Source organism: Anabrus simplex, chromosome 1 (assembly GCF_040414725.1).
Source record: "Anabrus simplex isolate iqAnaSimp1 chromosome 1, ASM4041472v1, whole genome shotgun sequence".
In the NCBI taxonomy this organism is placed as follows: Eukaryota; Metazoa; Arthropoda; class Insecta; order Orthoptera; family Tettigoniidae; genus Anabrus; species Anabrus simplex.
The window spans coordinates 1,768,922,993-1,769,067,171 of record NC_090265.1 but is presented as its reverse complement, the minus strand read 5'-3'; positions in this window follow the sequence as shown (position 1 = coordinate 1,769,067,171).

Here is a 144,179-nt window from a genome sequence, read left to right as displayed (position 1 = left end):
TTACCGTGGTTGGCCATTTTCACAACAGGCAAATGCTGAGGCTCTACCTTGATTAAGGCCACAGCTGCTTCCTTTCCTATCCCATCGTCGCCATAAGACCAATCTATGCTGGTGTGACGGCACATTATTAAAAAAATCAATTCAATTCGATTCTCAATTTATTCTCTCTCCCTCCCTCCCTCCCTCGCTCTATCTCTCTCACGCTCCTTATCTCTCTCTGTGTGTGTGTGTGTGTGTGTGTGTGTGAGAGAGAGAGAGAGAGAGAGAGAGAGTGTGTGTGTGTGTGTGTGTGTGTGTGTGTGTGTGTGTGTGTGTGTGTGTGTGTGTGTGTGTGTGTGTGTGTGCTGTTAAGTGGCGCATATGCCGCCTGACCTTGACCCAATTGTTGTCGGCAGCTTCCCGGTCGTCCAGTAAGGAAGCCGTGTTCTCCCCCACCTGCCCTTATAATCCGGCTACAAGGCCCCTGTCGTGCGGGGGCGGTATCAAATGGCGCAGGCGTGTCCCCCATTGATCTGCTCCTGACCTGGGGCATAACCCTGTGTGACCCAGTGCGTGCGATACAAGGTCATTCTGATAACCTCCCGTCCTTCACACGCACTCAATGAGGCCAGAGTGACCTCCATCCTCGCTAAACAATGCGCTTATCGGCAAGTTGCTCTACGTACAGTGCCCATCGCACCCAGTAACTTAATGTGGTTGTCCGGGACTTTATCTATCACCAACATAATAATAATAATAAGAATGTTCGCCTCCGTGGTGTAGTGGTTAGTGTGATTAGCTGCCACCCCCGGAGGTCCGGGTTCGATTCCCGGCTCTGCCAAGAAATTTGAAAAGTGGTGCGAGGGCTGGGACGGGGTCCACTCAGCCTCGCGAGGTCAGCTGAGTAGAGGTGGGTGCGATTTCAACTTCAGCCATGCTGGAAGTGGTTTTCCGTGGTTTCCCACTTCTCCTCCAGGCAAATGCCGAGATGGTACCTAACTTAAGGCCATGGCAGATTCCTTCCCTCTTCCTTGCCTATCCTTTCCAATCTTCCCACCCCCCACCAAGGCCCCTGTTCAGCATAGCAGGTTAGGCCGCGTGGACGAGGTACTGGTCATCCGCCCCAGTTGTATCCCGCGACCCAGAGTCTGAAGCTCCAGGACACTGCCCTTGAGGTGGTAGAAGTGGGATCCCTCGCAGAGTCCGAGGGAGAAACCGACCCTGGAGGGTAAACAGATTACGAATAATAATCATAATAATAATAATAATAATAATAATAATAATAATAATAATAATAATAATAAATTTTATTGCAGCCAATGGCCAAAATAAATTTGCATTAATAATACAACATTAGTCATAGTTGCAGCCGGCTGTTAGCGGTTTGTGCCGACAAGTACAAATCATAGCATGATAACGTTCAGAGCTCTTACAACAACGTTCACATACATAGTCCGTGTTTGGTTGATGGAATTTCTTAGTTTTAATGAAATTCGTGCATTGCAAATCGTGTAACGAAGTGTCCGAGCTCATATCCTCCTCCTTACCAATCTTTGTAAATCATTGAGTCCGTCAAGTACAATTCGCTCCATGTGCCTCCCTTATTAGCTATTAATTTCTTTACCAACTATGGAGCTTCCGTTGCTCATACGGCAGCGCGTCGGCTTCTCACCGCTGCGTTCCGTGGTTCAAATCCCGATCACTTCATGTGAGATTTGTGCTGGACAAAGCGGAGGCGGGACAGCTTTTCCTCAAGGTACTCCGGTTTTCCCTATCATCTTTTATTCCTGCAACACTCTCCAATATCATTTCATTTCATTTGTCAGTCATTAATGATTGCTTCAGAGGAGTGAGACAGGCTTCGGCAGCGGGCACAATTCCTATCCTCGCCGCAGATGGGGGCTTCATTCATTCCATTTCTGACCCGGTCAAATGACTGGAAAACAGGTTGTAGGTTTTCATTCGTTTCTCTATGAACTGTAGATATGTTGGTGTAGTTGGTACTGGTACGGTCTAGAAAGCCAAGAATAACGGCCGATAGGATTCGTCGTGCTGACCACACGACACATTGTAATCTTCAGGCCTTTGGACTGAGCAGCGGTCGCTTTGTAGGCCAAGGTCTTTCAAGGGCTCTAGTGACATGGGGTTTGGCTTTTTAGTTGGTATTGGTAGGTGATAACGGAGATCCTCTACGTAGAAAAGCTCACGGGTTAACTCATGCACAAGCCATGAAGACATATAATTCGAGACGCATAGTGCCTTTCTCAGAAATGTAAGAATATTAATAAAATAATATGATGTCCGCCTCTGTATTGTAGTGGTTAGTGTGATTAGCTGCCACCCCCGGAGGTCCGGGTTCGATTTCCGGCCCTGCCACGAAATTTGAAAAGTGGTACGAGGGCTGGAACGGGGTCCACTCGGCCTCTTCCTTGCCTATCCCTTCCAATCTCCCCATCCCCCAACAAGGCCCCTGTTCAGTGAGGCCGCCTGGGCGAGGTACTGGTCATTCTCCCCAGTTGTATCCCCGACCCAAAGTCTGAAGCTCCAGGACACTGCCCTTGAAGCGGTGGAGGTGGCATCCCTCGCTGAGTCCGAGGGAAAAGCCAACCCTGGAGGGTACGCAGATTAAGATAGAAGAAGAAAATAAGATAAAGAAGGAGGAATCTATAAATGTAGAAAGAAGCACAACTGAGTAGAGGTGGGTTCGATTCCCACCTCAGCCATTCTCGAAGTGATTTTCCGTGGTTTTCCACTTCTCCTCCAGGCAAATGCCGGGATGGTACCTCACTTAAGGCCACGGCCGCTTCCTTCCCTCTTCCTTGCCTATCCCTTCCAATCTTCCCATCCCCCAACAAGGCCCCTGTTCAGCATAGCAGGTGAGGCCGCCTGAGCGAGGTACTAGTCATTCTCCCCTGTTGTATCCCCCGACCCGAAGTCTAAAGCTCCAGGACACTGCCCTTGAAGCGGTGGAGATGGGATCCCTCGCTCAGTCCGAGGGAAAAGCCAACCCTGGAGGAAAATAAGAAAAAGTAAGAATAAAAATAAGAAAATAAGATAAAGAAGGAGGAATCTATAAATGTAGAAAGAAGCACAATGTGAAGGTGGACCGCTTAACATTCGCCGATGACATCGCATTGCTAGCAGAAGGTAATGAAGCCCATATAATGCCTGAAAAATTACATGAAATCGCAAAGAAGTCAATACTCAGGATCTCATATGAATAGACAGAGAGCAGTAGCGCAGCCAGGATGGACCGATGGTGGGGGTGGGTTATAGATACAAAACGATAATAGAACATAACGAAGGTGTTTGTGCGCATGCTCGAGTGTCATAAGGGCACTGCTACAAGTAAATTACGTTGATATTCAGATTTCAGTACCAGTACATTATAAAATACTACATTAATATACAGAATAAGAAAAATATAAAAAATGCGTATGGCTTTTAGTGCCGGGAGTGTCCGAGGACAAGTTCGGCTCGCCAGATGCAGGTCTTCCCTTAGGTGACCTGCGCGTCGTGATGAGGATGCAATGATGATGAAGACGTCACATACATCCAGCCCCTGTGCCTGCGAAATCAACCAATTATGGTTAAAATTCCCGACCGTGCCGGAAATCGAACCCGAGACCCCTATGGCCAAAGGCCAGCACGCTAACCATTTAGCCATGGAGCCGGACAAGAACAATATGATCAAGATGAACAGTTTTACGGTGAATGGTATGTTCAGTTTACAATCTAAAATTCAACTTTCTATGATTCATAGAAAATGCATTCAAGACACCTGTTGGTTTTACAATTTTGTCTTTATGAATATTCAAAAGAGCCAACCGTTTGAGTCAGCTTTCACTTGTTTGTTGTCTGTTTCTCTTTACTTGATACTGCAGAAATTCCATAGGGGCGGTTCTAACCCCCAGTACATAAAATACAAACATAATAAAGAAAAGCATCCGGAAACAAAGTATGGGAAAGTCAAGAGGTAAGATCTTAGTGCATGGATCCAGTGGAATTGGCTTGATAGAGAAGTAAATAAGGGAAAGCCCAGAGAGATGGGGTTAGCCTATGTATTAGTACACAATAGATAGTGTGATTTGCTGCCAACCCCAGAGTCCCGGGTTCGATTCCCAGCTCTGCCACGAAATTTGAAAAGTGGTACGAGGGCTAGAACGGGGTCCACTCAGCCTCGGGAGGACAACTGAGTAGAGGGGGGTTCTATTCCCTTCTCAGCCATCCTGAAAGTGGTTTTCCGTGGTTTCCCACTTCTCCTCCAGGCAAATGCCGGGATGGTACCCAAGGCTACGGCAGCTTCGTTCCCTCTTCCTGTCTATCCTTTCCAATCTTCCCATTCCCCAACAAGGCCCCTGTTCAGCATAGCAGGTGAGACCGCCTGGGCGAGGTACTGGTCATCCTCTCCAGTTGTATCCCCAGACCCACTCATGATGTTCGTATGTACCAAACTGAAGAGAACTGGGTGGGGGGACGCCATCTTGCCGAAAACCAGTCTTTATTTCGAAGGGGAGTCTGGCATTTAGAAAATTAACTCCTGCAGCTGCGCGCTCCTAACCGCACGGCCAACACGCCCGGTGAAATTATTATTATTATTATTATTATTATTATTATTATTATTATTATTATTATTATTATTATTATTATTATTATTTCTTCAATTTTAGCTCACTTCGGACCACCGTAAAAATCGACATGCTGGTTAGTCATTTTTCCTTCTCCCATAAGGTTACTCTGACAGCATGTTCTTGGATTTTCATTTTGTTTTTCCTGAAACCTCTTCAATTTACCCATTTTAGCTCGGAACATATCTCTATTAAAGATTTCTTTTGGATTGATGCCAACTTCCTCCACGTTATTTTTTGTTTATTCTACCCAGGATCCTTAGGCTGTATCTGTAAGTGCTTGTTCAACAAGCTTTCTAGTATTTTTATCTATCCCTAATCCTTAGGAATATCGTTCACCTGTCTATTGAATCATAATATTTTTTTGAAGTCAATCGAATTGGCGGTGGTGTTGAGGTTTCGTGTCGTTCTGTTTCTAAGGATTGCGTTAAGACTGAATACCTGCTCTGGACAAGATCTAACCTTCTCTAAATCCATCTTGGTAGTCGCCTTTGATGTGTTCTGCTTGTTGTTCCAGACTGATTATCAATGAAGTTTGCAAGCTATTTCTTGTAAGGAAATACCTCTATAATCGTTGTGGTTTATTTTATACCCTTTCTTGCGTAAGAGGTGGATTAGGGCCTGTTTTGAGTACTTTATTATTGTTCCTTTTCCCCAAAAATATTTGATAATTTTTTTCCATAATCTTTCTTCTTTGCCAGTCTGTTTACCCCCTCCAGGGTTGGTTTTCCCTCGGATCAGCGATACATCCTACCTCTACTGCCTCAAAGGCAGTGTCCTGGAGTGCCCAGGCAGCTTCAACTGCTATGCTGAACAGGGCCTTGTTGGGGATGGGAAGATTGGGAGCGATAGAAAAGGAAGAGTGAAGGAAGCAACCGTAGCCTTAAGTTAGGTACCATTGCCTGGAGGAGAAGTGGAAAATCACGGATACCTAAGGAGGGAATCTAAAACACCTCTACTCAGTTGAAAAAATGAAATGGCGTATGGCTTTTAGTGCCGGGAGTGTCCGAAGACAAGTTCGGCTCGCCAGGTGCAGGTCTTTCTATTCGACACCCGTAGGTGACCTGCGCGTCGTGATGAGGATGAAATGATGATGAAGACAGCACATACACCCAGCCCCCGTGCCATTGGAATTAACCAATTAAGGCTAAAATCCCCGACCCGGCCGGGAATCGAACCCGGGACCCAGTACGCTGACCGTTCAGCCAACGAGTCGATCTGCCTAGACTGAGTGGACCCCGTTCCATCCTCGTACCACTATTCAGATTTCGCGGCAGTGCCCGGGGACTGGCAGCTAACCGTTACACCACAGAGGCGTACCTTATATGCATATGCTGGGCTTTACTTTATTTTAGGACTATTTACTCATTACTGTGTTTTGTAGCGGATTTAAATGTGCGCAGTTTTGGAAAATAACTAACTGCACATTAACTGTCGCTATTCAGAAATGGTCAATTACTGAAACATCAGAATAAACCTGTGTTTGAATTTAATATCTAATAATTAGTAAAGCCCGGATTTTCATGCGGCAACAGGTTAGATTAGAAACTAATTTGGTTACCAGGAATTGTCGGCCACCCGCTCTTCCATAATGTAGCAAGAGTAACATAAATTATAGATAGATAGATAGATAGATAGATAGATAGATAGATACCGAGCTCGATAGCTGCAGTCGCTTAAGTGCGGCCAGTATCCAGTATTCGGGAGATCGTGGGTTCGAACCCCACTGTCGGCAGCCCTGAAGATGGTTTTCCGTGGTTTCCCATTTTCACACCAGGCAAATGCTGGGGCTGTACCTTAATTAAGGCCACGGCCGATTCCTTCCCACTTCTAGCCCCTTCCTCCCTCATCGTCGCCATAAGACCTATCCGTGTCGGTGCGACGTAAAGCAAATAACAAAAAAAAAAAAAAAAGATAGATAGATAGATAGATAGATAGATAGATAGATAGATAGATAAATGTCTTTATCGGCGTAGTTAAGGCCATTAGGCCTTCTCTTACACTAAACCAATTAGTATACATTAAAGTCATAAGTAATACTACCGTAATTAATACTAGAAGACACAATTAAAACACAATCAAAATACAACTGAAATAAAATTCCACCACAGTAGGACATACATACAACAGCAATAATGATGATAATAATAATAATAGCTAGTAATGATATTGTAGTTGCACGATCACTGAAAGGCCAGAAATTCACAGGTCACTCGCATCCTGTTGCACCTCTTAACGCTCTCTTAAATGACACTGTAGTTGTTATTCCCCTGACGTCGTCCGGTAAACGATTCCATTCTCGTGCGGCAAACACCGAGAATGAGCTGTTATATGCGGCAGTTCGATGGTGAGGGATGATGAGCAGGTTGGATGTTTGAGCCCTGGTATGTCTGTCATGAACATTTGAGAAGTAATGGAAACGTGAAGAAAGGTAGGATGGGGAAGATGTAGTAAGAACTCGGCGGAGAAGAGACAAAGTATGATGGTTACGACGAACATGGAGTCGCGACCACTCTAATTTTAGGAAAGATGGTGACACGTGGTCATATTTTCTTAAGCTGCATATATATCTCACACACGCATTTTGAGCGCGCTGTAACCTTAGGGAAAATTGTGGCCTGACGTCATTGAAGACAACATCACAATAGTCAAAATGTGGCATTACAAGGGCTTCAATTAATCTCTTTTTAAGCTTGATTGGAAATATATGTTTGTATTTATATAAAGAATGTAAAGATGAGTAAACTTTTTGACAAATATGTAAGACATGTGCAGACCAAGTCATGCGTTCGTCCATGATAACACCGAGATTCTTCACTTGTGATACAAAAGGAATTGGAACATCCTGCAGGATTACTCCTGGCAACGGACGTTTAGTTATACTTGTTATTTGACTTTGATGGCCAAGAAGGATTACTTGCGACTTTGTAGGGTTCAATTTCAGGCCGTGCGCAGCACACCAATCACTAACAGCCTGTAAGTCAATATTTAGTAAGTCGATATTTTCCTGGAGGTCACGTGATGTAGAGTCGGTGTAGAGTTGAAGATCGTCAGCGTACATATGGTATTTGCAGTGTCTTAAATTGGATGATATGTCATTCACAAAGAGTGCGAAAAGAAGAGGACCAAGTAGAGAGCCTTGAGGGACTCATCTCTTCACGTGGCGCCACGAGGAAACGATTCCATTATTACCTTTCACACATTGTTGACGTCCGTGAAGATAAGAATGCATCCAAGCAATCGTACTCTGAGAAAAATGTAGAGCCTTTAGTTTTACAAGTAAAATGTCAATGTCTACGCTGTCGAAAGCTTTACTGTAATCTAGTAGTACCAGAACTGTGAATCGTCCTCTGTCTATTGCTTGTCTAACATCCTCAGTCACTTTAAGTAAGGCTGTAGTTGTACTATGTCCTTGTCGGAAACCGGACTGGAGAGGATTGTGCGTTCGAAGGTACTCAGACATTTGTGTATGAACTACATATTCTAAGATTTTTGATAAAGCTGATAAAATACAGATTGGACGATAGTCTCCCTCGTTCGAGATCGTTTTACTTTTCGGAAGAGGTAGCACAATAGCCTTCTTACAGAGAGTTGGATATGTGGAGTATTGAAGAGAGAAATTGATTATATGAGTTAAGGTTGGTAATATACAATCAAGAATTAGTTTGACCATGTCAGTCCCTATGTCATCAATTCCTTTTGCTTTCGTGCTTATTCTGAGGACTGCTTTTCTGACTTGGATGGGCGTCACGTGACTGAAATAGAGTTTCTCTCTGTCAGAAGTAGGGCGTGTACCATAATAATTCATAAGTCTCTGTTTGTCGTCATGTCGTACTGCGGAGCAGTTAGCAGTAAAGTACTTGTTAAGAGTCTCGAGAGGTACCGTAATTTCTTCTCTGGTCTTGTTCTTCGTAAGTCCAAGCTTATTAATATATTTCCAAAATGTCGTCGCTGTTCTACCGTCAGGCGTAATTAAACTGTAAGCGTGTCGCAATTTAGCATTTCGTATTTGTTGTGTTGTCTTATTTCGTAACTTCCTATATTCGTCTAAGTTTTGTACGGTAGGGTCATTTTTGTACTGTCTGTGAGCGCAATCACTTTGTTTCATAAGTTGTCTAATTTGGTCATTTAACCACGGGGAGGGTCCTTTCGATATTCTCGCTCGCCACTTTGGGGCATGCCTGTCAAATAGTTCCGTTACTTTGCTATTAAAGAAGTCAACTTTGTCATCTAGATTGTTATAGTTCGTTATGTCATGCCAGGGTATTTTGCCTGCGTCCTCTAAGAGTCTATCTTTATTTATATTTTTCAATGGTCGATAGGTGATAAATTTCTGGGAGGGTTTCTGTGGCCGGAGGTTATACGAAATGTATATTGCGTCATGTGCAGATATACCAGGTACGGAGGTTTTACCAACATTGAGGACTCTGTCTGAGTTGCTGGTAACTATAAGGTCCAATAGCGTGTGCGAATGAGATGTATGGTGAGTCAGAGAGAGAGGTAAGATTTCCATATTATAGGCTTGAAATAATGTTTTGAGTCGTGTGGATTCGGAAGAAGTTGCGTCAGTTAGATCCGTATTGAAATTATAGGGGTTCTGATGGGTCGCACCCCTCATGTTTTTGCAAATCCCATGGGATAATTGTTGTGAAGGTAGAATACACTTGCTACTCGCTTCAGTAAGTTTGCATTCTAACCTAATAATGCATAAAAATCCGGGCTCTACTAATAACATACCGGGTCTGCTGCGCCTGCTCTTAGGCATCCCATTCAACGTCGGTGGTGTGATGGTCGATTTTCCTCTGCCGTATATTAAGCGACGGACCACTTTAAAGCTCTCTAAAACTGTTGACCAAAACATGTTTTATTTGCGAAATTATTTACAAAACTAAGAATGGAAAGACGTCCGTCCATCCAAACAAAATTTCAGCTCAATTGGTATTGAAATTATGGCGTGATTGAGCGGGAAGGAAGCTATTAGGCTATTGCCAGACTGACTAGCTTGGACGACAGCGTACTGGCCTTCTGAGCCTAACTTGGCAAGTTCGATCCTGGCTCAGTGCGGTGGTATTTGAAAGTGTCCAAATACGTCAGCCTCGTGGCAGTAGATTTACTGGCACGTAAAAGAACTCGTGTGGGAAAATTCCGACACCACGATGTCTGCAAAAACCGTAAAAGTAGTTAGTGGGACGTAAAAAACGAATAATATAATTATTAGGCGATTTTCCAAGTACTTTCGCAAATAATACGTTTTCAGTAAACAATTTGAAATAAAACACAGTTAGTCATGTAACAGTTTTCTATGAGTATGTTTGTGCGAAATTTCAGGAAATCCCATGTAACCGTTCAGACGTGATGTTATTTCGTAATGCAGACAGACATCGTTCCATTTTTATTATGGGTATGTTCCATACTGCATCCGGATAGCCAACTTGGCACTATTAGATCAGGTATTTGAAATAAGACACTAACTCAGAAAGTGCACAGAAGTGAAATAGTTAACACTTTTAATACAAGGCGTGAACAAAAATTTCCGTTTGAGGGCGTTGTTTAAGCGAACATGCAACGTAGCGTGACTCCGTTGTGTGTATATCAACACAGTCATTTAGGCAAAGTGATTAGTGTTGCAGTTGTATCATGTGGAGGTGCGTGCGTTAAATACGGCCACGTGAACTATGGCGACATTATCACCAAATGCGTCCAAACAGGACCAACGTGTTGTATGTTTCTGTTCTTGGTTGCTGAAGGGCAAACAGTGGTGGACATTCATCGGAGAATGAAGACTGTGTATGAGGCAACATGCCTGTCGAAAACCACCGCTGTGGGATGGTGCTCCACAAGACAAGGGTCGATCGGGGAGGCTCAAGTGGGAGACACTCGAACACCCGCCCCATAGTCCTGATCTCTCCCCATACGATTACCATGCCTTTGGTCCCCTTTCTGTCAGACGAGGATGTGCAGCAAGCGGTTATGGACTTCTTCACACAACAAGACACAGTATTTTACCACAGGGGGATATTCAAGTTGGCGCGTCGGTGGGATGAGCGTCTCATTGCTCACAGCGATTTTGCCTGATCGACATTCCAATTCTGGACTGTACGACCGTCGAACGGAAACTTTCTGATCGCCCCTTATAAAATTGGAAGAAATGTATGTTGACCTTCGGAAATAATATTAAATGCGTGCTATTCCAAATATAATCGGTGAAAACTGTAAGGCTTTTTACGTTCATACCAACTGCAGCTCTACGATTAAAAAATAATTGACGATGTCATAAACTTCCTGTAGGAATGATTTGCCAAACTGAATTAATATATTACATAATATTAAGGAGAAAATGGTATGCTGATATCATGAAATCAAGCAGGCCAAATACATGAAATCTGAGTATGTTCGGAGATCCTCGAATCGTAGCAATGGTAGTTTTATCGACGCTTTTAATGGGCAACAAAAACACTTTCCAGAATGTTATACAAAGAAGTTTGGGATGGTATCACGTACTCCAACCATTAATCTACTTACAGTGTAGTGAGATGTTCTGTACTCACTCGTTCTTGCACAGGAAATGAAGTGTGGACCGAACAAGTCTTGTGCGAGCTATCCAGCAGAAATAATGTTTCTGTGTCTGGCGATGTTTCTTGGTGAACTACTCTGCAAATCCTTACTGTAGCTTTGCATATGAATAAACTGAATACTAACACCCAAGAGTCTATTACCCCAGTAGAGAGGTCTCGATCACGGTGCAGACGGTGTAAACGACATCATAATAAAATTGCTGGTTGGTTTCGAACAATTTCTCCATAAAATACAGGTCAAAAGAGGTGTATGATATTTTTATCTCTAACTGTTTTATATCGCACCAATATAGACAGGTTTTAATCGTAATGATTGGACAGGAAAAGGCTAAGAGTGGGAAGAAAGCGGCCGTGGCCTCAATTAAGGTATTTGGTTGATGTGTGAATGGGAAACCATGGAAATCAACCATGACTGCCGACAATCAATCAATCAATCAATCAATCAATCAATCGATCAATCAATCAATCAATCAATCAATCAATCATTGATCTGCATTTACGTCTTTCGCCCAAGTGGCAGATTCCCTATCAATGTTTACCTAGTTTTTAAATGATTTCTAAGAACTTGGAAATTTTTCGAAAGTTCCTCCTGATGAATTAAATCCAATCATTAATTCCTCTTCCTATGATTGAATATTTGCCCAAATCTGTCCGCTTTAATTCGAGCTTTATCTTCATATTGTGATCTTTCGTACTTTTAAAGACACCACTCTAAGTTATTCGTCTACTAATGTCATTCCACGCCATCTCTCCACTGACAGCTCGGAAGATAACACTTAGTCGAACAGCTCGTCTCCTTTCTCCCAAGTCTTCCCAGCCCAAACATTGCAAAAGTTTGGTAACGCTACTCTTTTGTCGGAAATCGCCCAGAACAAATCGAGCTGCTTTTCCTTGGATTTTGTTCCAGTTCTTGAATCAGGTAATTCTGGTGAGCGTCCCATACACTGGAACCATACCCTAGTTGGGGTCTTGCCAGAGACATATATGCTCTTTCCTTTAGATCCTTACTACAACCCCTAAACACCCTCATAATCATGTGCAGATATTTGTACACTTTATTTACAATCATATTTATGTGATTACGCGAATGAAGACATTTCCTTCTATTAACACCCAGGTACTTACAATGACGCCATAAGGAACTTTCACCTGATCAACGCAGTAATTCAAACTGAGAGGACTTTTCCTATTTGTGAAACTCACAACCAAACTTAACCCCGTTTATCATCATATCGTTGCTTTCTGTCCATCTCATAACATTATCGAGGACTTCTTTTATAGCCTATCACAATTCTGCACCTCATCTACTACGCTATACAATGTAACATCAGCCGCAAATATCCTTGTCTGTGATTCCAGATCTTTACTAATATCATATATATGTACAATATAAGAAAACATAGAGATCTGCTGGACATCTCACTCAATGATTACAGGATCAGGTAATACGTCCCCTACTCTAATTATCTGAGTTGTATTTTGTAAAAGTATAGTATTCACCTCTCTTTTTCTCTACTCCAATAGTAGGTGAACAGCTTGTATGATGTAGAGCTACCTCTAGGTTAAACTATAGATAGAGAATATTAATTAGTAACAAAATCACTATCATAATATTATTATATTACATTAATTTTCGTAGTTTATGGGTACAGTATACACAGGTAATAATATTCAAATTATGCCACTATGTACTGAATATTGTGTTTAAGTGTAAGAGTGGGCCGTAAGCTCTAACTTCGCCACACACAAAAGCATAAAACAAACAAATAAACAAACAGTTTGTCTAAGTATCGAGGAGAGCCTTCCTTGTATTGAGAATTCTCATATGAAATTTGGAGGTCAGTTTTAGGTGACGATTTTCCAGGGACTGTATTGCTTCTTGCCTATTGTTGGATGGCATAGAATTACCAGATCGTCAGCGAAGGACAATTATTTTATGGGAATTGTATTATTATTATGATTATTATTATTATTTCCGATTAGTGCTGCTAAGGACCACGTGCCAATTGCAATTCAATTCTTCATATTTTGTCGTTTTCTCTTCCGATCGGTCCAATATTCTTTCATCCTTTCATTATGATGTTTCTTTCTGTCCTCGGGCCACTTCGCACCAGGTTTCTTGTTCAATCTTCCTTGGAATCCTTCCATACTTACTACCCTCTTTCTAAAAAATCTTTCAGCCGGGCTGAGTGGCTCAAACGGTTGAGGCGTTGGCCTTCTGACCCCAACTTGGCAGGTTCGATCCTGGCTCAGTCCGGTGGTATTTGAAAGTGCTCAAATACGTCAGCCTCGTGTCGGTAGATTTACTGGCACGTAAAAAGAACTCCTGCGGGACTAAATTCCGACACCTCGGTGTCTCCGAAAACCGTAAAAGAGTAGTTAGTGGGACGTAAAATAAATAACATTATTATTATTAAAAAATCTTTCTGTCCATAGTTTCTTCTTATATTCTTTCTTTTTAAATGTATCTTTACTTTTTGAATCCAGCTAGTTGTTTCCTTTTGGTCCAAAATGTACTGAAAACCCTTTCTGTTAATCCGGAATCATCCATTCTGTAAAAAATGTCCAAAAAATTGCATGTCCTTTTTCTTATGGTTTCTGGTATGTTTTCTATGTTCCCGTATATCATTGTTATTATTAGTATTAGTATTTCTTTCTCCGTTAGCGTTTTCTAGGAACCATGTGACAATTTCAATGCTTCGTCTTTCGTTGTACCTTCTTCTTCCGCTAATACTTCTTCATCTGGACACCTTTCCTCTCCTCGAACCATTTTGAGCTTGTTTGCTTTCCCCCGATCTTGGAATCCTTCCATTTTTAACACTTTATTTCTAAATATCTTTCTGTCTGTTGCTGCTAGTTCTCGTATATTGTTTCTTTCCAAGTCTTTCTTGACTTCATGAATCCAGCTTGTTGGTTACTTCTCGTTCCGTGATGTTTGAATATCTGCTTGATTAACCTGTATAAATGTCCAAAATATATCAGTCTTCTCTTCCGCATTGTTTCTGTTATGTTTTCAATGTTACGATATATTTCATAGTTACTTCTTGATTTCCAAAGTTCTGTAGTTTTTAGCGGGCCGAGTATTTTCCGTATAATTTCTTTCAGTTCATCTAATTTGTTCAGCTTGTAATTCAGTACTAGACATTCACTCGCGTATAGGCATTCCGGTTTTGTATTATTATTATTATTATTATTATTATTATTATTATTATTATTATTATTATTATTATTATTATTATTATTATTATTATATCTTCGTTATTCCCGACTAACGATCGCGATTTAACATATTTCTCTGATGTCGTTGGCTTTTTCTTCTCGCAAAATCTCTTCATCTTCTCTCTGTGGCTTTTCTTGCGATTTTCTGCTCAGGTTTTGTTGGTGATTGTGCTTGGATGCAGTGTAAAGCGGTGATTGTCCACTAATTTTCTGAATTTAGATCTGTCTAACACAATGTAATCTGTGATGCCTATTTTCTGAAGATCTTTCCAACTTCCATCAGCCAATTGCTTTTACTTTCATTGATAGGGCAAGATTCAGAATTATTTTGGTCAATTTATGTATAGTCATTCTGAGAATATGTCCGTAAAATTTCAAAGTTTCCTAAACGTGCTGAGATTTTCTCTGAGTATTAATACAGGTTATGAGATTTCCTTACCATCCCTGTACTGACTGCTCCAAAAAATTTCCGTAAGATTTTTCTTTCTTGATTTTGTCCATCTTTATCAATACTCTGCCCCAAATGATCAGTGTTTCAGATGCATATAGTGGTTCAGGAATGATTACTGTTGTAATGCCTTAATTTCGCATTTCGAGATATGGATTTTTTATTACATCAGTTCCAAATGTGTCTGTATGCTCTTTGTAGTTTAGAGATCCTTTCCTTATTTGCTGCCAACGGCCGTAGCCGCGTTGAAATACCGGAATCCCTGAGATCTCTGAAGTTAAGCAACATTGGGCATGGTCGAGAAGTGGATAGGTTGCCACGCGCTATTGGCGGGGGGGGGGGGGTTAAGGGAATGGAGGAGCGGAAAGGAACTGGCCACCCTACCGTACGTAAACTCCGGCTCAGACACACCTCTGCGGAGGTTCGGACCTGCCTTCGAGCAGAACACACCCTTACCTTACCGTATTTGCTTCACGATTAACTCCTGAAGGTTGGATGACTTCTTCCAGGTATTTGAATTTAGACACTTGGGATATTTTTGCATATTGCGTTTTCATCGGTTCTCCATCTAGGTACCAAAGAGATCCTTCCATGTCGTGAGTTTTCCAGTCTGAGATCTGGAATCCTGCTCTGGATGCAATTTTATGGAATTTTTCAAAAAATGCAATCGCTTCCTGTCTGTTACTGGACAACATCAGTCATCAACGAAGGACAAACACTGGGTTATTCCTTTAACTTCTTTTTCTCAAGTCCTAATCACTTTTTCCAGAACAAGATTAAAGAACAAAGAGGACGACCCATCTCCTTGCCGAATTCCTGATTTGACTATTATTATTATTACATTGGCAGCCTCCGTGACTCAGGCGGCAGCGCGCCGGCCTCTCACCGCTAGATACCGTGGTTCAAACCCGGTCACTCGATGTGAGATTTGTGCTGCACAAAGCGGAGGCGGGACAGGTTTTTCGCTGGGTACTCCGCTGTTCCCTGTCATCTTCCATTCCAGCAACACTCTTCGTTAGCATTTCATTTCATCTGTCAGTCATTAATCATTGCTCCAGAGGAGTGCGACAGGCTTCGGCAGCCGGCACAATTCCTATCCTCACCGCTAGAGGGGGGTTTCATTCATTCCATTCGTGGCCCGGTCGAACGACTGGAAACAGGCTGTGGATTTTCATTATCGTCATTATTATTATTATCAGTATATTAAAAGAGTTTACTAGAAACAGCTTTGTCACATCCGTCCGTCCGTTCTACTGGACCGATTCGCTTCATTTTTCTTTTATTCTGTCCGGAATTACCTGCCGGTGAATCCTGAGATATTGGTAGGTCTCTAAGCTCAGCCTCCTTTGAGTAATCATAAAATTAAATCATTAAATGATCACTCCAATAATTGCAGGCGAATGCTTACCCTAACCCGCAATACATTCTGTACTTAGCAGGTTGCTAAGCGACTAACACTTTGATTAATATCCTGGTATATGACTTCAATCCTTCCTAATGTCATTGTATGCAGCCATGTTTGATTACTACCTGTCAAGCCAGAGAGTATAAACTTCCTCTGATCACTTAAGAATACTAATCCCTGCTAGATACTCTTTGATTCTCTTACCTTTCCTAGCTTCCAAATATACTCAACAGATGGCAGACAGTTCCTAATAACTTACATCAGGACCTCTCAGGGTGCATGCGCTGGTGCAATGCACGGCGCAAGGTGCAAGGGACGACTTCACTAGATTGACCAAAGTGCACACCTCCACTCTTCTTTCCCCCTACATCTGTCTCATGCGTTCGCCCTATCTCCACCTTCTTCACCTTCCCCACTGATTTTCCCCTCACTGGAAAATATTTATGTGCGGTGAGTGGAGACACTAAGTTGTATTGGACAATGTTGCTGCTGTTAAAAACTTGTCTTTAAATATGGTTCGAGCAGACAATTTATCTTCTTAAGCTCTTCTTTTCCTTTTTCTTCCCAATTATACCAGTACCGGTAATATCTGGAAAAAGGGATCGGCTGACAGAAATTATGAGAGCGTTCTGTAAATTACGATCAGAAATACTCACACGCAATCTAGTTTTCGTACAAGTCAAAGCAGAAAAAAAAGAAAACTTTGACATACGCATATGGAACCAAACCTAGAAATAAACTTAGCTGATTCTCGATGCAGCTCAGGAAAATCTTCCTTCGACAAATTTTCGTAGAATTCGAGCGAAGTCTTTGTATTGATGATCACGTAATTATTGGTCCCACATTTGGCTTTATCGTTAGGACTGAGAACAAGGTACGAAAGTTCCCAGTTCGATTGAAATAGGCTTTCGGAAGTGTTTGCTTCTTTTAAAACAGTTTGCTCCATGATTATGTTGTTGTCTTGCGCTTATCTATTTCACTGATAAACAAGCCGTCTATCACCGAACGCTTCGTCGCCTTCAGCAAACTACACCATCCTAGTCAAGCCGAGTTGAGCCGAGTCAGACCGATGCGGCTCGGTTTGCACGCGTGAGATTTTGGGAGTTTGAGAGGCTCTGACTTACATGCTGCTAAGTGAAAGAAGTCTATGTACAAACAGACCCCATCATGACATACAGTACGTCTTAGATATTATCTGGCAACACCTATCGAAGGATAACCTAGCTGCATTAGAAATAATGAAGGCCATGTATCTTAAAAAGTTCTCTGCCTGATAAAAAATGGTCCTTCGAGACTAACCTATGAGCTCACAAGACAACCGTTCTATACAGAAAAACTGCGATTAAAAATAGCATTGCCTTCTGTGACACAATGCCAAGCTTTACATCAAGAACTACAAGATAACAAAGCTAATACGTGGATATATTACCAATCAGACCACATGATGGCATCAGAATGGTTGAATTCTGACTACGAGGTGCGCCATAACTTAATGCGCCTCTTACTAATTTTTCATAACACCATTCAAAACAATATGATTACGACAGGCGTATCGAGACGAGTTATCTGACCTTTTGTTTAAAAAATGATAATTGTTCGTGGCGTCGATCTCTGCAGATCTTTTGCCACTACTTTCACCATATGATTGGAACCTGCGTGCAAGTGTAATTGCGGAAGTGTAGAGTGTTGAATGTGAGGAGACGAACGTTAAATACGACACAAACACCCAGTCCCCAGGCCAGAAATATTAATCTTTTACAATTAAAAAAGTAGCCAGTCCCCGTTATGAACGGTGTGAAAATATCGCTCATAGGGTCGGTTGGGGCATGCATTTCAGTGGGCTTGGCAGACTGATATGTAATAGCAACGGCAGGCTCGGTGAGGAAAGCAACGGGAAACTATCTCACTCCTCATTTCCCTAGTACGTCTCTTCAGTAACGCCTAGGCTACTTATGACAGCTGTTGGCGGAGCTGCAGAGGATCAAACCAGCCTTCGGGCTGAATACCCAACATATATACAATTAAAAACCCCTGACCCGGCTGGTACTCGAACCCGGTCCCACCGGGTGACTGGGGGATGCGTTGCCCCTACACCGTGGAGCCGGGCAGTTATCTGACCTACTTATAACGAATGCTGCAGAGCAGTACGGGTCCTCTTAATTATTATTATTATTACTATTATTATTATTATTATTATTACTACTACTACTATTATTATTACTATTATTATTATTATTATTGTTACGGAGATGTCCGTGGTAGGTAGAGGTGAAAGAAGGTGCGGGTGTGAATGGGTTTCAAGCTACGAAATTAACGTGCAATGTAAAATTAATTTAAAATTTAACTAGGTTATATTTTCTTTTCAAAAACAAGAGATAACAATCATAACAGGTACAGAGTAGCAAAAATGTAGGTACAATATTACTGGATTCGGGCTCAGTGCCCTTACTTCATAACTCTTGGGCAATCAGCCCCGCCTTACTCCAAAAAAAATTTTAGTCAAGGGGCAGAAAACCCCATTCATGCCCAGGAGCACTGGCTCCAAACATTACACATAAAGCCTGCACGAGGCATACAGAAACAAATTTCAAAGAGCGATCCGCTCTCAAAATTGTAAGCCTATCACAAGGCCACACCAAACTCTACCTTCAAGCTGTCCTCTAAGGACGTATTCACAGGGGTAAAATACCCAACCTACTGAGGTCTATTACATGAAAAGAAGGTTGATTACATGACCTCTAAAATAACAATTTGAGAGGAGGAGATCTTGCACTCCTAATACACTTTGTTTTTAAAACCTAATCTGGCTCTGGGCCGCTAACGCAAGGGCTAATCCCATACTACAGAGGTGACTTAGAGAAGAACACTTTACATTACATAAACGAAGAATAGTTTGAGAAAATAAGTTCACCTCAAAACAAATGTGAGTGGGAGCTCGAGAGGGTAGCACTCTCTATCCCAATATGTAGCTTTACAAGAAAAAGATGAAAAGAGTAATTACATTTTAGGAAAAGGTTACATGATGGAAATGCTTCGAACCCGCCGCGAGTGTTAAACTGCCGACCTAGCAAGAAAAGAAGTTATTAATAGGCCATTACCTGGTGTTGAACGGCTGAAGAAGAAAGAGGCGCTTCCCGCCTCCTGCTATGTACTTAATCCACTGAAAGATGGAACAGAAGTGGCCCGGAGACCCCAAAATCAGCAGTTTATATACTCTCGCGGAAGTTTCTAGGCGTTAGGGGAATGAAAACACCCGCCCACAATGTTTTTATTGGATAGGACCCCGCAACAGATACAAGTTGGGGGAAGATACACCAGATTGGTCAGAAATTACTAAAAGAAATTCGGGATTGGATAAATCTAAAACAAGGGGAAAAAGAGGGGTATACAGCCAACTTAAACAATAACAGAAGGAAATTTAGCAAAGAACAAACATTTGAAATAAAAATTTCTTCAACAAAATAGTTCTTTGACTCCGCACTAGGTTGCACTATTGTTGATCTTCAGTAGTGTCCTCTAGAAGAGAAAGTTCACACTTCTTACTTCAAGCTAAACAAAAACACATCAAAAGTGACACAGTTCAAAAACTCAAAATTTTCCACGTGGTGACATCTTCTGAGAAAGTAGAGAATTAATAGAATAGATAAAGTTCAACCTTCCTCCAGAAGAGGAGTTTCAACTGGCGCAACTTTTAAATAAACGGTGTAGAGGTGTACCGCCCGGTACAGACCTCCCCCCCCCCCCCAAAAGTTCCTCCAGGGGTGACACATGAAATCAGTTTGAAACAAAGTCCAAGTAATGATGTTGATACGAAGATAGATAGCAGAAGCATTTACAAGATTTCTTAATTTAGTTTCAAAATGTTGTTGTTGCAGGTGAATGAAAGTCTTTATGTTTGTAGAATTTGAATTTCTGAAGATAAACTTTTAATACTTAAAGGTGAAGAAAAATTTTGCAATGTCCACCAAATATTGTTGTTGAATTCCCAAGTGTAGTTATTGCTTATGGTGACTGTCCATGTAGTTGATGTAGATTGAGTCGGATGGCCAGACCGGCCGTTGCAGCTTGCGTCCAACGGAGGCCGCTCGGACCCCTCAAGTACCCTGAGATACCGCTCGCCCGCACTATGAGGGGAGCAGAGGTGTTGAAGTACGCCGCGCCCGCGGTGAACAGATACAGGCTGCGGGCATGTAGCAGGTCGTGCGCCGCACATCAGCCTTGGCCGGGAGGAGAGCTCCGGCTCGCCGTGCACATGTCGTCCTCGCTGGAGAGGAGGGGGCCCATCACCCTCCCCAGTCGCTGCACGGCGCTGCGCGGCTGCGGGGGCGCTGAAACATTAAAGCTAGGCGGCAGAATTGTGTTGGACTATCATCTTCTTTGAGGGTACAGGCTTGTAGAGAGAGTGAGGGGCCAGCGGCGTGCAGATATTCATGGTATTCATTAAGCCACTGTGTAGAGTGGAGCAGGAGACGGGAGCGTGGTAATGGCCGTGGCAAGAACAGGATGGCAGTTTAACGGGTCGGGGCAGGTTTTACACAAGGCTTACATCTAAAACCAAAATATTACAGAAGGGGCAGAATGCCTTAAAAGTGAAACTCAAAAAAATATAACCTTCATATCCTTTCAAAATAATATGAAGCAAGTTAACACAGAAATTACACCGGTTTCACCTGGGACAGGTGAACTCTAAATATCCTCTCGGTGGCTGGATTACTTAGCAATAAGGTAACCGGCGTAAGAAAATCGAGAATGATACAAGGCCCATGAAATCTGGGGGCAAGCTTGCCCGCGGGAACAAAATTTTTGACCATAACCTGGTCACCTACCTTCAAAGTGGTGGGTCTCCGTCCACGATCATACCTTTCCCTAACCTTTTCATGAGACACTTTAAGATTGGCTTTAGCCTTCTTCCAAAGATCTTTAATGTTATCCGGATCTATTGTCTCGGGTAGAATGTCATTCAAAGACCAGAGGTTAGAGAGCGGCGAGTTGGGAACAAACTTGAACATCAAAGAAGCTGGAGTAAATTTGTGTGATGCATGGACCGCCGAATTCAAAGCAAAAGCTAACCAATGCAGGGACGTGTCCCACCTAGAATGATCTTCATGATGATAGGCAATAAGTGCGGACCTGAGATTACGGTTAACCCGTTCAGCCAGAGATGGTTGAGGGTAATAAGCGGAAGTAGTTACATGAGAGATGGACAAGTCAAAACAGAATTTACGAAATAAATTAGATGTAAAAGCCTTAGCATTATCAGATACAATGTATTGGCACGGACCAAAAGAAGCGAAAATAGAATTTAAGCAAGTAATGGTTGACTGAGCGGTAGCCAGCTTAGTCGGAAATAACCAGGAAAATCTTGTAAAACCATCTACACACACAAAGATGAACTTGTTGGCATTACCCTTTGACTGGGGGAAGGGTCCTACATAATCGATATACAGGCGTTCCATGGGGCGCGACGCTTGATGCGAAGACAAAAGGCCTACCTTGGTGGACATGGTGGGTTTACTAAGCAAACAAGATTTACAAGCTTTTACAAGTTCACGGATTTCACCGTCCATACCTTTCCAAATGAACATTTCACGAATCTTTTCACGAGTTTTAAAGATTCCAAGATGCCCCCCCAATGGGGTCTCATGATAGTATTTGACGATCATAGGTACAAGAACCGCTGGAACAACAACTTTCATCAACTTATCATGCCTCGAAGGGCAACATAGAACACCATTCCTCAGAACATAAGGGACGACATGTTCCCCAGAAGAAAGGGTTTCCATTATCGGAGCCAGCGTAGGATCTTCACGTTGGTATTTCTCAATATCCCTAAAAAGCATGGGAGCATCGGTTAAGATGGCATTAACACCAGATAGTATGGACTCAGAAGGTGATGAACTCTCGACCGGTTCGTGGGTCTCTACGTCGTTATGAAACATACGGCTGAGTCCATCAGCAACAACATTTTCGGTACCTCTGATATGTCTAACATCGAATTGGAAGGCAGAAATACGGATGGCCCAACGGGCTATACGACCAGTACGACGCGGCCTACCTAAGACCCAGCTTAAGGCTTGATTATCTGTCTCCAAGTCGAATTTAACGTGTTCCAGATAGAGACGGAACTTTTCTAAGGCAAATAAGACTGCCAAACCTTCGAGCTCATAGATGGAATACTTGGCTTCTTGAGCCGACAATGTCCTAGACGCATAGGCGATGGGTCGCCTCCCTAGTTCAGTCTCTTGAAGAAGGACTGCAGCTACAGCTGACGACGACGCATCCGTTTGGACGATGAATTTCTTCGAGAAATCAGGCATAGCAAGTACAGGGGCATTACAGAGAGCTAATTTAAGATCTTCGAAAGCGGCTTGTTGAGACGGTCCCCACTCGAATTTGATGCCTTTCCTACGGAGAAGGTTTAAGGGCGCCGCTCTATTAGCAAAATTAGGAATGAACTTCCTGAAGAAATTCACCATGCCAATGAACCTGGCGATACCTTTAATGTCCTTGGGAGGTTTAAAATCACGGATGGCCTGTGTTCTAGAATGATCGACAGCTACACCATCAGGTGACACAATATGCCCTAGGAATGACATAGAGGGCTTAGCAAAGGCAACCTTGGACAACTTAACAGTTAACCCAGCCTTACGAAGGCGATTGAGAACTTCTCGCAGATGATCTAGATGTTCTTCAAAGGTTTCGGAAAATACGACGACATCATCCAAGTAGTGATATAAGTACTCAAATTTGATGTCGGAAAAGACCCTATCTAGTAGCCTAGTGAGCACAGCTGCCCCCGTGGGGAGCCCGAAAGGCACGCGGTTGTATTCGTATAAGTTCCAGTCCGTGGCAAACGCTGTAAGATGTTTAGACTCTTCGGCAAGGGGAATTTGGTTGTAGGCCTGATTCAAATCCAAGATCGTGAAGAACTTGGCCTTACGAAACCATGAAAAACAAGAATGAAGGTCGGGAAGGGGCACAGATTGCAACACCACCTTCCGATTGAGAGCCCTGTAATCAATGACAGGCCTGAAGCCTCCTTGGGGTTTCGGGACTAGAAAAATAGGCGAAGAATACGCTGACTTAGAGGGCCTAATAATACCATCCTTCAACATCTGATCGATGATTTCTTTCAGAGCCTTCATTTTAGGTGGAGATAGCCTATACGGTGGAAAACGGACAGGAATCGAATCCGTGACCTCAATTTTGTATTCAATAAGGTCAGTAACACCAAGAGTATCAGAGAACACCTCGGGAAACGACTGACACAGTTTCCGAATACTATCAGCCTGCTCCTCAGGTAGATGTCTAAGGTCTAACAACATCTCATCCTGGGTAGGCGAAATAGATGAACATGATACAGAACTACACTTTAACAAGGGAATTCTACAATTGGACGCAAATTTGAATGTGCACGACCTACTCTGGAGATCGAGCACCAGACCAGTGTGAGAAATGAAGTCCGCTCCCAATATGATGGGGCAAGACAAACGCTTGGCCACAAACAATTTGATCTTCCATCTAAATTTAAAAATACGAATTTTGACCAGTACGGAACCTAGAATTTCTAATGGCGATGAATTAGCCGAAACATATTGAATAAGAGCTGAGACATGGTCAGGTAGTTTACAAACAGATTTCAATTTAGAATACCATTCAGCCGAAATAATCGAACAAACACTGCCTGAATCTAAAAGAGCTGTTATAGGCTCGTTATTTAACTCAATCTTAAGAAAAGGAACAGGTGCGGGGGTATCCGCCGCAATCCTAAGACATTCTTTAGGGCATTCAAAAGATGAATTTGAAGGCTGATTGTTCTCTGCATTTACAACCTGTTTACTAGGGGCTAAGTCTCGGGAGGATGGATTAGTCGGCTCAGCCGACGCCGCTAGTCACTTTTTATTATTGGCATAGCTGGAATTTGCACCAGAAGTTGAGCAGGAGGGGGTGCTATTTGAGTTTGGGCAATTCTTGGCGATATGTGAGAAGGCCCCACACTTAAAACAGCCTTGTGATGACCCTGCTCCATTCCTTGTCCCACTTGACTTGATCAGAGGACACTTATTCCGCAGATGGTCAGGCGACCCGCACGCATAACATTTACGGGGATTGACTGGTCGGCGAGGTGGAGGCCGAGTGTTACTAAAGGAAGGCGGGGGTTCTTTCGCGACACGCAAAGAATCGGCGTATCTAACTCCTTCCGCTGAGACGGCCAATGCTTCAAGTTCAGAGAAGGTTTGCGGACACGCCGCGAAACACAAATATGACCTGTAGGATGGCGAAATACCTTCTACAATAGCCTGCACAATCTGATCTTCAGGAAAGTGCAGAGCAAACACCCTAGTGTAGAATTTGATATCTTGAATGAAATCAGCCAAGTTTTCATCCAAGCGCTGTACACGGTAATAGTACTTCTGAATCAGGGAGGACCTGGCCCTAGCCGGGATGAAGTTAGCTAGCAAATGGGCATGGAAATCCTCAATAGATGATTGCTCGGCAATGGCTCTTACGATTTTATCAGAGAGAATACCAATAGCATACGGATAGATAATTTGCAAAATTTGACATGGCGAAAGAGAAAAAACAAGAGCATGATCCTGAAATTCCACTAGAAATCTTAAAAATGAAATTACATCACTGGTGGTGTTGACGGAAAACTTAGAGATACCTCTAAGCAACATTGCCAATGGATGAGGCAAGCTACTGAACCCAGGTGACATAGTCGTTAAAGGTTTCAATGGCAAAGAAGTTAATTCAGAGCGGATGTTACCCAATGACGCACGGCGTTCAGATTCGTTGTTCGATGGGGCAGAGATAGTTTGAGCAGCAACGGTTATCCTATTGACTTCTCCCTGAGGAGGCTCTTCCTCGTTACCTACATTCACCGTGGCGGGTAGATCAGTTTTGGGAGGAACTTCGCCGGTTAGCAATTGAGTGACCTTATTAGACAATTCAGAAATAGTTTCAAGGAGCGTATTAGCGTCCTTCCTCTGAACGTCATTCACCTTTAGAGACAACAGATCATTAACTCTATTTGCAAAGTGATACAGCCTGCCTTGCACACGCTTAATTTGATTAGGAGACGGATCGTTTTCATCAAAAAAGCTGACTACAGATGCTAGCCCAGTAATATTCTCGACGATCGTGGAAAGAGAGTCATCAATTTCTTTCTCTCCCAAATTGGGGATGGAAATGGGCAAATCAAGGGACTCTCTAAGCTTGTTGGTGTCGATTGCAACCGTGCCTCCAGATTGCACATTTCTGATAGTTAACTCGTATATCAACTCCTCTTTGCGCAAGTAGTTAAGGAGGAGAACATCGCGAGGGCCGGGCATGATGACAGAACAATTTTGAAAAACTCAAAAAATTCCAGCAACTGAGAAAATTGTTAGAGTTCGAATCAAAGCAATGTTTAGCCGTCAAAAGGGGCTAAATTGAGACCCATTCAACCACGCTCTGCTACCACTTGTTACGGAGATGTCCGTGGTAGGTAGAGGTGAAAGAAGGTGCGGGTGTGAATGGGTTTCAAGCTACGAAATTAACGTGCAATGTAAAATTAATTTAAAATTTAACTAGGTTATATTTTCTTTTCAAAAACAAGAGATAACAATCATAACAGGTACAGAGTAGCAAAAATGTAGGTACAATATTACTGGATTCGGGCTCAGTGCCCTTACTTCATAACTCTTGGGCAATCAGCCCCGCCTTACTCCAAAAAAAATTTTAGCCAAGGGGCAGAAAACCCCATTCATGCCCAGGAGCACTGGCTCCAAACATTACACATAAAGCCTGCACGAGGCATACAGAAACAAATTTCAAAGAGCGATCCGCTCTCAAAATTGTAAGCCTATCACAAGGCCACACCAAACTCTACCTTCAAGCTGTCCTCTAAGGACGTATTCACAGGGGTAAAATACCCAACCTACTGAGGTCTATTACATGAAAAGAAGGTTGATTACATGACCTCTAAAATAACAATTTGAGAGGAGGAGATCTTGCACTCCTAATACACTTTGTTTTTAAAACCTAATCTGGCTCTGGGCCGCTAACGCAAGGGCTAATCCCATACTACAGAGGTGACTTAGAGAAGAACACTTTACATTACATAAACGAAGAATAGTTTGAGAAAATAAGTTCACCTCAAAACAAATGTGAGTGGGAGCTCGAGAGGGTAGCACTCTCTATCCCAATATGTAGCTTTACAAGAAAAAGATGAAAAGAGTAATTACATTTTAGGAAAAGGTTACATGATGGAAATGCTTCGAACCCGCCGCGAGTGTTAAACTGCCGACCTAGCAAGAAAAGAAGTTATTAATAGGCCATTACCTGGTGTTGAACGGATGAAGAAGAAAGAGGCGCTTCCCGCCTCCTGCTATGTACTTAATACACTGAAAGATGGAACAGAAGTGGCCCGGAGACCCCAAAATCAGCAGTTTATATACTCTCGCGGAAGTTTCTAGGCGTTAGGGGAATGAAAACACCCGCCCACAATGTTTTTATTGGATAGGACCCCGCAACAGATACAAGTTGGGGGAAGATACACCAGATTGGTCAGAAATTACTAAAAGAAATTCGGGATTGGATAAATCTAAAACAAGGGGAAAAAGAGGGGTATACAGCCAACTTAAACAATAACAGAAGGAAATTTAGCAAAGAACAAACATTTGAAATAAAAATTTCTTCAACAAAATAGTTCTTTGACTCCGCACTAGGTTGCACTATTGTTGATCTTCAGTAGTGTCCTCTAGAAGAGAAAGTTCACACTTCTTACTTCAAGCTAAACAAAAACACATCAAAAGTGACACAGTTCAAAAACTCAAAATTTTCCACGTGGTGACATCTTCTGAGAAAGTAGAGAATTAATAGAATAGATAAAGTTCAACCTTCCTCCAGAAGAGGAGTTTCAACTGGCGCAACTTTTAAATAAACGGTGTAGAGGTGTACCGCCCGGTACAATTATTACTACTACTACTACTATTATTATTATTATTATTATTATTATTATTATTATTATTGTACCGGGCGGTACACCTCTACACCGTTTATTTAAAAGTTGCGCCAGTTGAAACTCCTCTTCTGGAGGAAGGTTGAACTTTATCTATTCTATTAATTCTCTACTTTCTCAGAAGATGTCACCACGTGGAAAATTTTGAGTTTTTGAACTGTGTCACTTTTGATGTGTTTTTGTTTCGCTTGAAGTAAGAAGTGTGAACTTTCTCTTCTAGAGGACACTACTGAAGATCAACAATACTGCAACCTAGTGCGGAGTCAAAGAACTATTTTGTTGAAGAAATTTTTATTTCAAATGTTTGTTCTTTGCTAAATTTCTTTCTGTTATTGTTTAAGTTGGCTGTATACCCCTCTCTTTCCCCTTGTTTTGCATGTAGCCAATCCCGAATTTCTTAAATTAATTTCTATCCAATCAGATGTATCTTCCCCCAACTTGAATCGATTGCGGGGTCCTATCCAATAAAAACATTGTGGGCGGGTGTTTTCATTCCCCTAACGCCTAGAAACTTCCGCGAGAGTATATAAACTGCTGATTTTGGGGTCTCCGGGCCACTTCTGTTCCATCTTTCAGTGGATTAAGTACATAGCAGGAGGCGGGAAGCGCCTCTTTCTTCTTCAGCCGTTCAACACCAGGTAATGGCCTATTAATAACTTCTTTTCTTGCTAGGTCGGCAGTTTAACACTCGCGGCGGGTTCGAAGCATTTCCATCATGTAACCTTTTCCTAAAATGTAATTACTCTTTTCATCTTTATCTTGTAAAGCTACATATTGGGATAGAGAGTGCTAACCCTCTCGAGCTCCCACTCACATTTGTTTTGAGGTGAACTTATTTTTTTCAAACTATTCTTCGTTTATGTAATGTAAAGTGTTCTTCTCTAAGTCACCTCTGTAGTATGGGATTAGCCCTTGCGTTAGCGGCCCAGAGCCAGATTAGGTTTTAAAAACAAAGTGTATTAGGAGTGCAAGATCGCCTCCTCTCAAATTGTTATTTTAGAGGTCATGTAATCAACCTTCTTTTCATGTAATAGACCTCAGTAGGTTGGGTATTTTACCCCTGTGAATACGTCCTTAGAGGACAGCTTGAAGGTAGAGTTTGGTGTGGCCTTGTGATAGGCTTACAATTTTGAGAGCGGATCGCTCTTTGAAATTTGTTTCTGTATGCCTCGTGCAGGCTTTATGTGTAATGTTTGGAGCCAGTGCTCCAGGGCATGAATGGGGTTTTCTGCCCCTTGGCTAAAATTTTTTTTGGAGTAAGGCGGGGCTGATTGCCCAAGAGTTATGAAGTAAGGGCACTGAGCCCGAATCCAGTAATATTGTACCTACATTTTTGCTACTCTGTACCTGTTATGATTGTTATCTCTTGTTTTTGAAAAGAAAATATAACCTAGTTAAATTTTAAATTAATTTTACATTGCACGTTAATTTCGTAGCTTGAAACCCATTCACACCCGCACCTTCTTTCACCTCTACCTACCACGGATATCTCCGTAACAATTATTATTATTATCATTATTACTATTATTATTATTATTATTATTATTATTATTATTATTATTATTATTATTATTATTATTATTATTATTATTATTACTGTTACCGTGTTTTTGTGGTAGTTATGCGTGAAAGAAGGTGCGGGGTGGTGAACAGGTCTCAAGCTATGAAAGTAAAATTAATTTAAAATTTAACAAGGTTATATTTTCTTTTCAAAATAAAGAAATAACAAACATGGCAGGTACAGAGTAGCAAGTCAAAAGGGGAGTTACAATATTTACAGAATTTGGGCTTCGAGCCCTGACTTCACAATGCTTGGGCAATCAGCCCAACCTTACTTCAAAATAAGTATTAACAGAGGGGCAGAAAACCCCATTCATGCTCAGGAGCACTTGCTCCAAATTACACCGAAAAGCCTCCACGAGGCATACAACACTCAATTTTCGAAAACGAGCCCCTCGCTCTCAACTTTAAGCCTCTCAAAGGCCACACCAAACTCCACCTTCAAGTTGTCCTCACTGGACATAGACACAGGGGTAAAATACCCAACCTACTGAGGTCTATTAAATGAAAAGGGGTAATTACATGACCTCCAAAATAACAATTTGAGAGGAGGCGATCTGCACTCCTAATACACTTTGTTTTTAAAACCTAATCTGGCTCTAGGCCACTAATGCAAGGGCTAATTCCATACTACAGAGGTGACTTTAGAAAAGAACAATTTGTTTTACGTTAACTAAGAATAGGTTGAGAAAAATAAGTTCACCTCAAAACAATATGATTGGGAACTCGAGAGGGTTAAGCACTCTCTATCCCGATATGCAGTTTAAAAGATGGAATAGATACAAGTTCCTTTACATTTTAAGGAAGGTTACATAATGGAGAAACTTCGGACCCCCCCCCCGAGAGTTAAACTGCTGTGCAAGAAAGAAAAGAAGTAATTAATCGGCAATTACCTGGTTGTTGACTGTCGCCGAAGAAAGAGGCGCTTCCCGCCCCCTGCTATGTACTTTACACACTGAAAGATGGAACAGAAGTGGCCCGGAGACCCTAAAATCAGCAGTTTATATTCTCTCGCGGAAGGTTCGAGGCGTTAGGGGAATGAAAACACCCTCCCACAAACTCTTTATTGGGTAGGATACAGCAACATATTCAAGTTGGGGGAAGATACATCTGATTGGTTAGAAATTAATAAAAGAAATTCGAGATTGGCTAAATACAAAACAAGGGGAAAGAGAGGGGTATACAGCCAACTTAAACAATAACAAAAGGAAACTTAACAAGAAACAAACTTTTGAAATAAAAATTTCTCCAAAAAATAGTTCTTTCACTCCGCACTAGGGTGCACTATTGTTGATCTTCAGTAGTGTCCTCTAGAAGAGAAAGTTCACACTTCTTTCTACAAGCAAAACAAAAATACGTCGAAAATGACACAATTCAAAAACTCCAAATTTTCCGCGTAGTGACATCTTCTGAGAAACTTGAAAATTAATACCATACATAAAGTTCAGACTTCCTCCAGCAGAGGAGTTTCAATTGGCGCACATTTTAAATTAGCGGCGTGGAGCTGTACCGCCCGGTACAATTACTATTATTATTATTATTATTATTATTATTATTATTATTATTATTATTATTATTATTATTATTATCATTACTATTATTATTATTATTATTATTACTATTATTATTACTATTATTATTATTATTATTATTATTATTATTATTACTATTATTAATATTACTATTATTATTACTATGATTATTATATTTATTATTATTATTATTATTATTATTATTATTATTATTATTATTATTATTATTATTATTATTATTATTATTATTATTACTATTATTATTATTATTATTATTACTATTATTATTAATATTACTATTATTATTATTATTATTATTATTATTACTATTATTATTATTATTACTATTATTATTATTATCATTACTATTATTATTATTACTATTATTATTATTATTATTACTATTATTATTATTAATATTACTATTATTAGTATTACTATGATTATTATTATTATTATTATTATTACTATTACTATTATTATTATTATTATTATTATTAATTTTTTTTTTCTCTCAGCATGCAGTCTTTTGAGTGACTCTCGACAGATCGTCGTATGACAACAGCTAGCTATTATAGAACGTACAATCTGCTTGTTGAGGCGGACTCGCTAGCACCGTGTGACCAGTAACGATGTAGTTACTCGGGTCGTAAACAGCGCTGCTCCACATAAAACTCATCTGCGCCATAAACGTTGTATCAGCACAGATGGAGAGGTTATCGTCATGTTTGCATTGCTTTCCGACCGGATTAGACTGCTGGTAACAATGCATTACAATCCCGCGGTCTGACGTATCCAAGCGAGACACTGGCAATACTGCAAGATATCAGCTGTTAAGTACCAGTGTTTACCTTTCATTCTTTCTGTTCCGAGCGTATTCTTATGATCTTTATTACGACACCTGCGTGATGTTCCCCCGTGGTACTAATTGGATTCTTAAACGTACTGTATGTGCCGAGTTGAACCTCACTTAAGGCTGGATTACTTTATATCAGCTGCGTAACGTAGCTGTGGCGCACATAAGGGAGATAAGAGGGGGAGGTATACCCTCCCCAATGGTGGGACTTGTTCTCTTAATTATAAATAAATTGATTTATTATATTGAGTCCTACTCCTTGGCTGAATGGTCAGCGTACTGGCCTTCGGTTCAGAGGGCCCCGGGTTCGATTCCCGGCGGGTCGCGGATTTTAATCGCTTCTGATTAATTCTTCCGGCTCAGGGACTGGGTGTATGTGTCCGTCCGAACACTCTCCTAATCATATTCAGACAACATACAACACTACTAACCACCACAGAAACACGCAATAGTGATTACATCCCTCCATATAGCGTTGGCGTCAGGAAGGTGATCCGGCCGTAAAACAAGGCCAAATCCACATGTGCGACGCAGTTCGCACTCAGGACCCCACAGGTGTGTGAAAAAGTGGTAGGAAGAGAAGGAGAAGAAGAAGAAGATACTTTTATTATACTGAGGAAGGTAAAACAATTCTTTCTTCCTTTCTTAATCTGTTTACCCTCCAGGGTTGGTTTTTTTCCCTCGGACTTAGTAAGGGATCCCACCTCTACGCATCAAGGGCAGTGTCCTGGAGTGTGAGACTTTGGGTCGGAGATACAACTGGGGTAGAGGACCAATACCTTTCCCAGGCGGCCTCACTTGCTATGCTGAACAGCGGCCTTCTGGGGGGATAGGAAGATTGGAAGTGATAGACAAGGAAGAGGGAAGGAATCGGCCGTGGTCTTAAGTTAGAATACCATCCCGGCATTTGCCTGGAGGAAAAGTGAGAAACCACGGAAAACCACTTCCAGGATGGCTGAAATGCGACTCGAACCCTCATCTACTTAGTTGACCTCCCGAGGCTGAGTGGACCCCGTTTTAGCCCTCGTACCACTTTTCAAATTTCATCGCAGAGCCGGGAATCGAACCCGGGTCTCTAGGGTTGGCAGCTAATCACTTTTTTTTTTTTTTTTGCTATTTGCTTTACGTCGCACTGACACAGATAGGTCTTATGGCGACGATGGGACAGGAAAGGCCTAGGAATCGGAAGAAAGCGGCCGTGGCCTTGATTAAGGTAGAGCCCCAGCATTTGCCTGGTGAGAAAATGGGAAACCACGAAAATCCATCTTCAGGTGTTCGAGCGGATGCGAGGTCACAGCTGCGCGCCCCTAACCGCACGGCCAACTCACTCGGTAGCTAATCACTCTAATCGATACACCACAGAGGCGGACCAGAAAATATCAAACGTTATAAAATGCTGTTTAGTCAGAATTTGTAAAGAAACCTGTGCCTAATTCATAACTACCTATTATTATTATTATTATTATTATTATTATTATTATTATTATTATTATTATTATTATTAAGCAAGTTTTCATTCCTAGAAGGCAACACCTTCTCTCTGGCCAGAAGATTCCGAGGGGTTAAAGCTGAAGTGAGGGATTTAGGAGTTGGGTAAGGGATACGTGGAAATAAGAAGATGGGAGGGGTTCGGCCTATTGCCTAATCGTATTTGTTCTTTTTCCTTTTATCTCTTCTTCTGTAGTTTTCTATTTTTTAAAATTTTATTCAAAGTTCATAGTAAGGGATATTTACAATTTAATATATTTGCAGTGAGCTCGCAGTTGCGATTACCAGTATTCTGTAAGAAGGAAGTCAGCTCCCAGACGAAACTACTGTATCTTTACATCGGTCTGTTTTCAGACCAACTTTGCTTTACGGGACCGAAGCCTGGGTGGACTCAGGATATCTTATTCATAAGTTAGAAGTAACAGACATGAAAGTAGCAAGAATGATTGCTGGTACAAACAGGTGGGAACAATGGCAGGAGGGTACTCGGAATGATGGGATAAAGGCTAATTTAGGAATGAACTCGATGGATGAAGCTGTACGCATAAACTGGCTTCGGTGGTGGGGTCATGTGAGGCGAATGGAGGAGGATAGGTTACCTAGGAGAATAATGGACTCTGCTATGGAGGGTAAGAGAAGTAGAGGTAGACCAAGACGACGATGGTTAGACTCGGTTTCTAACGATTTAAAGATAAGAGGTATAGAACTAAATGAGGCCACAACACTAGTTGCAAATCGAGGATTGTGGCGACGTTTAGTAAATTCTCAGAGGCTTGCAGACTGAACGCTGAAAGGCGTAACAGTCTATAATTATAATGTATGTATGTATCAGTATGTACATAATACGTATTTGGTTTTAAGTGTCTATTTACATTATTTATATACAAGGTTTCCCGTAACAATTGTTATTGTGGATCACATTGTCCATTCAACAACCACAAAAACCTTAACAAAAGCAGCAATAATACTATTTAAAACAGCTGTTACACCAATACCAACTTATGGGATCCATATAGTCTGGGACAAACTTAAAATGAATGACCGGATAACGCTACACAAAGTTAAATCTCGTTATACGAAACGGATCCTGGGTATCGGAAAGGCAGCACCATCTAGACTGACCTATGCCTTACTCACAGCAACTTTCTTCATAGACGCGTTTATAATGCAGATACACCTACCAAACACCAAGGCCTGCGAGAACTCATTCAAAATTCTCATAGATAAACGCAGCTATATCTGGAACGACTTTTATTCAACAGACGCCATAATGACGGATGATTGGAAACAAACAAATTACGAGCTTCGACACGTAAGAACGCGATATGCAACACACGGTTTTCATCACAAATTCTTCCAAAATAAGAGATTTTATCGTCCGAATGAAAATTGTGTGTGTGAATTGTGCAATGAACACTGTGAAAAATATCTCGCAAATATTTGCAGTAAAAGACAAATATCACTAATACAACTAGGACTAGAGTAATGCAATATATTGTATTTTGCACATTATGCGCATTTTCGTTAATAGCATATTGTCCATTTTTTATTTTTTTATGAGAGATGGGAGAAAAAATAGGGTTTAGGGTGTCCCGTCACAGATCCCAGTTAAGCATCACCTTAGGGTGGGGGAAAGGGGCCGGTAAAGATGTAGAGGAGTCTGGATAAAGTGTGGAGAAGGGGGATCCGGATCATGTAGGAAGTGGTTAAGGGAGAGGTGGTCGAAGAGAGACACTTTGGAAACGAATTAGGGCATAGGAGTCGAGTTTAGGGAAGGGGAGGATATCATACCCGTCGGAGGTATGAAACAGAACTACCTGCTAGTTACTAAATTGTTTTCAATCGTCCCCTGACGGGAGATGCCGGCCTCGTAGACGGTGAGAGGGTTGGCAGCCGTGGCCTATAAGAGGAACTGTCCCGGCATTCGCCTTAGTGCAGGAAAGTGGAAAATCAAGGAAAACCATTCTAGGGAGGTAGGTACCAGCCCCGCTCCGTCTCCCGAATGCAGAGGCGTAGAGCCGTGACCACCCCTCCTCTGCTCGGTTGGCCGGTCGGAGTGCAGAGTTGTTGGATCACGGACCAGACGTGGCTACTTGTGGGCCGAGACCCACTCTGCATCCGACGCTGAACTATTACTTTTTGCTATTTTTTTACGTCGCACGGACACAGATAGGTCTTATTGCGACGATAGGATAGGAAAGGCCTAGGGAGTGGAAGGAATCGGCCGTGGCTTTAATTAAGGTACAGACCCGGCATTTGCCTGGTGTGAAAATGGGAAACCACGGAAAACCATCTTCAGGACTGCCGACAGTGGGGCTCGAACCCACTATCTCCCGATTACTGGATACTGGCCGCACTTAAGCTACTGCAGCTATCGAGCTCGGCGATGAACTATTCATTTAAAGCAAGTTTGTATTATAGGTTCCGTATAAAAGAGTTTCGACTGTAACGTCATTCGGATAAGCCTAAGGCAGGATGTAACCGGTTGAGGTCGAAACATTTGAATTGTTTTGTAGGTTTTCGTTGTTTATTATGATTTCTTCGATGTGTGAAAATGTGAAAATTGTATAACAACTGGAAGTACATACAAATAAATAAGTAATGCGTCAATGCACAAGTATTTCCACGCCCAATTTATGTGAGATAATCATCCCACCCACCACCTGTGTCCTAAAGAAGAATGGTGCAAGTATAACATAGACAGCAGCAGTTACATGCAAACTCACTTACTTGCAGAAACAGTTTTGGTTGAAATTAAACCTATATTTAGAGCTTTCTATAACAGTGAATTGTGAAGTGGAACTGAGAAACTATATAAGTGCCACAAAATGCAAAATGCGGGTTTTTTTGTTGAAAGTTATCTATGTGCCTTCGCCAACAACATGGAAAAGGATAAGTCGAACGAACATCCCTTTGTAGTTCAAACCGTCTCCCGTATGAAGCCCGTTACAACGGCAACAGTTTTTTTCTGTAGGGAGTGATACAAGTGCCAGCGCGCTCTGTGGAACTGTTTGCGGGCCAATATTAGATAATGTTAGACTTACTGTACTTTGCAAATATGTCTCATTTGTTTTCTGTGATTATTTGCATAGTATAGTATTTTCTTCTTTTGTAAATGAATCTCAAACATAACAATAATGTTTATTGTCGATATCATGCTTCCTGCTCCTCACACTTGGATCACTTTCTCAAGTTATTCTGCGTGGCACTTGTATCGTTCCCGAAAAATGTAAATTCGTTGCACTTCTGTGTCTAAATGAAAAAGGCTGTACTACAGTGTTCAATATTACCTTTCTTTTAAGGGGGAGACACAGCTTAACAAAGGATTCGATTGTTAAATACACTACAATTGTTGTTGACAATTGCTGCACATATCCCAGTATTGGCATGCTTCCTGGCAACCAGAAGCAACTTCAATAATGTCAGAATTTTAATAATTTTAATATTTTAAAATAAAAAATATTCAAAATTTCCTGCCTTTTTAACTGTATATCACTGTTTCCCTTATAAATTCCAGGTTATAAGAATTTTCGTACTTTTCCTTTTTTAAAGTATGTATCAAAACTCCAGCCACAAAATGAACCTCAATCATTAACATAGACTGCGAGTTGGATTTTTGTCGCGTTTTTATTCCGACCGCCAGAAAATATTATTAGCTTTTTAAATAAAAATGTTATATAAAATCGAATTTAAATCCTATTGGTCTGAATGATGTACAGATTGTAGTACAACATTATGGGAGGAAACTCTGAAAAAATCATAATAATCCGTGAATCAGTAAGAGAGTTATGAAGGAAACCGTGACATATTGTTAAAAAAAGGCGGGAAATTTTGAACATTTTATTTTAAAATGTTATAATTAGAATTTTAACATTAATGAAGTTGCTTCTGATTGCTCTGAAGCATGCCAATACTGGGTATGTGCAGCATTTGTCAACAACGTTTGTAGCATATATAACAATCGAATGAATATTGGCCTGTTTTCCCCGTGTTGAGCTAGGGCTCCCCCCTTAAACTAAATAACTGCTGGAAAGTGTCAAATATAATAAAAATAGTAGTTTTAAATAATATTATTTTCTTTATTTTCCAACGATTTTTGTTTTGGGCACTTACAGCTTTCCCCAGTTCCACTTTACAATTATTGACGAAGTGACTGCATGACAAAACACAAAATACTAATGAAAGCTTCTGTCCTCTGGTATAATGAACGAAATCACGGTAGGATTCAGGTGTTGCAGAAGAATATTACTAGAGCCAGGAGTACACTCAGTCAAAGAGTCTTGCATGACTTCGATCAAAGGCTGTAATAAAAGGTGATTCAAACATTCAGAAACTGCAATAAAAAGCAAAACAGGACAGAATATATAAAAGGAAGAGCCAGGAAGACTATGAGGAATATGCACATGGTGGACTCTGAGGTTTTCTACCATCTGTATAAAAATGATTATACTTTAGAATTAAGGGAACACTTCAAATGATGTTTTCCATAACTTATCATTTCCAGCATTTATGTTCCTTTTTCTAAGGAACTACCTAGTGAAAATGCATGAAGTTTTCGAGGCTTCATGACAACATGTCCCTTCTGAATGTACTCTATAACTGTGGCATTGGCATGGAAAAGGTAGTACGTCATTAAAAAAATGAATTTTTCACGAGAAGGAAAAATGGTTTTTCGAATATTTTCAAAGATGTTACCGAAAATAAATAATCTAGAATCAAGTAGCAATCCATTTATCGGTTCAACACACAAAGTTATGATGATTATGTTTTAGGTACAAATTGTTCGCACTGTCACCTGACGTGTATGATTCAAGCTGAAATTTCACGACAAAACAAATTACTTTTTTCATTCAAATTATCTAGCATAGCCAATAAGTCCTTTTTTCGGTATGATGATGGTTACTCTGCTTACAAGTGTCCGACTGCTTGGATGAGTGGTCAGCGTAGAAGCCTTCGGTTTAGAGGGTCACGGGTTCGATTCCCTGCCGGGTGAGGGATTTTAATCGCGTATGATTAATGCTTCTGGATCGGGGACTGGTTGTTTTTGTTTGTCCCAACACTTTCCTCTTCATATACATACAACACACTACACTACCAACAACCACAGAAAACACACAACAGTGACTGCATCCCTTCATATAAGGTTGGCGTCAGGAAGGACATCCAGCCGTAAAACAGGTGCGACACTGTTCGCACCCGCGACCCCATAAGTGTGGGAAAAATCTGTGGAAAAAGAAGATGAAGGAGACTCTCCTTCTATGTGGTTTTAAGGTTGTTCGCGTGATAAGACCGTCCACTTTGAGGATATTGTGCTCCTTCCACGGTTCCAACTCCTTGAATGATTGCCTTTTCTTGACTGAAGGAAGTTCAGCTCTTGGAATCCTTACGCAGCTCACAGTGCTAATATCAAGGCGTTTACTATTTGAATATCTCTTACTTTCCATGGCAGAGTCACGAAAATACCAATGCCGTCATCATGGAATGGTCGAAAATGATTAGACTCTCTGATTATTTCCGCATCTTCTTTTGGAACCATTGTTGGGCACACGTAGTACCTATTTATGTAAACAAAGAACTAGTATGAACGTCATTTCAAGATGCTGGCAATGACGATATACCATTTTGAATGGATTAGGTTTCAGAGGCATTCTGGCAACTGAGTATCACTTATTATAATAATAGCTATAAAAAGGTATTACACGCAGTTTACCGTCAACAAATGGCAAAGGTTATAGCTAACTCCTCCAGAGGCACGGGCTGACTTACGATGTTCTCCATGAAAAAACTAAATTTCAATATTTTGTAACTTGCAGTACTACCTTTACCATGCCAACGGCTCAAATGATTTAAAAAGAATGCTAGCAGCTGATATATGGTTCAGAACGTACTTCAAAACTTAGTACAAATATAGTCCAAAATTAAAAAGTTATAGTCAGAAATATACTACTTACACAAACGTTGTTAGAGGTCAGCACTTATCAAGGAGCCTAAGGTAACAATATGAAAACAAAAGAAATTGATCAAAAGGTTACAGAGTAAAAGGATTTCGTTTTAATATTTATTTATTCATTCTGACATCAATACGTGTTTACCAAAGAAGGACGCGGTATAGCTCACAAATTCTTTGAAAAAAAATTGAATAGTTTGTTTTGTAAAATAAGTATTAATGTACTCAAGAATATTAACTTTTTATGCTATGTTTTCCATACAAATGGCTCCGCATTATTGCCACCGAAAATGTTATAATCGTGGTAAGAATAGTTTCTCGAATATTTCTGTGCAGTCTGTACTATTGCCGCGATTCGACAAATTTTCTGGACATGGTCCCTCTAGCACCCAGAAGCAGTCCCTTACTTGTGTGTTCGTGACGCTGCAGAAAATTGGGTGTTGTTGGCATATATGTGTATCCTGTTTTTCAAAAATGTTCATACACCTATCCAATATTTTTATTTGACATACACCTGTTACGTTCCTAAAATTTGGAAAGAGGTGTGATCCAAACTGAAGTCACAGGAATTACTTTAATATTTTTGTGCTTTTCGGATTACATCCCTCCTTAACGTAACCTGAGTTTGAACCACTGAGATCATAAATAATATAGGTTGGTTGGAATATTATGCTAGATTCTATTTTTATCTGTTTATTTATAATTTCGTTGCTAAATCCGGTCGTTTCAGCACCGAACAAGAAATGTAATCACTCGAGAGTGTTTGTGTTGACAGAAACGTCATCAGGAAGTGGCGAGCTCTCACAAACAGAGCTAGCATCCCCGAAATAGTGCAGGGCCAGTTGCAAAACGTCAATCGAATTTCAAACATACGAAAAGCACTTCCTCTTGGCGTCAACATCTCCAGTTGAAAAATGCTTTCAGAATCGTGTAAACTCACAAATGCAGCTTTGTTCTGCGAAGTCGAACTGTTCGTTAGTGACAGATGTGAAGCGTGGAGAAGTTCCATGCTGAAACGACAGCAGTGCAGTCTCGACAGCTTGTCAGTTACATCCCAAGTGTAACTCCTTGAACACTAATAAGAAGGGTTTTTTTACGTCATGTTTTAAATGCTGCATTGTACAAATTGCGAACTTCACATACTCGTATGACCTGAGCATGTACCCCTTATTAAAGAAATGTTTATTTATGAAGGCTTTCTTCACTATGTTTCGTGTTTTTTTACGTTTAGGTACATTTTCCATTTTGCCTCTTTTTCAGGTGTTTGCTCTGCTTTATTGAAAATGAAACTCCTCAGGCTGTTTCCAGTTATTCGACTGAGTCAAGAATGAAATGAATGGTCACCATCTAGGGGCGAGGATAGGAATTGTGCCGGCTGACAAAGGCTGTCACACTCCTCTGGCGCAATGATTAGTGACTGAAAATTACAATGAAATTATATTGGAGAGTGTTGCTAGAATAAAAGAGGACAGGGAAAACCGGAGTACCCGGAGGAAAACCTGTCTCTCCTCCGCTTCGTCCAGCACATGGAGTCGATATGGAGTACCGGGATTTCAATCCGGAACCCAGCGTTGCCGGCGCGCTGCCGCCTGAGCCACTCAGCAAGGTGCCATAACGGTTCGTAGCACCGTGTTGCAATATTGCTTTTATGATGTCCATGGTGTGATGCACGTTCTAGTTTGTGAACCATGGGCAAAACCTGAGTGGCCTAGTAAGAAGTCCTGAGAGTCGGGAAAAGGAAAAGGAGTTGGTATCTCGGACATGATCTGAATCGTGGCCCTCCTTGTGCTCAGGCGACTAGGACTGTGCAATCCACCGGTTGTACCTGCACCACTAGCCCCTAACTACGAACGTTAACATTTTGTGGGCAGCTTCCGACGTGAGGTCCTACGCACCACTACTGGAAATATGGCTTAGAAAATCAATCAATCAATCAATCAATCTACATTTAGGAGAGTCGCCCAGGTGGCAGATACGCTATCTGTTGTTTTCCTAGCCTTTTCTTAAATGATTGCAAAGAATTTGGAAATTTATTGAACATCTCCCTTGGTAAGTTATTCCAATCCCTAACTCCCCTTCCTATAAACGAATATTTGTCTCAATTTGTCCCCTTGAATTCCAACTTTATCTTCATATTGAGATCTTTCCTACTTTTAAAGACTCCTCCGAAACTTATTCGTCTACTGATGTCCTCCCACGCCATCTCTCCACTGACAGCTCGGAACATACCACTTAGTCGAACAGCTCGTCTCCTTTCTCCCAAGTCTTCCCAGCCCAAACTTCGCAACATTTTTGTAACGCTACTCTTTTGTCGCTGGCTGGGATTCGAACCCGCGGCCTCCGGGTAAGATGTACCTGCGCTACCCCTACACTGCGCTGCCGGCTGCATGACAGCTGGAAGAATATACAGTTTTTTAATTAATTTATTAGTTCACTGTACCTTATCGTCAGTCAGTCACCAGAGATCTGCATTTAGGCAGTCGCCCAGGTCGTTGATTCCCTATCTGTTTCTACCTAGTCTTTTCTTAAATAATTCCATAGAATCTGGAAATTTATAGAACATCCCCCTTGGAAAATTATTTTAATCCCTAACTCCTTTTCCTATAAATGAATATTTGCCTCAATTTGTCTTTTTGAATTCCAACTTTATCTTCATACTGTGGTCTTTCCTACTTTTAAAAGCACCACTCAAACTTATTCGTCTACTGATGTCATTCCACGCCATCTCTCAACTGACAGCTCGGAACATACCACTTAGTCGAGCAGCTCGTCTCCTTTCTCCCAAGTCTTCCCAGCCCAAACTTTGCAACACCTTCGTAACGCTATTTTTTTTTTTGTCGGAAATCACCTAGAACAAATCCAGCTGCTTTCCTTTGGATTTTTCCCAGTTATCGAATTACGTAATCGTGGTGAGGGTCACCGATACTGGAATCATACTCTAATTTGGGTCTTACCAGAAAATTATATGCCCTCTCCTTCACATCCTTACTACAACCCCTAAACACCCTCATAAATTAGCACTTTGTTCTATGTGAGTGTCATGATTTCTAGCGTACGAGTTTAATGTTCGCTAATAGTTTGGAGATATCCAGAGGTATTAACATTTTATTGTACAGGCATGCATAGAAATGGAGCCCCGACATAAACAATCAACACTGCCCCACTCCAGTCCCGAAGAGGCGTGGAAGGGAGTGAACGGGTAGTAATGAAGTCATAGTGTGTGTATTGCTATACATTCACCACTGTGTCCATTTCAATCACAACAAAGTCTTGTATCGGGCTGTCCATCTGCAGCGAGGAGGTGAGGGGACCAGGCTTTGTTTATATCGGGATACCATTTCTGTGCATGCGTGTACCAGGGAACGATTCACTGTCCGAGCATTTGAAATGAAAATTCACAGCCTGTTTCCAGTCATTTGTCCGGGTCAGGAATGAAATGCATGAAGTCCCAATCTACCGGTGAGGATAGGAACTGTGCCGGAAGCCGAAGCAGTCTCATTCCTCCCGCGCAATGATAAATGACTGACAGATGAACTGAAGAGAGTTGCTGGAATGAAAGATGACGGGGGAAACCGGAGTACCCATAGAAAAACCTGCCCCACCTCCTCTTTCTTCAGCACAAATCTCACATCCACTGACGGGGATTTCAACCACGGAACCCAGCGGTGAAAGGCCAGTACCTGTCCCCTTAGCCACGGAGGCTTCTGGTCAGAGCATTGTCAGGGATATTATCTCTTGGAGGTTGCGTTTCCTCCTGTTTAATAGAGGAATCCCCTAGTTCAAACTGCAAGTCAATTACAAGAGCCAGTTACGCCCAACTAATACTCAGTTGATTGTGCCGAACCGGAAGGAAATGGAATAACATCCATTTCCAATTTAATTACTGTTCGTCACGATGACAATTTATCATCAATTATCATACTCACACGAGAACTGCACGTGGAACTTGTGTTCAATTACCCTAATTGAATTATAATAATAGTAATTATTATTACTGTTGACAGTGAAGAAAGAGCTGTGTAATTACTACTCTCATTGGTTGTATGAGAATGCTTCCCCATGTGAATAGAGCGAGGAAATTTGGAAATGGATTTTACGTACAGAGTGCGTTTGAATTAGGTTCGGCTCCTTGGCTGAGTGGTCGGCTTCGTGGCCTTCAGTTCAGAGAACCCGGTATTGAATCCCGCTGGATATGTTAATTCTTCTAGCTTTTGCTAGTTGTTTTACGTCGCACCAACACAGATACGTCTTATGGCCACGATGGGACAGGAAAGGGCTAGGAGTGGGAAGGAAGCGGCCGTGGTCTTAGATAGGTACGGCCCCAGCATATGCCTGGTGTGAAAATGGGAAACCACGGAAAACCATTTTCAGGGCTGCCGACTGTGGGGTTCGAACCTACTATCTCCCGAATACTGGATACTAGCCGCACTTAAGCGACTGCAGCTATCGAGCTCGGTAATTCTTCTAGCTTGAGACTGGGTACTTTTTTCCGTCTTAATACTGATCCTTTCTTCTAGACACAACTCACCAATGAATAATACAACCCTCCATATAGGTTGGCGTCATGGAGGGCACCCAGCCGTAAAACTAGTCCAAATCCACACATGATTTTGACCTTAAAAAACAGCCGTCCGCCGAGTTCAGTGCTCCTTATAATATCTGATAGTCTGCCTCCATACCGTAACGGTCACCACTATTAGATGCCACCACCGGACGCCCGGGTTCGATTCCCGGTTCTTTTTTCTTGCTAATTGCATTACGTCGCACCGATACAGATAGGTCTTATGGCGACGATGGGGCAGGAAGGACCTAGGAAAGGGAAGGAAGCGGCCGTGGCCTTAATTAAGGTACAGCCCCAGCATTTGCCTGGTGTGAAAATGGGCAACCACGGAAATCCATCTTCAGGGCTGCCGGCATGATACGAGGGCTTGAACGGGGTCCACTCAGCCTCGGAATGTCAACGGAGTAAAGGGGGTTAGATTCCCACTTCAGCCAAACTCAAAGTGGTTTTCCGTGGTTTCCCAGTTCTTCCTCCAGGCAAATACCTAACTTAAAGCCACGGCCGTTTCCTTCCCTCTTCCTTAGCTTCCCGCACAAGGCCTCTTTTCAAGATGGCAGGTCAGGACGCCTGGGCGAAGTACTGGTCGTCCTCCCCAGTTGTATCCCCCGACCCAAAGTTTTACGCTCCAAAACAATGCCCTTATGTCGTTTGAGGTGGGATCTCTCGCTGAATCTGAGGAAAAATTCAATTCTGGACGGAAAGCGGATTAAGAAAGAAAGAAGCAAGTCTCATATTTGGTTGAAAAAGTACATGCAGCTCACCTCCATTTCGGGTGTACCTGAAATAAGCTGCACCACCTCAGGATGAGGACAAGAGTTTACTTGTTGGTGTACCTGTGCTTCGCTACAGAATTCTACACTGTGTAGGGAATTGTAAGTAACGAAGTGTACATGTGCGAGTAAGGTTCGATTAAATTGTATAGCTCTTACTTAATTGATTGCCAGTGTCTCTGTTAAGTAATACCTGGTTGCCAGCCATTAAGGATTTACGTAGGTAGTTTCCTTCCCTGTCCCTTCACTGTTGTTATTTCGTCTCGGTGTTTTTCAAATTCGTACGTTCCTGATCGCCAGATGTTTCACTCCAGGCTTGTGTCAATGCCATACACCTGTCAATGTCATGTGTTACGTACACTGATTCTGATGGTTCGGTCAGCTTCCGCTTCGAACGCTAGCGCTGTGCCACGTCCGGGGAGCCATCTGGTGACAAATGAACGTACCACTTCCACTTCTATTATAACGTCTAAATTTAAAGAAGTCATTGTTTAAGAAGCCTTTGTCGTGGAGAGTCGAGATTTTTCTGATGACGCAGAGTACAGTTCTCTGCGAAACGTAAAGAATTTCACCTTATTTTCTTGACAAGGCATAAACCCAAAAGCCTATACAGTATCATGTCTACATGTACGAGCCGTGAAAGCATCAATGGCAACATTTATTGAGTGTGTTGCTATTGATATTGTGTGTTGATGAAGTGCTAATGTAATATTTATGGTGAGGTCAGAGTATAGATAGTTAATTTTCTATTAGCCTGGCTCCGTAGCTAAATGGTTAGAATGCTGGCCTTTGGTCACAGTGGTCCCGGGTTCAATTCCTGGCAGGGTCGGGAAATTTAATCACCATTGGTTAATTTCTCCGACACAGGGGTTGGGTGCATGTTTCGTCCTCATCATGACGCACAGGTCACCTACGGGTGACAAATAAATAGTCCTGTACCTGGCGAGACGAACATGGCCTCGGACATTCCTGGCACTGATAGCCATACACCATTTCATTTATTTTCGATTAGTCGATAAGTTATTGGAGAACTTAGGCGCAGTCCCTACCCCTTCAATCGTTTTCAGACGGTTAGGTAAGGCCCGAATCAGGAGTACCAGTACGCAGCGTTATGTACACACCTTGGGAGAGAGAATTATCATGCTCTATCCAGATTCGAAGGATCAATTATCGTGAACTCTGGAGCCCAAACTCTCGACATTTCAGTTAATTATATTTATTTCATAAAAGCCAAACCCCATGGCACTACAGCCCTTGAAGGGCCTTGGCCTACCGAAGGCCTGCAAATTGCGAGTTGTATAGTCAACACGACGTATCCTCTCGGCTTTCTAAACCGAGGCCGCTATCTTACTGTCAGATAGTCCATCTGATGTAACCACGTAGATTGACTGGACAACGAACCAGCCCTCAGATCGAGGTTAAATTCCCTGAACTGGCTGGGAATCGAAACCGGGGTCTCCCAGTAAGAAGTACCCGCGCTACTCCGACACCACGGGGCTGGCATTTATTTAATATTGTTGTTGTTTAAGTCATCAGTCCATAGACTGGTTTGATGCAGCACTCCATGCCAACCTATCCTGTGCTAACCTTTTCATTTCCTGCCTAACTACAGTATTGCATCCTACATCTGCTCCAATCTGCTTGTCATATTCATACCTTGGTCTACCCCTACCGTTCTTACCACCTACACTTCCTTCAAAAACCAACTGAACAAGTCCTGGGTGTCTTAAGATGTGTCCTATCATTCTATCTCTTCTTCTCGTCAAATTTAGCCAAATCGATCTCCTCTCACCAATTCGATTCAGTATCTCTTCATTCGTGATCCGATATATCCATCTCACCTTCAGCATTCTTCTGTAACACCACACTTCAAAAGCTTCTATTCTCTTCTCCTCTTCCATATTTCACTTCCATACAATGCCACACACCACACGAAAGTCTTCAAAAATGTCTTTCTAATTCCTATATCAATGTTCGAAGAGAGCAAACTTCTGTTCTTAAGAAAGCTCTCCCTTGCTTGTGCTAGTCGGCATCTTATGCCCTCCTTATTTCTGCCATCGTTAGTTATTTTACTACCCAAGTAACAATATTCATATACTTCCTTTAAGACTTCCTTTCCAGCATCACGTGCCTTCGTTCGACTGCAATCCATTACTTTTGCTTTGGACTTATTTATTTTCTTCTTGTACTCCTTACCCAAGACTTCGTCCATACCATTCAGCAGCTTCGCAAGATCTTCTGCAGTCTCAGATAAAATAACAATATCGTCGGCAAATCTCAAGGTTGTGATTTCCTCTCATTGGATTGTGATTCTCTTTCCAAATTCCTCTCTAATTTCCTTCACTGCCTGTTCTATGTAAACATTGAAAAGGAGAGGGAAAACTGCAGCCTTGCCTCAATCCTTTCTGGATTGCTGCTCTCGATTCTTATTACTGCAGACTGATTTTTATACAGATTGTAGATAATTCTTCGTTCTCGGTATCTGATCCCAATCACCTTCAGAATCTTAAATACCTTGTTCCAATCAACATTATCGAATGCCTTTTCTAGATCTACAAATGCCATGTACGTGGACCTGTCTTTCTTGATTCGATCCTCTAAGATCAGACGTAAAGTCAGGATTGCTTAACGTGTTCCTACATTTCTTCTGAAGCCAAATTGATCTTCCCCTAACTCAGCTTCAACTTGTTTTTCCATTCTTCTGTAAATAATACCTGTTAAAATTTTGCAGGCATGAGATACTAAACTAATGGTGCGATAGTTTTCACACCTGTCAGCACCGGCTTTTTTTGGGAATAGGTGTAACAGCATTCTGACGAAAATCGGATGGGTCTTCTCCTGTCTCATACATCTTACACACTAAATGGAATAACCTTGCCATGCTGGTTTCTCCTAAGGCAGTCAGTAATTCAGATGGAATGTCATCCATTCCAGGTGCCTTGTTCCTATTTAGGTCGCTCACAGCTCTGTCAAACTCTGACCTCAAAATTGGATCTCCCATTTCATCAGCATCAACAGCCTCTTCTTGTTCCAGAACCAAATTATCTACTTCTTTATCTTGATACAACTGTTGGATAGGTTCCTGCCATCTTTCTGCTTTGTCTTCTTTCCCTAGAAGTGGCTTTCCATCTGAGCTCTTAATATTCATACACCTAGATTTCCTTTCTACAAAGGTTTCCTTGATTTTCCTGTATGCAGAATCTACCTTTCCTAGAGCCATACAACCTTCAACATCCTTGCACTTCTCCTTCAGCCATTATTCCTTAGCTGCCTTGCACTTTCTATCCACTTGATTCTTTAATGGCCTGTATTTTCTGCCCTCTTCATCTCTAGTATTCTTGTATTTTCGTCTTTCATCAATCAGGTCTAGTATCTCCTGAGTTATCCACTGATTCTTAGTTGATCCTTCAGCCTTTTCATTTAGCCCTTGTGCAATATGTTCCTTGAAACAATCCCTCACACTCTTTTCTTTCAACTTGTCTACATCTTATCTCATTGCATTCTTCAATTTCTTCAGCTTCAGATGGCATTTCATAACCAACAAGTTGTGGTCAGAGTCCACGTCTTCTCCTGGGGAAGTTTTGCAATCCTACACCTGGTTTCTGAATCTCTGCCTAATCATAATGAAGTCTATTTGATACCTTCCAATGTCTCCATGTTTCGTCCACGCATACAGCCGTTGTTTGTGGTGTTTGAACCAAGTATTGGCAAGGACTAAATCATGATCAGTGCAGAATTCAACCAGCCGAATTTCTATTTCGTTCCTTTGTCCCAATCCGAATTCTCCTGCTGTATTACCTTTTCTTCCTTGGCCTGACACTGCATTCCAATCTCCCATCACAATTAGATTCTCGTCACCTTTTTACATATTGTATTAAATCTTCTATCTCTTCTTATATTCTTTCGACTTCCTCATCATCCGCTGAGTTAGTAGGTATATAGACCTGCACTATTGTGGTGGGCATTGGTTTGGTGTCTATCTTGGCGACAATAATTCTTTCACTATGCTGGTCGTAGTAGCTTACCCGCTGCCCTATTTTCTTATTCACTATTAAACCATTTCCCCTGTTTGATTTTATGTTGACAATTCGATAGTCGCCTGACCAAAAATCCTGTTCTTCCTGCCTACGTATTCACTTTACCAACGACATCTAACTTTAGTCTATCCATCTCCCTTTTCAGATTCTTTAACCTACCACAACGATTCAAACTTCTAACATTCCACGCTCCGACTCGCAGAATGTCAGTATCCATCTTTCTGATGATCGCCTCCTTTCGTGTAGTCCCCACCCGGAGATCCGAATGGGGGACTAGTTTACCTCCGGAATATTTTACCCGGGAGGAAGCCATCATCAGTACATCATTCATACAGAGAGAGCTGCATGTCCTCGGGAGGTAGTTACGGCTGTAGTTTCCCGTTGCTTTCAGCCGTGTAGCAGTATCAACACAGCTAAGCCATGTTGAGTATTATTACAAGGCCGTATCAGTCAATCATCTAGACTGCCGCCCTTGCAACTTCCGAAAGGCTGCTACCCCCCTTTCGATGAGCCATTCCTTAGTCTGGTCTCTCAACAGATACCCATCCGATATAGTTGCACCTGCGGCTCGGCTATCTGCTTCATTGGGACACGCAAGCCTCCCAACCGCGGCAAGGTCACATGGTGTTTTGCACCTCTGTTATGATGTTGTTCTAAACTTGATCCACTAATTGCAAAATAAACTCATCAAACGTCGTACGAGAAATGAGAAGGCACATATATCCTTTTATTTACTTATTTAGCCTGGTGATCACCCGTGAATGACGCAAAGTTAGGTATCCGTTGAGTTCAACCTAGAAAATTACTCTCAGGGTATATAAAGTTCCCGTTTATATTTTAAACCATAAAATTAAAATTATAGCTCGCGAGAAGCTAAAATTTCACTGATTGCACAACAAGTTACAATACATTTCGCCAACACAATGCTGCATAATTAGCTTGGTGTCTACACTTCTTAAATTCTTGCCCTGCTGACATGCTTTGCTGTATCGGTAATATCAAAATAAGCGTTTTGACAGATAGTGCTGGAGGGAGGAACATTGTACTTGCTGCCACATTCCCGTGTTCCTTTCTCCTTCCCCTCGCTTCCACCTCACTTGATCGTTCGATTGGACCGCTGTGTTCTCTCGTTCGTAACTCAGAATTGAGAGGTTTGGCAACTCCAAGCAACACGAACCGGTCAGCAGGCTTATATCCATGGCAACCGCAGTGGATCCGCCCTCGTTTCCATGGCTACCATAAACCGTACTCCCTTCTCCCCACCCAGGCAGGCAGTAAATGAACCTCCCTCTAGGAAGTGCCAGGACGCATCTTTCAATATTATGACCAGTATTCAGAAAAGTAATTTTCACTAATGATTGCTCTGATTTAACTTACAGTAAATTTACTGAAAAATCACGTGAACACCTGAATGTTGTAGAGCGTATATTGTACTGATAGACATAGGAAAACCGGAAAGTCAACATAACTTCCTGTTTTCGGATACGTTACCAACCTATGAAATTTAAAGAACATGTAAGAATGGCACCAACTTGCGATAATGAAATTCATGAACACAGTACCATCTGCTGGTACATTTACGATAACCTTCTCTGTCAATAAATCTGAGTTCTTTTTAAAAAAACTAGGAAATGAAGTTGTCAGTACTGCGTACCGTTTCATACCAGCAGAGAAAAGGCACTGGTCTCGTGTAGTATTCCATTTTTTCAGTTATTAAATCTACTGGTTGCCAATGAAGTTTGCGTGAATCACAGACTATGAATCTTCTTGATTCTGATTAATTAACCGACCTTGCTTAACAATTTCGCCATTCTTGAAAGAACGGTTTTAGACAAAAATCGTTAGGTTTTTTTTTCAAATTTCTTAAAGTGCATCTGGTCATTTTCTAGACTCCATTGTGAGCTATTAAATCTCATCATTCACTTCGCGTAACGCCGGGTCATCACATGGTTGTCAATCTCCATGGCTAAATGGTTAGCGTGCTGGCCTTTGGTCACAGGGGTCCCGAGTTCGATTCCCGCCAGTGTCAGGAATTTTAACCATAATTGGTTAATTCTGCTGGCACGGGGGCTGTTTGTATGTGTCGTCTTCATCATCATTTCATCCTCATCACGATGCGCAGGTCGCCTAGGGCCATCGAATCGAAAGACCTGCATCTGGCGAGTCGAATTTGTCCTCGGACACTCCAGGCACTAAAAGGCATACGCCATTTCATTTCATTTCATTTCATTTCATGGCTCAAACTACTTTTCGGTAGTTTCGTTTCGTTTTTGAATAAAATTAATTGTTGAGCATTATAGACGTCGAAGCACTGAATATATGGAGTTCACTGAGCTAGTCTAGGGCACAGGCTTCCCCACAACATTGTTGCTACTCCCAACGATATTGCCGTAAATTACTTTATTTGCAAAAGGGTGAAAAATGAGTGTAAATTCAGATTTTTTGATAAGAACAGTTACGGTCATTTCTTTCCTTCGCGCATTTATGGAATTCTAGTCCAATTGGCTTTTAAAAATGCAATAGCAATCTTTCTTATCTCGTCTATATTTCATTAAAGTCCACTTAAAATCACTGCCACTACAACTAATACGGTATTACTAATACAACACCAAATACTTCCTATTAGTAATTTCTATATTTGTGTAAGTTTTAACTTACATCCTTACGCAAGAAAAGAACCCACACCGAAACGGGGTAAAATACGAGCAGCCTGTTTCCCATTTCTGTTAGCTTCCATATATTGCCGACACTTACCAATGATCTTCTCATTACCTTCAGATCGATTTCCAATTCTCACATTGAAATCGTCCATTCACACTGTCCTGTCCTTGCTATTGACTCTGACTGCCATTACACTCACAATCAGTGCTACGTAAAACTTATTTATAGCCTCATCTGCACCCTCACATCCATTTAAGAACATCATAACAGAGGAACACAATACAAATTATTATTCAATAATCATGGATTCCTTCAATATCTAAATCTGTCCAAACCATTCACTCATTTATGTGCTTAACAGAAACATGTAGTACGGAATGGAGTTCCTTCTCTACCCTTCCCCATTTTAACAGCTGTTAAGTACACCGTATAATCATCTCTCTTATTATGCATCTCCCTTACCCGAACATCATTAACTCGTAACACACCCACATGCATGTGTTTTGCTGGTTACCCAGATTTAACTTCATTTCTTCCATAATCCCCATTAATATTGATAGCATCTCATCAAATTTCTCTAAGGACTCTCTGCCCTGTCAAGTTGAACGTCTTCATTCTAGTAGGTCCGAGACATGCTTGGTAAATTTCTGTGAAGTAGGATTCTAGCCTACTTACACATTGTCCAAATGAGAGTCTTCAGTCTAACTGTTTCGCGATAACCTGTGGATTGTGCAGCCCGAGCCACCTGAATTCAAGGCGAGCCATGACTCGATCCGAACTGTTTGTGGGAGGGGGCCCCCAGCGGATTATTGAAGGTGGGACCACCGAACTATACGGTTCTCTGTCCCAGTTCTATTGGTTGAAACGTCTTGCTTTCGACGTTATTTTCTCGCTACGTTGTTAACTCGTTGCGATATGTGCTCTTAATTCCAGTATTTCCGAAAAGGAGGAGTATGTGCGAAGGTGGAGAGGTTGAAATGTGGTGGTGGCGACTTGACTGTCCTGTAATTGGCGGGCTACGGATATAACACTACTTGCAATGTTGAAGGCACTTGCCATCTATGGGGCTCGCTAGAGCTCTACAAGGCATGCGGTAATGTTGGTTAGGCATACAGTGTTTCTAGGTTGAAATAGGTATTGAATTTTACGGTAATTGACTTAATTTGTGCTTGTTATGGGAAAGAGCCTAGGTGCTGACTCTTTCACGACCATTGCTACGGCACCCAGCCGTTGCCCATGCTTCACAAACTAAAACGAGATACAGTGACCTACAAAACGAGCAATTGTTATTATTATTATTATTATTATTATTATTATTATTATTATTATTATTATTATTATTATTATTATTATTATTAGAGGTTTAACCCCACTAGGGAGGGCTGAAGACTAGTTCTTTTTGGATGCTTGCTTTCCCTCCCAATGCCTCTTGAGTCCTGCTATTAGTTTTTCCTTCCTTTCCTGTGGAAGAGGTTTGCGATATTTAACAACCTTTTTATAGGAGACCACGAGTTGACCATTTTAAAAAATTTGGGGTGATCTTAGACGTCAGTATCAGAAATCCCAATGGAAGGAAGTCTTTATTATTATTATTATTATTATTATTATTATTATTATTATTATTATTATTATTATTATTATTATTATTATTATTATTATTATTGTCCGACTCGTTGGCTGAATGGTCAGCGTACTGGCCTCCGGTTCAGAGGGTCCCGGGTTCGATTCCCGGCCGGGTCGGGGATTTTAATCGCTTCTGATTAATTCTTCTGGCTCGGGGACTGGGTGTATATGTCCGTCCCAACACTCTCCTCATCATATTCAGACAACATACTACACTACCAACCACCACAGAAACACGCAATAGTGCTTACATCCCTCCATAGAGGGTTGGCGTCAGGAAGGGCATCCGGCCGTAAAACAGGGCCAAATCTACATGTGCGACGCAGTTCGCACCCGCGACCCCACAAGTGTGGGAAAAGCGGCAGGAAAAGAAGAAGATTATTATTATTATTATTATTATTATTATTATTATTATTATTATTATTATTATTATTTATTATTATTATTATTATTATTATTATTATTATTATTATTATTATTATTATTATTATTATTATTATTATTATTATTATTATTATTATTATTATTACTTCATCGAGCCGCAAGCTTCCAGTCTTGTAACTTTTGATGACTGAGAAGGTCTTCTTCGCAAGCCTGCCGTTGTCGATTCTCGGAAGGTACCCGCAAACTTATTGTCGTATACGGTTACAAGATGTATTTAACAAGGATCATAATCTTCTATATTTAGCAATATAAACAACTGAAATTAATACAGTAATTATTTTTTAAAGCTGGACTTTCTACCTTCTTATTGTGCTCTTCCTCATCTTCTCCTTCCTCATGCCATGTCACGCGATGGTGCAGTGTACGCTTAACTGTACGTCATCCTCCAATGATTCTTGCTTGGAGTGAACAGGTCATCACAATTTGGTCAGGCCACCGTTTCCTGGGGACGATCATGGGGCAGATTTCGTCATGTGTCGTGCAGTTTGTTTTCTACAATTTATTTTCATCGTACCGATACAGACCATTCGTATGGGAACGATGGAATAGGAAAGAGCTAGGAGTGAGAAGGAAGCGGTCGTGGCTTAATTAAGCTAGAGCCCCAGCCCAGCATTTGGCTGGTGTGATAATGGGAAACCGCGGAAAACTACCTTCAGGGGTGCCGACAGTGGGGGTTTGAACACAGGATCTCCCGAACAGGGGTGGCAGTAACGTATGTGCTGAAGTGCTGCAGCACATTGTCTATTTGAAAAATATATTACTCTGATAATATGATCTACAATCAAATTCAGTGCACTGAAGAAGACGTCAGCGAAAGAATAGGAAATCATTCAACTCCCCTCACAACCAGGTAACTAGTAGTGCGCTCCACGCCGGGTACTGTGCAGCTCACAGCTCAGCGAGAATTTCTAAGCTTTTTGCCAGAAAGCAGGAACTTTGCGTTTTGCTCATGCGTGCCCAACTTTTCCGAAACAGCAGCCAAGACCGCCAAGACATCACTTCACAGCGAGTCTTTGTTGGACCACAAGAGAGACAACACTGGTCACACTTGCATTTCGACCGAAATGAGAACATGACCCAGCGGTAGTATTTAAGAGGGGATCGCTCAAAGCAGACGGGAAAACAAAATACTGAAGCCATCAGCTGTTCCCGCCAGGTCTTTTAATTCACCCAATTTGCCATTTCCACAGGCACATTTACAAATCGAAGAACTATAAAAATTGTACATTTCGTGTTGTCTATATGAGGACATGATATTGTGATATTCTTTAATTATAAAATGCCTAGTTTATAAATTTCACTATAACAACAAACATAACACGTAATTTTGCATTACGACGTTGCTGGTTTCCATTTCTGCGCACTGACACCAACTGTTTCTGAGTTCATGAATGCTTTGCCATTGCAGGTGTTATTGTGTGAGGAATGTGTACATGTGCTTACTAACTTTTATTGACTCTATTAACTGCACAAAAACATCATTTATATGAAATCCTTGATCAAGAAAACATTTAATTATTTAATGTTTCAAACGCAGTCACATTGCATGGCGTTAGTTTTATTGATTACAGTATTGAAGAATTTTCTTCGGAGAAGAATAGAAATATCACAGATTAGTGGACGGCAAAACTGAAAAAGTGAAAAGAAAACCTGAAAATCGGGCACCTATTGATCCAAACGATAACTGAGAATTAATCCACACGATCCGTGGAAAATCTGACCTTCAACTAATAGAGTTTCAAATTTACTCTTAATTAAGATTATCCACCAGTCAAATACCCTGTCGGATATGGAAACACCCGCCGAATGGACCCTTAATCGAACCAAATTGACTATCAGTTGCTTTGGATAGGTTGCGAAATATTATTGGAAAGCATGGAGTTCACTACAAGTTAACAGCAGCATTCATAATTGAAATTAAAATTCCACCATATATTGTAATCTCGTGACACCCTTAAGTTATACAATAATGCCGATGCTGAACGTGCATCACCCAAACAGCTGTTCGGAAGGAACCAACAACAACCCGATCCGAGAGGATCTTACGTTACGTCGTTCTGAAGGAACAAAACTGCGAAATGCAGGAAACACTTATTCATCACGCATTTAGAAGAAACGCCCAACACTGAAGTTAAATAAAAAGTGGTAAGTCACTTGAAAAATATTATTACAAAACCAACTTTCAGGTTATAAATGGTTACGTTACGCTTAATAAAATTACAATTCCACATGGTAAAAGAAATATAAACCTAAGAATTCCTTCCTTTACAACAACGACTACTATCACAGATCCATCTACTTATTGTTTGTCCCAACGCACTACCTACAAAATCATTAATCGACCACACTCAACTACGTATTATAAAATGAAAGAACGAAAAATTGAAAATAAAATATATTACCGGCTGACGAATCGAACACGCATTCGTAACTCAAGTCTCACACAAATAAGCTGAGTGTCAACACGCACACTAGCAAAGCAAACGGACGTCAGAACGACAAAACAATTAAGTCCGTAACAAAATAAAATACTGAAGTTCATTGAACACACTGCAGTAATATTCCAATCATCGTTAGATCAGTACCCTATATTGGACAACCCTCATGTTCAAGCCACTAGTCGTTCCATAATCTTAGGTAAATACCTTCCAGCTGGTAAGGGCCGTGAGCAAACATGGCATCAAATATTACTTAACTAACACTCTTCGCATTGCATACACTACTGCAGACACTACCATTGCTCAAGTCACTTCGCAACAACACATAATCTAAGACTTGAGTATATACAGCCGACATCCTAAACCTATCGTCGGGCCTACCTAATGTCTGCACAACCTAACACTAACCTCTATGTACATACACACACCTTCCTAAACCTATCGTTGAGCGTGAACTAGGACGTCTCATCATCAGTATACTCCTAGGATAACATGTGACGTCCTAAATCTATTGTCGAGCGGAAATTGGGTTGTCTACGCTTCCTCTAGAATATCAGGCGAAATCGTAACTTCGAACACACTCTTGGATATTTTAGCTTTAAACCTTGTCGAAACGAATATCACACAATGAAACAAATCTTGCCACAGAATGAACGCAAGTCTGAAAATGCAACTAAGTTCCTATCTTGTTAATAAAATGTGAAATTGAAAATAAATAACGCGTGGCAAGCAATCCATAACTCAAACACAATCTCGACATGCACAATGAAGTTTGGAAAAATAATATGACTTTCAACACAAGTCTAACATTGCGTGAATATCGCCCAAAACAGTAATCATCACCACCGCAAAACTCCACAACGTAACTCTAGGGTGAGGCCCTCAAAAATCCCCTACCATCTCGTTATTCCAAATAGCCATATCCATGACTCTCCAGTGAAGCGAAATCCAATGAATCCACACAGCCACACTATCGCTTTAATAACGTCCAATATCTCACTCACAATGTTTCCTGTTTAATGATAAATTATCGTCTCGTAATTTATTAAATTATCTGAGTGGAAATTTGTCATTACAGTCAAATAACACCAACCGTGCATTCAGAATGCTCTTCTACCCTTGAGATCGTATAATATAATATTCATTATGCTGAGTTTACGTAAACTCGTCACTTGGACTTAACTGCCAAGAGCAACAATCTTGAACAGAAATTGTTTTTCACTTGGGATCTTAATTTGAAATCTTACTATGCATCACACAATACTCATCTCGACCGAGCTCGATAGCTGAAGTCGCTTAAGTGCGGCCAGTATCCACTATTCGGGAGATAGTAGGTTCGAACCCCACTATCGGCAGCCCTGAAGATGGTTTTCCGTGGTTTCCCATTTTCACACCAGGCGAATGCTGGGGCTGTACCTTAATTAAGGCCACGGCCGCTTCCTTCCCACTCCTAGCCCTTTCCTGTCCCATCGTCGCCATAAGACCTATCTGTGTCGGTGCGACGTAAAGCAACTAGCAAAAAAAAAAAAATACTCATCTCGAACCAACCTTCGGTTAGCTGTTCCGGATTGTTAGCGGAATATACTACAGCCTGCCTCATAAATATCACATTTAATATACAGCCTGTCTCAAAATTTCTTCGCCATCAGCACATATAGCCTGTCTCAAAAATTCATTCTCATCGCCTTCTCACGGAGGCATTACATGAAATACAGGCTTCCTCTGCCTTCAACATCTATAGAACTCTTATCTCCACATATCATTTCAGAACAATCCATTTTTCTCTTTCAAGACTTTTCAAACCTCAATCCACTCGTGACAAACAACTTTTATAAAATCCTTTTCTTTCATTTATTTTACTACAACTTTCGGATCACAGGAATACAACAACACACCGTGATTTCCCATATCACCGACATACACGATGTCACAAAATCAAATTCCCACAAAAAAACATCACTTCTTCAAACTTCACTGGATTTCGAGATGAACGCAAATCTTGTTGAATATGACTGTTAAATACACTTTTAACATAGAAAAATTTTATCCTGCGGTAAATATTATTATTTATTATTATTATTATTTCGACAAAATTTTCTGAACTATACGGTATTCGAAATTAAGACATTCATCACGACTACATCATCGTTGTCATCTTCCTAATTTTACTCAATTTGAACAATATCTCAAAGAATATTAACACATTATTTCAACTTCGCATTCTATAGTTTCTTGAAGTGAATTTTACAGCACTGAAGAGTTTCACACGACGACCAGAAATGTATGACATTCGCCTGATCATTATTAAATATCAATCCGACACACGCATTGAAAATTGGTTGGGACAAACAATATTCTAACTAGAACATTGATAAAATATATTTACAGACCTGTAATTTTAGCCGTCATCCTGGATTTCTGGCTGCATCTTAGCCACCAGGCCTCGTGCCTAGACTTCCATGGCTACATTTGACATCATCTTCTTATATAGATAACTTAAACTACACAAAAATTTACATTCGGTGTCGATCAACACCGCAAACCGCACTTTCTTGGCGTTTGCCCTGCGACGAACCCGCTCCTGAAATGGCGACTACCGGGCGAGTTGGCAGTGCGCGTAGAGGCGCGCGGCTGTGAGCTCGCATCCGGGAGATAGTAGGTTCGAATCCCACTATCGGCAGCCCTGAAAATGGTTTTCCGTGGTTTCCCATTTGCACACCAGGCAAATGCTGGGGCTGTACCTTAATTAAGGTCACGGCCGCTTCCTTCCAACTCCTAGGCCTTTCCTATCCCATCGTCGCCATAAGACCTATCTGTGTCGGTGCGACGTAAAGCCCCTAGCAAATGGCGACTGATACAGTTTTCTCAGGACCCTGCTCTCGTTTACCCTACTACTGGAGGTGTTCCAAACAGATAAGACAATCAGACCTCGCTGGCAGCGTCCAGAATTCTCTTCCACAAATATTAGATGCAACTGATTGTAATACAGGGAGGAACTCAGCTACGTATTTTAGCCAAGTACCTAAACCTTCAAAGTTATCATCTGCAGCAGTTGAGGAAAATTTCTATCACCTTTTACTTTAATATTTTACTTGAACCGTTGACACGAATATGTAACAGGTTACTTGGAGAACAAAACCCCGCACTTTCTTCCAGACGAGTGATGTGAGCTTCGCCGTTCAGACAACCAGACAGAGTGTGTAAAATATGCGGAGGAAAATTTCTTTTATACCCTCTGGGAGGGACGCCACCCTCTCCACGAGGCTTGGTTGCACAATCTGCTAATGGACCAATTTTCTTGAAATTTGTTCCATAACATCGGACAGACTTACGATTCATCATGGTGTTAATTTCATATTTTTCCCATACTTGCAACGGGCGAAATGAATTATTTCTACCCTGGAGTTTCGCGAGGGTTTCGTCATCCATTGACCTTTTCACGTTCCGCTAATTCGGGAGCCGGACGCAAACTTCTCTCTAGGCTTAACTGCATTTATATTTACCCTGGGGGTTCTATCTTCACATACGGTTTAGGAATTATTTAGATCCTTCATTCCTCGATTTACCATGACGTCAAAATCTCTCGTTATGAAGGATTTTTGGAATTTGACAAATTGTCCATTACTCGAGATCCACCGAAGTGTCCCAGCGTTTCACGAGCTCGCGGCTTGCTTGTCACGGAGAGCTCTGTTCCCACGATAGAGCCAGACTCTTGATATAAAAACATGGCTACTCTCAAAAAGTATTCTGTAGCTGAAATAAATATTTGGAATAAAAAAATGTTTTTCTTCATCGTAGAATTATGGGTTCAATATGAGCTACAACTTTTAGGTAAATAAACTGTGAAATGAAATTGCTTATGGCTTTTATTGCCGGGAAATCCCTGGACAGGTTCGGCTTGCCAGGTGCAGATCTTTCTATTTGACTCCCGCAAGCGACCTGTGCGTCGTGATTAGGATGAAATGATGATGAAGACAACACATAAACCCAGTCTCCGTGTCAGGGAATCGAACCCGGAACTCCTGTGACCAAAGGCCAGCACGCTAACCATTTAGCCATGTAGCCAAACTAAATAAACTATAATAAAGTATGAGAGTATATTCTTTATTTTTTCCTAGAAATTGCAATCCTTTTCTTAGTCATCGTTATCCGGTCGGTTAAATAGGCAGTTTGCCTGTTTCTACCACTACAAGCGCTAATGGGAGTCAATGAAGAGTTTCACTTAAGCCCTTATAGAGACACTTTTCAAAAATCAAAAACGCCTGAGGGTATTGAACCAAGGAACACATTACAGAAAGAATTATGTAAATAAGAAAACGAGTAAAGAAACAAGTGATATTAGGGTTTTTTCCGGAACTAGATCTAGGCCGAAAGTGTTTATCGATTTTTTAGTTTTTTTTTTTTTTTTTGCTATTTGCTTTATGGCGATGATGGGACAGGAACGTCCTCCTAGGAATGAGAAGGAAGCGACCGTGGCCTTAATTATGGTGCAGCTCCAGCATTTGCCTGGTGTGAAACTGGGAAACCACGGAAAACCATCTTCAGGGCTGCCGACAGCGGGATTCGAACCCACTATCCGGGAATTGGTTTTTTAGTTTGATAGAGCTATCCAAGACTCACAATTTGAAATCTTTCTGGGCACTTTAGCCCTTTAACCTTCGGCACAATTGAGGGAATTGCTTAATTTTATGTTTTTCGTAGTTTGGCAACCCAAACTTTGCTTTCAACATTAAGATATCTTCATATACGGTACATATCTTTTTCAGTAACGACTTCATCAGAATGGCGAAAAAAATCTATCTTGTTTTGGTCCTTGGGCAATTTGAACTTTTACATTATCAGAACATCAAACACTTGATTATGCAGTATGAAGCTGTCTCTAACCAAATATGGCGGTCGGGAAGGAAAATACCTTAATTACCTTGTGATTTATTAATGCTTTTGCAAATGCAAGTTTTTTGGAGAGATACACCTCCGCGAATGTTCTTCAAAGAGCACACCATTCAAATTCTTGAAGGCAGTCTCAAAGTCGTTGCAGTACCGGGCGAACAGCGCTCAGAGTTGCTAGACCACGGTGTTGGTGGATCGTAAGGCTGGAGAAAAGAATCGCTGAGATCACGTTAATAGGAAGACTCGCTTTACAGGTTTCCAGGGTGTGTCTTGAAAGTAATAAGAGCTCTTCTTACCAACTAGCTGTTATGGAGTTGTTTGGAAAATGATCGCAACTCATAAATAGTGAAATTAATTAACACTGCCAATGTGTGGGCGACGCTCCTACTGATAGACCACATCAAGAGTAAGACCTACTCTCTCACATTACAAACTGATTGTCATCACACGTACGTAGTATGGAGAAAGTGAGTGCTACAGAGATGAAACGACCAGATCTATATTCTACTAGATCAACAAACAAAAGTAGATAGTACTTACGAGGGGATACCACAGCTATGGTGCCAACGATTTTATTCAAACTTCAAGAGGCTGATATCTGTCAAAAATAAACAAAATACGCCTACGCATCCGAAGATTAGTGATTCAACGAGAAAATGGCGCTTAAAATTAACAACCTGAATACCTGTTTACAGTTTGTATGGGTGGATGTCTCTTTTTTTTTTTTTTTTTTTTTTTTTGCTAGTTGCTTTACGTCGCACCGACACAGATAGGTCTTATGGCGACGATGGGACAGGAAAGGGCTAGGAGTGGGAAGGAAGCGGCCGTGGCCTTAATTAAGGTACAGCCCCAGCATTTGCCTGTTGTGAAAATGGGAAACCACGGAAAACCATTTTCAGGGCTGCCGACAGTGGGATTCGAACCTACTATCTCCCGAATACTGGATACTGGCCGCACTTAAGCGGCTGCAGCTATCGAGCTCGGTATGGATGTCTCTAGCATCGCTAATCTATAGGTCGGCTTTATTCTTATAGGTCTAACTATTCTTCTCTTTTGATAATATTAATAATGTTATTTGCTTTACGTACCACTAACTATTTTTACGGTTTTCGGAGACGACGAGGTGCCGGAATTTTGTCCCTCAGGAGTTGTTTTACTCGAAAGTAAATCTAAAGACACGAGGCTGACGTATTGGAGCACCTTCAAATACCTCCGGACTGAGCCAGAATCGAGCCTGCCAAGTTGGGGTCAGAAGGCCAGCGCCTCAACCGTCTGAACTAGTCAGCCCGGCACTTTTTTGACATAATTATGGTTTATGACGGGGGGTGATCTGAAAATTTGCATCACGGATTTCTTCTTATTATTATTAAGACGTCGTCTCCAAACGGAGGTAGACGATCCACACGGCCAGCTCCGATCTTGACGTTGCAGCCATGCCTTGTGAATTTATTGGAATATCTCTCAGGATCTTTGATGCAGTGGTTTCCCGTTGCCTTCTGCATCCTAATGCCGTTGACCAAACTGATTCCTCCGCCTTTGGGAACAATTTCTTGTCCCCAGGACAATAGAGTGCCCTTACCCATACCCGCTCATCCACTCTCAAAGAGACTGTTGGCACTTGGTACAGGGGATCTCCTTATACCGGGAGATAATCGGCCCCTTCATTCGTTAGCCGCCTGCATATAAAATATTATTTTTATATGCAGTCGTTGCCCCCTCTCTACCACGGGGAGGTGAATGTCAGGATTTCACCGTCACTGAAACAAGAATGTGTGACGCGATGTTACCTAGCAACCGTGCAGGTTGTGATGTGAAGTACTCATGGATGACCATGAGTGAGAGACATTTTATCAAAGAGGGTCGTTAGAGTACAGATGATCGAATATTTCTCCCCTATACAATTGAGTTGCTAATCTTGTGCTGGTCTACATTACTTTGAGCCAGGAGATCCTTAGCATCCCTTGCTCACTAGAGGGCTGCCTGGGACTAGGGGCCATTATTTCATTAACGCTCTCCATAATGATATTCTGGGGGAAAATATACCAGAGTAGTTTCCTGTTGCCTTCTCTGGTTACTATTCAGCAGCCCCTAACCTGGGATACAGCCGCTACCGAATGGGATACATTAGCAATTCCTCCACTGAGGGACCATTACCCACCTAAAGGAGCCCATCCAACCTAAGATGTTGGCCCCTTTATTTCCGACCACCCGACACTCGGTGTTGAGACGCTGGCAGGATAACCTGACCAGACACGCCATCACGCCATCAGACTGCTGCAGCAAACTGGAACTGATGATGAAGATACAAGAATTATTGAAATCCTGTATTGGCACCAGAAGGCTGTGGTGTTGATGATGATACAACGTACTACATAGAAATCCGACGAGGAGTTCGTCAAGGCTGTGTTTTGTCTCCGTTATTGTTTAACATCTATTCAGATGCCATATTTATGGCAGCATCAGCCAATTTGGAAGTGGGAATTAAAGTAAATAGAGAACTAATTAGTAATTTGCGATATGCAGATGACACAGTGATTCTTGCTAATAATGTTGAAAGCTTGCAACTACTCCTGGACAAAATTAATGTAGTTGGAGAAGAGATGGGTCTAAACATCAACGCAAAGAACTAATGATCTTCAGCAGAGGAAGATATAATGCTCCTCTGAAACTTAAAGACATCAAATTCAACATGTAAATAAACTTAGATATCTTAGTTGTTCGACAACGAATGACTTGAACCCAGATCTAGAAACTGCGGACTGCAAAGAATAATACATGAATAAAGTGAGTAAATAAAATTTGGCTTTTTCATTGCATATTTTTAAATTTTTAATTCATATTTCTACATTTCAGTCATAAGTGTAAGCGTATTTTAATCGTGTTTAGTGCATAAAAATCCGGTCCGTAGTCATAGCTTACAGAATGCGCTATTATGTGCCTGGAAAATAATAATAATAATAATAATAATAATAATAATAATAATAATAATAATAATAATAATAATAATGTCCGCCTCTGTGGTGTAGTGGTTAGTGTGATTAGCTGCCACCCCCGGAGGTCCGGGTTCGATTCCCGGCTCTGCCACGAAAATTTGAAAAGTGGTACGAGGGCTGGAACGGGGTTCACTCAGCCTCGGGAGGTCAACTGAGTAGAGGTGGGTTCGATTCCCACCTCAGCCATCCTGGAAGTGGTTTTCCGTGGTTTCCCACTTCTCCTTCAGGCAAATGCCGGGATGGTACCTAACTTAAGGCCACGGCCGTTTCCTTCCCTCTTCCTAGTCTATCCCTTCCAATCTTCCCCATCTCCCGCAAGGCCCCTGTTCAGCATAGCAGGTGAGGCCGCCTGGGCGAGGTACTGGTCATTCTCCCCAGTTGTATCCCCCGACCAAGAGTCTGAAGCTCTAGGACACTGCCCTTGAGGCGGTAGAGGTGGGATCCCTCGCTGAGTCCTAGGGAAAAACCGAACCTGGAGGGTAAACAGATGATGATGATTGATAATAATAATAATAATAATAATAATAATGTTATTTTCTTTACGTCCCACTAACTACTCTTTTACGGTTTTCGGAGACGCCGAGGTGCCGGACGTTAGTCGCGCAGGAGTTCTTTTACGTGCCAGTAAATCTGCCGACACTACGCTGACGTATTTGAGCATCTTCAAATACCGCCGGGCTGAGCCAGGATCGAACCTGCTAAGTTGGGGTCAGAAGGCCAGCGCCTTAACCGTCTGAGCCACTCAGCCCGGCCTTGGTTAATGAGAGCCGCAATAACTCCATATACGATGTTCGAGAGACATTTAACCCACCTCCCCCGTTGGTTGTTTTCATGAAGCCGAGACCATTCCGTTTCAATCTTCAGAGTGGCATTTAAAACGTTTACATCAGAGTCGGGAATTGAACACCGGTCAAGCAGACGAGAATCCAATTTGCTAAGCCAAGGCTGCGGAAGTGGCGTCAGTGGTCTTTATCCTTGTCTTGCTTTTGTTAGATACCTAGTGACCCTCTTTCTGTTCAGCAAACTTCATTTCTCTTTACAACCCAATTAACCATTTTGCTATTCTGGAGCCTCGGCCATGCCTCATCAACCTTTATGGATCGTATTCTTCACCGCGATGAGAATATGCCTCTTATCTGCGGCAGACACTGCACAACCATTTCAATTCTCCCTCAAATGTTTGCTCTTTCTCCCCCGAAGTGCTCTCAATTTCCTAAATCACAGCGCAGATACAGACCATTTACTCTTCAGCACAGCGACCGTCAGGCTCATATTTTAATGCCTCTGTTTTTTTTACAGTCTATGGGCGTAATGATACACAGTATTTTCTACGAGTCTTCAGAATCACTCATCAAGTTTATATATTATTACTAGGGCCCGGATGTTTACGACCTAAAAAGTGTATAATAATATGACAATATATATGTCCGGAAAGCTTTTTGGTCACATTTTCAAAATCTTACCACTGTTTAAATTGACATTATTATGATGGATATTCATTTGGACAGAAAAGCAATACTAAACTTCTACATCAATCAAAGACTAAACATTGAAATAATGAAAACGTATGCAAGGTGAGGGTCAGGAAAGGAATAAGACAAGGGAGTTCCTTATCACCATTCCTATTTAATCTGTACATTGAAGAGGCCATGAAAATTTTTAAATAAAAAACACCTGGCAATAAAATAAATGGAACAACTGTACACTGTATTAGATTTGCCGACGGCATTACACTTCTGGCTGACAATGAGAAGAATATACAGATCATGCTCAACAAATCAACATCCATCTTAAAAGATTTCCAACTTAACATTAATGGAAATAAAAATATTGTTATGGTTATAAGCAAATCTAAAATGAAGACAGAGGCACATCTCAGAAATGGAAATATTTTAATAAAACAGGTGCACAAAATAGAAATGGCGTATGGCTTTTAGTGCCGGGAGTGTCCGAGGACAAATTCGGCACGCCGGTTGTAGGTCTTTCGATTTGACACCCATAGGTGACCTGAGTGTCGTGATGAGGATGAACTGATGATGAAGACGACACATACACCCAGTCCCCGCGCCAGCGAAATTTACCAATTACGGTTAAAATTTCCGACCCTGCCGGGAATCGAACCCCGGACCCCTGTAAGCAAAGGCCAAAGGGAGAAATGAGGATCTCTACAAGTATTCCGAAACGATCACGGACACAATGCGAAAACGAAGACTGAAATTTTACGCACGTTTCGTCAGAATTAACAACAACCACCCGACTGAAAGAATATTTAAATATATAATTGGATTGAGGAGGACAACGAAATGGGCGGATGAGGTTAAGAAGGACGCAGAAGAAATTAAAATGACACCAGACTTGATCCTCAACAGAAAGGAGTTCAGAACTCGAGTAGTTGACCACAAATTCCATGAAGAGCAGCAGGTCCAAATTTGTAATATCTGAGGAGCAAAGAAAAATAAGGAGTGAACGAATGGAGAAGTTCTGGGAAGAGAAAAGAAGAAGACTGTCCAGAAAGCACTGAGTTTCACGCGGTCCACAGTTGGCCAAATTCGAAAGAAAGAAGAAGAATAGTAATAATAATAATAATAATAATAATAATAATAATAATAATAATAATAATAATGTTACACCACTTATTTAAATAAAGATCTTCCGGGCTATTATCCGTGGTCCACTTCTCTCATTTCGTCCAGACGTTTTGCAGTCGCCAGTGGGATACAGGAGAGAGTTCCTACACGACGCCACAGAAGATGACTACCGCAGCAGTAGTCGAAACGTCTGGACGAAACGAGAGGAGAGAACCGTGGTATAATAGCCCGGAAGATTTTTATTACATTGACACCGGCAGTGAAAGTCTTCATACTTAGATTACACAATTTAGTTTTCAAATCCGAAGGAATAAAATAATACACTTATACGGTACAAACAAACACACACACATATAAAATGTATTTTCCAATTATAGTAACCAATACACACACAATATTAAGAAATAATCTCGTTCCTAGGACCAAACCCTTTAAGAATCAACCGTCCATTGTAGGCCTACTTTGCTCAACTGACTGCCGAGAGTTATAAACCGGGTCGGAACTTCAGTATTTAGAGTTTAGATAAGAAAGATCTTCGCTGACTATTGGTTTCTCAGAACTGGCTGATGACTTCAAAAGTCTTGTTGATGGTTGTGAGTGGCAGCAAGGGGTGGTTATTATTGGAACAGGTCGGGAAACCCACATAGATAACTATTAACTCCTATTAACGAATAAAGCTCTGCACTACGACGATCTAAGTTTGGAATAACCCTCTGTAATACAACTGCCACTGTGTTGTGTGCTGTAGCTTTATCAACATGTAAGACACAGTCATGGTCCCTTCGCAAGCTACACAAGGGCGGGGGGGGGGCTTCGAGGTCCTCACCGCCGCCACTGAAGGTATATGTAAATCTTGGCCGATAAATGGTACAAGTTAGGAGTATTTTGTGAAGACCTTGTAACTTATCACGACACCACATCCTAGATCAACTGTTGGGTCCAGGACATCCCTTATATCCTACAATTCCTAGAAAGTAAACACTGCGTTCAATGCCTTGCATAACAACATACATTTGTGAGAGTTCCTTTTCTGCTCTCACATAAATTAAAACGAAGTACAGAAACAGAGCTAATGTAGAGGCTGATCTTCAGTTCGAGTGACTACGCTTGTAAATCGCTTGGTCTTTGGAAAACAGCACCACCCGTCCTATTCATCCAGCAACCATACCAAGTAAATTTTCTCAAGTAAGTTTCCCGATGTCCGCCTCTGTGGTGTAGTGGTTAGCGTGATTAGCTGTCACCCCCGGAGGCCCAGGTTCGATTCCCGGCTCTGCCACGAAATTTGAAAAGTGGTACGAAGACTGGATCGGGGTCCACTCAGCCTCGGGAGGTCAACTGAGTAGAGGTGGGTTCGATTCCCACATCAGCCATCCTGGAAGTGGTTTTCCGTGGTTTCCCACTTCTCCTCCAGGCGAATGCCGGGATGGTACCTAACTTAAGGCTACGGCCGCTTCCTTCCAATCTTCCCATCCCTCCTCAAGGCCCCTGTTCAGCATAGCAGGTGAGGCCGCCTGGGCGAGGTACTGGTCATCCTCCCCAATTGTATCCCCCGACCAAGAGTCTGAAGCTCCAGGACACTGCCCTTGAGGCGGTAGAGATGGGATCCCTCGCTAAGTCCGAGGGAAAAACCGAACCTGGAGGATAAACAGGTGATGATGATGATGAAGTTTCCCGATCCAGACTGTTGTAATTATTAGCTAAGTGTCACAAGAGTTTTATAATTTCTATGTGTATATAAAGTATTTTTATGCCAATGATCATCATCCAGGTATTCTGCCATATGGCAGGTCTTGTCATGGAATGAACCTCTTCCACTTTTGCCTGTCCGAGCATTTCTTTACTTTGATATTCCTTGTTTGCCTTTCACCATTCTTTCAATTCCTTCTATCAGTAAACAGTCCCTTCTCAATGTCCGATCCAGTTCATTTTTCACCTTCTAATGATTTGCTACATACTTCGTTCTTCTAGAACTCTCCCTTATACCTTCTCATTACTTACCCGGTCTTCTCATTTCACTTGCTCTATACTCCTCCATACCCACATGTCTAGTGCCTCCAGTCCTCTCTCATCTTCCATTCGCAATGTCCAAGTTTCTGCGTCATACAGCGCTATGCTCCAAATATAAGGCTTTTCCTCAAATCTCTGTTTATTTAAATAAAGTTACGTTTAAATTTGAAGGAAAATAAATATTAGTCCTAAAAAATATACGAATATAATCAGACATGGTAACATTACGAAATTCTTAGGGCCGATGACCTAGATGTTAAGCCCCTTTAGACAACAAGCATCATCATCATCATCGTTACAAAATTATGTTTTTTGTTCACAGGCTAGGCGCTCCTTGGGCATGAATACGATATGCTCAGGAGGAAACCCTGAGTTATGCGACACTGCCTATGGTTAAAGAATCTAATTCCGGCACCTTGGCCTCCTCGAAACAGAAAGCGTAGTTAGTGCGATGTAAAACAAATAACAATAATACTTTTCTTGTTTACAAGTTGCTTTTTGTCGCACCGACACAGATAGGTCTTATGGCGACGACGGGACAGGAAAGGCCTAGGAGTGGGAAGGAAGCAGCCGTGGCCTCAATTAACGTTTAGCCCCGGCATTTGCCTGCTGTCAAAATCGAAAAACACGGAAAACGATCTTCAGAGCTGCCAAACAGTGGGATTCGAACCCACTATCTGCCGAATACTGGATACTAGCCGCACTTAAGCGACTACAGCTATCGTGTGTGCTAGGGGCTTTACGTCGCACCGACACAGATAGGTCTTATGGCGACGATGGGATAGGAAAGGCCTAGGAGTTGGAAGGAAGCAGCCGTGGCCTTAATTAAGGTACAGCCCCAGCATTTGCCTGGTGTGAAAATGGGAAACCACGGAAAACCATCTTCAGGGCTGCCGATAGTGGGATTCGAACCTACTATCTCCCGGATGCAAGCTCACAGCCGCGCGCCTCTACGCGCACGGCCAACTCGCCCGCTACAGCTATCGAGACCGGTAATAATAATAATAATAATAATAATAATAATAATAATAATAATAATAATAATAATAATAATAATTTGATGAGTACCCGGCAATTTCAAAAGTTCACCATTACTTTACCCATTAGGGTTTCGGTTTCTCTGCCATCTGGTTGACGCCGAAATTGACAAAACCCCCCCCCCCACAAAAAATCCAAACTCCATGGCGCAAAAGTCCCGAAGGCCTGCAGATTACGAGGTGTCATGTGGTCAGCACGACAAATCCTCTCGACCATTATTCTGGGCTTTCTAGACCGGCACCGCTATTCCACTGTCAGATAGCTTCTCAACTGTAATCGTGTAGGCTGAGTCGAACTCGAACCAGCCCTTAGATCCAGGTAAAAAATCGTGACCTGGTCGGGAATCGAACCCATGGTCTCCGAGTGAGAGTCAGGCACGCTAATTCTACACCGCGGGGCTTCTGGTGTTGACACACACGTAATTTAAATGTCGTGGAAAAGAATTGCGTGCACAAGGAACTGAAATGAAAAGTAAAGGTGTATGACTTTCAGAGGTGTCCGAGGACTTCGGCTCGCCAGATGCAGGTCTTTTGTTCTGACGCTCTAAGGCGACCTGCGCGTCGTGATGAGGATGAAATGATGATGATGACGACACATACACCCAGTAACCATGCCAAGGGAGTTAACCAATTATGGTAAAAAATTTACCGACCCTGCCGGGAATCGAACCCGGGACCCCTGTGACAAAAGGTCAGCACACTAAACATTTAACCATGGTACTAATGCCATATTATTATTATTATTATTATTATTATTATTATTATTATTAACATGAGATCCTCCACCTCTATGACGTCGTGAAACTCCACCGTCGATAACAGAGGTGCAATGGAAGGTGATTTTATGGAGTTGTTTTACACTTACAGAAATACCGTGTGCAGTACATCACGCGATAAAGTAAAAAGAAGAAAAGGACTTACTTAACTCACGAACAGTGCTACTTTTCTAAAGGAATTATCACCTTGCTTTCCTTCTAGACCAACTTTCAGTCTTCTACTTGACTTATTGTCGGCACGCGCACGAGAGGACGAGAAATAGAAAGGGAGAGGTAAGATGCTTTGCTGGACGAGACGGCGCACTCACAGCGCTAGAAGAGCTTTGATGATTTCGATGCTCGGTCAGTGGGCGCTCAGCTGTAAATTTAAGTACTAAAAATAAGGCTGGCTGCTGAAGGTCTACTTTTCCGCTCACGTGTGTGGACCGCACCAGATAATGTAATAATTTCCAGTAGAATTCCTCTTCCTCTTTTTTCTCTGATAGCATTATATTTTAAATCTTCTGCTCGAACTGTGGCTTCGAAATCAGCTTCTTACTGCGAAAGTCATATAATGAGAAGTTTCGTGGAGCACATTTACGATCATCTACTCATGGTTTAAGTAGATGGTGATTTATGGAATGTCGCTGAATTTTATTGCATCTAAAGTTTATTATTAGTATTATTATCTTTTACCGTTACTGTCTTCTAGGGACCACGTAGTAATTTCAGTGTTTCATCCCCTGTTGTTTCTTCTTCCTCCTCCAGTACTGCTTCATCTGATCACTATGTGTCTTTTTCCCCTCCTCGGGCCATTTTGAACATGTTGTCTTTTCTTTCCGACCTTAGAATCCTTCCACTTTTAACACTTTCTCCCTGTGTGTGTGTGTGTGTGTGTGTGTGTGTGTGTGTGTGTGTGTGTGTGTGTGTGTGTGTGTGTGTGTGTGTGTGTGTGTGTGTGTGTGTGTGTGTGTTGCTTCTTCTCTTTCTTTCCAAATCTTTCTTGACTTCATGAATCCAGGTTGTTGTTGACTTCTTGTTTCAAAGATTGGTTGGTTAACCTGCTGTAATCCATTCTGTATAAATGTCCATAAAATATCTATCGCCTCTTCCTCATTCTTGCTGTTTTGTTTTCTCATTTCCGATACATTTCATGATTACTTCTTGATTTCCAGAGTTTTGTAGCTCTTCATGGACCTAGTATGTTTCGTATAATTTCCCTTTCCAGTACTTCTAATTTATTCAGCTTGTAATTCAGTACTAGACATTCACTCGCTTATAGGCATTCCGGTTTGACTACTAAGTTGTAGTGTCGTATATTGAGGTTTGTAGAAAAACACTTTTTGATGTATATATTCCTAGTTATACCGTACGCTCTTCGCATCTTGTGTATCCTACCTTGTAAACCATTTACTCGAATTGTTTCTCCCAGATATCTGAGTTTCTTTAAGCAAGATGCAATCTCTAATTGGCGACAAATTTTCTTTACAGTGGAGACATTATGTCATGTACCCTCCCCTTCAAAGGCTTTCAGTTCATAAAGCTGCCTGCAGGTAGCGATGAGTATGGACTTGCTTTAGACGTACTGGTCATAGCTACGTGTGAATGTACCGTACGTCCGAGCAGACAGGCGTTTGATTGGCGGGCATCGAAAGCTATGGATTACTGAAGTAGGTCTTCTCACCCCAGTTCTTCTACGGGTAACTTATTTAGATGATTTTAGGTATTCCCTCTGATGTGATAGACGTCTTTTAAATGGGACGATTGTACTTAGACTTTTTTGAATGGGGCGATTGTACTTAGACTTTTTTGAATGGGGCGATTGTACTTAGAATGAAATATGTGCTTGAACTACTATTGTTCTGGAGCTACTGTATTTCCATAGCAATGAATGCTTGTGAGAATTCTCGAATCTAATGTCCTCGGAATCCTTTATTCTTAATAAATACTTTTCATAAATCCGTTCGGGAATAAAACTTATATGATTATATCACTGTAGCATGATAGTATCTCTTGTGGATCTGGGTAGTTGTGGACCTGTAGGATGTTTTTCATATCAGCTATGGTTTATGCTATGTTTTCATAACCTTTCTCTAAAATTAGAATTGTTTTCTAATTTATATCTTTAATATGGATTGGTCGGATTTATCACGGGCTAGTCCCTGTGATAACGGCCAAATACGCTCACTTAGGATTCATTGAACTAATATATCTAAATATTTATGCTATAATTCTATTTTGCTTCTAGGTTTTGTGTCATTTGACTTGATTTCATTTGTTTATTTATCAAATTAATCAAATGAATCATTTGGTTGGATCGGATTAGCTCGTACGAAATTGGGCAGTTACACTCCAGTAGGTTGTGGTGATAATATATAAATAATGTTGTAGGGGGTCCGCTGTCTGTAATTTCGTTTGTTTTGCCAATTTTTCAGATATTTATTTCATTTAAGTCAACTGAAGACCTTATCAGTGGTTTTAAGCTTTAGTGTCTGATTATCTGTTTATCTGTCTCTTCGATCATCACGGCGAAACAGCTAGATCGATCTCAACCAAACTTCATATTTAGAGCTTACTCATCCAGGGGAAGGCTTAGATATGCGTATTATTTAAAATCACTCAATAGAATGGGGATTTATAGAAAATCCAGAAGAGTTTTCTTGAAATTTCTCCTATACTGCTGATGTTATGTAAAAATCTGTGTTGACTGTATGTGAAACGTCCCAACTTTCGTTATGTACGTAATTTCGCTTACTCTTCAAATAACGGAGCAGTGTTGCCAACTTAGCGTATTTTCCGCTAAATTTGGCGGAATTAGAAGACTTTCAGCGGATTTTTGGCGGAATTCTAGATTTATTTTAGCGGAATTTAGTGTTTTAACCAATTCAAGTTTTTAAAAAAATAATGTACCCCATTCTGTCTCCGGGCTAAACCGTATTTCTTATCAGAAGCTAGCAATCACATGAGGAAAATATGTTATTTGGATTTGATGTTATGAGATCATGGTATTATAAATTTGTCATGCGTGGGAAAAGGGCACTTCTCTTAGTTGACGAATGACGACAGATAATGAAACTGTGAGAGAGTAGCATTTATATTTATGCTATGAAGGAAGATCGTTTAATGAACTGGCCTGTTCTGCGTGTGGCCCTTGAGTTAGTGGATGCACCTAGTTTGCACCCAGCACTAAAACGTCTACAAGTTTTAGCCTGCCAGCTCCCAGTGAAACTCACAGAACAGGTGAGTGCAGACATTTACTTTTATTATTATTATTATTATTATTATTATTATTATTATTATTATTATTATTATTATTAATTTTCATTCCTCATTATTTGAGATCGAATTTCTTGGCGGAATTTTAGCGGATTTTAAGTAGTATTTAGCGGATCTTGAAAATATAAGTTGGCAACACTGTGACGGAGAAAATTTATTTTCTGCGGGTTTCCTGCTCTGAATTGAGTGTCCGACAGACCGACAACGAACTTATCGGTTACCATAGCAACGAATGCCTTGTTCGTCATCATTCCTGTAAACTCGTGGTTGTTCCTTGGGTAGAATGTGAGAGAAACGTCAAGCTGACATCTTGAAGCGTATTTGTGGAATACCACTGGAGGTTACCATATCGCCTTCGAATAGAACTCAGGGTGGCTGTTAATATTTCAACAGTACCGCAGATTGTAGCCCATTATTTCACACCGTAAGGTATTTTCTGGCATTTGCTATAATTTTCATATATTTCTCTTCTACTTCAGTTTTCTGCTTTAATTTCTTGCCACTTTAGGCTTACGTAAAACACCATAATTCATATTCGTATCGGTTTATCTAAGATTCCCTGCGAAAAATTTCTCCTCTGTTCTTCTTCTTCTATGTGCCCTGCCCAATCTCCCGGACATTAGCGATCACTGTGGACAGTACTTTTCTCTCTTTACCAACACGGTAGAGTTCTTCAGTGCTTTTTATGCCTACCCAGTCTTTAATATTCTTAATGCATGCTGTTCTCCTTCTGCCTACTCCTCGGAGCCCTTCAGTTTTGCCTTTCAAAATTAGATGTAAAACTGCGTATTTTTCACCACGAAAAACATGTCCTAGGTATGAAATTTTTCTGCATTTGATGGTTTTAACCAGTTCTTTTTTGCATTTTGCTGTGTGTAATACTTGTTCATTGGTGGCGTGGTCAATCCACGAGACTCTAAGCATTCTTTTATGAAGTCAAAGTTCTAAGGCTTCCAGTCTTTTGATGGTGGCCTCTTTTAACGTCCAAGCTTCAACCCCATAAAGGAGAGTAGACCAAATATAACGTTTCACCATACGCTGCCGAAGTTTTAAATGTAATGCATCATCACACATCACTCTTCTTAAATGTTGAACTTGCAATTTCTATTTGGCTCTTAATTTCTAGGTCTGTGTTCAAGTCATCCGTTATCCAACAACAAAGGTATTTAAGTTTATTTACTTGTTGAATATGTTAGTCTTTAAGTTTCAGAGTAGCATTATTTCATCCTCTGTTGAAAACCATTAGTTTTGCTTTTTGATGTTGATGATTAGACGCAGCTCTTCTCCAACGATATTAATTTTGTCCAGGAATAGTTGCAGACTTTCAACACTATTAGCAAGAATTACTGTGTCATCTCCTCTGTTACCGCTTCTTAATTCCGCAACTAACATAATCACAATTTGGTGATGGAAATTTCCTTTTATTTTTCAATATATCCACTTGGTATTTGCACATTTGTGCTATCTAGCTGTTCTCACATATAATCTTAGTTTCTATTTCTTCCTTAATTACTCCATATATATGCGAGCGGTAATCCCGAAACCTGAACACTCTTCCCTTTCAGGAAAAATTCCAAGATGTTCAAATGTATAACTTTCGGCCCCGGAAAATATTGAAATATTCAGGCAATCTTAGTGACGGTGTAGACCTTCGTTTCGGAGTTACTGCTGCCTAAACGGTAGGTCATATCACAAAACTGGTAGGTAAAACAATCGTCGCTGAATTTGGAGAGATCTACAACTTTGGCTATGACCTTTTGTCGTATTTCGATTCTTTATATGTAAGATTGAGCTGCATTTCTCGATTATAATCAAATCTCTGCCACTCGATTGTGATTGGCATTAGGAAAGTGGGCCTGTTTTTAGTAATGAAAACTCTTCATCTGTATTGTGAATGGCAGTCGGCAAGTGAGCGGCCGTTGTAGTAGAAACTCACGAACGGGTACGACAACTAGTTAAACTAATTAATAACTTCAATGAGACTTGATGTGGTCCCACTGTTTCGCTAGGGGTTGCTCTGTAACCTGAAGGGCCTATTTGATTAGTTTTATATAATAAAAGCGACGTTGAAATAATTTATTCATTGGATCGCTTTCTTCCGTCTAGAAACATTCTCGATACTAAGGAACCATAAAAGGAAGTCTGTTCTTGCAGCTCCACTGCAATCAATTAACCTTGACTATATGTCAAGCATATAAATGTTTCATAATTTGTGTGAAGCAGTTGTGAGCCAGTTAAAGGGCGCGAGGCAGGCAATAAAATATTAACAGCTTCATAAATTACTCCCACCTCGCCCACCATTCTGCTGTGTAATTGTGATGCAAGAGTCATGAACTCAGGACATCAGCTAGCGGCACCTAATAAAATTTTACTCAGGCTTCTGCAACGTTCGGTCACACGGGAAAATCATACTGGATTATAGTTATTCCACGTGGATTTATCAGTTCAATCAATCAATCAATAAATAAATAAATAAATAAATAAATAAATAAATAAATAAATAAATAAACAAATAAATAAATCAAATGATCGATCAATCAATATATCGACCATTCAATCAATCAATCAATCAATCACTTAATCAATCAATCAATCAATCAATCAATCAATCAAACAAACAAACAGACAAACAAACAATCAACCAATCAATCCATCCATTAACCAATAAATTAAAAAAAATAAATAAATAATTAAATAAATAAATAAATAAATAAATAAATCACCACTGATCTGCATTTAGGGCAGTCGTCCAGGTGGAAGATTTCCTATCTGTTGTTGTCGTAGCCTTTTATTAAACAATTACAAGAAATTTGGAAATTTACTGAACATCTCCCTTGGCAATTATTCCAATACCTAACTCCCCTTCCTATAAACGGAGATTTGTCCTCTTAAATTCCAACTTTATCTTCATCCTATAAACGGAGATTTGTCCTCTTAAATTCCAACTTTATCTTCATGTTGTTATCTTTCCTACTGTTAAAAATACCACTCACACGCATTCGTCTACTAATGTCATCCCACGGCGCATCAATCCTCTGACAGCTCGGAATATACCACTTAGTAGAGCAGTTCGTCTCTTTTCTCCCAAGTCTTCTCAGCTAAAACTCAGCAACATTTTTGTTACAGTACTCTTTTGTCGGAAATCACCCAGAACAAATCGAGCTGCTTTTCTTTGGATTTTTTCAAGTTCTCGAATCAAGTAATCCTGGTGAGGGTCCCATGTACTGGAACCATACTCTAGTAATCAGAGACTTATAAGCCCTCTCCTGTAAATCCTTACTACAACTCCTAAACACCCTCATAACCATGTGCAGAGATGTGAACACTGTATTTATAATCCCGTTTGTGCGATTCTCCCAATGAAGGTCTTTCCTTTTATTAACACGTAAGTACTTATAATGATCGCCATAAGGAACTTTCAACCCATCAACGTATTAATTAAAACTGAGAGGACATTTCCTATCTTTGAAACTCACAACCTGACTTTTAACCCGGTTTATCAATATACCATTGTCTGCTGTCCATCTCATAACATTATCGAGGTCAGTTTGCAGTTGATCACAAATCTTTATCTTAGTTATTACTCTACACAAAAACATCGTGCGCAAAAAGCTTTATTTCTGATTCCAGTTCTTTATTCATTTCCTTTACACATATAAGGAAACATAAAGGTGCAATAATACTGCCTTGAGGAATTCCCTTCTTAATGGTTACAGGATCAGATAATTCTTAAACTACTCTAATTCTGTCAGTTTTATTTTCTATAAATATAGCCACTCCTTCAGTCACCCTTTTCTCTAGTCCAATTGCACACATTTTTGCCAGAAGTCTCCCTTAACCTACCCTGTCAAAATGCCTTGGATAGGTCAATCGCGACACACTTCTTAATTCTTTCCTGCATTCGTTATTCGGACTCTTGTAGTCGGTCATTCAGCCACATCCTGTCCACTCTGAACGTAGGTTAACTCAGAACATTCCAACATAAAAGATTAAGATACTTCTCTGGAGGTGCATAATACCAGGGCATTGTGCATCGAGCATGAATTAATTTTGGTATGAACGAAAATATCCATTGCTACATGGTTTCCGAGTTGTAGGACTCACAACTTTATTATGTGTCAATTCTGTAAAACTGAATATTAGCGATCTGAACTATCAGAACCCCTCAAGTGTCTTCTACCCTCACAACGGTTCTGCAGTGAGATTTGTATAAATATTAGCGATCTGAACTATCAGAACCCCTCAAGTGTCTTCTACCCTCACAACGGTTCTGCAGTGAGATTTGCATAAATATTAGCGATCTGAATTATCAGAACCTCTAAAGTGTCTTCTACCCGCACAATGGCTCTATAATGAGATTTGTATAAATATTAGCTATCTGAACTATCAGAACCCCTCAAGTGTCTTCTACCCGCGCAACGGGTCTGCGGTGTGATTTGTATACATATCAGCGATCTGAACTATCAGAACCCCTATAGTGTCTGCTACCTAAACAACGGTTCTGCAGTGAGATTTCCATAAATATAGATGATATCAACTATCAGAACCCCTAAAGTGTCTTCTAGCCGCACAGCGGTTCTGCAGTGAGATATGCGTAACTGTCACAACCCCTACACCAGTGTAGAGCGGTTAGCAGATACTTGCTCCTTGTTCAAATATGTTTGCATTCTAACCCGTCCTATATATCTACAATGTTTTTGTATGAGTTGCTCCCTGTGTCAAAAAGAAACATTAAACATGAAACAAAAAACGAGGCGGTGGAGTTATTCTAAAATATTTTTGCACAGCATCTGGGACATATAATCACTACCAGAGTATGAATTTTCACTTCGCACGCGGATCTAATTAATCTAGATTATATTTGTAACCCGTCGACTAGGCAGGGGCTACTTTATGAACACTAGCGTAGGTGCCGTTTATTTTCTGTGAGAGTGTACAGTACTGCCAGTGTCTATCCTTAACACAATGTGGTTTAGAAACTTCGCGAGTAGGCGGAGAACGGTAATGAATTCCTGTACGCATTTGATAATCTATAAAACCCGTCGCTCATATACGTAATATTGCTGTAGATGTTCTGTGTTTGTCTTTCATTAAAGTTGACTGTCAACATTTGCGGCGAATATGAGTCCAAGCTAACAACTTTAATGTGGATCTTAGAACTGCCTGTTTCTTTCAATGAAGATAAATACCAAAACTTGCGCTAAATTAACTCGATGATATACTCGCCTAGTGTTTGATAGCTTGTAACAGAGGATAGGATTATACACATTACCGAACACCGGTTCCATCCTTGCTAGGAATTAGTAATTGCATTCAAGTTAGTAATAAGAATATTATTATTGATAATAACAATAATGATTGTTATCATGATTTCGTGGTGGACAGAGGTGAAAGAAGATGCGGACATGAAGGGTCGATATTAAAACAATCAGAAGATTAATTTAAAACTTTAAAATTAGAGCTATATTTATTTCTCTGTTCTTTTAGGTTTCTTTTCAGATGTTAAATGTTAGCAAACAATTCGCTAAGCGAAACCAAGATTTCAGGTACCATAATGATATAGAAGTAACACTATAAATAAGAAGAGCACCTTTGGTCCAGGAAAATTATCTAGGAGACAACTCTCCAAACATAACACCTTTCCAGCCTTCCAAAGGCACCATTCAATATTTACATTAATAGAAAGAGCATCTCTGCTCTAAAAAATTTACACTTAGGAACCTATTTCCAGAAACGTCCGGCCTATCAAAGGCACAACCTACATTTTACAAATTCAAGCAGTATTCACTGTCTTATTTATTTATTTATTTATTTATTTATTTATTTATTTATTTATTTATTTATTTATTTATTTATTTATTTATTTATTTATTTATTTATTTATTTATTTATTTATTTATTTACATGGCGGGGCTCAGGCTATGAAGCCTGCTGTTATGCCAAACCATATAATTATACATCTGCATAAACATTATAACTATTTAAATTTAAAAATAATTTATTATAATTTAAAGTTAACGTGAAGTGTAATTTAACTGAAATTTAAAGCATCATAAAAGTAATTTTTATATTAAAATTTAAAATGAAATTATATGTTCAACAGTCTAATATCTTCATATAAAGGGAATGAAATACAGTTTAAAAGGAGTATCGAGACCGCATTATATCAGGCCTTTGTGAAAAGTAACCGGTTAGGTTACTGGCCCAAAAATCGAAATGGTGATGAGGGGGAAGCTTGCCCTCCTTGAAAATTGAAATGAAAACTTTAACAACTTCTCAATCAACCAATACTGATCTGCACTTAGGGCAGTCGCCCAGGTGGCAGATTCCCTATCTGCCGTTTTCCTAGCCTTTTCTTAAATGTTTTCAAAGAAATGGGAAATTTATTGAACATCTCACTTGCCAAGTTATTTTAATCCCTAACTCCCCTTCCCATAAATGAATATTTCCCCTAGTTTGTCCTCTTGAATTCCAACTTTATCTTCATCTTGTGATCTTTCCTACTTGTAAAGACGCCACTCAAACTTATTCGTCTAATAATGTCATTCCACGCCATCTCTCCGCTGACAGCTCGGAACATACCAGTTAGTCGAGCAACTCGTCTTCTTTCCACCAATTCTTCCCAGCCCAAACTTTACAACATTTTTGTAATGCTACTTTTTTGTCGGAAATCACCCAGAACAAATCGAACTGCTTTTCTTTGGATTTTTCCAGTTCCTGAATCAGGTAATCCTGGTGAAGGTCCCATACACTGGAACCATACACTAGTTGGGGTCTTGCTATACACGTATATCCCTTTCAGACCTGAAAGAAAACTGGAGGTGTGAATTTTTGTTTGTACGTCAAGAACTGACTAAAATGCTCCTCAATACACATATTAATAGTTTATTTTACAAAATAAAAACTAACATCCGAAAAACAGGACCCACACAATTGTGCGTATCAAAATTCAAAACCTCGTTGTATCACGTACGATGGTGTAGCTTCAAAATTTACGTTCACTAACCAATGTACACACTTCATTGAATATATTCCGGTATTCAGTAAAGCTTCTAGATTAATATAAACGCAGTAAATAAATACTTACTTTCGGCACTACTACTTCCTGCCATCTCGCCGATCAACTGTGCTTTTTAAACTCTTCTTCCTTCGCCCTGGCGGTCAAGCGCATACTAAAATCAATTGAAATACACGCCACGTGTCCTGCACAATCACTGCAGTCCGGTGTAGCGCCGAAAAAACATCAAATACGGTCAGGGATAACTAAAATACGAACCCGCACAATTGTGCGTACTCGGTCTGAAAGGGTTAAGCCCTCTCCTTTACATCCTTACTACACCCCCTAAGCACCCTCATAACCACGCGCAGAGATCTGTACCCTTTATTTACAATCCCATTTATGTGATTAACCCAATGAAGTACTTCCCTTATATTAACACCTAGATACTTACAATGATCCCCAAAAGGAACTTTCACCCCATCAACGCAGTAATTAAAACTGAGAGGACTTTCCCTATTTGTGAAACTCACAACCGGACTTTTAACCACTTTTATCATCATACCATTGTCTACTGTCCATCTCACAAAATTATCGAGGTCATTTTGCAGTTACTCACAATCTTGTAACTTATTTATTACTCTGTACAGAATAACATCATCTGCGAAAAGCCTTATCTCTGATTCCACTTCTTTACACATATCTTTGATGTATATAAGAAAACATAAAGTTCCAGTAATAGTGCCTTGAGGAATTCTCGTTTTAATTATCACAGGGACAAATAAAGCTTCACCTACTCTAATTCACTGAGTTCTATTTTCTAGAAACAGAGCCACCCATTCGGTCACTCTCTTGTCAAGTCCAACTGCACTCATTTTTGCCAGTATTCTCCCATGATCTACCCTATCAAATGCCTTAGACAGGTCAATCGCGATACAGTCCAATTGACCTACTAAATCCAGAATATCTGCTATATCTTGCTGGAATCCTACAAGTTGGGCTTCAGTGGAATAACCTTTCCTAAACCCAAACTGCCTTTTATCAAACCAGTTATTAATTTCGCAAACATGTCTTATATAATCAGAAAGTATGCCTTCCCAAAGCTTACATGCAACGCATGTCCCTGGCCTGTAATTTTTGAGCTTTATGTCTATCATCCTTACCTTTATACACAGGGGCTACTATAGCAACTCGCCATTCATTTGGTATAGCTCCTTCAAGCAAACAATAATCAAATAAGTACTTTAGATATGGTACTATATCCCAACCCATTGTCTTTAGTATATCCCCAGAAATATTATCAATTCCAGCCGCTTTTCTAGTTTTCAACTTTTGTATCTTATTGTAAATGTCATTAATATCATATGTAAATTTTATTACTTCTCTGGCCTTAGTCTCCTCCTCTATCTCGACATTATCCTTGAAACCAACAATCTTTACATACTGCTGACTGAATACTTCTGCCTTTTGAAGATCTTCACATACACACTCCCCTTGTTCATTAATTATTCCTGGAATGTCCTTCTTGGAACCTGTTTCTGCCTTAAAATACCTATACATACCCTTCCATTTTTCACTAAAATTTGTATGACTGCCAATTATGCTTGCCATCATGTTATCCTCAGCTGCCTTCTTTGCTAGATTCAATTTTCTAGTATGTTCCTTCAATTTCTCCTTACTTCCACAGCCATTTCTGACTCTATTTCTTTACAGTCTCCACCTCCTTCTTAGTCTCTTTATTTCTCTATTATAAGAAGGTGGGTCTTTACCATTTCTTACCACCTTTAAAGGTACAAACCTGTTTTCACATTCATTGCTTTAAACCCAACTCAAAGTCTGTTTACATTTTAATTTACCGTTTTTCACAGACCATAGTTACTTTTAAAAAACTGCCTCATTCCTGTTTTATCAGCCATATGGTACTGCCTAATAGTCCTACTTTTAAGACCTTCCTTTATAACACATTTTTTAACATTTTTTAACCGACAAAAATAGCTTCATCATCACTAATGCTATCTATTACGTCGGTTTCTCTATAGAGCTCATCTGGTTTTACCAGCACTACGTCCAGGATATTTTTCCCTCTAGTTGGTTCCATCACTTTCTGAATCAGCTGTCCTTCCCATGTTAGCTTATTTGTTGGTCATGCTTCCTGTCGTTCGCATTTCCTTCCCAACTGACATTCGGTAAATTTAGATCCCCCGCTACAATCACATTTCTTTCCATGTCGTTTCCCACATAGTAATTCTGAATCCGGTCAGCGCTACCCTTTCCCGGTCTGTACACTCGAAAGACATCAAGTTGCCTATTATCTTTAGAAATGAGCCTTACACCCGGCCCTATTTGGGCTTATGGCCCGAAGTTAAGGAGCCTAAGCCTGTACTACTGAGGTGACTACATGAAGAAAATATTTAAGTTATAAAGCTTACGAACTGAAAAAGGTTACGAAATCGTAGTCACCCCAAACTGAAGTAGTTAGAGAACACGAGAGGGTAGCTCACTCTCTATTCCGATTTCGGTTGAGTTCCTATGGCTTGTATGAAATTTACATTAGAAGATTGAAGTATACATTTAAAGTTGAAATTTACATTTTAGAAATTAGAAGTGACATTATTAAAGATTGGAAATCTTCCCCTCGTGCTGGCTTTCAAAGAATATCACTTAATTAAACCAGGACTTCCATTACCTTGAGCTGATGGACTTCTCCACGATGGGCGACGCCCCCCCCCCTCCTTTATTAACACACACTCTCTCGACTGGAACGATCAATAAGACAATCTGGACCGAAAATATGCCTAATTTATACCCGAGAGGATGGTTCCAGAAAACTCTGGGCTAATGTTCGACACACCCCCAATTTGGATTGGGTAATTAAATAAATACCAGACACTGTTTCATTGGATGGAAAATAAATATACACAATTTTCTATTGGCCAACATATTAAATTGGCGGGAAGAGATAGAAGTTACAAGTCATTAATCTCATATTTGGTCCGTATTGACGACAGTGATTACATATAATTTTAAAGAAATATTTGTTTAATGTCAACCTAGTCAATACTTACAATTACCACTATTGTGGCTAAATGTTCATAAATAATTGAAAGAAGTGTTCTGAACTTGAACACACCAAAAACAAAGAATAAACAATTCAGTTTAGTAAACCTTAAAAAGCCAAATTACTTTACAATTTTCATAGCCAATTTTACAGCAGAGGGCATAACATAAGTTTATAGTAGAGACATCTGCAGGGAAATGTCCAAACTTTGCGCCATTTTTCATGGCACGTCATTCATTTCTCGTGTTCTGGCTCGTACTCGAACTTGTATGTCTGTTTATCTTATGCTTGATTCAGTCGCTTTACAAAAGTCAATGTTTCCTAGTTTTCCCGTCAGATGGCAGTGCTACGCCATCTTTAATTTCCAGGCTTGCTTCCGTCGTAATGATGCAATGATGGTTATTCCTTGTTTTTTTTTTCAATCGAATCGAGGAGAAAAAACAACAAGATTAACTCCACACTAAACGAGACCGCTTTTCTGAACTATCAGAAGGTTTTTAGCAGATTTAAAGTATGAGTATCCCTATCTGACTATTTTAATTGTTCCTTTATATTTCTCAGGCACGTGCATTTTATTCTATCTTTGTGGTACGAAACGTTTTCAATTAAATATTCTACTTGTATGTTTCATTGTTGATAAATTTTTCTTCTTAATTTATTCTTTCAATGAACTGTGAATTCGTGTGCTAATTCGCTTTTAATTCATAGTAGCGTTAGTCCTTTAGTATCATCACTATTATTAAGGGACTGATCTCCAGTTCAAGGCTGATATATTGTCGCCTTCCCTATCGCGATCGCTGGACCTGGTGTTATTTGTGCACTCACTTCCTCGTGTTTCCCATATTGATTCTCTCGTTTGAACTCTTTTTCCGGGATACTAGTGCGGGTATTGGCTCAACTTCTTGTATTAGTTGTTCCAAGTTTTAGATTTAAGACGGCATTGTCTAAGGCATTTCATTTGAATAAGCGGTTCGGGTGTACCTTCCGGCATGATCATGATCGTTAAGCGTCAAGTCTATATGTTCTGACACAGTGGTTAGCCGGTTCGAGTCCCGTTGGTCCCAAAACAATTACCATCAAAATGTTGGCCGGCAGGGTAGGAGAGGTGTACAATTTCTAATTACTAGATTTCGTACCAAAAGCCTGGATTTTATTCCAAATCTCTCCGCAGTGTTCATACGGAGTGAGTGCCTATGACGGTGTTGATGACGATTCGTCTGTCAGATGGACACGTTAAGCCGTAAATAGAGATTTTGGTGTTATTCGACAGGAGTAGGCTACATGCCGACACCGAGTTTCACCCTCTCCCTGCCTCGTCATCATAATTCTCCCACATCCAGACGAGCAGGTCCCCTATGGGCGTCAAATAGAAAGATCTGCACCAAGCGAGACGAACCTGTCCTCGGTTACTCCCGGCACGAAAAGCCATACCATAAAGAAAGAAAGAAAGAAAGAAAGAAAGAAAGAAAGAAAGAAAGAAAGAAAGACATCAATGTGTAGATAAAATCGGAATTAGAGGGGACAAATATTCGTTTATAGGAAGAGGAGTTAGGGATTGGAATAAATTACGAAGGGAGATGTTTGATGGATTCCTAAATTCTTTTAAATTATTGAAAAAATATTAGATAAACAAGAGATAGGTAAGCTACGAACTGGGCAACTGCCCTAAATGCAGATTATTGGTGACTGACTGTCTTTGAAGTCTTGTCTGACAACTTTTGTCGGTGATATTTTTTTTCTCTATCACTGGTCACACTCGTGAGGATTTGTATTCCCCCACGCTGGGGCGAGAAAGGGTTATGTCAAGGAAGGAAACAGCCGTGGTCTTAATTGAGATTGCAATTGCCTTTTGTGAAAATGGGAAACAGTTGAAAACCATCATCAAATCTGGAACTCGAACCCGCCATCTCCCGAATGCAAGCTTACTAGTACACAACAAATACCGTGTACCGAACCTGGTCGGTGAAGATGTGTCTTTATTTGTGTTTGAATTCGTAGATAATTGGGGCCAGAATTAGAAGTGGAATGGTAGCAGTCGTGGTCTCTTTGGGATGAGAGTTTCAAAGGAGAAGAAGTACGACTACAATGCGTAAGTTCGTGGACTGGCGCCTACAGTGTAGGCAACACAGTGTGCAACTGCGCACTACAGTCGATCAGCTCTTGGACTTGCGTCTACTGTTCAAGCAGCACGACATAATCTTTTGACGTGACTTTTCGCGACTCTCTCCCGTCATGGTGATACGACCGATTTCGCCTTCACTATCTTAAACGTTCGCTAACGAATTTGCCTGATTTTTTGGCAAAATTTGAAATTTGCCCATTAATCAAAGTACGATATTCTCAAGTTCCGCCGCTCACACTGAACTACACTTCATAACGGTGACACTGTCTGTACTCAACTACCTCATGTTGCGGCTAGCGAAGGGCAGGCACGCAACTATCCTTTGGTGCAACAAATCCACTGCAGTCCTCCACAGTGACACTAAGTGACCAGTCCACGAATTTAATCCTTACTACGCAGAACTAGCTGACAAGCTTCGTTTGCTTCTTATTTATTTATTTATTTATTTATTTATTTATTTATTTATTTATTTATTTATTTATTTATTTATTTATTTATTTATTTATTTATTTATTTATTTATTCGAAAACGAATGTACATTTTCATCATCTCTTAATGCTGCTACAAATACGGTATATGCTTAATTATTCTAATTTTTATACAGAATTTAAATCCCGGAATGTTCTATATGTCTGCTACGACCAACATTTTCCTATCCTTCTTCCTCTTCTTCTTCTTCTTACCTGTGGTCTTTTCCCAAATTTATTGATTTTAGCACTTGAAGTGAGTTTAGCCGGAAATGAAACCTAGAGCCCGCTGACCCGAAGGCCAATACGGTGGAGTCTACTTGAATCCAAACATCGTCTTGCCCGGCTGACGGATAAAGTATATTCTTAAGACGAGCATTCTCATTAGTGTGAAAACCACGACATTCAACCTGTTTGTTTGAAACTTTTACTGACTATACAGTGCTAACAAACTAATTAATTCCCTTATTCAAACTTTACCTCCTTGAATTTGTAAATTTGTTATTTTAAAAAAAAGTTGAAATATATTTAAGAAGTTGTAATTGTCATAATATATCTTAGAAATAACTTTCAATCATAACCTTCAAGAAATTACTATTCGCGCGTGTTTTCTGGATCGCTCGGCTCCGTAACCCTCACTTGATATTCAGGCAACATCGTGAGCGGAGGCAGCAACTTTGTATATTGAAATGCGCTTAGGCTGCCCCTAAATCTCGAGGTTTTACCAAAACGCTTTCAGTTCTGTCGTTATTTTCATGCTGGTGCGTTGTATTCTGGAGTTATTCGCTTGTTTCCTGTAGTTCACATGAAGTAATGAAGTGAATTGGGCAATCATTATTTATACCGGAAAAGTTTGTGATAAACGAATTATTGTCCTTGGCCTCACTCCAGTAAATGTGTTCTGGATCCTTGACTGCTTGCACTGCTCGTCCCGTATAGTGATTATCGTGGTTGCCAATCGAACCCAGACCTTCAGGCCAGGTCTTGTTTGTCTATGCTAACAGTAGAACAATATTTACCCTAAGTTAGTCCTCATGCAGTCTCCAGGAGAAGACAATATTGTTCCAACGAACGTGATTGGAGATAGGAATTCTTCCCTTATGGCAAGTTCCCCAAAGTTCTCGCCAACTCCAATATTGAGAGTGTGCCTTTGTTCCCGATACTGCCGTCTGCCACACTCAGCACATCCTGTACGGTTCCTATGTCTTGCTCCTTCTCCGCTGACAGAATCAGCAACTATTGATCCAGCGATACCACACTTACCTCAAACACTTCCTTAACAAGATCCTATTACACGTACAGTGACCCAGAAATCCCAGAAGACGTCCAGATCTGGCCAAGTTAAAACTGCCTTTTTACTATGTAGAAAACTGAATAATAATAATAATAATAATAATAATAATAATAATAATAATAATAATAATAATAATAATAATAATAATAATAATAATAATAATAAATTTGGGCAGAGGAAAATATTAGCGATAGTATTTGTAGACGATCTAGCAATCTTAACCAGAGACATTTCAAGAGCCCAAAATCAGATTGAACTCCTCAAGGAACTGCGGGAAATGTCAGCCTTCCGATATCTTTTGATAATGACGAAATACATCACCTGCAACAATCAAGCACCAAAATTTGTGGATACAAAATGTGGCAAAATTAAACGAGTATCACAATTTAAGTATCTTGGTGAAGCAATTCAGGGAAATGGACTCGAAACAAAATACAAGGAAATCAGACGCCAAAAGATGGAATCTGCATATCGACTAACCAAAAATATATATAACGATAAGTGTATCTCCATGCAAACAAAACTAGGACATTACAATACAGTAATTAAACCAGATATCTTTATGGATCAGAAATGCTACTTTGAACAGGAAAGCAGACTTTGAAAATGTTTAGAAAAGGGAACACAAAATCACAAGAAAAATTATGAGCCCAAAACTCAAGGATGGAAAATACAGACTTAGAAGCAGGCAGGAAATCAAACAATACACAGATATTAACAGTGATATTAGAAAACTCAGGCTAGATTCTATGATCATATTAAAAGAATGCATCCAGAAAGACTTGGAAAACGAATAGTCGCATTCTATGAAAACAGAAGTAAAGCAAAAACAGACACAATGAAATGCATTGGCGAAAATAAAACCGATTTTAAACAGGCAGGAATTACACCAGCAGGTGTACAAAACAGGTTAATCTTCAGGTCAAAAATACACAACGGCATGTTGACCAAGAAGAAAGACCAAAGAAGAAGACTGAAACAACATAGTGTGAGGACAGAAAGGAATTCCACAGTAAAAGAATGAAAGAAATATGGGCACAAAGGAAGGCAAATGCGTAGTCCTAATGGGCTCATCCGCAAATTACTATTATTATTATTATTATTTTTATTATTATTATTATTATTGTTACCGTGGTTTGGTGGATCAGCAGAGGTGAAAGAAGGTGCTGGGATGAACAGGTCTCAACTTACGAAATTAAAGTTAATTTAAAATTTTACAAGGTTATATTTTCTTTTCAAGATCAAGAAATAACAAATATAACAGGAACTCATTTGGATATCCACAAGAGAAGAAAGTACAATTACAGTTTATTAATGGATTTTGGGCTTCGAGCCCCAGATGCACAATTCTTGAGCAATTAGCCCCACTTTACTCAAATACAAGGTTTGACAAAGGGGCAGAAAACCCCAATCATGCCCAGGAGCACTTGCTCCCTATTACTCAGTAAAGCCTGCTCGAGGCACACAGAAACCAACATAAGAAAGAGCAACCCGCTCTCAAAGTTCAACCCTATCGAAGGCCACACCAAACTCCACCTTCAAGCTGACCTCCAAGCACAAGAAAACAGGGGTAAAAATACCCAACCTACTGAGGCCTATTCCATAACGAAACAGGGCAATTACATGGCCCCAAAAAATACCAACTTGAGAGGAGGCATAACTGCACTCCTAATACATTTCTTTAAAATCTATTTGGCACTAGGCCGCTTATGCAAGGGCTAATCCCATACTACGGAGGTGACACGATTGAAAAATATTATGACATTACAAGTAGAAGGGAAACCGTTATAAAAACGTAGTCACCTCAAAACTATGAATGGGAGCTCGAGAGGGTTAGGCACTCTCTATCCCAATTTGTAGTTAAAGAGGCAGAATTTATACCAAGTGACTTTTACATTTTAAATGTAGGTTACATGAGGAAAGTTTCGAACCCGCCCCGAGGGTTAAACTGCTGAGCAGGCAAGAAAATAAGTTATAAAACGGCCATTACCTGATAGTTGAACTGCTGCCCGAAGAAAGAGGCGCTTCCCGCCCCCTGCTATATAATCACACTAGGAAAGATGTTACTGAAGTGGCCAGGAGAAAAGAAAATCAGCAGTTTATATATCCTCGCGGAAAATTCGAGACGTTTCAAGAATGAGAACCCATACCCCCCTCAACTTTATTGGCTAGGGTCAAGCAACATATCCATATCGGAGAAGACACACATTATTGGTTAAAAATTAATTAAAGAAATTCAGGATTGGCTAAATTCAAAACAAGCGGAAAGAGAAGAGTTATACTGCCAACCCAAAAAATGACTGAAAGAAATTTAACAAAGAACAAACTTATGAACACAAAATTTCTCAAAAATCAGTTCCTTCACTTCGCACCAGGGTGCACAATTGTAGTTCTTCAGTAGTGCCATCTAGAAGAGAATGTTCACACTTCTCACTACAGAGAAAACAAATATAAATCGAAAAAGACAAAGTTCAGAGCTCTTCAAAATTTATGGTAATGACATCTTCTGAGAAATCTTAGCATTAATGTGGAAGTTAAAGTTCAAGCTTCCTCCAGTAGAGGAGTTTCAACAGGCGCAAATTTTGAATTAGCAGCGTGGAGGTGTACCGCCCGGTACAATTATTATTATTATTATTATTATTATTATTATTATTATTATTATTATTATTATTATTATTATTATTATAAAATTATTGAGATATCATGGGCTATTGCCCATGTTCATCAAGAGCGAAGACATGGGTAGAGATAATGATCATGATAGTTACTTTAACTCAGCCAGTTGTCTATTCGGTATGATTGTGTAGATGCGAGCTTACATTCAGGAGATGACGGGTTCGAATTCCACAAGCGGCAACCCTGAAAATGATATCCCATTTGTAAGTCAGACAATTGGCGGATCTGTACCTTCTCAATCCTAGCTCCCTCTCATCCTAGCGTCACAAGAAACCGGGTGTGTTAAACCACTAGCAAATAAATAAAACCTCTCTTGATAAATTCTGTGGTTGAGGTGAGTGAAAATTACGTCTCGTTTGACTGGCGATATTATAACCATTACGTTCTAAGTAACTAGATTATCGGATACTATGTTAGTATTTCAATAAATGCTGTAAATTCTGCATTCCCAAGTTGGGCACAGTTCTCCTACTCCACACTTTGCAGCCTTTCTCTACCTCTGTGTAACCACTGTAGCTTAATTCTTTCTAATCTATCCCTGTTCAATTCTTAGATGTGAGCTGGTTTTCAGAAAATGGTGGGTGCGAGCAGTACTGTCGTGTCGGCAGCCCTTACGATGGTATTCCGTTTCTTCTCCATCTTCGGACCAGACAAATGCTGAAGCTGTACCTTATTAATTAGGCTAAGGTCGCTTCCTTCCAAATCCTAGCCCTTTCCGATCCCATAGTCGCCTTAAAGACAAATAGCCAAGACAAACGAGTATCACATGATGCGTTCTATCATCCTGTCTGTTCAAGTAAACTAACAAACTGCATGGTGTTGTAACCGTGGTGGATCTTGTCGTAACATGCGAACGCTGGTCGAACCTGAAGGCCTGCTGATTACGAGGTGCCGAGTGGTCAGTGCTACGAATTCTGCCACCATCAGAGAGTTCCTCACTTGTTTTCACGTACGATGAGTGGACCTCGACCCAACTCTCAGATTCAGCTGAAAATCCCTGACCTGGCTGGAAATCGAATACGGGGCTTCCGGGTGGAAGCCAGACTTGCTATCTCTACACCACTACTTCGGCTTAATCCATATCTTCATATGGTCAAATCTCATCAAATTATTCTTTCCTCTCCGGCTTGATTCAGTATCTCTTAATATGAGATAAGTTCTTCCCATCTTACTGTCATGATGCTCACTGGCTGAGCTGACTCTGAGTTTGTTGCTACCTCACTGAGTCCACTCCCTGAACTGAACACTCTTCACCTGATACACGTGGCCAAGACTCTCAGCCTGTGGGACTAGTAGTTTTTCACACATCAAGGCCTCATCGAGGTAGTGGTCAATGACGGGACTCGTAGTGGTGTTTGGAGCCAGCCTTCCCCCACGACGCTCCGGGCCGCTGAAGTCACACATGCGCTAGACTCGCCCAACGTCGGAGATTCAGTATGGCGGACGGAGAGGTCACGCACGTAGCAATAATTCCAATATACTTCTTCTCTAACGTCACGTTTTCAATGTTTATATGTTCTTTTCTGCACTAATCATTGAGCATATTTCACGTTCGTACACTGGCATGTCTGTTCTTCGGGTGAGAACATTTCTCTTACTCAAACTAACTCTCGTGGTCTCGACACTAACTTGCTGACGGGAAACTCACCCCACGCCAGCTCATTTCATTGAATAAAAGATATCTTTTCTGGAGATTTAAAACCCGTGGCACTTCAGTCTATTCACTGCCTTGGCGTGCCAAGACAGGTGGTCTGCAGGTATTATTGTGTTACGAGGTCAGCGTGACGACTTCTTCAGCCATAGTGCTTGGTTTACGTGACCAAATCCACCGCCTCCCACATCAAAAAACCCTCAATATGTTCGTCTTATGAGGCTGAGAGAAGACCCCTTCAACTTTCAATCCAGCTTTAGATTCCCTGGACTGACCAGGAATCGAACCTGAGGCCACCGGTAATTGTTGAAAAGGTACCCCTAGAAGATTGTATGGGATATTATAAAATAAATGATATCCTCAAAGGTAACTCAGTTTTCTTTTTTCTTCTTCTTCTCCTTCTGTCTCTCTTTCTGCTCATCTTCTTCTCTCCCTCTCCCTTCTTCTTATCCATCTACCTTTCTCTTTCTCGTTTCTTTTATTTACAGTTGGGTTTACGTCGCACCGACACAGATAAGTCTTATGGCGACGATGGGATAGGAAAGACCTAGGAGTGGGAACAAAGTGCCCGTGAGTGCGAACGAAGCGCCCGTGGCTTTAATGAAGGTACAGCCCCAGCATTTGCCTCGTGTGAAAATGGGAGACCACGGAAAACCATCTCCAAGGCTGTCGAGAGTGGGGTTCGAACCCACTACCTCCCGAATGCAAGCTCACAACTGCGCGCCACTAACCGCACGGCCAACTTGCTTGGTCTCCCTATCTCTCCTCTTTCTGCTCCTCTTCTGTGCTCCCTCTTCCTATTACACTTTTCCCTTCATCTTCTTCTTCTTCTTTTCCTTCTCTCTCTTCTTGCTCCTCTTCTACTTTCCTTATTCCTAATATAACTCCCCCCTAATTCTTGTTCTTGCCCTCTTCTTTTTCTTATTCTTCTCTCTTCCTCTCCGGCTACTCTTTCTATGCTCTCCCTCTTCCTACTCCATGTTTCCCTCTTCTTTCTACCGTCCTCCCTTTTTTCTTTCTTCTGGTTGTTCCATTTCATCACCATTTTTTTCTTCTTCCTCCCTTCTTTCCTGTTGTTCTCCTTCGTCTCTACTATTACTACTTCCATGGTGCTGCAGCCCTGATGGGCCTCGGCCTAACTGGCGACTGCTGCTTAGCCCGAAGGGCTGTAGGTTTCGAGGTGACTTATAGTCAGCGTGACGAATCCTCTCAGCTGTAATTCTTACCTTTCTAGGCAGGGGCCGCTCTCTCACCATCAATCTCTCTTCAGTTATAGGCGATATTCGCACAAACCGGTCCTTTTATGTAGCTTAAAATGTGATGTGTGTACGTATGAGGCTGCACACCTACCTGGTTCTCTCTGTTCTCCCTTGTATAAATCGTTGAACGTGTCACACCCACTTCCTTCGCGATGTTGCCGTTTGTTTCCCCATTTTTGTAAACGCTTTATTATGTGTGACTTTTTCTTGCCCTATCTTTTACGACACCGTGACAGTGATGTCTACCTTAACTATTTAACAGACAGATGATTTGAAATCTACAATCTACTGAAATCAAGAATTTGAAAGTAAGCTTTACACTGTTTTCGGCAGTCCTCAAATATGCAATAAACTAATATATTTTTAGACGATTATAGACGATACATTTCTAAAGAAATGTCATAAAACTACTCCGCTTTGTACGATAAGCGACGTCGTACTAAGCAATTTTTATATACAGTGTTTACATAGGATTATAGATCACAATATGAAGATAAAGTTGGAATTCAAGAGGACAAATTGGGGCAAATATTCGTTTATAAGAAGGGGAGTTAGGGATTGGAATTACTTAGCAAGGGAGATGTTCAATAAATTTCCAATTCCTTTGCAATCATTTAAAAAAGGCTAGGAAAATAAAAAATAGGGAAACAGGAACTTGGGCGAGTGCATTAAATGCAGGTCAGTAATGACTGAGGATTTAGACGGAACCGTTAAATTTCGGCGTTATATCCAATATATCGCAATAAACTGTATTCACCACATCCATCCTAAGAATATGTATGTTATGTGCCAGATGTATTTCCAGTACCGCATCGAACAACTTCACTGCAGCTCACCTTACCATATGTTATCAGACAGTTTGTTCTCGGAGCTGATAATCAAAATGTACCTAGCCTGTAAAATTAATGACCAGTAACAATCGTATGGCGTTCCAGTTGAGAGCAATTCAATTCAACACCAATGGACTGTGAGCCAACTTCTGAATTAGCACATTGTGTTCGTTCATCTTGCTTGCTCCCTGAGCAAAACCGCTGACTAATACTTGGGTCAGCAGCACTTTGTGGGAGTACAGCACAAAGGGAGGAGTCGTATTAAGAAGTGTCGTAATGCAGTTCTACCTACAGATACTCGGTGGACGAGAGAAGAAATACACAAACAATAACTAATACGTTATGGAAGCAAGTCTCGAGTTTCTAATCTTACATCATGGTCCTAACAGTTTTATGTGCAGTCCAGACAATGGGGAAGTGCTCTTTATTTCAAAAATCTCATTTGGCTTGACTTGGACTCAAACTATAGCTAGTGTATAGATAAGCTGGTTACGAAGTCATTCCGCTATAAGAACTGTTTTTCAAGAACATACTTAACTTGCCGGTGGGCATTAAAATGCATTTCAAAGGCGGCCACAATTCAGCTCAACGAACAGCCCTTCAGCTCAGGCAGACGAAGGAGCAGAGTGCAGCCTAGCAGCTGCTTGCACGGCTCTCGATTACAACTAGTGAAGGGGGCGAGTATCTAAACAGATTTAAACATTTAAGTATTTTTGTGCCTAATGTCTCTCTCTATTCAGTGCATTCGTTTATAGGTTAGAGTGTAAACAGTAACAAGTATAACTACCTGTACAACGGTTATGCTATGAGATTTGCATAAGTTTTAGGGGTACAGTCTATAAGAACGCCTGGCATTTATGTTAATCTCGCCACATTACGGAAGACCGGACTAGCCGACACTTCGTGAAAACAAATTAGTTTTGCACTCTAACTTATTACTGCATACAAATAAACTTATTACTGCATAAAAATTCGAAGTCTACTTATGGCTAAGTGGAGTGGCCGCGCTAGGGCTATGGAGCCAAACTCTGCATTCGGAAAACACCTGGGTTCAAAATGAACCATCGGCTGTCCTGAGAATGGTTTTCTGTGCTTTCCCATTTTCACTTCCAGGCAAATGCCTCCTGGACACTCCCAGGTCTTAGGCCGCAGTCGATTTTTATTTAAATTTTATTAATACCGTTCAGTACTCCATCCTTTAAATGTTTAGTACTATACTATCTTCTAGTGTGTTTAATAAACAACAATTATTCGTTCATACGTTAAAAATGTTAGTTTTGTTTATAAACCCATTGTTTTTTTTTTTTTTGCTACTTGCTTTACGTCGCACCGACACAGACAGGTCTTATGGCGACGATGGGACGGGGAAGTACTAGGAGTGGGAAGGAAGCGGCCGTGGCCTTAATTAAGGTACAGCCCCAGCATTTACCTGGTGTGAAAATGGGAAACCACGGAAAACCATCTTCAGGGCTGCCGCCAGTGGAGTTCGAACCTACTAGCTCCCGAATACTGGATACTGGCCGCACTTAAGCGACTACAGCTATGGAGCTCGGTAAACCCATTGTTTAAACCAGATTTATTAAAATGACACCCATACAGGGTATCTCAAAATAATGCACTAACACTTAGAAGGACTGTAAAATCATTATTTCTGGACATGGAGACATGTATGATGGCTTAAATTATGGACGAAACATGTAATTAGAGAACCATGTTCATAAATGTTCAAATTAATGACCGTCATTGTGCACACAACGCTGATAGTGCGAACCAATTGATTCGTAAACGTCACGGAATAGTACGTTTGGAATTTCGTGACATTGTCTTTCAATTTCCGATTTTAATGCATCAATTGTTGTAGGTTTTCGTCGTGCTGACCACACGACACCTCGTAATCTGCAGGCCTTCGGGCTGAGCAGCGGTCGCTTGGTAGGTCAAGGCCCTTCAAGGGCTGTAGTGCCATAGGGGTTTGGTTTTAATTGTTGTAGGTTTCGTGCGATAAAACCTGTCCTTGAGGTATTCCCAAGAAAAGATATTCATTGGCGTGAGGTCTGGGGAACGCGCAGGGTATTCAATGCTACTCTTCGTCCAATCCATGTGTTTGGATAAGCTGCATCGTGGTGAGCTCGTACATCGCGATGGTAGTGGGCAAGTCCTCCGTTCGAAGTGTTAGTACAAAAAAACCGTCAGCACAACTTTCTGGTCATTCGGAGTGTTAGTACATTATTCTGAGACATCCTGTATTTGAGAATCTGGCATTGGCAGATCCCTTAGCATGACGGATTAACGCGGCTCTACAGTACTGTAGTTCGGCTGTGCTACATTTTTCTGAACTAGGAACTTGGAAACAACAGTAAAATTAGTAGAGGCATTGGAACTGGAATTACATAAAAACAATTGTCTCAAATCTACTAGAAATTAAAAAACTACATTTACGCTTTATATCATCTCACACACAGACAATTCTTGTACTCATTACCCAATAACTCTTGAGCTTAAATAAACGACTAGTACATTTCATCACTCACCTATGCTAAAGAACACCTCGCATCGACAACGGTGATGACTAGAGCCCGGATTTCCATGCACTATCAAATCTCAAAATATGCATGCATTCATGCACTATCATGTGGCAGAATGTGCACAATAAACTGGAAAATATGCACAATCAAAATGTAGTTCTCTTTCTCACATTGTGCAAAAAACTAATTTCTCCTAATTGTCTTTGATTTAACCTCATCCGTTTATCTGTCAGCACAGAAAATGAACTTTCTACATCACGGGAGGTGATAGGTGCATACCTTAATAAAGACATTTGAGACAAAGTGGGCTCAAAGTCTTCGCATTTTCACCACAATACGTCTTTTATAAGCTTGACGAATTCAAAAAGGGGACTTGAACGGATCATTCTGTTCAGCCTACCTCTAGCTGCCGCAGCTACTTATCTACTTTTTTTTGCTAATTGCTTTACGTCGCACCGACACAGATACGTCTTATGGCGACGATGGGACAGGAAAGGGCTAGGAGTGGGAAGGAAGCGGCCGTGGACTTAATTAAGGTACAGCCCCAGCATTTGCCTGGTGTGAAAAATAGGAATCCACGGAAAAGCATTTTGAGGGCTGCCGACAGTGGGGTTCGAACCTACTATCTCCCGAATACTGGACACTTACCGCACTTGAGCGACTGTAGCTATCGCGCTCGGACAGCTACTTATCCGTGGGATGATTGCAGATGATGATGCCTTTAATAATTGCTCAGCATAGATGCTGCGATAACAAAGACGTGTGACGAGCGAGAGTTCCGGGTAGGGAATTCCAGAATAACAACGGAAGGTTCAGTGCAAGTTGCTATCTCTGTAACGCGGCGTCATGTAAGTGTGATACAAGTTTTGTTTTGTTCGTCTAACATAGAAAAAAATGAGCCGTCATTTAGTAACGCACATTTTATGGTTTAATTTATAGCAGTTTATAACTGGGACAGTTCCGGCTTCATGGTCAAATGGTCAGCGTGCTGTCCTTTGGTCACAGGGGTCCCGGTTTCGATTCCCGGCAGGGCAGGGTCGGGAATTTTAACCATCATTGGTTAATTTCGCTGGCACTGGGACTGGGTGTATGCGTTGTCTTCATCATCATTTCATCCTCATCACGACGCGCAGGTCGCCTACGGGTGTCAAATCAAAAGACCTGCACCTGGTGAGCCGAACATATCCTCGAACACTCCCGGCACTAAAAGCCCAAGCAACAGATAAGAAAGTGCTTGGTTAATTGGTTTATAGGATTTCAACCTTATGGACTAACTTTGGTTGTCAGATAGGATGCCAGGAATACATTCTCTCAATAACATACTGTAAAACGTGGAGAAACGGTTCCTAATTCTGTAAACGAACATTCATAAAAGGCACTATCATGCAAATTAACATCATATATGCGCCAAAGTCAGAAGAAAAGACATGCTATGCAGTATAAACGTCCAAATATTCGCTATTAAATCCAAAATTTTCATGATATGCATTTGCATTGACATCCGGGTTCTAATGATGGCAAATTTTCTATATAAGTTTATGTATAAATTGTGATCCACCCTCTGAAATATTTTCGTTTGTTGCAGGTATGTGGACATCTCAGTACTCTCAAACATGGATTGCCCTGGTGGATAAGGTAACTTTTAAACGCCCTTGTGGTAACTAGAAGATACTTTATTCAACATATTCGGTATAATTCACAGCTACTTGAAGTCCATATCTATTGTACTGTAGTAGAAATCGTGGCATGTAAATCTTGAAGAAGTGTGTATTGTATTCTGATCGACAAATTCTAACAGACTGTGAAATCGTAATACAGTAACATCTTTTCTAAAGATTACAACGTCCGGCCAGTGTTCAGTCTTCGTACAAGGTATGCAACGTGAAAATTGAAGTCTCTCGCTATCCGCGATCTCCACACTGAGTCGATTAACGTGGTGATCTATGTTTATCGTCAGTTTGTTTCGAGGAATTAATCAGCTTGTTGCATATTATAATATTTCCAGGGCGATGTAAACGTGCATAAGTGCTAGAATGTGTAAATTTCTCGACTTCCTAACTGATAATAGAACCAGTGTCCTTACGGGAGTTCCTGGTATGTCTTTATCACCTCGACTAAGCGGCTCTCCTTCCATAACAGGAGTAAAATCACAAAACTGACTAAAGGAGAGAAAAATTAAACTGTCACAAAATATTTTACACTTGGCAGGTTTTTTATAGAATACAAGGAAAAGCGGAAAACCATCATCAGTGGGGTTCGAAGCCACTATCTCCCGAATGTAAGCTCACAGCTGCGCGCCTCTAACCGCACGTCAATTCGGATAACTATTCCTTGTTTTTTTAATCGTATGTTCCCTCTGAATAAAATATAAGATTGCGTTAGTTGAAAGAAAATACGGTTTTATTGCTGGTACAGTGAAATCCTCATATTCAATAACATTTTAGTGAATGAAATGAATATCAGCTAAATATACTATTAAACGATTAAAATTAATATAAATAATTAATTAAAACAGATTTTTTATTTGTATGCATTTTCATCGAACAATACACCTATGTTAAAAATTTCAGATTTGTGCATGCCGTAGATTTGGCTGGGCATAGCACACACACATACGAACACTTCCGGATATTACGGACTGAATGTGGCTCTTCATGTCTGGGACCGAAAATGGCTTCCTGCACCATGGACAGATGGCTTCTTGACTTGTTATTACCCATCTTATGTACGTTGCCAAACGACAGTGAATCTATGCATTTAATCTTGGTGACAGCACGTTGGATTGCCATATCCCAACACACGTTCTCCGACGGCTTTTCGTTCATATCTTACCAACAAAAGAGAAAATGAAAAGCCTGTCTTCGAGGTGCATTCGGACCCCCGTCCTACTACCTATGTGTATGCGTACCGTATATCTGTATGGGCATCCCGCAAGCACACACACAAAACACACACAGGAAAACACTTTCTTTTATTATTATTATACGTGTATGTTGAACTTTCAGCATAAAGGTTGGCTGCATCACCAAGTGTACCACCGTAAGCTATCATCAGCATCACTGATGAGGCGTACTATGGAAATGAGGAGTAGTTTCCACTTTCTTTCCTCACCTGTGCAATTATTTTCCAGTCTGCTAAGCTCGCTGAAACACGCACACTATGAATGATACTCTCACATCGTACCCCCCGGGGTCAATGGCATTACTAACATCGCTCATACCTCAGTCATTGTTATACTGTTAAAGCCAAGGCTGAGACTGAGAGAGATCAGTAAATGTAACATTTGTTCCTACCACAAGACACAGTGCACTGTAAGTACATTGTCATATCAGGAACGTATACAGAGTGTATCAGAACTGTGTCGACGAAACCAAATGTCTTTTTCCAAAAAAAAAAGAAGTTATTTGGTTACATTCGGGTGCGCGATTCAACTTGACGAACCTGACGTATTTGCTATGACAGAGAGCCAGCTGCTGCCTGTTGCTGTACGTCAGAGGGGGGAAGGGAAGGGAAGGGAAGGGAAGGGAAGGGAAGGGAAGGGAAGGGAAGGGAAGGGAAGGGAAGGGAAGGGAAGAATGGGTAGGGAAGGGAAAGGAAGAATGAGTAGGGAAGGATGTGAAGGGCAGAGAAGGGAAGGAAGGGAAGGATGAGCAGGGTTGCGAAGGGAAGGGAAGTGAGGGAGGGGAACGGAAGCGAAGGGAGGGGAAGGAAAGGGAAGCGAAGGGAAGGGAACAATAGTAGGGAAGGGAAGGGAAGAATGAGTAGGGAAGGATGTGAAGGGAAGAGAAGGGAAGGAAGGGAAGGGAAGGATGGGGAGGGTTGCGAAGGGAAGGGAAGTGAGGGAAGGGAAGGGAAGGGAAGGGAAGGGAAGGGAAGGGAAGGGAAGGGAAGGGAAGGGAAGGGAAGAATAGGTAGGGAAGGGAAGAATGGGTAGGGAAGGATGTGAAGGGAAGGGAAGGAAGGGAAGGGAAGGATGGGGAGGGTTGCGAAGGGAAGGGAATTGAGGGAAGGGAAGGGAAGGGAAGGGAAGGGAAGGGAAGGGAAGGGAAGGGAAGAATGGATAGGGAAGGATGTGAAGGGAAGAGAAGAGAAGAGAAGGAAGGCAAGTAAAGGGAAGCGAAGGGAAGGGAAAATTTGGTAGCGAAGGGAAGGGAAAATTTGGTAGGGAAGGGAAGGAAAGGGAAGGGAACTGTTACCTCTACTACAGTGGTAACACTAAACAAGGCACAGACACAGTTAAAAGGGAGGGTAAGAGCACAATACACAATATAAGTAAACACTACAGACTCTGAAAAACAGTAGCTAGCATACGCAGATCTCCAACAAAACAAGTACGTAACTATCAGTAGGGCCAACTAGTGAACGACAATAAGGGAAGATGGAAGGGCTGGGAACCTACCAAAGGCATGGACATGGCTTAGATAGCGGATTCCGAAATGAATCACCGTGATCCTTAGTTTTAAAAATATTATTTACAAGATATTTCTACATATACATTCCAAGTTATGACCTATAAGTTCAGTGATATACATAGGTTTTAAAATCTATTGCTGTGATTTTAAGATCTGCGGCTGTGAAAGCAATTTTTGACATATACATAGGTTGTTCGTAGCAGTGTAAATTCAAATTACAAATCAGCTGTACATCTAGTTACCAGTGCAGTAGTACAATGCAATTTACAGGTTATCCAAAATCTAGCGTACCGTACCTAAAGTGATACAAAACTATGAGAGGCAAACCCCAAGGGAAATACTATTAAACTACAAATATACGTATTTTAGTGAAACAAAACGGGAATGCCTCGGAAAACGAACAGGTAAGTCTAGCAGAAAAACTAAGGCGTCATAAGTAACTAATTTGGTGAATCTAGGCGAGGTTAGGGCAGACTCCTGTATGAAAACCAAATCGGAACATTACGGAATTTTTAACAGGAACGGAATTCAAGAGTGCTTACCCGGGGAGTGTGCCATTCCGAAAACCGGAGGGACGTCATCCAGATAGGCTGCTCGCAGACAGATAACCGAGACCAACAGAATTCAGGATACAGAATACCTTTGAACTTTTTTTTTTTTTTTTTTTTTTTTTTGTTGATGGCCAGTGGATGGGAGCCCCGGGGCGAAAATAATGCCCCCCTACTCATCTGTTTCCAAGGTTTGCCGATGAGGCAGGAAGTCTCTGTTCGCGCTACACTGGTGGGGGATAAAGCAATCTGTCAGATAGACCAAGGGCCTATCGTCAGAGAAGAAACCCCCTCATCGCTACTAATTTGTGCTCAAGAGAGTAATTTATTAGGAAATTGGGTCCTTCTTAACAAACGGCACTTAACAGGGGAAAAATTTTGACGTAATTTAGTGGGTCATTGGTATTAATTTGCAAAAGGCCGAAAGGGTTGGCAGGTTCGAATTTTAAAACAGATCATAAGTGATCCAAGGGCCACGGTACTTCAGGCGAGTCCGCGGCTTCTTGGTCCTCATGATCCGTTTTAATAAAAGAATACCAGGGTCCTCTGATAGGTTCGAGAGGATCCTAGCCCTGGTCATCCTCACTATTTTATTTATCTGAGATCTAAGTGTGGGGATACGAAGCTCAGCCCGTATCCTCTTGTTAGATTTCAGATATGGTGCTCTGGTCATCATTCGTAGTGTCTTATTCTGAAAGGTTTGTAATTTGGAAAGCGGAGTCTTGGCAATATAGCCCCAGGCCTCGCAGCCATACAGCAGGATGGGCCTAATACATGCTAGGTAAATATTTCTCTTGATGGTGGTAGAGATATATTTATTGCCTAGCAGAGGTCTCAGTGCTTTCATCCGTGCCGTGGCACGCTGCCGGGCCTGTTCTATATTGTATCTCCAGGACATAGTTCTGTCCAATATTAGGCCAAGGTATTTAATTTGGTTAGTCCAAGACACGGGGACGTTATTAATAGTGAGGCGATCAAGGTTAGGCCGGCGCCGGGTGAAAACAATTGCCTGTGTTTTATCCGCATTTATTTTCACCTTGTTCCGGAGACACCACTCCCAGAAGGAATCGATCCATTGTTGCAGTCGTCGGACGGCATAGTCATTTCGTTTCATGCCGATGTAAATGGCTATGTCATCCGCATACTGCTGGATCTCTACTCCGTCTCGTGTGGGAAGATCGTTCACATATAGGCCGTAGAGAGTGGGGCTCAGCACTCCACCCTGTGGGACTCCAGCTCTGAGTGCCCGAGGGGTAGATTGCTCCCCTTCACAGGAAATATAAAATTTCCTGTTAGTCAAATATGACTGAATAATTTTGACTAGGTATGTAGGAACTTGATATAGTTCCAGAAGTTTCACTATTAAATTATCGTGCCAGACAGTGTCGAAAGCTTTCTCTACGTCGAAAAATACTGCTGGCACGCTACGGCGCATATTGAACGACCTTGTGACATACTGTGTCAGGCGCAGCGCCGCAAGGGGGGCACTGCGCCTGGACCTGAACCCAAACTGCTCAGGTCGCAGTATGTTGCGGGTGCTTAGGTATCCATTGAGGCGTGAGAGAAGAAGTCTCTCGAATATCTTAGAGATATGTGATAACAGGGTTATCGGACGATAATTTTGAGGGAATAATTTATCCTTCCCTGGCTTCGGGAAGACTATCATTTTTCCAGTCTTCCAGACGTCAGGGAAGTATCCCAGTTTTATGCAGGCCGAAAAAATGGTAGCTAAGAAAATTACTGCCCTGTATGGCAGTGACTTAATTTCTTTATTTGTAACCCTGTCATCACCGGGAGACTTCTTCTCGTTTAAATTTTTAATAGCCCTGCGAACCTTTGAACACTACCTCGCTCACTATATATAGGAATTACTGGCCTTGGAGGCAACCAATCAGCGTGCACGTGTCCCCTATCGCCACCTAGACTCACCAATCACAACCTTACTTTCGATCGAGAACTCAGACTAACATTCTAGAATACGCATGATCGCGAAGGTCGTATTTTTCCAGAATGAACAGAACACACTTTCTAGAACACATACCAACAAAGTAATACACCCAGTACAAAAGTTATGCAACTTTCTAGATCTTTCCAGGGACTATAGACAGAATTCTACTATTTACAAATGCCTATGTTACAACATTATACAGTACAGGTTAGGTCATTAAATTAACTTATGCTCTACAAATAACAGTACAGGTTCGGTCATGAAAAATGAAACATTATATGGTACTTCGCCAATAAAGTCTTTAAAAAAATTACATTCCACTCATCCTACATAGTTCACTTGTAACATCTTCCTCCCCCCGAAAGTCGAGCCCTGCTCGACCAATAATAGAATGATGGGTAGTGTTGCGAAGGGAAAGGGAAGTAAGGATGGAGAGGAAAGGGAAAGGAAGGAAAGTGGGATACGGAGGTAATACTCTATGTGAATGCACAAGTTTCTCTTTCGTTTCGTATAGTCGCTTCCCAGCCCCAGTAGGCAGTGTACAGTTTGTCTGCACAAGTTGACTACTGTGAACTTGTACCCAGAATACAGCCAGCTTTGCAGATTGTTCGCGACGTACCACACATCCTCCAAAGGTCACTACTACACCGTTGTGAACAGTGCATCGAATTAGAAGGAGGGTATATTGAACACCTATTGTAAGCATTGTTTCCTTCTGTCAGTAATTTATTCCATTTACAATGTTGTGAGTGAAGGAATATACAACCGTGGGGCGTCAGCGTTGCATCTTCGAGCATTACTGCGACCAACAAACGACAGAAGATGTGGTGCATTCCTTGACTGACAAGTGCGTCTTAATTACAGTGTATTGTGCGTGCAGTTACGGCTGTTTAATAAACGAACTGTGGATATTGCTTGTAAGAGACAAGGAAAATCCTGTGCGATTTAAACGAGGAAACTCGTGCATTAGCTCTGTCTCCATCATACATCCTACTTCCCCTCCCTCCCCTTCCCCTCACTGAAGCACGGCAGCGACTTGTGCTCTGGCATACCAAATACGGTGAAATCGTCAATTTGAATCGCGCGCCTGGAAGTAACAAAATAACCTCATTTCTTCGAAAATAAAAACATTTCTCCGCCAATCCGATTGCACCATCGTTCATAACATAACAAGAACAGCATCCCTGATTTTTTGTCGGTATAGTTGTGATACACCTTATATAGGCTTAATTTATACAGTATATTGTTAAAATAATATTGTTAAATAAAATCATAATTCTGGTCTGTTAAGCAATATTGTTTGTCACTGATTATTCCGTACCTGAAGGTGATAATAAACGCAGTAAATTAATTAGTTATCTTGTTTTTTAGTCCGTTTGAATCTGTACTTCACTAATAACTAGTCCTAGAGTTTAAAATACAGGTCATGGACATAAAAACAATCCATGGTATCACCTGAGGGAAGAGACCTTCAATCCATTTCTCGAACCGATTAACTGCACGATTGACGCATGAAAGAATAACATTCAGACGAATAGCTGCCTGTAAACACATTTTTCTATGCAACTACCGATCCTTGTGCATCAACTGCGTTGGAATATCAGAAGTTTCTACTAGTTACGTTTCTAATGTTCTATGTCGAATATGATTAGACTTCAAGTACTGAAGAGGAGATCACCCATGTGAATCACACGTGTAAAGAAAGTAGCCTTACGTCGTTTGGCCGTTCGGTTAGGAGCACGCAGCTGTGATCTCGTATCCGGGAGATAGTGGGTTCGAATCCCACTGTCAGCAGCCCTAAAAATGGTTTTCCGTGGTTTGCCATTTTCACACCAGGCATGACCATGGCCGCTTCCTTCCTATTCCTAGGCCTTTCCTTTCCCATCGTCGCCATAAGACCTATCTGTATCGGTGCAACGTAAAGCAACTAGCAAAGAAAAGCCTTACATCGTAATGAGTTAAACTATACTCATTCAGTCCTTTGACTTCTAAAATAAATATACCCTTCCCTTAGACACCCAACTCCTTCTGGGCTCCCAGTTTGGGAGTATGGAGTGGAGTGGCAATCAAGGGATTTTATCGTTATTTCTTAAATAGTGCAAGATTACCCGTACACTGCTCCTCCTAGCTGTCCATTAAAGCTGAATGATGCTAGTTGTCCATCTGTCCATCGAAGGGACTCTTTCTGTCCTTAAAAAGTGATAGTGAATAATATGGGATTGAAGCCGATAAAGCACACAGATATATGAATAGGATGAAGGACGCTACAAAAGACTTGTCCACCATTGAAAAGTAATAGCATAAGACGAGAGAAACGAATGGCGATCGATAGGAAGAGTGGAAAACGTTAAGCCGGGTCGCCTGGGGCATAGGCAGCCCTTTCGTCACCACCCAGTGGCGGGCAGTGTATTGAGCTGCAGGCGAAATTCAATCCTGCTGCCAGCAAGGCGAGAACTACAGTAAATGATGTGCTGTCAATGCCTGTTCAAATATTTGTCAATAATCATTTTTAACACACAAATTATCTCATTTTAGTATCTGCTCGGTACGAAACAATGCATTTGTAAATAGTGGGAACTGAACAGTGTCCGGTTAGTCGAACACAATTGTTAATATACAATGGTCAAACACATAATTAAACTCGCATGACTTGTTTCAACCATTTAAGTGAACGTCTGTAGATTCTTTAAATCAAATTAAATATTTGATAATTTGCAATCTAAGTCGATGCATTACTTATGTTATCCTGTGATAAATGAAGTAAAACTTCAATGCTATTTATTTTTATTTAGCGTATACAAAACAAACATAACTAACCTACATCTGAAATAAAAGAGGAAATTACAGACTCATTTCTAAATTATTGATATATTGAAGATGCCCTAGAGAATCATTCAAGAAATCCAGGATATTTCCAGAGTAGGAAGACAGTGGACATACCTCGACAGAGTGTCTGATGATTTGTCGGAGGAAATCGTCATTTGCATACTAGACTCAGGATTATTTCCACTTGCAGAACTTCTACCATGACTGTTTCTGATCCTCTTTAGCTGTCAGCCAAAAATTTTGAGTGGGTTTTAATGGCCCTGTAATGATGCACATAATTTGACTCGGTTGGATATTCTCAGTTGTCCGTGGCAACTATTTAGCCAAACAGGGGTACGTTAATCTGTTGTAGATTAGATAAGGCTACGTGCTGAAGGTCACAAGGTGGAAGCTGAAGAATTTCATGTCGTTCCACATAGCTTTTGTATAATACTATTCCTAGATTTCAGTTTAGCCGCAGTCCTCGTTAAGTGTTCATTGATAGGCAGAAATATGTCAAATGTAACCCCAATATACTTCGGATATTTATTATGGACTACGCGATTGTTCCCAAACTGAGAGTGAATATTCAGTTCACAGTAATCACAGTTTCATATGACTACTGCTACATGGTCGTAGTTAAGGAACATAGGAAGTGACTTTTAAAAAGTTTAATTTCAAAAATTCCTCACTCGCTGGCCGGGAATTGAACCGGGATCGCTTTGACGAGAAGCTTGTGACTATAACCCTTGACTATCACGCTACCATAACGAATTGAATACTACCGTATGTTATCGAAATCAAATGGCGTACGAAATATCCAATAAATTGTTTACAGACCTCTTACTGATGCACATGCGGCACAACAAGTTGGAGTTTTGTTCATAAAACTATCTGATTTTAACTTCCAACTGGTATTCTGTACAGTTCTGTTCTTCTGTTCTGAACTCTTCAAGAGTCCTGGGAAGTTGCTTTAGTCACAGCGTGCTAATCGACTTCGAAAACTCTGTAAGATGGAGTCCAATGCGCTTTGTTAACTTGTTAACCTTTTCAGTGCTATATTGCTGAACAGAATGTCATTCTTGTTAATTTGAACTGTATGCTAACTTAATCTGATGCCATCCCATATCATGTGGCCACTATTTCGATGATAATAACAATAATAATAATAATAATAATAATAATAATAATAATAATAATAATAATAATAATAATAATAATAATAATAATAATAATAATAATAATAATAATAATAATAATAATACTAATAATAATAATAGTCCGCCTCTGTGGTGTAGTGGTTAGCGTGATTAGCTGCCACCCCCGGAGGCCCGGGTTCGATTCCCGGCTCTGCCACGAAATTTGAAAAGTGGTAGGAGGGCTGGAACGGGGTCCACTCAGCCTCGGGAGGTCAACTGAGTAGAGGTGGGTTCAATTCCCACCTCAGCCATCCTGGAAGTGGTTTTCCGTGGTTTCCCACTTCTCCTCCAGGCGAATGCCGGGATGGTACCTAACATAAGGCCACGGCCGCTTCCTTCCATCTTCCTTGCCTATCCCTTCCAATCTTCCCATCCCTCCACAAGGCCCCTGTTCAGCATAGCAGGTGAGGCCGCCTGGGCGAGGTACTGGTCATTCTCCCCAGTTGTATCCCCGACCAAGGGTCTGAAGCTCCAGGACACTGCCCTTGAGGCGGTAGAGGTGGGATCCCTCGCTGTGTCCGAGGGAAAAGCCGACCCTGGAGGGTAAACAGATGATGATGATGATAATAATAATAATAATAATAATAATAATAATAATAATAATAATAATAATAATAATAATTCTTACGGAATTTTCATGGTTCACAGAGGAAAAGGAGGCGCCTGGGTTGAATGGCTGGACGAGGGATTACTAGGAGCAGCATTTAACACGATAAATTTTTAAAAAATTCTTTCCTTTCATAAAATTGAGAGAGAGAAAATCTGATAGAATAAAGAACAATTGAACAGGTTAATAATGAGCTCCTCAGCTCTAACAATATCTTGGACTTTGAAATAATTACCTAGTCGTTAAATTACACAGAGAAGAGCATTGTTGTTGCTGAATGGTACAATATTTTGAAAGAGCATGATTTTCTCCGAGCAGGAGTCGGAGTTCCAAAATACAAGAGTCTATCCTTGAAGAGGCAATCAGTTTTTTATTACACTCTTAAAATTACACTAGGCAACACTTCCTTGACCCCACTTTAAAGTTTCCACACACATTTGCCCCAGACTGGGCTTATCCCTTGCTCAACAATTATAGTAGTCACGGTTCCCAAAGGGAACTACAATGGAGAAACAGTTACCCAATGAAAGTAAACAGGGGCATAATTACCCATACTACACAGCCTTAAGAGTAAAAATTAAAAATCGGGCGAGTTGGCCGTGCGGTTAGGAGCGCACAGCTGTGAGCTTGCATCCGGGAGATAGTGGATTCGAACCCCACTGTTGGCATCCCTGAATATGGTTTTCCGTGGTTTCCCATTTTCACACCAGAAAAATGCTGGGGCTCTACCTTAATTAAGGCCATGGCCGCTTCCTTCCCATCGTCCCATCGTCGCCACAAGACCTATTTATGTCGGTGCGACGTAAAACAACTAGCAAAAAAAGATAGTGGGTTTAACATGTCACAGACATAAAAATGTGGTATTTCAGAAAATCCTCTTAAGGGTAACTGAAGAAGGGGGTGAATTTTTAAAATGATTATATCTACAGTATATCTCAAAATTTAACATGTTACAGACGTGAAAATTCGTAGTTTTAATGCCTCTTAAAATTAAATAAACATGTATTATATTACTTTTAGGAAAAGACACTTAATGGGGGGGGGTGTAAAAAGGACTGAGGAGGGGGTTGAATTATTTTTATTAGGATGCTGATATCTCAAAAACTGAAGAGGTTACAGATTTTAAAATTGGTATTTGGGATCTCCTTTAAAAATAAAGGAACATGTATTTTTTTTTCGGTTTTCGCGAAAACCACTTAAGGTGGGGTGAAAGAATTGAAAAATTAGTTGAATGATTTGTATCAGTATACTTAAATCTTAAAAAAAACTGAAGGTGTTACAGACGTGAAAACTGGTAGTTGGAATCTCATTTAAAAATAAAGGAACACGCATTTTTTAGGGTAAATCAACTTGTGGGAGGTTTCAATTCCTTTTATGAGGATACGTATATCGCAAAAATTGATAATGCTAGAGTCGTGATAATTGGTATTTGGAATCGCCTTTATACTCGGCCCCGCGGAGTAGGGGTAGCGTGCCTGCCTCTTACCCGGAGGCCCCGCGTTCGATTCTAGACAAGGTCATGAATTTTTACCTGGATCTGAGGGCTGGTTCAAGGTCCACACAGTCTACGTGATTACAATTGGAGAGCTATCTGACGGTGAGATGGCGGCGCCGGTCAAGAAAGCCAAGAATAACTACCGAGAGAATTCGTCGCGTTGACCACACAACACAACCTCCGGGCTAAGCAGCGGTCGCTTAGTAGGCCAAGGCTCTTCGGGCCCGTTGTGCCATGGGATTTGGTTTCTTGGAAGCTCCTTCATAAATAAACACGTATTTTTGGTTTCCGGAAAATTCATTTATGGAAGAGGCTGAAAGGAAATGAAAGAAATTGAATTATGTTTATGGAAGAGGCTGAAAGGAAATGAAAGAAATTGAATTATGTTTATGGGGATACTTATTTCTCAATACTGAAGGTTACAGATGTAAAAATAAAGGATCACACATTTTTGGGGAAATTCAACTTGCGGGAGGGCAAAAGAGGAACTGAATTATTTTTTGATGATACATATATCTCAAAAACTAAAAATGTTACAGACATGAAAATTTGTATTTGGAATCTTCTTTCAAAGTAAGGAAACATGTAGTCTTTTGTTTTAGGAAAATCCACTTAGGCCTAAGGGGGGTGAATGAATTAGAGAATTAGTTTAGTTATTGTATGAGGTACTTATATATCAAAAGCTGAAGAAGTTACGAACGTGAAAACTGGTATTTGGAATCTCCTTTAAAAGTAAAGTTGACGTACTTTTTTTGTTTTTGGAAAATCCGCTTAAGGGGATGAAAAGAATCGAAAAGCGGGTAAATTTTTAAAATGAGTACCGGTATATTACAATATATGTCACAGTTCTTTGTCAAATCGTCATCTTGGCCCCAAAAGGCAATAGCACGAACGTGGTTTACAAATCGTTCCTGGGGTAAATGAAAGTCGAATTTTTGTGACTTTTTATACTATAGGGAATATCAGATAATGTCTTCGTACAGTACCGAGGAACGACTACTTTGTTCAGATTACGAAATGCACGCGAGCGAAGCCGCGGGTAACTGCTACTAGTTTTATAACTCATTAATTCTAAATTATTCAAAAGTGATAAATCGAATATTATAGAATTCTTCCACTTAATCTCTGAGGTAAACTCCTGAAAATATTTTGAAAAATTGTACATATAATTTATATCCATCCTATAACAACAATAATAATAATAATAATAATAATAATAATAATAATAATCATAATAATCATAATCATAGAAGCAAATCCTACTAATTGAATTATAATTCATTGTATTCATATTATTGGTGAACAACTGATTGTTCCTTAGTTCCTTAGCAACACAGCGCATATCCCTCAACAAAGCGATACTCTCCTTCATATTCTAGTCATTGCCCTGTCTGTCACATGTTGATATACAAAATAAGTTCGCACTGTGTAATAATAATAACCAATTATCTTGTTCGTATGAAATATACACGAACAGGCATTGTGAAACCGAAAATTCGCTGCCAGTTCCCAGTCATTTGACCGGCTCAGGAATGGAAGGAATGAAGTCCGCATGTAGCGGGGAACTTAGGAATTGTGCCGGCTGCCGAAGCCTGTCGCACTCCTTTGAGGCATTGATTAATGCTATTTGCTATTTTTTGCTACTTGTTTTACGTCGCTCCTACACAGATAGGTCTTATCGCGACGATGGGATAGGAAAGGCCTACCAATGGGAAGGAAGCGGCCGTGGCCTTAATTAAGGTACAGCCCCAGCATTTGCCTGGTGTGAAAATGGGAAACCACGAAAAACATCTTCAGGGCTGCCGACAGTGGGGTTCGAACCCACTATCTCCCGTATGCGAGCTCACAGCTGCGTGCTCCTAACCGCAGGGCCAACTCGCCCGGTCAGTGATTAATGACTGAGAGATGAAATGTAATGATATTGGAGACTGTTTCAGAATGAAATATGGCAGGAAAACCGAAGTACCCGGAGAAAAATATGTCACGCCTTCGCTTTGTCCAATACAAATCTCACATGTAGTGACGGGGATTTGAATCAAGGAACCCACCGGTGGGAGACGGACGCCCTGCGACCTTAGCCACGGAAGCTACGGAGAGACATTGTAATAAATATAAAATGACAATAGGCATACTGTATTTCAAGTTATTGTCTGAATTCAGCCTACCAAGTGAACATTTATGATGGCCTCATTAAAATGCACGATAATTGAAATCGTCGCGCGCTCTTTCTTATTAGCAAACACATCAATCACTTTTTTGTTGAAGTTGTCTTTTCACAAGACATAATAACCAACGCCATCATATTTCTTCGTTCATAGTAGATCTTAGGAAAGCTTTGATTCTTTTCACCTGTCTGCTTATGATGTTGACTTTGGCATGGTTATCAACAACATTAGAAATTTGACCGTTTCTTGAATCATATGACACAATTCAAAATTTAAAATTAGAATCAAGAAAGGTATCGCAACCGAAACTGTCCTCAGTTCGGGTCTCGCTAAGGATACTTTTGAAGTTCGCTTTACAGTTTACTTACAGAGGGAGTTGGCCGTACGGTTAGGGTCGCACAGCTGCATTCGGGATACAGTGGGTCCGAATCCCACCGACGGCAGCCCTGAATATAATGTTGCATAGTTTCCCATTTTCACACCAAGCAAATGCTAGGACAGTACATTAATTAATTCCCTAGCCACTACCTTTCCAGTCATAGCCTTTTTTCATCTTTCGTCACCGAAAACCTTCTATGTCTTAGTGCGATGTTAAACAAGTAGCAAAAAATACAGTTCACGTTCTTCCAATAGTGAATATTTCTTCCCATTTCACTGAGGCAACTGGCAAGGAATTCCTTATGTAATTGTCGAATTCTTCTACAGCGAATAGTCTCGCAGTTACAAGATGTTCCGTGAATTGAAAATTAATAATAATAATGTTATTTGCTTTACGTCCCACTAACTACTTTTTACGGTCTTCGGAGACGCCGAGGTGCCGAAATTTAGTCCCACGGAAGTTCCTTTACGTGTCAGTAAATCTGCCGACACGAGGCTGTCGTATTTGAGCACCTTTAAATACCACCGGACTGAGCCAGGATCGAACCTGCCAAGTTGGGGTTAGAAAGCCAGCGCCTTAACCGTCTGAGCCACTCAGCCCGGCGAATTAAAAATTAGATTTGATCTGCGTGAAAATGGCATCTGGCTCTCCTAAAGCTTGTCTCTTTTGTTCGTTACCACCAAAATGTAATATTTTTATATGTTAGCAATACTTTGTATGAAGTCGCTTGCGTGATGGTAGTTTATAACGTTATGTCTGCTCAGTATTCAGTTGTTTCCATAGCTGTGATTAGGTCACTCCGGTAGTTCTAGACAGGCTGAAAGTTCCACCTGGTGTGTGAAACTCGTAGCAACCCTCCTTGAACAACTGTATACAGAATATATCTGTTCTTTGTAACGAATTTTAAAAGAAAGCACAAATTACAGTACAGTTTAAGAGGAATATCTTGGTTTGACGGTTGATAGCTGCTTTAGACATTATTAGATTTACTTGAAGTGTATGGGAATGTATGAAATTTGCACACTGATGTCAGTCGTTGATTCATTTTGAACGCCGTTTAAGCCCGCACTCATCACAGATGCGCCATCATAGCTTTGTACGATAAGTTTATTAGGAATATTGCCTATTAGTGGCCCAAGTTCCCTTAAAAGGTTATTTAATAACGCACGAGCGTCATAGCCTGCAGAATTCAAAAATTTCAAAAATCCTTCTACGGTTTTTCCGCCAAAAATATAACGTAATAGTATCAAACTGAAATTGGCAATAAACACGCGTAGTGTCATCTGTTGACACTCCTACATAATTTACATTGTTGTTCACTCTCTTAAGTTCATCATGATATACTTACACATTCTGTATTATATGTTCTTATAATTGCTGATCATTTATTGGGTTGCTCTTTTACGCCCTTGTTCTACTCTGAACTAAAATATATCTACTCGTGAAATATGCCTTCATTTTCCGAGTCTTCAGATTAATTGTGTTCTCTTAACGCAAACTCTGAATACAATTTATAAGTAAGTTAAATTCATAACCTATACGTTCTTACTCCTTCATTATCTTTGGCTATGTGATGGTAGTACGAACTTAATTGTGTTTGTATGTTTACTCTCCACCAGATAAACAAACTAATTACATCGTTCATGCAGTATATTCAATTTCACATATTTTTTATTTTGTTGCTCAGGTGTGCAAGATCAGCAACACCGTCCTGTGGGCACATAGAAAACAGAAATTTTTTTTTTCTTGTCACATTCATATAACGACTTGTTTTCTATATATACATGAGTGCTAAATTTGTGCAAACTATCAAATTTTGCACTTTATTGTTTGTATACAATGTATAATTTTAGTATGGGTCCACCCAACAGCTTCGCTTTCGGTTTATTTCAATGTGATAACGTACAAAACGGACTTTTGAGAAGAACGCATACCAAATTCATAATGTAAAACACATTAGAAACACACACTGCTGTGACAAGTAGGCTCTGTCACACTGGCGTCCTAAGCACGGCCTCTACAGGCAAGGACGCATGAGCTCCAACAATTTTTCGCCAGGCCACACCCACCAGACAGCGCATTTGGATGTGACAGTCACTCGAGTGCGAACTGTTGCGGATTATTATTATTATATCGCATTATATTTACAAGCATAATGTGCAAAAATATACAGTGAACATATAAGTTAAAATAGAGAAATAAACTAGAATGTCCATCTTCGACAACCAATCCACTGCACTTGGTGTCAATTCATGCAGAGCCCGTAAACCGCTCTTAAATGCTGACAGTGGACAGATCTCAACAACATGAAGCAATGTCTGTTTCTCAGCCCCACACTCACATCCAGCACTTTCACAATATCACCACTTTTTCATCATATATCGGCACCTACCGTGGCCTGCTACTCACGTCGAGGAAGATAGAAACCTGGCACATTCTTCGTTGGGACTTCAGCCAGAAAGACGTCCCTGGGTGGACATAGTAACCTTCGCTGTCTCCATTCTGCCGATACACTGAATTTTTCATGGGAGTGTAGATCAGTCCAGAGTGGATTCCAGAATTTTTACCTCATCACAGGTGGACCTCGTAAGGCGTTGAACAAGAGTGAGTTTGTGTGTGCGTAAGTCTTCTTGAGAAACTGTACTTTCGCTGCTTTTCTCCTCAGATCGTGTGTGGAGGGAAGTTGTAACTGAAATTTCATCCGCTCTTTAGGAATGTCGCATAAAATTTGACTACAAAATCACTGTTTTCTTAGTCATGATTCGAGGGAGTGACATGTCGCAGTATATGCGTATTTATTCCTACAGCTGCCCGTGCACCGTCTGAATCAGTTACCACTGATCTGCATTTAGAGCAGTCGCTCAGGTGGTAGATTCCCTGTCTGTTGTTTTCCTAGCCTTTTCTTAAACAATTGCAAAGAAACTGGAAATTTATTGCACATTTCACTTGATAGATTATTTCAGTCCCTAACTCATCATCCTTTAAATGAACATTTGCCCCAATTTATTGTCTTAAATTCCAACTTTATCTTCATATTGTGATCTTTCCTATTTTTAAATGTACCACTCAAACTTATTCGTCTACTGATGTCATTCCACCTCATCTCTCCACTGGCAGCTTGAAACATTCCATCTAGTCGAGCAGCTCGTCTCCTTTCTCCCAACTCTTCCCAGCCCAAACTTTGCAACATTTTTTGTAACGCTACTCTTTTTTCGGAAATCACCCAGAACAAATTGAGCTGCTTATCTTAGGAATTTCTCCAGTTCTCGAATCAAATAATCCTGGTGAGGGTTCCATACACTGGAACCATACTCTAGCTGAGGTCTTACCAGAGACTTATATGCTCTCTCCTTTACATCCTTACTACAACCCTTAAATACCCTCATAGCCATGTGCAGAGATCTGTGCCCTTTATTTACAATCCCATTTATGAGATTACCCCAATTAAGTTCCTTCCTTATATTAACACCTAGGTACTTATAATGAACCCCATTAGGAACTTTCACCCCATCAACACAGTAATTAACACTGAAAGGACTTCTCCTGACAGCCTGACTTTTAACTCCGTTTATCATCATAACATTGCCTACTGTCCATCTCACGACATCGTCAAGGTTTTCTTGTTGTTGTTCAAAATCTTGTAACTTATTTACTCAACCAAACCTTATAAATTCAAACAGAGGGGCACTATCATTGCCTATCACGAAATAATAGTTGCCCTGTAACAGATATCTCTAGAAACTTGTCGATCTGAAATGGACAGAACGTAATTATATTACCTCTGTAGTTCTACCGTTCGTAATGTATCCAGTGAATTGTATATGTAATGGTAACTGGTGTATGTACTTGAATTATATATATCAACATGTATTATGCAGATAATATTCTAACATACAACTTCATGGACTGTGCAGGGAGTATGATGACGCTTCTGTTTTTGCTAGTGATGTAGATGGCCTGAGCGAATAGGGTCATTTAACTAAGCACAAACAGGGAGAAAGTACAGAACATGTTTTATGCAACAAATGCAGCAGGGACGGGACTTGCAGTTCACTTTTATGTATCTGCCGTGCTGCGCAGCTTCTTCATGGCGCCTAATGACCATCGGAGTGTACCACATGGCACTCGAAGTATGTATACCACCGCCTCTCTTTCCCTGATGGCCGACATTCTTATGGTGACACTTATTTCCACCAATGGGATTCGGACCAGCAGATCACGGTGTCATTTAGACGATGCTTTAACGATAAGGGCACGTTAGATGTAAATATGACTGTTACGTCCCTTGTTACTTCTTTGTTTTGTACACATCTAATAATAATAATAATAATAATAATAATAATAATAATAATAATAATAATAATAATAATAATAATAATAATGTTATTTTCCTTACGTCCCGCTAACTACTTTTATGGTTTTCGGAGACGCCAAGGTGCTGGAATTAAGTCCCGCGGGAGTTCTTTTATGTGCCAGTGAATCTACCGTCATTGTTCGAACAGAACCTATCTCATAATATACAGTTCCTAGAAACGTAAACTTATTTTGAAACAGAATACATTATTTCGTCCTGTTCAAAATGTACTGAACAAACCACTGTTTGTAATTTTCATTTTCTGGTGTATTCCTTTTTCCGGCCCCGCGGTATAGGGGCAGCGTTCCTGCCTCTTACCCAGAGGCCTCGGATTCGATTCCCGGCCAGATCAGGGATTTTTACCCACATCTGACGGCTGGTTCAAGGTCCACTCAGCCTACGTGATTACAATTGAGGAGCTATCTGACGGTGAGGTAGCGGCCCTGGTCTAGAAGGCCAAGAATAACGGCCGAGAGAATCCGTCGTGCTGACCACACAACACCTCGTAATCTGCAGGCCTTCAGGTTGAGCAGCGGTCGCTTGATAGGCCATGGCCATTCGGGGCTGTTGCGCATTGGGTTTGGTTTTGGTTGGTGTAATCCTTTTCGGGAGGCTTTCAGTAAAAATTAGCGGTGATAGGAAATGTTAATTATGCCTTCTTGACAACGAAGTTCGTAAATGGCCTATTTGAGAGTTTTTACTGTTACTAATAATATTATTAATAATAATAATGTCGTATTACCTTCGGAGGTCCCTAGTGCAGGTCTTACGACTTGACGCCCTGTAGGCGACCTACACGTTTGTGCAGATGGAGCTCTACTTATGATGAATTCTAATACTGAAGACGGCAATAAGACCCATCCCCGGAGCCAACGGAATTGACCAATGAAGGTTAAAATCCCGAAATAGGTGGGAGGTGGAACCCTGGACCGTTTGGAGCAACGATCAGCACGCCAACCATATAGCCTTGGATCCGAGCATTTAAGCGTTTAGAGTACAGTAGAGTAGTGTGTTCTGTTAAACAGAAGGACAGCTGACAGTGATTTTGTGATATGACTACTCCCTGTACCCTACCCTCTCTGTCACAATGCAGCAGTGGCGCGCTTAAACTCGAAAATTGATGACAAAACCATAAAAATGCATCATAAGTCCCCTATAGCGAGTACTGTATATAGCGTGCACTCAGTTGTAAGGACAGTTTCTTCCTCTCCTATGAAAATTCCTATATTAATCTATGGATTATCCTAGTTCTTCTACTCGTTGTGATACATAGGTGTGAATAAAAGAAAATGAAGTATTTTGATCTACTAAGAAAATTATGGTGTCGCCTCAACTGATTGAGAATCAGGCATGGTCGCTGAAAATACTTGAGTCATAAGTGGTGGTGGATAGATTCTCCAGTGTGTGAATTCACACCATACCCTCTACATTCCTAATCAGTAAGCCCTAGTGACCTGTTTCATCTCACAGAGGTGTTGTCAAGTAGCTGCAAAACTTGGACTTGGACATACGAATTTGTTCAATTGTTCAATACCTTTAAATAAATCGGAGTGCAAGAACAAAAGTGGCCTTAAATGGACTCAGTTCCTTCCTGCAACGACTGAATCAAATAAGGATCAACCTTTTTTATAAATAATCCTAAAGTACGAGAAGATGATGATCTAGTTGTTGTGCCTGTTGCTTCATGTAAGACGTTTGGGTCATCTATTCAAACAGCCAACTGTTTCTAGATTTTCCTTTGTGCCTATTTAGCTGCGTACTAGTAAATCTGGGTTTTCGGTGGCACTGGAATAAGAAAATGCAAGGACTTGGATGACAGAATCAGATATGATCTTGTTTCCTAGCTGTCTTCATACTAAAACAGATAGGCCGGTATTCATAGTCGCGATAAGTAATACGTTCAAGTCGAACTTAAATCTCGACTTTATTCCAGATTCCGGCACAAATAAGTCCTACTTAATAGTGATATACTTCATGAAGTCTAACTTCATGAAGGTGGACTTACTGGAATACATAGTCATTTAAGCGTTACTCATGTGATGAAATAACTTGAACTTCGTCAAGTCAAGCAAACCCTTGAATTATTTCGCATCTTAACCTATAAAATGGATGAAGCTTTTGAGGAAGTGCTAGAAGAAATCCGTGCTCTAAAGCGATACTTCAAAATGTTATGGACCCATTTGAATTTTACAGTGAAGTGGAATTCAAAAGGAGGTTCCTGTGATGGCATTTCATACTTGCCTATACCTCCCGCAATTGTTGGCATCTCGCTATAATAAATTATAACCTAATTATTGCTAGGTATAATAATACTTATACAATTTTCGCTTCTGAAATAGTATTTTTACCATTATAAGAACATTACTTACATTTTCTACAGTATGTATTGAGGAAGTGAATTCGTCACCAATACTTAACCAAGCATCTTCCTTTTGCTTAGAAGATACCGCGTTCGTTTCCTTATTCCCTTAGTAGCAAATGAACCCGTGCTTCGCTACGGTATTCTGCATTGTATACAGATTTCTACGTGAATTACTGTACACGCGGTGAGTGAGATTTTATTAAATAGCATATCCGTTACCGTTATCGAAGAAACGCCACGGGAGGACCTCATACGTTCTTTCCCGTGTAACGAACAAATTGTGGACTTGTGATGATAACGGCAGGCTCACTTGCCTACTGCCATTCACAATCTAGTTGTAAAGTTTCATTATAATGGCAGGCTCCCTTGTCTACTGCCGGTCACAATCAATTTGGGGAGTTTTCGTTACAATGGCAGGCCTCTTTCCTACTTCCGGACACATTACAGGTGAGGAGCTTTCATTACAACGGCAGGCACCTTTCCTACTGCCAATCAATATTGAGTTATGCTGTTATCATTGTAATGACAGGCCCCACTTTCTAATGCCAGTCAGCTTACTGTCAGTCACACTCGAGTTGGTGAGTTTCAATTACAATACCAGGCCACTTTGCCTAATACCAGTCACATTTTAATGGGTAAAATTGTTTACAATGCCAGACACAATCGGGTAGGGGGGATTTGAACAAAATTGCATGTTCCCTTGCCTTCTGCTATTCAAACTGAGAAGGGAATTATTCGTTAAAATGGTAGTCCCTCCTTACTAATGACATTTACACAAGAGTTGGAGAAGGATCATATTCTTTATTTTACAAGTTGCTTTACGTCGCGCCGATACAGATAGGTCTTACAACGACGATGGGATAGGAAAGGGAAAAGGAGTGGGAAGGAAACGGCCGTGGCCTTAATTGAGGTCTGGTATGAAAATGGGAAACCACGGAAAATCATCTTCAGGGCTGCCGACAGTGGGGTTCGAGCCCACTATCTCCCGAATACTGGATACTGGCCGCACTTAAGCGACTGAAGCTGTCGAGCTCGGTAGATTCCATTCTTACTGCCAGTCAGAGTAGATGTGGGGAGAATTTATAACAACAGGAGACGCCCTCCTGCTGACAGTCACTATTAATTTGTGAAGTATTAATAATAATGACATACACTTTCTAGATCATTCCAAACCGACTTGTTTTTATATATAGTTGACAGATAAACATGAGCACGTTTGTAAGTGCAGACCTTCATTTCTAGATTTACAGCTCCTAAACGGTTCATCATATCGAAAAACGGTTTAAGCCGTCCGACGCCACTTTTATCGTCCTACATGTTTGGTCCTCAAGCACTTTCTCGTATCTCCCATATTTATGGGTTCAATTGAGTTAGAAAATTTGAATGGGGTGAGATTTGGGTACATTTTTTAACACTTTATATTACTTTTCGCATACTTACGTGGAAGCTAGAATCATGAAATTTGGCTCGCATATGGCCAGCATTGATCGTGTCAGTGTGCGTGCCAAATTCGATTACTATCTCTTTCCTATAAGTGTGTCAAACTATAAAATATACGTGTAAAAATCAGAAAATGCACGTACAATCTAGAAATATAGTCACATCTGACGTACACGGGAGAGAGATACGACAAAAAAAATCGGGAGAAAAAAGTTAAAAATTTAAAATTCTTGGAATTTTTCCGTCGCTTACAGGCTAAAAGCCATAATTTCGCCAAATTTCAATTTTCTAGCTCGTCTGGCAGATTGTGCCGCTGCTTGATTTGGGGGGGAGGGGGGAAGGGGGAAAAAAATTAGGAATTTCCTGAAAGTTTTTTTAAGCCCACTAAACCTATAGGTTATCGCTTTGGGTAAATATATGTGTGAGTTCTTATACTGAGCCCAAACTTTGAAGCCTCCCCCACCCCCCAGCGTGCCCTCTGAGGGAATTTTGAGAATTTTCGATTTTTCGAGTAAGTTTCTGAGATGTCTGGAACTGCCTCATTAATTCACGTCTATTTTCATTTTTGTACCTTTATATATATTTACAGACCGACTTACTTGTATTAGATAGATCGATGATTTGAGAATGTTTCAATAAAATATCCTTGAAAGCCTCCTTTTCAACGGAAGTAACCGAGCTCGATAGCTGCAGTCGCTTAAGTGCGGCCAGAATCCAGTATTCGGGAGATAGTAGCTTCGAACCCCACTGTCGGCAGCCCTGAAAATGGTTTTCCGTGGTTTCCCTTTTTCACACCAGGCAAATGTTGGGGCTGTACCTTAATTAAGGCCACGGCCGCTTCCTTCCCACTCCTAGTCCTTTCCTGCCCCATCGTCGCCGTAAGACCTATCTGTGTCGGTGCGACGTAAAACAACTAGCAAAAAAAAACGGAAGTAAAATGCTTGCGACTGCATTTCATATCCATTTAAGAAAACGTAACTACAATTTTAGCCCCAGAGGAACAAGTAAAAGGACAAATAAATAAACAAATAAACTCGGAATAAGGAGCGCAGTGTAGATCTAGTTGGCCGAGTCTGAAGGATGACTCGCATATTCAACTGTTGTGGTGATGGCTGTACTATTTCTCATAAGTAACGCTTTATCAAGTCCAGCTTAATAAAGTAGAACTTGACCAACGAACATGATTTTTTTTTTGCTAGTTGCTTTACGTCGTACCGACACAGATAGGTCTTCTGCGACGATGGGACAGGAAGGGCTAGGAGTGGGAAGGAAGCGGCCGTGGCCTTACTTAAGGTACAGCCCCAGCATTTGCCTGGTGTGAAAATGGGAAACCACGGAAAACCATCTTCAGGGCTGCCGGCAGTGGGGTTCGAACCTACTATCTCCCGAATACTGGACACTGGCCGCACTTAAGCGTCGACCACGAATAAGAGAAACGGTTAAGTACGAATAAGTACAGTTTTGTTAAGTCGTTCTTATTGGAGAAATAAGTCGCTGACTATGAATACCGGCCGTAGTTGTTGGAGAAATTTCGCGAAGAAATTGCCTACAAGTTGGATGTTAGTACAGTCTATTGTCTTAATTAAGTTACAGTATGTAAAATCATCGCTCAGTGCTGGGGGCGATGAATTTTTAACCCACACACTCCCGAATGCAAGTTCTTACATATTCCCTTAAATCTACCACAACGAGGTAGCGTTTTTGAGTACCCTCAAGGATTGAGCCGGGATCGAACCCGAAACCTAGCTTCGTACCAGCCGAGGCACTCAGCTCAGCCCCAGTGGGTTAACTTGTTTAAAATTGAAACAGAAGTCAAGCCATGGAATTTCAAGGTAACATTTGTATAAAAGTACGTTTCGTGGCTAGTATACACACGCCCCACCTCCCATTCATGTTTCTCAGGCATATTTAATATGCATCTTGGAGCCTTGTATAAACTCGTATGTGAAAGGCCAGACACATTCAAGGCACTTTTATTGGACTAGTGTGATCGTAACTCCTAGAGACCTTCATTTCTCGCATGAATATACTGCAAGGAATGTCGTTATCATTTTTCTTGTGGCTATATTGAATATTCTAATGTAGATAGTGGTCTCGATAGATTATAATTACGTGGAGGACGGGAAAGTACAATGTTGCTGATAATATTTGGTAGCGATTTAACGTCACACTGAACACTCATCAGGAGACGAACAGTGAGCAAAATGCATGAAAACGTGATTCTATTCAGTTCGCATCAACGTTGGTGTGAATACGTGGTTAATGTTTAGTAATGGGAATCTGAGTCTGCCTCTGTGATGTAGTGGTTAGTGTCATTACTGTAGTTGCCACACCCAGAGGCCCGGGTTAGATTCCTGGCTCTTCCACGAAATTTGAAAAGTGGTATGAGGACTCGAACAGGGTCCACTCAGCTTCTGGAGGTCACGTGAGTAGAGGGGGGTTCGATTTGCACCTCAGCCATCCTCAAAGGGTTTTACCACTTCTTCTTTAGGCAAATGCCGGGATGGTACCTAACTTAAGGCGACACTACAGTGAATTTTCATGAATTTCGACGAAAATATCAAAATGGGGTTTAGAACTCTAAAAAATGCCCTGATGTGTCTTCTTCCGAAAAATGCTTTTATTTTCTAAATGCCGCCGTTTTTAAAGCCCACAACACCTCCTTTATATGGCGCTGCGCTAGCATTCAACTGTCCCATGCTCTACTGGACACGCCCCTCCAGTTCCTGCTAAGAAATCATCCTCTTCTTACGTCTCTCTCATTTGGATTTCAAATGTAATCTAAGAATTGAGTAGCAGATGTGGTATTCTGTATGATGTAGTTTTAGAAATAATGGCAACATATCATAGACTTGCATCAGATGCACTTATACAAAAGGGAAGACAAAACATCCAAATAAGAGCTTCACAGTGTTCTTTGGAATAAATGTCCAAAAGGAGTATGTGTTACTAGGAATAAACTTCAGCTTGGTATTGTGAGTGCAGTAAGTGAGTTCAATATGGGGTGTGTTAGAACACTTGAAGTCCTTCCGTCCATCAGAGGGAAGCCAGTACCAACTTCTGCTGTGGACATCAGTCACCAGCGAGACCAAAGGCGCATACAGCAAAGCAGGAAAAGGACCTCAGGTGAAAGCAAAGAGCTAAGGAAAAGTATAAGGTGATGAATATATCACGGCAAGAGAGAACAAAGAAGTCTAAATGACATACTTATTGTGCAGGACAGTTCTAAAGTGAGTGAAGTTGCATAGATTTCTATATTGCATTTTATGGCTTAGCAAAATCTTCATGACTTCTTTCAGAAAAATAATCCCTTATCATGCAATTTTTGTCTGATGTAGGTGAAAGTTTACACGGTAGTAGTTAGATAGTTGGTGCATAAATGTCAGTGTGCATTTTGATTTTTAAGGTGATTCAATTATTTGTCTTGGCCTACCAAATGTTGTGTGTACACATATATTTTTAACTTAAACATTACATTACATTTTAAAAAAATTCTACAGGCCACTAAATTTCTAAAACAACAAACTGTGATACTGATGTTTGTTGGCATAACTATACAGAATATTTGTGCAAAATTTGGTGCCAAATGGAAAAATGTCGTGTTGGATGGGACATTTTTTAACGATGTAGGTAAAAGGAAAGTAAAAAATTCCTACTCAAAAAGTTGTATAGGTACTGTATTGAAAGTTGGTTGCATTACCATATGTGAGGAGTTACACCTCAGAAAAAGAATGGTAACAATTCATTGAAAAATATACAAGTTAGAAATTTCACTATAGTGTCCCCTTAAGACCACGGCCGCTTCCTTCCCTCTTCCTTGTCTATCCCTTCCATTCTTTCCATCCCCCCACAAGACCCCTCTTTAGCATAACAGGTGAGGCCACCTGGGCAAGGTACTGGTCCTCCTCCCCAGTTTTACCCTCCCAACCTAATGTCTTATGCTCCAGGACACTGACTTTGAGACTGTAGTGGGTGGCACCCTTCGCTGAGTCCGAGGGAAAAACCAATCGTGGAGGGTAAAGCGAATAAATAATATATCATAATAAGAATGAGAATCTGATATTATTTTTTTAATTAAAAACGGTGGCTTCACAATGTCGTTTATGCTTTGCGTGGGAAGAGAAAAATACTTTAAGAGCCGAAATAATCATGCAAATGTTTAGTTATTTAACGTTTCATGTTTTCGTAGATATTATAACAATATTATGAGAATTAGAATGCCGGCCCCGCTGTGCAGGTGTAGCGTGACTGCCTTTTACCCGGAGGCCCGGGGTTCGATTCCCAGCCAGGTCAGGGATTTTTACCTGGATCTGAGAGCTGGTTCGAGGTCCACTCAGCCTACGGGATTACTATGCTGTACTTCGGAATTTTGGTTATTAGGAAGTGTTGTATACACCGCTCTTCCATGCTGTATCGAGAGTAACATACATTCTAAGGGTAGTGATGAGCCGTACCCCTCAAGTTTAAGCAAGCTTCATAACATAGCTGTTGTGTAGGGTAGACTATACATGTTATCCCCTTCACTAGGTGTGAATTTTAACTATTAAAGCCAAAGCCCATGGCGCAACACACCTAAGGGCCATGGCCTACCACACGACCAGTGCTCAGCCCAAATGTCTGCGAAATATGAGGTGCCATGTGGTCAGCAGGACGAATCCTAACGGTCATTGTTGTTGACTTTCTGGACCGGGGCGGCTCTCTCACCGTCAGAAGGCTCCTCAACTGTAATCACGCAGACTCAGTGGACCTCGAAGCAGCCCTCAAATGCAGGGCCGGGAATCGAACTCGGGGCCTCCAGGTAAGATACACCTACATTACGGGGCCGGCAATTCTAACTGCCTAAAAATCCTGCATCTAATGATTACAATTGAGGAGCTATCTGACGGTGAGATAGAGGTCCCGGTCTAGAAAACCAAGAATAACGACCGTGAAGATTCATCGTGCTGAGCACACGACGCAGGCCTTCGGGCTGAGCAGGGGTGTTCCGCCATGGGACTTGTTTTCTCTTTAAGAATTAGAATTCAACATATTGTGGTATTATTGAAGGAATTTCAAAAGATTCTGTGCGTATGCAAAATGACCAATTATATTCATGTAAAAACTAGAAAGTGATCCGTTATATTTTATATTAAATTCGGGGACTGTTGTTATGGAGAATAATAAAATATGACGGGCTTCGAAAATAAATTTAACATTTGAAGGAGATTCCAAGTTGTCAGCAGAGCATTGGTTGTTAGTTCATAAGTCCCTTCTTCCCCTCTCTCAACCTGATGCTCGTGATATCCTTTGGGAACCCCCGTCTTAAGTACTTCGCTGGCTTCCTTGGTGAATTCCTTTGTTCTGGAGCTTCGGGTGGCGCGTCAACCAGTTCCCGCTTCAACTGTACGCGTTGTAATCTCAGTAAGTTGCGCAATATCTCGTAACACATCCTGGAGTCCTCCCATCGTGCCCGGTACGGTTGCATAAGATACTATTTGTTATGGTTACTTTATCTGTGAGGCAGGATCCGTTCGTTTCGGAATAAACTGTAAATGCACAGGAAAACTATCAGAGGTGAAAGTCATTACATTTCTCAAATTCATTACTTGTTTATATATATACCGAGCTCGATAGCTGCGGTCGCTTAAGTGAGGCCAGTATCCATTATTCGGGAGATAGTGGGTTCGAACCCCACTGTCGGCAGCCCTGAAGATGGTTTTCCGTGGTTTCCCATTTTCACACCAGGCAAATGCTGGGTCTGAACCTTAATTAAGGCCACGGCCGCTTCCTCCCTATTCCTAGGCCTTTCCTATCCCATCGTCGTCATAAGACCTATCTGTGTCGGTGCGACGTAAAACAAATAGAAAAAAAAAATTATACCAATTGTTCTCTGACGCACCAACACTTATAGGTCTTATGGCGACGATGGGATATAAAAGGGTTGGGAGCGGGAAGGAAGCGGTCGTGGCCTTAATTAAGTTACAGCCCCAGCATTTGCTTGCCGTGGAACTAGGAAACCATCTTCAGGGCTGCCGACAGTGGGGTTCGACCCCGCTATTTCCCGTTTGCAAGCTGATAGCTACTTGACCCAAACTGCGTAGCCACTCTCTCGGCTTTGTTATGCAGTATATATTTACTAATTCCAGCCTCCGTGGCTCAGGCGATAGTGCGCCGGCCTCTCACATTTGGGTTCCGTGGTTCAAATACTGGTAACTTTCTGTGAGATTTGTGCTAGACCAAGCGGAGGTGGGGCATGTTCTTTTCCGCGTACTCCGGTTTTCAGATAAACACTCATTCCAGTAACACACTACAATATACTTTAATTTCATCTGTCAGTCATTAATCATTGCCCCAAAAGAGTGCGACAGGCTTCGGCAGGCGGCATAATTACTAGCCTCGCCGCTAGATAGGGGCATTTCAACCAGTCACTACTGATCTGCATTTAGCGCAGTCGCGCAGGTGGTAGACTCCCTATCTGTTGTTTACCTGCCCTTTTCGTAAATGATTCCAAAGCAATTGGAAATTCATTGATCATCTCCCTTGGTAAGTTATTCCGATCTCTAACTCCCTTCCCTACAAACGAAGATTTGCCAACATTTGTCCTCTTGAATTCCAACTTTATCTTCATATTGTGTTTACTACTCTGAAGGTGCGAGCGTATTGTGAGCCGCTCGTGGAAAACTGAAATGCCCGAGCGGCAAGCGAGCACTTCTTGAGCCATATGCGCGCGAGCAGGATCAGTCTAAGTGTTGTTACCAACAAAAGATGTTTTCTGAGCAAGAAATTCTGCTTCTCCATTAGTGCGACTACTTTTCTCTTTGCTCCTATCCCTCCGGTGTGACCCCAAGAAAGAAATGTGTTTTTCTTACATTCATCCGCGGGTCGTCCAAATGTTGTACCGGGTACCGATATCCCCACCCTGCATCCTCTTTCACATTATTTTAAAAGTGATCCCCATTTTTCGGGTCCAATAAAACCGAATGTGTCGGATAAGTGTCTATTAGCGTAAGCACATCTTCATCCAACCAGGCAGCCACGCGGGATGCTCACTGTAACCGTACACACTGAGCGCGAGCATCCCTTTGTGCTCGCCTAGAAAACCGAATCCAGTCGGCTCGCAGCGAGCGGCTCAAAACATGCTCGCTTTACACTCAGTACCCCGTACACACTTGCGAGCATGGTAGTGCGAGCGGCTCAAAACATGCTCGCTTTACACTCAGTACCCGTACACACTTGCGAGCATGGTAGTGCGAGCGGCTCAAAACATGCTCGCTCGCTTTACACTCAGTACCCCGTACACACTTGCGAGCGGCTCACAACATGCTCGCTCGCTTTACGCTCAGTACCCCGTACACACTTGCGAGCATGGTAGTGCGAGCGGCTCAAAACATGCTCGCTTTACACTCAGTACCCCGTACACACTTGCGAGCGGCTCACAACATGCTCGCTCGCTTTACGCTCAGTACCCCGTACACACTTGCGAGCATGGTAGTGCGAGCGGCTCACAACATGCTCGCTCGCTTTACACTCAGTACCCCGTACACACTTGCGAGCATGGTAGTGCGAGCGGCTCAAAACATGCTCGCTCGCTTTACACTCAGTACCCCGTACACACTTGCGAGCATGGTAGTGCGAGCGGCTCAAAACATGCTCGCTTTACACTCAGTACCCCGTACACACTTGCGAGCATGGTAGTGCGAGCGGCTCAAAACATGCTCGCTCGCTTTACACTCAGTACCCCGTACACACTTGCGAGCATGGTAGTGCGAGCGGCTCAAAACATGCTCGCTTTACACTCAGTACCCCGTACACACTTGCGAGCATGGTAGTGCGAGCGGCTCAAAACATGCTCGCTCGCTTTACACTCAGTACCCCGTACACACTTGCGAGCATGGTAGTGCGAGCGGCTCAAAACATGCTCGCTTTACACTCAGTACCCCGTACACACTTGCGAGCATGGTAGTGCGAGCGGCTCACAACATGCTCGCTCGCTTTACACTCAGTACCCCGTACACACTTGCGAGCATGGTAGTGCGAGCGGCTCACAACATGCTCGCTCGCTTTACACTCAGTACCCCGCACACACTTGCGAGCATGGTAGTGCGAGCGGCTCGGCTCGCAAGTGTGTACGCACCTTATAAAGGCACCACTCAGATTAATTCGTCTACTAATGACATCCTACATTATCTTTCCACTGACAGCTCGGAACATATCACTTAGTCGAGCAGCTCGTTTCCTTTCTCCAATGTCTTCCCAGCCCAAAGTTATCATTCATTCCATTCCCTACCATCTCGAATGAACGAAAACAGGCTGTGGATTCTTATTTTTCTTCTACCCATTGCATTGCTGAGAATCCACATTGGACGGGATTCAAACCAACTACGGGAATTGTGGAACGGAATTTCAACGCCTGAGGGTGACTGCGGTGCTACGCAACGGACGATCCAGCACATCATTCGCGATTATAAGACAGGAGTCGCGCTCCGTGGCTAAATGGTTTGCATGCTGGCCTTTGGTCACAGGGGTCCCGGGTTCGATTCCCGGCAGTGTGTGGAATTTTAACCACAATTCGTTAATTTCGCTGGCACGGGGGCTGGGTGTATGTGTCATCTTCATCATCATTTCACCCTCATCACGACGCGCAGGTCGCCTAAGGGAGTCAAATCAAAAGACATGCATCTGGCGAGCCGAAACTGTCCTCGGACACTCCCGGCACTAAAAATCCATACGCCATTTCATTTGTAAGACTAAAATGTATAATGGCAGTGCTTAGTGACTTTTCTCTCGCGACCCCAGAAAGTATACACTACATCCACATTTTAGACATACGTATATAGATCCCACCTAAGACAGACTCTCTCTCTCCCTCTCTCTCTCTCTCTCTCTCTCTGTCTCTCTCTTTCTAGCCATACGTTAAATAAATAAATGAGTACTGTAAAGTTGTGCGTTATGAAAGTGAAATCCTACCTGAGATGTGTAAAATCAATGGGAGCCAATGCTTTGAATTTCCTCTACGACAACGTATTCCCTATCCAATCACCCTTCGTCTGAATTATTAACACTCGCGGAGAAAGCGAGGAAGGCTTCGCTGGCATGTAGAACTAAACGAACTTGTAGACTGATTGCCCTCCTAACTTCATCTGTTGGCGCGATGTGTGTTTCCAAGTGCTCGTATCTAGATTACTTGCAAGCAAGTTGTACTGTACGCTGCGTAGCGAGGAGCGATCTTCATACAAGCTCTAAACTCGCATGCACTTCCTGGATTCGTTTTCGATAAAGTCAATTTGTGGATGTTCCGAAACATGTCTAATTCCTCTTCTCCCCTCATGACACCGAATATATCTTAGACATAACATTACGTGTTTTTTTCAGTGAATTGGTTTAAACCTTGGAACAATAAATAAAAACGTAGTAAGAAACATGAATGTATATAGCCTACATTTATTCAGAAAATAAACATTTCTCCCATAACGAGGATACTCATAAGGGCAAAGTATAAAGGTACATTTATAACCACACTTGAATTGAAAAAGAGAGATGATGAACAACGATAATGAACTTAAGACAATCAGTGGATTCGACCGCAAATGCCCCACCTTCTCAGAAACTCTCATAAAACAATAGTATTACTAACCAAGGGACTGCTTCCAAAGCACAATCCTCAGTCTATGATGCTCGTTGTCTAAAGGAGTCCAAAAACCAGGTCCTCATAATTGTACTTATCGCCAGTAAAGTAGAACCATGGTATTTCTCATGTAGAGATACTAATCATGAGTAACGTAGACACGTGTTCCGCACAGAGGTGTACAAATCATTAAGCCCGTGCTGTTCTGCATATAGTGGTACTAATCACTAAGCCCGTGCTGTTCCGCACATAGGTGTACTAATCACTAAGCCCGTACTGTTCCGCACATAGGTGTACTAATCACTAAGCCCGTGCTAATCGGCATATAGTGGTAGTAATCACTAAGCCCTGCTGTTCGGCACATATGTGCACTAATCACTAAGCGCGTGCTGTTCCGCACATACATGTACCAATCACTAAGCCCGTGCTGTTCTGCACATAGGTGTACTAATCCCTAAAGCCGTGCTAATCGGCATATAGTGGTACTAATCACTAAGCCCGTGCTGTTCGGCACACATATGTGTACTAATCACTAAGCCCGTGCTGTTCCGCACATAGTTATACTAATCACTAAGCCCGTACTGTTCCGCACATAGGTGTACTAATCACTAAGCCCGTGCTGTTCCGCACAACCCGTGCTGTTCCGCACATATGTGAACTAATCACTAAGACCGTGCTGTTCTGCATATAGTGGTACTAATCACTAAGCCCGTGCTGTTCTGCATATAGTGGTACTAATCACTAAGCCCGTGCTGTTCCGCACATATGTGAACTAATCACTAAGCCCGTGCTGTTCTGCATATAGTGGTACTAATCACTAAGCCCGTGCTGTTCCGCACATAGTTATACTAATCACTAAGCCCGTACTGTTCCGCACATAGGTGTACTAATCACTAAGCCCGTGCTAATCGGCATAAAGTGGTAGTAATCACTAAGCCCGTGCTGTTCCGCACAACCCGTGCTGTTCCGCACATAGGTGTACTAATCACTAAGCCCGTGCTGTTCCGCACAACCCGTGCTGTTCCGCACATAGGTGTACTAATCACTAAGCCCGTGCTGTTCCGCACAACCCGTACTGTTCCGCACATAGGTGTACTAATCACTAAGCCCGTGCTAATCGGCATAAAGTGGTAGTAATCACTAAGCCCGTGCTGTTCCGCACAACCCGTACTGTTCCGCACATAGGTGTACTAATCACTAAGCCCGTGCTAATCGGCATAAAGTGGTAGTAATCACTAAGCCCGTGCTGTTCCGCACAACCCGTGCTGTTCCGCACATAGGTGTACTAATCACTAAGCCCGTGCTGTTCGGCATATATGTGCACTAATCACTAAGCGCGTGCTGTTCCGCACATACGTGTACTAATCACTAAGCGCGTGCTGTTCCGCACATACGTGTACTAATCACTAAGCCCGTGCTGTTCTGCACATACGTGTACTAATCACTAAGCCCGTGCTGTTCAGCACATACGTGTACTAATCACTAAGCCCGTGCTGTTCTGCATATAGTGGTATTAATCACTAAGCCCGTGCTGTTCTGCATATAGTGGTACTAATCACTAAGCCCGTGCTGTTCTGCACATAGGTGTACTAATCACTAAGCCCGTGCTGTTCCGCACATACGTGTACTAATCACTAAGCCCGTGCTGTTCTGCACATAGGTGTACTAATCACTAAGCCCGTGCTGTTCCGCACATAGTTATACTAATCACTAAGCCCGTACTGTTCCGCACATAGATGTACTAATCACTAAGCCCGTGCTGTTCCGCACATAGGTGTACTAATCACTAAGCCCGTACTGTTCCGCACATAGTTATACTAATCACTAAGCCCATACTATTCCGCACATAGATGTACTAATCACTAAGCCCGTGCTGTTCCGCACATAGGTGTACTAATCACTAAGCCCGTGCTGTTCCGCACATAGTTATACTAATCACTAAGCCCGTACTGTTCCGCACATAGATGTACTAATCACTAAGCCCGTGCTGTTCCGCACATAGGTGTACTAATCACTAAGCCCGTGCTGTTCCGCACATTGTTAGACTAATCACTAAGCCCGTACTGTTCCGCACATAGATGTACTAATCACTAAGCCCGTGCTGTTCCGCACATAGGTGTACTAATTACTAAGCCCGTGCTGTTCCGCACATAGGTGTACTAATCACTAAGCCCTTGTTGTTCAGCACATACATGTACTAATCACTAAGCCCGTGCTGTTCCGCACATAGGTGTACTAATCACTAAGCCCGTGCTGTTCCGCACGTAGGTGTACTAATCACTAAGCCCCTGCTGTTCCGCACATAGGTGTACTAATCACTAAGCCCGTGCTGTTCCGCACATAGGTGCACTAATCACTAAGCCTTTGCTGTTCCGCACATAGGTGTACTAATCACTAAGCCGTGCTGTTCCGCACATAGGTGCACCAATCACTAAGCCCGTGCTGTTCCGCACATAGGTGTACTAATCACTAAGCCCGTGCTGTTCCGCACATAGGTGCACCAATCACTAAGCCCGTGCTGTTCCGCACATAGGTGTACTAATCACTAAGCCCGTGCTGTTCCGCACATAGGTGCACTAATCACTAAGCCCGTGCTGTTCCGCACATAGGTGCACTAATCACTAAGCCCGTACTGTTCCGCACATAGGTGCACCAATCACTAAGCCCGTGTTGTTCAGCACATAGGTGTACTAATCACTAAGCCCGTGCTGTTCCGCACATAGGTGCACCAATCACTAAGCCCGTGCTGTTCAGCACATAGGTGTACTAATCACTAAGCCCGTGCTGTTCCGCACATAGGTGCACCAATCACTAAGCCCGTGCTGTTCCGCACATAGGTGTACTAATCACTAAGCCCGTGCTGTTCCACACATAGGTGTACTAATCACTAAGCCCGTGCTGTTCCGCACATAGGTGTACTAATCACTAAGCCGTGCTGTTCCGCACATAGGTGCACCAATCACTAAGCCCGTGCTGTTCCGCACATAGGTGTACTAATCACTAAGCCCGTACTGTTCCGCACATAGGTGCACCAATCACTAAGCCCGTGCTGTTCCGCACATAGGTGTACTAATCACTAAGCCCGTGCTGTTCCGCACATAGGTGCTCTAATCACTAAGCCCGTGCTGTTCCGCACATAGGTGCACTAATCACTAAGCCCGTACTGTTCCGCACATAGGTGCACCAATCACTAAGCCCGTGTTGTTCAGCACATAGATATACTAATCACAAACCCATTGTGTACCTAACATAGCGGTACTACACGCAAGTAAAGGCGACCCATGGTGTTCCTCGCGTGATGGTTCTAATTACAAGTAGTCTCATGGTTCTAATTTAATCATCCCATGATCGCCCCTTTTAGTCGCCTCATTCGACAGAGAGTGGATACTTTGGGTGTATTCTTCGTCTGCACCCCCCACCCTCGTATATTTCACAGGTCTGGTTATCGTGGGATTCAAAGCGAACCGCAGGAACAATAATATATCCACTGCAGTTATTTTAGAAAGCTATCATACCAGTCCTACGGATACTGCCGTTCTGCAACTATCCATGGACCACTTCGGACACTGTGTAACCTGCTTCTCGTAACGATTGAACGATGGAGCATCCTACCGCCTGGTGCCTATTCGTACGTTTGTTTCTTGTATTTCCTTCCACACGATGGGTATAAACGAAGATGTTAGATTTTTGTTGTTATTGTCAAACATCCTGCTCTTTGGCTGAATGATCAACGTAGAGGTCCCAGGGTTCCATTCCCGGCCCGGTCACGTCCCATTAATTCTTCTGGCTCAAATATGGAGTGTCTATTCATGACATAAAACACACCGCTTCATTTACATACAACATACCGCACTACAAACCACCACAGAAACACGTACTGAAAATCTTGAGTGCAGCCCTTCACATAGAATTGCTGTCACGAAAGGAGTCCGGCCATAAAACTGGGCTTAGTGTCGATTAGTCTGACCTCGGCTGGAAAAAGGTCAGGAAGGACAAGGAAGGAAAGAAGGAACAAAAACTCATAGGACCCATTCAAGAAGGCTTTCAATTACACCTACCATTGCAACTTAGGTAATAAGCTACACTAAAGAATGATTTCGTGTTCTTAGCACCACTTCTTGTCATGATTGTCCTATCTAAGGCATTTGAGAGGGTGGATTAGGAGAGACTACTCAACAAAAATGAGTGCAATTGGGCTTTACAAAAGAGTGACTGAATGGGTGCCTATATTTATAGAAAATAGATCTCAGAGAATTAGAGTAGGCGAAGCTTTATCTGACCTTGTAATAATTAAAAGGGAAATTCCACAAGGCAGTATTATTCTTATATAAATATAAATAATATGAGTAAAGAAGTGGAATCAGAGGTAAGGCTTTTTGCGGATGATGTTATTCTGTACAGAGTAATAAATGTTACAAGGTTGTCAGCAACTGCAACGTTACCTCGATAATGTTGTGAGATGGACGGCGGGCAATGGTATGATGATAAACGGGCTTAAAAGTCAGGTGGCGAGTTTCACAAATAGGAAAAATCCTCTCAGTTTTAATTACTGCGTTGATGGGGTGAAAGTTCCTTTTGGGGATCACCGTAAGTAGGCCTACCTAGGTGTTAATATAAGGAAAGGTTAACATTGGGTAATCACATAAATGGGATTGTAAATAAAGGGTACAGATCTCTGCACATGGTTATGAGGGTGTTTAGGGGATGTAGTAAGTATGTAAACTAGAGGGCATACAAGTCTCTGGTAAGACCCCAGTAGAGTATGATTCCAGTGTATGTGACACTCACCAGGATTACTTGACTCAAGAACAGGAAAAAATCCAAGGAAAAGCAGCTCGAGTTGTTCTGGGTGATTTCCGACACAAGAATAGCGTTACGAAAATGTTGCAAAGTTTGGGCTGGGAAGATTTGGGAGAAAGGAGACGAGCTGCTCGACTAAATGTTATATTCCGAGCTGTCACTGGAGAGATGGTGTTAAATGATATTAGTAGAAGAATACGTTTGAGTGGTGTCTTTAAAAGTAGGAAAGATCACAGTATGATGTTGGAATTCAAGACGAAATATTGGGGCAAATATTCATTTATAGGAAGGGGAGTTAGGGATTTGAATAACTTACCAAGTTTCCAATTTCTTTGCAATCATTTAAGAAAAGGCTGGGAAAACAACAGATAGGGAATCTGCCACCTGGGAGACTGCCCTAAATGCAGGTCAGCAGTGACTGATTGGTGAACAGCATGCTCATTGAACGATAGTATTAGGCAAATATTACAATTTTACTATTGATATTCTGTTACAATGGAAGAATACAAGTAGGCTTTCTCTATACAAACCCACGGCGGAATTTTTCTGAATAGACAGATATTCATTTTAGGATATCGGCATAATACCTGGTGTTGTAAGAAAAGATCATTGTTTCAATTAGTGGTCTGATGTACGTTGTGAACGGGGGAATGGACGATAGTTGCAGAGTTCACCTATGCGAGCCCAGATGGCCATGATTACGTCCAGGATCACTGAAGGAAGTCGAGCTTTGATACTAAATTTATTTATTTATTAATTTATTTTATTTATTTATTTATTTATTTATTTATTTATTTATTTATTTATTTATTTATTTATTTATTTATTTATTTATTTATTTATTTATTTATTTATTTATTTATTTATTTATTTATTTATTTATTTATTTATTTATTTATTTATTTGACTTTACCAATGGCAAAGTTAGGGCTCGTGGCTCTCTCTTACAATCAACCCCGTAAATTACAAGATAAAACAAATATAGAAGAACTGTACTATTCTATTATAAAATCAAGGATAACTAACCTAAATAACACGTATGGAGAACAAATAGTGAAGAACTGAAGCAAATCTCAACAAATAAAAGTAAGATAAAAAGAAATTCGGAGCATGAAAGTAAACAAGATTGAGAAGAGTGATCGAGAAGGCAGTGACTGATGATGTTCGCGAGTAATTATCTTGCTTAAGTTTTGCTGTATAATAGAGGTTCGTAATCGTTACATTAGTGTAAGAGTGATCAGAAGTAAATATTTAGACCACCTACTACATTCTTGTAAGTAAGATACCTGCCATTATATCCCTGGTCTTTGTGAGAAGTGAAGAACTACACAGATAACCAAAAACCCTTTGTTGACCAACTCAAAATGGCCACCTCTGTTGAGAGGTCGGCATCTATCGAATTCAATGAATGAAAAAATCTTTTTCCTCAACAGACACCATGCAAGCCAACAAATAATAATAACACCACCGTAAATAACCCTCCACAGCCTAACAGTGCATCAGGTAACCAAATGACAACCGTCACAAGTAGGCCTAGTAACGAATGTAATGCAAGGTTAAGCTACTCTGCTGCAATACAGTCGTACCACGGTATAACCCTTTATGGGGGTTATATATATATATTATAATAATACTGCCGAGGGGAATCACAAAGTATCGGTGACACCGAGTACTTTCAATCGGTAGGTAGTAATATTACGCATCGAGTTAAACGCCAAATTGAGAATGGAGGCCGTGGTAAAAAAAAAAAAAAAGATCTCCAATAAGCATTCCAGAATAACCAGAGATAGCGCAGTGGAAACCATGCTAGATAATATTAGAAAATTAAAAGAGAATGTGAGGAGAAATAAGGGACATGACAGGTGAAAATAGATAAGAAACCAAGATAAAAATTTGAAAACATATTGGAATAATAAATAAAAACTCTAACAATTTACATGAAAGGAGAACTGTACAAATATGAAATTTTCCCAACCACATATACAAAATACAGATTCATTATAGTAAAATAAGATATCCAAGAGAAAGAAAGTAATGAGAGAGAATAGCGCAGGAATGGAAAGGGACGAAACAAGGAAAGGGTAAATATAGCTGTAAAAGGAGAAACCCAGAACAACGAGAGAAAGGGGATGTTTACAGTTACCAAATTCGAGTATGCCAGCAGGAAATCTTCTGAGCAAAATCTAAATGCTATATGCAAGTCACAACCACTTCCGTTATCACTCGATAGACACAAAGCGACGTAGTTCTACAGGAGAATAATCACAATATACTTCAAGTGAACCAGTTTCACAACATTCAGAAACTCAAATGGCGAAGCACTGAACGGGTAGAAGTGTGTGTACAGTAGGAGTCGCACAGTTGCCAATACACCACACGCACATTTAGAAAGAAATTCGTGACTAGGTTCGTCAATGAAAAGTTTAGATACAAAAAGGACAAGTGAAATTTCGGCCTGGAAATGCCATGCTCCCAGTCAGAAATTGCAAGGAAGGTATCTCTCAATGCAACTAAAGGTATTTACAGTAAGGAAATCAGTTTGTCATACCTCATCATGAACCAAATTGCATGAACTGCCCGAAAATGGAGACTTCTGGGCACATGTCCCTAAGGACGGAGTTGACGTTAGATGTTGCTCCCTCCACACAGGCCAAAGTCCATCTCAATACATTCAGAGGAAGGTCGGGTATTTATAGTGTGGAATAATGAGAAATATGTCTGGAAGATTCCAGAGGTTAGTGGAGCATGCGTGACAAAGCAGGCGATGTCACATGACTTCAGGTGGCGAAAGGGTAGTTTATCGTAGATCGTAAAGGTGGATAGAGCAGAGTTCGTGCAAGGTACGATGTGTGCAAATTCACATAAGTATGTAAGTTTCAGTTGGGGAGAAAATGCGGTTTATATCATGATGAGGGTAAGTCCATATTAATAGTAGAAAAAGGTTATGTGCGTGGCAAAGTTCATAACAGTAGTTGCCGGTGAAGTGAGGAGTCCGTTACAACGGCCATCTTGATATACAGAGGCCTGCTACCAACAGTTGTGACGTCACGCTTATAGTCGTCGTCGCGTGTAATTCCTATATTGCTGATATGATACCTTTTATCATAATGTGAGAAAGAAAATGCAATAATAAGCCCATAAACACATAACATCGAAGAAACACTATCAAAAGAATACATACGAATACACAAATATGTGCACTCAAGGTACTATTTTGCATATTGTAAAATGTTCGACTGAAGGCTACTCACTTGGACTGTACGATGATGGTGAATAAGCGAATGGGTTTCTCTCAAAACAAAACAATGTAATTCTTTTATGCTTTTCTGAGCGCATGAATAAGTTTAAAAAAACGTATTTTCCAAAATATGACAGATCTTGGTCACAACACTCATTAACTCAGCAGCACACACCCACACTTGTCACAGGTTTTTCAACTTTCAAATATGAAAACATAGAAAGAAGCATCCCTACGATTTCCACTGTATAAAACTACATCTCTGAATCAGATATCAAGGTCTCAGTTAATGTGTAGCTTCCCACAATTTGAAAAGTAGTATGATGGTCACTAGTCAAATGTTGCTGTCTCTAAAATGACATTATATTACACTTATTTGAGCACATAGAGTTATTAATTAATGGTATTTGTTTATGAATGACAATTAAGAAAAATATTTGCCATGATATGATGGATCTTAGACATAACACTCATTAACTCTGCAGCACACACCCACACTTGTCACAGAAATTACCAGGTTTTTCGACTTTCATTATCAAAACATTGAAAGAAACATCCCTACAATTACTACTGAATGAGATATCAAGGTCTGAGTTAATGTGTAGCTTTCCACAATTTGAAAAGTATTATGATGGTCACTCGGCAAACTGTTGCTGTCTTTAAATGCCCTTATATTACACTTATTTGAACACATAGCGTTATTAATCATTTTTGAATGACAGGAAAAATATTTGCCATGATATGATAGATCTTGGACACAACACTCATTAACTCTGCAGCTCACACCCACACTTGTCACAGAAATTACTAGGTTTTTCAACTTCCATTATGAAAACATTGAAAGAAACATCTCTACAATTTCCACTGTTTAAAAATACACCTTTGAATCAGATATCAAGGCCTGAATTAACATGTAGCCCTCCATAACAAATCATTTCATGCTCACTAGGTGAACTGTTGTCTCTAAAATGTCATTATCTTATGCTTGTTTGTGCGCATAGTGTTGTTAGTTATTTCTGAGTAATTGTTACTAAAAATGTTTCCCAAAATGTGGCAGATCTTGGACTCAATACCGCACACACACATTTATCACAGTATTTACAAGTTTCTTCAACTTTCATTTTCAAAAGGTCTGTAAAAACTTTCCTGTGACTTCCAGTGTACAAAAATGAATCTTCAAAATCAGATATCAAGGTCTGAAATAAAGTGTAGCCCTCCACAGCAATTTGAAAAACAAAATCTCTAGGCTGTTTCAACCACCCTCTGCACAGCTTTAGCAAGTATGAATTTGAATCATCATTCAGTCCTACTGTTGACAATTCTTTGTACAAAGTAATAAGTGTTTTATAATCAGCACATCCTTTCACATTTCTTAATAAACAGTGTGAAATATACCCTGCTACATCAAAAAATACTGATGCAGTAATGAAATCAATTTCTAAGTCCCTTGATTTAGTGATAGCCAAATGCAATTCATTAACTCATTAATACAGTCATTTAGAGTTAAGCACATATTTTTTAACTTGTTAACTGTATCCCCTGATGTAGACAAGTTACTAAAAGCTTTCAAATGACTCAGTAAACACCCAAGTGCTGAACATGTGGTACACAGCAGACTATCTCCTAAAATCCAGCTATATTTTTCAGAAGGTGTCTTGCAACCATTTAAGCCAACTTATACATTGCAAATTTTAACAGATATCTCGATACTCGGAATGTCTCTGGTTTGAAGTTTGTAAAACAAAAATTTATCAACATCAATTTTGATAGAATTCAAGTACATTTAGGGTTGTTAACTTACGCAACAAGTCCTCATACTTTGATATCTTGCCTCCTTCACACCATGTCTTGAAGTTTAGTTCCTCTTTCCTTTCTTCTGGCGATTTTCGTTTGGCAGATATTGGTTGAGACATATATGACAGCTGCCCAGGGAATGTAGTTGGCACAGCATCGTCAGTTAATTTTGTCATTACCCTAGGCACACCTAAAACGGAACCATCTGGTCGTTTTGCAGTATCAACTCGAATTATGTGATTTTCGGAAAAAAAAAATTTAATACAGACACAGGCATATTTACTGGGTTCAAAATTAACTCGGTGTATAGCATGAATCCATTTAGCTCGCTTTTCCTTATCGCTAGGAAACACAAATGTTGAGATAGCCATCTCCTTATTTGAACGGTAATTGGATGTAAATCCAGGCACACTAGACTTACACATTATTATAATGATCATGATAAACTTTAGAGTATTTCAGAGAATTCATTATAGCTCAGTGGGTTTACCTAACCTATCACATAACTTAGCAACACTTCCTAACATCAGGCTGCTCAAATTAGAATGCTATAGTATTTAACATATACTATTGCTGAAAATACATCCTTTACTGATGCGTTTTCATACAGTTATCACTTTTTAACACGACGGTCACCCCTAATAACGTTGAAATAACAACATGCTACGAAACCACCATGTAAACAAGAGTCATGGCTCCATATCGTTGCACTAAAAGACTGACGTCATCACTATGGAACTGTCATGTGTAGCAGGCCGGAACTTCGAGTTGGCCGTGGTCGTACCCATCCAAAGAACAAGCTATTGTAATCGAATATCATGATGGGATCGGTATCAAGGATTATGTGCTAGCTATAGGTAAACTTACAACCCCTAACAACATTCGGTTTGTTTCACGTATATCGAACGGAAGGATATGCATCTTTCTCTCTAGTAAGAAAACTGTTGAAGATCTGATATTGACAAACCCTAAGATCTTAATAAACAATGTATCACTGAAAATACGACCCCTTCTAACAAAAAACAAGCATATTATATTATCCAACCTCTGTCCTGTGATCATAAACTATGTTATTGAAGAGGAGCTGTTAAAACTCGGTGTGAAAATCATGTCTAGGATTACCCCAATTAGAGCAGGTTTGTCAATTCCAGGATTCTCCCACATTTTAAGCTTTCGAAGACAAATGTACATTCAAAATGAAGACTTTGATAAACTCCCCGAATCCTTTCATATCGAATAGGATGGTACAAACTACTGGATTTACCTATCATCCGACTCACCCACTTGCCATATCGAAGGACATCTGCCCAGAGATTGTCTTAACAACGTATCACTTCCAAAAGATCAATCCTCTTCGAATCATTTTCCTCAGCTCCAAGAGATTTCACAGAAGTCAGAGGTCTAAAACCCCAAAACAGACATCGGTACTTCTAGCTCTTCTAGCTCACTCCCAAAAGATAGGCCTACTCAAGAAGCCACTTCAATGACCAACCCTGACTTAGCACTTAGCCAAGTCTGTAATGATCCTCCCTCCTCCAGAATTCAAATTGAGAGAGAAATTGCAGCACCTATGGAAACAAACGCCACCCCTACAATAGTGAATTTTCCTGGATGTAAAAGGCCAATTTCACTAGCTAGTAGTGAAACAGCTAATCCAAATCCTCCTGATGGCAACAAATCCATACTGGCCTCTCCTGAACAAATCGAAAACCGTAAGACAAATCACACTTCCAAGAAACCCAAGACAGACAGGCAAAAATCAATAAGTGATATGCTCCTGCCAGTAAAACAAGTTCTGGAAGCCGACCCATCATTATTCCCCCTCAGTTACCTACAGCTCCAATCCTTCTTTGAAAATACAGCTGGCGCCAAGGACATATCAGCAATTGCTTCAAACTACACACAAGACATAGAAGGACTTGCTAAAGCCCTTCAAAAACTCTATCCTTACTATACCGATAAAAGTATAAAAAAACAAAAGCACTCGAATAGTAAAAGAAATTACTGAAATCCGCCAGTCAAAGTGAAGACCCCACGCATATCAATGTAACGCCAGGCTATTCCAGTGACGACAATTCCTTCCCAGTATAATAATGGAGATAAACCTCGTTCTTCTGTTGATCATTATTATGACAAAATTACTCCAATGGAATCTTAACAGTTATCAATCACAGTTAGAATATCTACAACTCCTAATAAATAAACACCAACCATCTGTTAACTGTCTCCAAGAAACAAACTTTCAGAACGACTTTGCTGCCAATCTAAGACTCTACAGTGTCTACCACAAAAATAGAACTATTGTGAATCATGCGAGTGGAGGGGTAGCTGCTAATATCAAAAACAATATCTATGCCAAAGAAATTACTGTTAACACTAATTTTGAAGCTGTAGCAATTTCAGTCCATCTACCACATTCTCTATGTATCTGCAATGTTTATATTACAAACAGTTATTTGTTTCAAGGTGACGATCTACGAAACCTTATCCACCAACTACCTAAACCATTCATCCTAGTAGGTGACTTCAACAGCCACAACACGTTATGGGGTAGCCATTGTTCTGATGCAAGAGGAAAAGAGATAGAAAAGGTACTTGATGAATTTGATTTAATTCTAATGAACTCTACTGCTCCAACTCGCTTTGACATAGCCCACGGCACATGTAGTAGTATAGACCTAACCATCTGCACACCGGACGTAGCAACCCTTTTCAACTGGTCTGTTTATTCAACACTCCAAGGAAATAGTGACCACGTCCCGATGCTAATCAACAACGAAAATTCTTCTGTCAACGCCTCCTTTATTTACAACTGTAAATGGAACCTAAATAAGGCAGATTGGACGAAATTTAGACAGACAGTCAATAATCACTTAAAAGACTTAAACCCTCCAAATGATTTCCCTTCTAAGCACATAAATACCATTGTTCAAGATTTCACAGAAGTTCTTGTTAAATATGCGGACATGAGTGTTCCAAAAGTAATCTCAAATTCCTTTAAGAAAACAGTACCTTGGTGGAATGACACTTGTAAGGAGGCTATTAAGAATAAGAATCACGCTTTCTACCTCTACAAAAGAAAACCCGCACCTTAAAATAAAGCCCTATTTTACAAGTGTAGAGCAATCGTTCGAAAAGAAATTAAACTCAGCAAAAATAATTCATGGCTATCATTTGTCTCCTCGCTAAGTTCCCAAACCCCACAAAAGGAAATGTGGAATAAACTTCAAAGAATAAATGGCAAATATAATCACTTCTACATTACTTCCCTCAGAAACTCGGTTGATGGAACCTTCATAAACAAACCTCAAAACATAGCTGATAAATGAGCTGACACATTTGCCGAGATCTGTAGTGACAAAAATTATGATCCCGAATTTCTCCATACAAATAAATCCAGTGAATCCGTTGATCAAAGGAAAGCCATCTCTGACCCCAACTATAATCTAAACGATGCTTTTCAACTACAGGAAATAATTATTGAACTTGGCAAATGTGGCAAATCTAGTCCTGGCCCAGATAGGCCCATTATGAATGTCTAAAACAGCTTCCACTAAATGCAATAAATTATCTTCTGGCCATTTTCAACCACATATGGAGCTCTAATACTTTTCCTGATCAATGGAGAAATGCCATTGTAGTTCCAATACCCAAACTAGGGAAAGACAACTCAATTGCAGAAAATTATCGCCCATTTGCTATAACTAATGCGATGTGTAAACTCATGTAGAAAATAGTCAATAAAAGATTACGCTGGTATCTTGAGCACATAAATTTCTTCAGTAATGTGCAAAACGGGTTCCATAAACCACACTCCACAATAGACACTTTGATAAGTCTGGAATCTGAAACACAGGAAGAGTTCATCAATAACCAACACCTAATAGCAGTCAGTTTAGATATTAATAAGGCATATGACATGGTATGGAAAGACTACGTAATCAAAGTACTAATGACACATAACATATCTGGAAATATCCTATATTTCATTTATAATTTTTTTCCAAATGCACCGAATTCAAGTTAGAGTAAATGGAATGCTGTCAAAGGAAGTAGTAATCAACAATGGAGTCCCACAAGGATCAGTTATCAGTGTAACACTGTTTCTTCTGGCAATTAACGGTATAGTCTCTAACATCCCCTCACCAGTTAAGTGTTGCCTTTTTGTTGACGATTTGATAATCTTCTGCTCAGGGAAAATCATTACGACGACTCAACTCCTATTACAAGAATCAATTATTGTAAATATTCAAAACTGGACTAAAACCACAGGGTTCAAATTTTGTAAAACTAAAACCAAATGTAGTCTCTTCTCCAAAAATAAACATAGCATCCCTACCCCTGAATTATATATGGAAGACCATAACATTCAATCAGTTAAAACTATTAAAATTCTAGGACTTCTGTTTGATAACAAGCTCACCTGGACCCCATATCTTAAAATCTTAAAGATGAGTGTCAAAGAAGAATGAATATCATGAAAATTCTCTCAGCAAAAAACTGGGTAGCAGACTACCATGTCCTAATGAACACATACAGAGCCATCAGAGCCAAACTGGATTATGGCAGTATAGTATATTGTTCTGCCAGACCATCTACTCTTAAGATCCTTGATACCATCCAATCTTCAGCTCTTCGAATTGCCCTAGGAGCCCACCGCACCAGCCCCATAACTAGTATAGAGATTGAAGCCAACGAACCACCACTTGAAATCAGACGTAAACAGCTGAGCTTGACATACGCACTCAAGATAGCTGGCACAAGTAACCAATACCTGTAAAAACACCTACTTTCAAAGAGACATAAAGGAAAACTAACTGGATCTCAACCCCAACCTTTTAACATCAGAATATACAATCTTCTCAAAGAACTAAACCTCAGCCTTCCACCCATTTTATTTCCACACAACTAACTAGATAACTCTCCATGGAAAGCTCATTTGCCTCCAATCAATTGGAAACTGAACAACAATCTTAAAGCTCAAACTGACACAGCGAAATCCCAACAGTTATTTAATGAAATTTGTACTAGATACTCATCATATAGTGCAATTTATACTGATGGATCAAAATTCAATGAGAGAAATGGTTGTGCAGTGAAATATAAAGACTATAGTAAGCTATACAGATTACCAGATCTTTTCACAGTGAACTGTATGCTCTTAAACAGGCCATGATTCATATTTCAAAAGCAAGCTACAATAACTCATTCATAATATTCTCTGATTCCAAGAGTGCATTAACTTCAATACAAAATCCATCAACAACACACGTCCTTGTTAAATAAATTCAAATGCTGTACCACAAGATCAAGATTGAAGAAAAAAATGTTATTTTTATGTGGATACCATCTCACAGAGGAATACCAGGCAACGAATCAGCTGATCAAGCAGCAAAAGAGGCTACTAGTCTTCCAATCAACGACCGTCAAA